The sequence below is a fragment of the Oryctolagus cuniculus genome, chromosome 4 (assembly GCF_964237555.1).
Source record: "Oryctolagus cuniculus chromosome 4, mOryCun1.1, whole genome shotgun sequence".
Taxonomy (NCBI): domain Eukaryota; kingdom Metazoa; phylum Chordata; class Mammalia; order Lagomorpha; family Leporidae; genus Oryctolagus; species Oryctolagus cuniculus.
In genome coordinates this window covers 170,211,960-170,344,296 of record NC_091435.1, presented here as the reverse complement: position 1 = coordinate 170,344,296, position 132,337 = coordinate 170,211,960, and the positions used below count along the sequence as shown (strand labels likewise).

At 46.2% G+C, this 132,337-nt stretch overlaps 1 protein-coding gene across 4 annotated transcripts; it reads right to left on the bottom strand.

The window, feature by feature from the left end:
• Positions 1 to 37,127: 37,127 nt before the first annotated feature.
• On the bottom strand, positions 37,128 to 114,381 carry PDCD6IP (programmed cell death 6 interacting protein). 4 transcript variants are annotated; one of them, XM_051818593.2, is made up of 18 exons: positions 114,046 to 114,381; positions 98,291 to 98,345; positions 96,572 to 96,641; positions 92,015 to 92,142; positions 88,902 to 89,055; positions 87,670 to 87,770; positions 85,011 to 85,127; positions 80,834 to 81,056; positions 79,119 to 79,242; positions 77,524 to 77,701; positions 67,822 to 67,933; positions 66,433 to 66,602; positions 59,120 to 59,368; positions 57,212 to 57,346; positions 55,993 to 56,087; positions 43,846 to 43,969; positions 42,329 to 42,516; positions 37,128 to 40,644 (listed from the first exon to the last, which is right to left on the bottom strand). In XM_051818593.2, the coding sequence occupies exons 1-18, from the start codon at positions 114,252 to 114,254 to the stop codon at positions 40,470 to 40,472; spliced, it is 2,607 nt and encodes an 868-aa protein (XP_051674553.1). In that variant the 5' UTR covers positions 114,255 to 114,381; the 3' UTR covers positions 37,128 to 40,469. The 4 variants fall into 4 exon arrangements, with proteins under 4 accessions (XP_051674553.1, XP_051674552.1, XP_051674554.1 ...); XM_051818592.2 differs by having other exon boundaries at positions 85,011 to 85,142; positions 114,046 to 114,378; XM_051818594.2 differs by lacking the exons at positions 37,128 to 40,644; positions 42,329 to 42,516; positions 43,846 to 43,969 and adding an exon at positions 54,544 to 54,764 and having other exon boundaries at positions 85,011 to 85,142; positions 114,046 to 114,378.
• Positions 114,382 to 132,337: the final 17,956 nt, after the last annotated feature.

The following is a 132,337-nucleotide window of genomic DNA, read 5'->3' as shown; positions in this document are numbered from 1 at the left end:
CCACACACTTGGGGCTCCCCGATTCCCTGGTGAGGGTCAATGCTGCAGAACCTGTGCTTACACCAAGGACTGCACAGATCCTTGAGGTGGTTCTCATGGAAGCGCAGATGAATGCTGTACCCACTAGGGCTAGCGCCCAGGCACTGGTCTCCTTTGAGGAGAAGTGAGCATGAAACTACAGCAATGGAGCAAAACAAACCTCCCCTCCGATTAAATACACACACACACACACACATATATATATATATATATATATTCCTCAACACTGTCAAGAAAATTTATGACAAACCTACAGCCAGTGTCATACTGAATAGGAAAAACTGGAAGCATTCCCACTGAGATTCAGAACCAGACAGGGATGTCCACTCTCACCATTGCTATTCAATATAGTCCTGGGAGTTTTTGGCAGAGCCATTAGGCAAGAAAAAGAAATCAAAGGGATACAAATTGAGAAGGAAGTCAGACTAGACTATCCCTATTTGCAGATGATATGATTCTATACATAGCAGATACAAAAGACTTCACTAAGAGACTATTGAAACTCAGAAGAGTTTGGTAAAGTGGCAGGATATAGAATCAATACACAAAAATCAATAGTCTTTGTATATACAAACAATGCCATGACTGAGAAAGAACTTTTTTTTTTGACAGATAGAGTTAGACAGCGAGAGAGAGAGACTGAGAGAAAGGTCTTCCTTCCATTGGGTCACTCCCTAAATGGCCACTACAGCCGGAGCTACACCAATCCAAAGCCAGGAGCCAGGTGCTTCTTCCTGGTCTCCCATGCAGGTGCAGGGACCCAACCACTTGGGCCATCCTCCACTGCCTTCCTATGCCACAGCAGAGAGCTGGACTGGAAGAGGAGCAACAGGGACCAGAACCCGGTGCCCATATGGGATGTGGAGGATTAACCATGGTGAGCCATGGCGCTGGCCCCCAAGAAAGAACTTCTAAGATCAATCCCATTCACAATAGCTACAAAAAAGTAAAATACTTTGGAATAAATTTAAATAAGGATGTCAAAGATCTCTACGATGAAAACTATAAAACGCTAAAAAAAATAAATAGATGAAGACACAAAAAAAATGAAAAAAATCTTCTATGTTCACGAATTGGAAGAATCAATATCATCAAAATGTTCCTACTACCAAAAGCAATTTACAGATTCAATGCAATATCAATCAAAATACCAAAGACATTCTTCTCAGATATAGAAAAAAATAATGCTGAAATTCATATGGAAATACAGGAGACCCCAAATAGCTAAATCAATCTTATACAACAGAAACAGAGCCAGAGGCATCACAATACCAGATTTCAAGACACATTACAGGACAGTTATAATCAAAACAGCCTGTTACTGATACAAAAACAGATGAATTGACCAAAGGAACAGAATACAAAAGCCAGAAATCAACCCACACATCTGCAACCAACGTATGTTTGACAAAGGAGATAAAAGCAATCCTTGGAGCAAGGATAGTCTTTTTAACAAAAGGTGCTGGGAAAACTGGATCTCCATATCAGAAGTATGAAGCAGGACCCCTACCTTACACCTTACACAAAAATCCACTCAAAATGGATTAAAGACCTGAATCTACGACCCTATACCATCAAATGATTTGAGAACACTGGGGAAACCTTACAAGACATTGGCAGAGGCAAAGACTTCTTGGAAAAAACATCTGAGGCAGAGGCAATCAAAGGCAAATTGACAAATGGGATCATACCAAATTGAGAAGCTTCTGTACTGCGAAAGAAACAGTCAGAAAAGTGAAGAGGTTGGCCGGTGCCACGGCTCACTAGGCTAATCCTCCACCTGTGGCGCCAGCACCCCAGGTTCTAGTCCCAATTGCTCCTCTTCCAGTCCAGCTCTCTGCTGTGGCCCAGGAGGGCAGTGGAGGGTGGCCCAAGTCCTTGGGCACTGCACCTGCATGGGAGACCAGGAGGAAGCACCTGATTGGCGCAGCGTGCTGGCCATAGCAGCCATTTGGGGTGTGACCCAACGGAAGGAAGACCTCTCTCTCTCTCTCTCTCTCTCTCTAACTCTGCCTGGCAAAAAAAAAGAAAGAAAAGAAAAAAGAAAGCAACCAAGAGAATGGGAGAAATTATTTGTAGACTATGTGACTGATAAAGGATTACTAACCAGAATATATAAAGAGATTTAAAAAAACCTCAACAACAAAACAAACAACCCAGTTAAGAAATGGGCAAAGGACTTAAACAGGCGTTTTTCAAACCAGGAAATCCAAATGGCCAACAGACACATGAAAAAATGCTCAGGATCACTAGCCATCAGGGAAATGGAAATCAAAACCACAACAAGGGTTCACCTAAGGCTTTCATACAGAAATCAATAATCAACAAATGCTAGCGAGGATGTGGGGGGAAAGGTACCCTAATCCACTGTTGGTGGGAATGTAAACTGGCATAGCCACCATGGAGATATCTCAGAAATATTAATATAGATCTGCAATATGACCCAGCCATCCCACTCCTGGAAACTTATTCAAGGGAAATGCAGTCAGCATATGAAAGAGTGATCTGCACCCCCGCACCCCACACTTATTGCAGCTCAGTTCACAATGGCTAAGAGATGGAGTCATCCCAAATGCCTCTCAACTGAAGACTGGATAAAGAAATTTTTGGATATGTACTCTATGGAATACTACACAGCAGTAAAAATAAATGAAATCCTGTCATTTGCAACAAAATAGATGAAACTGGAAAACATTATACTTAGTGGAATAAACCAGTCCCAAAAGGACAACTACCATTTGTTCTCCCTGACCTATGATAACTAATAAAGCACCCAAAAGGTAATCTATAGAAGTGAAGTTAACACTTCAAGATGCAATGACTTTGAACAGCCCTTGTCTCGACTATTGAGGAACAGTTTTTATCATAGAATTTGTTTACTGTTTACTTAGTATAGAGTTAATAGTAAATGTATAAAGTCAATTGAAAATAGAGCTTAGTAAAAAAAATAAGAATGGGAATAGGAGAGGGAGGAGGAAGAGGGTTGGGAGTGTGAATGGGAGGGCTGATATGGTGGGAAGAATCACTATATTCCTAAAGTTGTATTTATGAAATGCATGAAGTTTGTATTCCTTAAATAAAAGGTTTTTGGGGGTAAAAAAAAAAAGAATGCAGAGTGACATCCAGTTTGGGCATGGCAGAACGCCTCTATCATCACTGAGGGGAGGGGATGTCATACATTCTGGTGTCTTCACAGTCTCAGCCAAGGTGAACCCAACTGCACAGGGTGACTCCCAGCGTACCCATGCGGGTGCACAAACCACAAAAGGATATGTGCACCCTGCAGTGTGACTTCATAGCCCTCTGCAATGACCCACCTCCCACCAGCACCCAGGGAGTTCTGAATCTGGAATCAACCCAGTGATTGCCCGAAGACCCAGCCAAACCCCACATCCTTCTCAGTCTCCTGGCCTATCGCGCCATCACAGTGTTCAGGGGCTCAGCTCTCCCACCTGCAAGTCACACCAGCCCTGGCTCCAGCTGCCTGCCTCCAGAGGTGATCTGGTCCTGGATTCAACTTGCTGAGGGACGAGGGGAGCAGCACACCGCCCCTTCACAGCACTTAGTGGGCACTCTGCCCCTGCCAACTGTCCAGACGGGGCTCAAGGCCATTGGGGACCACAGAGTACTCACTCAGACAGGACTGCCAGCGGCACGTGTGGCCTGACACAGGGTCCTCTCACCTCGCTTGGGAAGACGGAATCCCCACCAACCACAGGCTGATGGCAGTTCCTGGTGGCGTCTTGCCACCCATTGTGTGTCTGCACTGTCTGTTCTTCATGGCGTCTTCCCTCTTTCTGTAGACTTTCCACTGAAAACTTCTCTTCAGCTGTCCCCTGCGAACATGGCTCCTTCCCTGTTCTTCTGGTATGTTCCTGTGGTCAAAATCAGTGTACTTTTTCCCTATCCAGCCGTCTTAGTTCTCCATGTTCTTTGTGTCGGCGTCAGAGCCCTTGTCCTGCTTATGTGTCTTACAGTTCCAGGTGTTGTTTCCCTGCTTCACAGATCCATGTCTGCTTGGCCATCTTAGAGGTCCATGTTCTGTTTCTGCACATCAGAGGCCCACGTTCTGTTTCTCTGGCTTAGAGTCCACAATCTGTTTATTCTCTTCACAACTCCATGTTTGTTTCTCTGCAGACATCTGTAAGCTGTTTGTCTGCCTAAGAGGTCCACACTGTGTTTGTCTGTCTTAGAACTACATGTAGGCCAGTGCTGCGGCTCACTAAGCTAATCCTCCACCTGCAGTGCCAGTAACTCAGGTTCTAGTCCCAGTTGGGGCGCCAGTTCTATCCTGGTTGCTCCTCTTCCAGTCCAGCTCTCTGCTGTGGCCCAGGAGGGCAGCAGAGGATGGCCCAGGTCCTTGGGCCCTGCACCCGCATGGGAGACCAGGAGGAGGCACCTGGCTCCTGGCTTTGGATCGGTGCAGTGCCGGCCATAGCAGCCATTTGGGGAGTGAACCAACAGAAGGAAGACCTTTCTCTCTGTCTCTCTCTCACTAACTCTGCCTGTCAAAAAATAAATAGCCGGCGCCGCAGCTCACTAGGCTAATCCTCCGCCTGTGGTGCCAGCACACTGGGTTCTAGTCCCGGTCGGGGCGCAGAATTCTGTCCCGGTTGCCCCTCTTCCAGGCCAGCTCTCTGCTATGGCCTGGGAGTGCAGTGGAGGATGGCCCAAGTGCTTGGGCCCTGCACCCCATGGGAGACCAGGAGAAGTACCTGACTCCTGCCATCGGATCAGCACAGTGCGCCGGCCACAGCGCACCAGCCGCAGCGGCCATTGGAGGGTGAACCAACGGCAAAGGAAGACCTTTCTCTCTGTCTCTCTCTCTCTGTCCACTCTGCCTGTCAAAAAAAAAAGTAAAAATAAATTAAAAATTTTTAAAAATAAAAAATAATAGAACTACTACATGTAATGCCTGTGTGCCCTGTTCCGTTTCTCTGCGCCAAAGCTACAGGTGCTGGTCCTCTTATTAGACCCCCCTGTCTTTTTCTCTGCATTGGAACTGCATATTCTGTCTAAACTCTGTTTCTCAACATCAGTGCTCCATGTCCTGTTCCTCTGCATCACAGCACTGCGCTCCGTTTTTCCGCATGAGCGCTCCGTGTTCTCATTGTGTGCCTCAACAGCTACGTGTTGTTTCTCTGCTGTGCAGTTCCATGTTCTGTCTTTCCAGCTTAGAATCCGTGTTCTGTTTGTCTGCACTGAAGCTCTCAGTGCTGTTCGTCAGACTTCCAGCTCCGCTTCCTGTTTCTCTGCATTTGTTTGGTTTACATTGTTTTTTCCTCTCCATTGCCTATTTTTTTTTTTTTTTTTGACAGGCAGAGTGGACAGTGAGAGAGAGAGACAGAGAGAAAGGTCTTCCGTTGCCGTTGGCTCACTCTCCAATGGCCGCCGCGGCTGGCGTGCTGCAGCCGGTGCACCGCGCTGATCCGAAAGCAGGAGCCAGGAGCCAGGTGCTTCTCCTGGTCTCCCATGGGGTGCAGGGCCCAAGCACTTGGGCCATCCTCCACTGCACTCCCGGGCCACAGCAGAGAGCTGGCCTGGAAGAGGGGCAACCGGGACAGAATCCGGCGCCCCGACCGGGACTAGAACCCGGTGTGCCGGCGCCGCAAGACGGAGGATTAGCCTAGTGAGCCGCGGCGCCGGCTAATTGCCTAGTGATGTAATCAATGATCTCTTTCCTTTCCCCGTGTTGGCTTTGTCATCATCTGTGGCACTTTTCCTCTCTCCACTTCCCTGCTTCTTCAGAGCCATAAACCTGTGCCCTGCAGAGTCTCCCCCCATCAGCCTTGACTTCGGACAGACGTTTGTGCAAGGGCACCGCCATCTTCCTCGCTGGTCCGGTTTCCTTAGCCACGGCCTCTTTCCTCCTGCCCTCAGAGCTCACTCCCCATTCTCTGCCCTGATGCTCTGAGGGACAGCAGTTAGAGCAGCGGTTCATGTGATCCAAGCCCTGGGCCCGCTCCATTGCCATCAGCTAGCAGTTAGGTGAGAGGAGCCACGTGGGTGATTAGCACCTCTGAGCTGTGGTGGGGACCAATGTGATGACAGCGCAGGCTCCGGGGAGCATTCAGCTGAGGATACTGTTTCCTTCTCCCCAAATGCCTGGCCCCAACGTCTGTCCCTCAGACACGTCTGCCAAGTTTACCCAAGGCTGCCGCATAGGACCCCTTCCTTCCCCTGGCTCTGGTCAAGAACTGGAGAAAGTGAGTCCTGGCCCCCAGCAGCAGGGTGGCCTTAACCTAGTGCTGTCTCATGGGGCCTCCGCTGCTTCCTCATCTACGAGGAGAGACGACAACTACCTCCTGAGTCTTCCTCGCAAGGTATCAGGAAGAGCCAGTCCGTTTTCTGTAACCAGAAACTTTACAGAAATATGAAAACATGAAATATTTTAATTTGGAGAAAGGGTGCCGTCTTCGGCCTCTGTTCAAGATTCTTTCCCATGACCCCGTGTCACTCTGTAGGAAAATGGGACTTCCGGTTGATTTCTCCTAAGAAAGGTCACTCGTTCATTCAGGGAATCAGCGAAATGTGCTGAGCACCTGCTCGGTGCCAAGATCTTCTGCCAGGCATTGAGCACCAAAATTAAATCAGATGTAGACAAGATCCAGGCTGGCAGGACAGACAGACGCGACCAGGTGAGCACCCAGGGAGCTTCAGAAACACGGAGGGAGGGCAGCCATCTCCTTAGGGAGACCAGCGCTGCAGAAGTGTGGCCGCAGGCCAGTTACCTTCCCTCTCAGGGCCTCGGAGAGCCCTCATGTGTAAAATGAGGAGCTGGAAGTTCACAAGTGAGTCTACCATGTCCTGGTGCCCCAAATCCTATTATCCAAAACAGAAAAATAATAATAATTTGAACATTAAAAAAATGGTTCTAAGACTCAGGAGATCTATATAGCTAGACAAATTGAAATACCACACAAAGACCTCCCTCCCTCCCTCTCTTTCTCTCTCTCTCTCTCTCTCAGACACACACACACACTCCCCTTGCCATTCCTCTCTCTCTCTCTCTCTCTCTCTCACACACACACACACACACACTCCCCTTACCATTCGCTGTAAGGAGCTGTGGACTGCATTTCACACCCAGCTAGCTTCTCATCTCTCCCCCATGCCCCCACCCCTCTCAGCCGTGGCTGGAACGTCCTGCAGGGCCCGTCCAGGGGTGGCCGCTCGGGCCGCATGCCCGCCTGACAACACGTGACTGGAAGGCAGCACAGCTTCGGGAGCCGGCTCAGGACTTGGAGCTATTTATAGATTTTTCAATATTCAGCGCTGTTGCTTGACAATTTCCATTAACCCCTCCGAGGTCTGAACAGTCAGATTAATTTCCCAGTTCTCTGAGGAACACCAACCTTTATTAACCCCATTAGACCATTTTCTTTGGGGTTCAGTTCTCTGTGTGTGATTTTGACTTGACATCTTCATAGGCCTGCTCAATGTACCTTGTACTTCCTAAACCAAAAGGTAAAAATGTTTCCAAGTTTTAACAGTCCCAAGCACCTTCCCAAAAAACCTTTAAGAGCCAAAAACCTCACCATTAGTGGGGACAGGAGAGTACAATTAATAGAAATTACCCATGATTCACGTATAAATGCAGTAATTTACATACATACTTAAATGGTAATAAGCATCGTATCTTAAGTACTTGCTTAAACTATAAAAAGACTGCATGTGCGACTTAAGTTCTGGCGCCAGCTCTGCCTCCTACTACCTGCAACTCTGTACGACCTTGCACGACCTTGGACACGACTTTCTACCTCTGGACATGGGTTCCCGTTTGCATAAAGTAAAGGACATGAACTAAATCGATGGCTTCCAAAATGTTTGCGCACCAGTGCTCTTTCTTCAAATGATGTTGCGGGCAGCTCAGTCCATAAAGGAGAAGCTCCAATATAAGGGAGACGCTCCGACAAGCTCTTTGGGGCCCAGACCCCACCTCCACGGAATCCATGGAATTCTTAGGAATTGCTGAGAGCACAGATGGAAACTTCTGGAAGCGAGTGAGTTTTCGATCATCACCAAACCCCCCAACTTTGTTGCCCTCGTTGCCAGGCCCTTGCCTGCCTCCACTCAACCCCAACACCCAGGAAGGAACTGGGCGAGTGCTCGACCAGAGCTCGCTGTACACAGCAGCGTGTCTCAAACACGCGTGTCCACTCACTGCCAGTCACTGGCGAGAGTGAGGAGATGCAGGTGAGTCCTCCAGTAGCCCCAAGAGGAGACACTCAGCCAGCAACCCGACTGCAGTGAGCAGAGCAGGGCCGTCCACGGCTTCAAACCCAGCCTTCCCGGATGGGGAGGGACCGCTTTAACTTCCATCCTAAGGGCATGAAGCACAGTGGGAGCTTTCCAAACTCTGGAGATCCCTTATCCCAGCATTCTCTAGTCCTCATCCACAGCCATCATGGCCCTGCCAGAAAATCAGTTTAAGGAGCTAGCGTTGAACTTCACAGTGAAGATGCTGGTTAAGACACCTGCGTCTCAAATCAGAATGTCTCAGTTAGATGCCCAACTCCAGCTTCCTGCCTGTGCAGATTCTGGGAGGAAGCTGTGATGGCTTGAGTAACTGGGTTCCTGCCACCTCTATGGGAGACCTGGATTGAATTTCTGGCTTTGGTCCAGCTTTATCCCGGCTGTTGCAAGCAGTGAGCCAGCAGATGGAAGCACCCTGTCTTTCCATCTCCATCTATCTCTGTCTCTATCGTCTCCATCTTTCGCCTCTCAAATACATAAATTAATTTAAAAAAATAAATGTAAGGAAGTATCTGCAGGCTTCATCCTGCAGTCCACCAGGCACAGTCTCCCACTGGACCTGATAAGGAAGGGAATCAGCTCATCTCTTGCCACAGCAGGTGCCGAGGGCCACCATGTGCCTTGAAAGGCACCAGGAATTGAGATCAAACAAGACTGCAAAGCCATTACTCATCTTCATGTCACAGAAGTGCTCAGCATTTGACACAGCTGACTGCCTCTTCCTGGACCACTGCCCGTGACTTCTACAGACCAAGGTTTCCACCTCTGGCCTCTCTTCTGCCCCAATGTAGCTTTGTCCTCCTCTGCTTAGCATCTTAAGTGCTGTCTTCCTCTTTTTGGACAAAGCAGTTTAATCTGCGGTCCCTGGAACCCTAGGAGAGGTGGGTTCATGAACCTTGAAGTGAAAAAAAAAAAGCTACATTTTTATGTTCGCCCCTTACTGAAATTCAGCAGTTCCTCCCATTATGAATGCAGGAAACAAACAGCATCAGTATTAGCAAAACCTGTGACTCTGTCCCCAGGAAAATCCCAGGATTCTTCACCCCACAAAACAGTTACCACCACTTTTGAAATTACGGTGATTATTAGAATTAGTTTGTGTTATTTTATGGATTAATAAAGCATTCATACTTCAATATTAAAAAACTACTTTTAATATTTGATAGCTCCATGGGGCCAGTGCTGTGGCATAGCGGGTAAAGCCACTATCTGAACTGCCAGCATCCCATATGGGCGCCAGTTTGAGTCCTGGCTGCTCCACTTCCAATCCGGCTCTCTGCTGTGGCCTGGGAAAGCAGTGGAAGATGGCCCAAGTCCTTGGGCCCCGTATCCATGTGGAAGACCCAAAAGAAGCTCCTGGCTCCTGGCTTCGGACTGGCCTAGCTCCAGCTGTTGCGGCCATTTGGGGAACAAACTACCGGATGGAAGATATCTCTCTCTCTCTCTCTCTCTCTCTCTCTCAGCTTCTACCTCTACCTCTCTGTAACTCTGACTTTCAAATAAATAAAAATTTTACAACACATATTTCATATATATGTCATATTTCAATATATACATATATTTCAATGCAATCTATTTCTATTATTATTTTACACATTTAAAAGCAATGGCACCTCTGGATTGCCCAAGAAAAAAAGCGACCTCCTAGATTTCTTGTTTATGACTGGAGCTTCTGTTACTGCCAACGCACAGAGCACCTTCAGCCTAGACTCTTATGAACTCCAAACCTGCAGCTCCATCTGCTTACTCATGAGAAGAACTGATGTTCTCAGCTTTTCCTCAAACTCAACATGTCCAAAGTCAAATGCATGATAGTGTATCCGCCAAGCTGCTCAACCTGGTAGGGAGGGCCTTGAAGGATCTGGCCCAGCCTCCCCAGCCCCAGCCTCATACTAAGCAGGCAATGTCCTCACTCTGCCCCCAGTCTCCCCTGTCAACACTCTCTACCCTCCACTCCCCATCCCACCAGGGTATGGGCAGAGCCAGTCATTGTACCTCCTCCTCACCCTCAGCCTTTGCCAAGGTAGGCTTTACTCTCCATAGCTCAGCTCTCAGCAAAGCCTTCCCTGACGCCCGGGCAAGCCGAGCCATACCAGAGATTCACAGAGCTATATATGTCTCTTTCTATCATGGGTCTATGATGTGAACCTAACACCACCACAGCCACTAAAGAGACCAAGGAGTGGTGGATGCCACAGCACCCGCCCCATCAGCCCTTCAGCATCCAGCAGGAGGAAAAATAAGGAATTCAAGGAGATTGGGTGCCAAGTGGACAAATGGAGATGACACAGGGGTTGCCTTCCAAAGTAGCCTCCCACAACGGCCACAGGAGCCCTTCCAATGGGCAAGCCTGGCTCCCGGTGGCCCTACTTAAACCTCACGGTCCTCTACGCGGCTGTTCAATGCCTGGGACACAACACCTCCCTTCGTCTGTCCTTCCACCTGACTCCACATGAGAAAATGACGATGGCTTACAGGCATGGCTCCCCTTAAGGCTCCTGGGAGCCAAGGTTAGCCCTGTCAGTTATGAGCTTGTCTCCTTGGGCAAGTCTCTTAACCATTCCCTGACTTCCAAAATCTGTGAAGTGGGGTTAAAACAGTACAGATTTGAATGGTGTGACAATTAAACAATGTTCAGCACAGAATTTAGCACTTACTAAGTATGTACCATCATCAGATTATTGCTATTATTGTCATCATCATTACTATGGATTGTGAAGTTCAACAGACTTAATTTGTTCCTTGTTAGCTATGTATTAACTATGACTCCTGGGTAAGTCCCTCAACCTCCCGATGCCCCAGATCCTGAACTAGGAAATGGGATAAGAATAGCCCTTATGTAACTCTCGGGCATATTATGAGAACTCACAGCAAAGAGGCAGAGGGACACTTGGTGAGTGAGCAGTACACTTTAACGGGAGCAGTGTAGCATTGTGACACCTGTGCTGTGTGACGCATCCACCATCAGCACCTCTGTGCCTTGCCTTCTCGGGCACCCCTGTCCATCTTCAAGCTTCTGTTCACTTGGAAGCCTACTCACAGCCCTCTTCCCTAGAAGCTTCTCTGACACCCACATCAGCCCAACCCCACTGCCGCCAAGGACTTGTCACTGCCCATGTATCCTTGACTTGAGGGCAACTACTTATGCATCTGGTCAACAACAGAGTCCTGGACACCTCTGGGCCCCCAGAGCTCCCCACAAGGCCTAGAACATAGCAGAGCTCTGTAACTGTGACCCTGAACCAACCCAGTAAGGCAACATCCTTGGCTCACAATAAGGTTGCCAAGCACACAGTTCCCAGGTACACGGGACCCTGAGAAAGGTGAGGAGACTCTGAGAGCTCAAGGATGCAGCCTTGCCTGTGCCCTACTTCTCCCCTCCTCCCTGGAAACCTTCTCCCTTGGCCTCCCCTGAAGCCCCACCCAAAGAACAAGAGGAAAAACCATGAAGAAGCAAGAGGACCTAAAGGCAAAGAAATGCTTTCTGCTGTGTGGGTCCTGTCCACAGGTTTCCTGAGGCTCCAGCCCAATCCCTAATGAGTTAGCAAAAAACAGATTTCTGATCCTAGCTTGCTGCTCCTGCCTGAGTCAAAAATCACTAAATGGAGCAGAAGTATGGAACAAGACCCCTAACTTACACCTTACCCAAAAATCAACACAAAATGGATCAAGAATCTAAGTCTATGACCTGACACCATCAAAGCACTAGAGGAGAACACTGGGGAAACTCTACAAGGCACTGGCATAGGCAAAGGCTTCTGGGGAAAGACCCCAGAAGCACAGGCAATCAAAGCCAAAATTGACAAATGTGACTACATCAAGCTGAGAAGCTACTGTACTGCAGAAGAAATACTCAAAAAAGTAATGAGGCAACTGGCAGAATGGGAGAAAATATTTGCAAACTATGAAACCGAAAGAGGATTGATATTCAGAACCTATAAAGAGCTCAAGACACTCAACAACAAAAACAACAAAACAATACAATTAAGAAATGGGCAAAGGAGAGGAACAGGCAATTTTCAAAAGAGGAATTTTAAATGGCCAACAGACACATGGAAAAATGCTCAGGATCAGGAGCCATCAGAGATACACAAATCAAAACCACTGTGTGAATTAAAAACGAATCTTAATGAAAAATGGAATGGGAGAGGGAGTAGGAGGTGGGATGGGAGTGGGAGTGGTAGGGCGGGAATGGGGGGAAGAAACACTATATTCCTAAAACCTATACATATGAAATTTATATTCCTTAAATAAAAATCTTAAAAAATAAAAAAGACACTGTGGGGGAGCCAGTTCTTTGGCACAGTGGGTAAAGCCGCTTCCTGAAGTGCCAGCATCCCATATGGGCACCGGTTCGAGTTCCCACTGCTCCACTTCCAATCCAGCTCTTGCTGTGGCCTGGGAAAGTAGCAGAAGGCGGCCCAGGTCTTTAGCCCCCTGCACCTATGTGGGAGACCCAGAGGATGCTCCTGGCTTCAGAATGGCCCAGCTCTGGCCACTGCAGCCACTTGGGGAGTGAACCAGCGGATAGAAGACCTCTCTCTCTCTCTCTGCCTCTGCCTCTCTGTAACTCTGCCTTTCAAATAAATGAATAAATCTTTAAAAAAAAAAAAATACTGTGCGGCTTCACCTCACCCCAGTCAGAACGGCTCTCATTCAGAAATCAAGAAATAACAAATGTTGGCAAGGATGTGGAGGAAAAAAGTACCCTAATCCACTGTTGGTGGGAATGTAAACTAGCACAGCCACTGTGAAAGACAGCATGAAAACAGATCTACCATATGACCCAGCCATCCCACTCATGGAATTTACTCAAGGGAAATGAAGTCAGCAAATGAAGGAGTTATTTGCATGTCCACATTTACTGCAGCTCAATTCATGACAGCTAAGATAAGGAATCAACACAGCTGTCCAAAAACTGATGACTGAACAAAGAAATTATGGTGTATATGTACACTATAGAATACTATTCAGCCATGAAGAAGAATGAAATCCTGTCATTTGCAACAAAATGAATGCAACTGGAAACCATTATACTTAATGAAATAAGCCACTCCCAAAAAGACAAATACCATGTGTTTCCTCTAATCCATGATAACTAATGAAGTACCAAAAATGAAACATATAGGAGTGACATTGATAATTATTTACAGCCCTGAACAGTTTTTTTTACTATTTGTTGAACTCTTTGCTTAGTGAAGGGTTAATCTTATGAGTATAAAGTAAACTGAAAGTAGATCATTGTAAAGCTCAGAACAGAGGAAGGAGGGGAGGAAGGAGGAGAAAGGGGGGGAGCATGAGCAGGAGGCAGAGTAGGGTGGGAAGCATCACTATGCTCCTAAATCTGTGTAAATGAAATACATGAAATTTGTATACTTTAAATAAAATTCAAAAAAGAGAGAGAGAGAGAAAGAATGGCAGGAGCAGCTTCCTGGATGCCTGCTTCAAGGGAAAAAGAATGTCCACTGGCTTCCCTTCCTCCTTGCTGCTGGGAAGAAAGTGAGCGCGGCTTCTGGAGGTGTCGTGGACCACAAGTGGAAACTCAACACCAGTAAATGTTAATTTCAACAGGATTTGGTGTCCATGGGTCGGGAGCGTCAGGTAACGAAGCCTGAGGTGTGACACTGTCCACGTGGAAGTGGGAAGGATGCAGACATGGTACCTCATCCTCACCCAAGCTGAGCATTTTGCACATTTTCACATCTCTAACACGGATCTGCATCCTAGAATTGGGAGGCTCTTACGATTGCCCTGGATCACAGGCTGAACACCTGATGACTCCTTTTATTCCATCAACGTTCCCAGTCAAACCATACTAGAGGTACCTTACAGACAGATAGCCTGCCAGGAGGCTGAAGCACTAGGGAAAGTTCCGAATTGTGGAGCTCATTATTGGCATTTTTTTTTTTTACTTTGACCAAACTCTGTAAGAAAAATGAACTCAATCTAGAACCAGATGATCAGAAACAGAGACGAAAGGGAAAATAAATATGCAAGAAAGGTCAATTTTGTTTGTGGCCACCAATGTAAACTGACTGAAGGTCCAGTATTTTTACGGCCATGAACAAAGACAAGGAAGCAAGTTCCCATGGGCACAGCCAGGGACTGCAGCAGACAAGGAACAAGGCACTTTCCCAAGAGAACAAAAGCAGAGGACTCAGAGGGCAATGCAATGTGTTCTACAACCAACAACCATCATGGGCCAGAGGAGGCACAGAGAGACCAACTGGGCCTCAAACTGGCTCTCTGACATGGGATGCTGGTGCCACAAGCGGCAGCCTACCCCTCTACACCACAACACCAGCCCCCAGGACTCAAATCTTTTATCTGCTCTTTCTGTCTCTCTCTCTCCCTCTCTTTGTGACTCTGCCTGTCAAATAAACAAACAAATAGTAAAAAAAAAAAAAAAAAAAAAAAAAAAAAAAACCTAGAAGGCAGCCAGCACTGTGGTGTAGTGGGTAAAGTCATCAACTGCAACACCAACATCCCATTTGGGCACGTGTTGAAGTCCCAGTTTCTCCACTTCCGATGCAGCTCCCTGCTAATGCATCTGGGAAAGCAGTAGAAGATGGCCCAAGTCCTTGGGCTCCTGCACCAATGCAGGAGACCTGGAAGAAGCTCCTGGCTCCTGGCATCGGATCAGCACAGCTCTGGCCATTGCAGCCATCTGGGGAGTGAACGAGCAGACGGAAAATCTCTCTCTCTCCCTCCCTCTCTCTTTGTAACTCTGCCTTTCAAATAAATAAATGAATCTTTCAAAAAATATTGATCCATCTAGTTCATATTATGCTGGAAGATGTGAGGTAAGACCAACATTATTTCTCTTCTAGGCTGCTCTCACAGAGAACAAAGAAACGTTCAGAAAGAAAAGCAATTGCCCCTCTGGTTCTAGGCCAAAATCCTGCTCCCCACGGCAAGAAATCAGACAGTCCCCACCAGCCGAAGACCCCTTCTTCAGTGCCAACCCTGAAACTCCACACAAGGAAGTGAACACTCAACAGCAGCCCAGTTTGCCTCCAAGGTAACGGTCAAGGGCAGGCTGAAGGCACGTGGGCTGCTCCCTGCCAACACAGAGCACCCTCGTTCTCTGTGGCTACGGGACCTCACCCCTCACCACATCTGCTGCCTGGACAATTTCAAACCTAAACCTCTCCACTGGCCCTGGGAAGCGTTGTCTTACGAGCACAATATGCACGCACTATGCATTGCCCACTCACAACTCTCCCCGGGCACACCTGTGTGTACCCCCAGAACCCTTCACACCCACCACTGCCAAGGCAGAAACCACATCTCAGACTTGCTGTTTGCTGTTTTGTGTTTCCCAAGAGACACCAAACACACATGCTTAGTGCAGAAGAGGGCTGAATAAATGGTTCTCGCGTGAGTGAAGACCTTCTAACCCTGATCCATAAGTATCCTTCTTTTTTTATTATTATTATTATTTATTTGACAGGTAGAGTTAGACAGTGAGAGAGAGAGAGACAGAGAGAAAGGTCTTCCTTCCGCTGGTTCACTCCCTAAATGGCCGCTATGGCCAGCACTGCACCGATCCGAAGCCAGGAGCCAGGTGCTTGCTCCTGGTCTCCCATGCGGGTGCAGGGCCCAAGCACTTGGGCCATCCTCCACTGCACTCCCGGGCCACAGCAGAGAGCTGGACTGGAAGAGGGGCAACCGGGACTAGAACCCAGCACCCATATGGGATGCTGGTGCTGCAGGCAGAGGATTAGCCAAGTGAGCCACGGCGCCGGCCCCTCCATAAGTATCCTTCTAATGCCAACAATGGCAGAGTTGCCAAGAAGAAGAATGTGATGTTCATGGAAGTCAATGTGTGACGCCCCCAGAAATGTAAATTATAAGCGGTTAATTTCCAACAGAACTGACAGCCCATCAGCCACTCCTGTATAAACAGCATGATCGATTTTTGGGAAAATGCCCCAAAGTATTCTTCTCCTTCTACCCACATCTCTTTTCACTGTGACTTTGCAGCTCTTCTCATCTGTAGATGGAATCTATGTCCTGTCTTTTGGATCTGACCTTGGGTCTTGCTTTGGCCAATTACATGTGGCAGGAGAGACAAACCCAGACCTCGGGAACCTTTGCATGCTTTTGTTTGCGTCTTGGAATTCTGTCTCAGCATGTGAGAGCCTAACCCAGCCTTCTGGGGGATGGAATATATATGAACAAGTCACCTCCATCACGCCAGTTGACCCTGCAAGACCCAAAAGGAAATGCCTAACTGACAGCAACAGACCACAGACACACAGTTGACCCTCATCAAAACCAGGAAAGGAACAGGCATTTCAGCGTAGTGGGTGAAGCCACCACCTGCAGTGCTGGCATCCCGTATGGGTGCTGGTTCATGTCCCAGCTGCTCAACTTTCAATCTAACTCCTTGTTCATGGCCTGGGAAAAGCAGTGGGAGACGGCCCAAGCGTTTGGGGCCCTGACACCCATGTAGGAGACCCAGATGAAGTTCCAGGCCCCTGACTTTGGCCTGGCCGAGAGCTGACCATTGTAGCCATCTGGCGAGTGAACCAGAGAATGGGAGATCTCTCTCTCTTCCCCTCTCTCCCCCTACCCCTCTCTCCCTCTCTATATATAACTCTTATTTTCAAAATAAATAAATCTTTAAAAAAAAAAAAAAACAGGGAATTCACATAGTCAACCCCGCATGAACTGTCAACCACATAATTATGGGCCAAATGCAATGGACTTTTTTTAAAATCACTAAGTTTCAGGATGGTCTATACACAGCAAAAAAAATTAATTGATAAAGCTGGCTATTAAATTGTTGAATTAGTCAACACTCAATACCCAATTCTCCAGCAACCACAAACCACCCTACAATCCAGTAGCACAAGAGTAAATGCCTGGGGTGGGCATTGGCACAGTGAATTAAGCCACCACTTGGGACACCCAAATTCCAAATCAGAGTGCTGGTTTGAGACCTGGCTGCTTCACTTCTGACCAAGTTCCTTGCTAATGTGCCTGGGAAACAGCAGATAATGGCCCGAGTACCAGGGTCCCTGTACCCTTGTGCAAGACCTGAATGTCTAGCTCCCAGTTTTGGCCTGGCCCAGCCCCAGCTGTTGTGGGCATCTGAAGAGTGAACCAGCAGATGAAAGATCTCTGTCTCTCTCTCCCTCTCTTTCTCTGCCTTTCAAATAAATAAATAAATCTTTAAAAAGAAGAAACAGCAAATGCCACACCCAACAGGGCCTCCAGGAATACTATGCTTCTGTAGCCTGGTTTGTTCTGATTAATCAATCTCAATGACATATCAGCCACTAAATATTTCTGAAACCACCTCTGGCCAGAAGGGAAGCACTAACTAAGCCAAAAATGGCATATCAAAACATCATGCGGCTACTAAAAAGAACTATACAAGCTGTTGGCCCATAAGGTCATGCCTGTAAACCAATGTTAAATGGAAAAAAACAGATCGCTACCAATGGCTGTGTACTTGCTGTGACAACAGTAACACCCATGTGCAGGCTGACGAAGCTGAGAACTGAAACCATGATACCAAGAGCTTGGTGCTTTCTTTCTGTGTGACTGTTTTATCTCGGTGCATACTAAGAGAAAACGACTGTCATCTTTCACACTACAATGCATTTGGAAACTTTCTTCTCAGAATTGAGACATCTCAGATCAGAGCCCTGATCCTGGGGAGAAAGCACTAAGAAAAACTCTTTTGTTTCCTATAGGCCATAGGTCCTAAATAGCTATTTAAGTTTCTACTTTTAAAGCCTAAAAATTTTCAAAGTGAAAATAAAATCATTGTGTTGTAGAATTGTTCATATGCATTTACTCACTTGGAGTAACTTAAAAGCTTAATTCAGCTCCCCCCCACACCAGCACCAACACAGAAAAGACTTTTTTGCCACATCATCCACAAAGCTTTTATGTTGCAAAATAGAGATCCTGAGTGGGCAGGTGTGGCAGATGCTGCTGGCTTCCTACCCAGCATCTGGGCTTCTCAAATAAATCCCGGATTCTTTTCCAGGGCTGCTAGGAGACCATTCACATTGACCTCCCAGAATCCTTTGCAACTAGCCATGGCCATGTGATTATTTCCAGCCAATGAGACTGCTATGGTTTGAACATGCGTGGTCCCCCCAAAAACTCACACTCAAATGCTGACTGCCACCATGGTGGTGTTGGGAGGGAGGCCTGCAGGAGGCACTCTGGTCATTAAGGGGGATTGGTGCTGTTCCTGCAGGGTTGCATGAGTTCCCCTGAGAGCAAGTGGGTAGAAAGCAAGGCCACCTCTGGGTGTGGTCCCTTCTCACATACTCGCTGCCCTTCCACTCTCCACCAGGAGCCCAGCAGGTGCTGGTGCCGCACTCAACATTCCGGTCTCCTCAACTGGGAGTCGAAATCAACTCTTCCTTTATGAACGATGCTGTCTCAAGCATTCTGTGATAGCAACAGAGAATGTGCTAAGACAGACATGCAAGCGGAAATCTACGAGATGGGGCTGCCAGGAAAGTGACTGTTTTTCTGATATAGAGAGATCATGCAGCAGGCACATACCCTTCATCGGTCACTCCCTTCTTCTGGCCTGGACTGTAGCATGATGGTGCAGGGACCGTCTGTGAGGAGGAAGGAAGGGATCCACCATCAAGGGCAAAGCAGAAGGCGTTCTTGCTCCTGCTATGTAGCCCCCTCCTAGGGGTGCCTTGTGTGGGCAGAGAGAATAAACCCCACTTGTGTAGCCACTGTTCTGTTTCTGCAACATGTAGCCAAACACACGCCCAAGAGACAGGAAGAAGAAAGGGAGGGCATGAGCAGAAGCCAGGTCACTGCATTTCATAAAGAACTAGATCAGGGGCTGGTGTTACTGTGTAGCAGGTTAAGCTGCCACCTGCAACTCTGGCATCCCATATGGGCACCAGTGGAGTCCCAGCTCCCTGTTAACGCACCTGAGAAAGCAGTGAAAGACGGCCCATGTACCTGGGTCCCTGCCACCCACATGGGAGACCTGGAAGAAGCTCCTGGCTCCTGGTTTCAGCCTGGCCCAGCCCCAACCATTGTGGCCATTCAGGGAGTGAACCAACGGATGGAAAACACCTCTCTCTCTCTCTCTTTCTCTCTCTCTCTCTCTCTCTCGTCTTTTCCTCTCTCTCCCTATAATTCCATCTTTCAAGTAAATAAACAAATATTTTTAAAAGGGTGTTTCAATTCCATTTAGTTTTAAAAAGGAAGAAGAACAACAACAAGAACAAGAGAAAGAAGAAGTAGACCAGGGAGAGGAAGGAAGGAGAGAAAAGCCAGCCCCTGATCATGGTTAGTGAAGCAGCGAGGATGCCGGCACACAGAGCGCTGAGGACCTGGGGGCAGAAGCTCAGGAATCAGACTCCTCGCGTGCAGAGAGTCAGAGAGGAGGGGGCCTCCTTGGGATTACTGCAGGCTGTGAACTGTGCTTGTGTGCATGGAGGGCTCTGCACAGCCTCACGGTTTACCAGGGTTGTGTGCGGATTACTTTGGGAGAGTTCTGAATGGTGAGTGTAAGGTTTTCTGCGGCAAAAACAGCACACGAGGAAGCAGGAGGGCTGAGGTCAAGTCCTCACCCTTTCCCCTCTGCTGTGCAGTGTTAAGCAAGTGCACTGCCATGCCTGGCTGCAGGTCCAGGAGACAACGACATCACACCCTCATGGCTTCTCCTTTGGCTTTGATGGCCAGACGAGTGCACAAGGAAAATGAGGTTCAAGCCGATAATCAATATCCAGTGTCCGCACACATGTGCTGATCACCTGCCCTGACCCGAGCACTCTGATGAGGACAGCCGAGGGCTGTAGTCTTAGCTCCTCAGCCAGACCCACACGCCTTCTCCCACGTGGCCCTGGCTGATCACCGGCCTTGCACCCCAGCCCCCACACACGCTCACTTCTGGCATCCTATCCACTCGCAGCGTCCTCAGCCTCCTGGGACTCTCATGCCTCCCCTTGTGACCTGGGGAATTCCTACCAGAGCGCCATGCTGCCCTGATGAACATTAACAAGTTCACAGAACAAGAACATCAGCTCCAAGAAGATGCAAACAAGCCCACTCCATGACCAGACCCGGGCAGAGGGAAAAACAGACAGTGTGCAAGCTCAGGGAAGACCAACCTGCCCGTCCCAGGCTAGCGTGAGTCACTGTCGCTTCTTTCCCAGGGATAGCTCTAACCCACTCCACTCTTCCCACCGCCCAGATTATCAGTGTTGAACCTAGTACCAGTGCATGGGTACTTGAACATGTTTGGGTTAAAAAAAGGGGGGGGGGGGGTAAAAGATAAGCTTGTTTAGGTGCCAAAAATTTTAAAATCCATGCATAGTTTTTCCATAAAATGCACTTTCCATGAACTTTTTGAAGATTCCCACATGCATTGATTTCAGTGTATTTTAAAAGACTTTTTTGAAAAAAAAAAAAAAAAGACTTTTTGGGGGCTGGCGCTGTGGCACAGTGTGTTAACGCCCTGGCCTGAAGCACCAGCATCCCATATGGGCACAGGTTCAAGTCCCAGCTGCTCCACTTCCGATCCAGCTCTCTGCTATGGCCTGGGAAAGCAGTGGAAGATGGCCCAAGTCCTTGGGCCCCTGCACCCATGTGGGAGACCAGGAAGAAACTCCTGGTTCCTGGCTTTGAATCGACACAGTTTCAGCCATTGCAGCCAATTGGGGAGTGACCCATCGGATGGAAGACTTCTCTCTCTCTCTCTGCCTCTCCTCTCTCTGTGTAACTCTGACTTTCAAATAAAATAAATAAATCTTTTTAAAATAAAATAAAAGACTTTTTGAAGATTTGTCATATTTACTTAAAGGCAGAGTGGCAGAGAGAGGGAGAGATAGAGACAGAGCTTGATCTTCCATCTGCTGGTTCATGCCCCCAAACAACCGCAATGGCCAGGGCTAGGCCAGCACAAAGCCAGGAGCCAGGAATTCCATTCAGGTCCCCCACGTGGGTGCAGGGATCCAAGCACCTGGGCCATCATCCACTGCCTTCCCAGGTGCATCTGCAGGGAGCTGGATCGGAAGTGGAGCAGCCAGGACTTGAACCAGCACCATATGAAATGCCAGCGAGGCAGACTGCAGCCTAGCCAGCCCCAAATTTATCTCTTAATTCCATTTCCCGTGAACTTTCTGAAGTTTTTTTTTTTTTTTTTTTTTTGACAGGCAGAGTGGACAGTGAGAGAGAGAGACAGAGAGAAAGGTCTTCCTTTACCGTTGGGTCACCCTCCAATGGCCGCCACGGCTGGCGTGCCGCGGCCAGCGCACCACGCTGATCCGAAGGCAGGAGCCAGGTGCTTCTCCTGGTCTCCCATGGGGTGCAGGGCCCAAGCACCTGGGCCATCCTCCACTGCCTTCCCGGGCCACAGCAGAGAGCTGGCCTGGAAGAGGGGCAACCGGGACAGAATCTGGCGCCCCGACCGGGACTAGAACCCGGTGTGCCGGTGCCGCAAGGCAGAGGATTAGCCTAGTGAGCCGCAGCTCTGGCCCTGAAGTATTCTTGAAAAGATGTACAGTCACCAAGTTTCCCCACTTTCTGAACCACTGACCCAGATAAGAGCCCGTTTTGTTGCACTCTCCCCTAAATCAGTAGCCAGGGCCCAAATCATCTCACGAGCCCTGCCAGCACTCCAGGGTTCCCCGGGCTGTGCACTGTCCTGTGTGTAGACTGTCAAGAACCCAGGCTCGGCAGCAGGTGTATTCCTGGCGGCCTTCAGCAGATGGCCATTGACAATCTCCTCCCTGACCCTCCCCAGTGACCTGTGCCTAGGCCAGCGTCCCCGAATGCTGTCCAGGAGAATGCACCCTGCCACAGTGCTCAGTCTGCACCACTCGCCTCCACGCATTGTCTCTCTGCCTCTCTCCCCCACGACCGAGCTCAGGGGCCTTGTCTTCCTCATCCCAGTATCTGCACACCTGGCCAGGGCCTGGCACAGAGCAGCTCCCCAGGACCCCACCGCACTGTGCAGCAGGCACAGGCCGCGGCACCTCAGTCCCAAGCACTGCGCCGCCACGGCACAGGGAGACGAGACGGTTCCTCGCCATCAGCGCTGCACGCGGCGTCTCATTTCTGCCTCGTGTGCTGTTCTTACATTTGCAAAGTTGCCAACCCGGTGATCACCACTGAGGCCACCTCTGTGACTTCCCCATCCCCTGACAGAGCCGGGCCCTTTATTGAAAGCCCGGGATTGCAACTACAGGCCAATAACGGGAACACGAGTTAATGAGAAGAGAGCACCAAGCCCCGGCACTGGAGGGAAGGCTCTAAGGTTTAAATCACCCCCATAAAACATCGGCAAACAGGACTCGGTGAGGCTGCGGGGAGCCCACGGCTTCCGCCGAACGTGCACAATTAGCATTTTCAGGGAGACTTTGGGAGATGAGTACGTTCTGAGGCACAGCTTTTTCTTGTCTTAGTTTAAACACACCCGCTCCATCCGTGCCGGCCCCGCACCCAGAGTGCAGTGTCCAGGATAAGGTGGCGCTTCTCCACTTTCCTGAACGCACAGCGAACACTTTGTGGGGTGGTCAGCGAGAGACGTTTCAGAAGCTTTGGGTATTTTTTTTTTTTTTTTGTCTCTCTTCCCCAGGATGCCAAGGGCAGTGGAAATACTGCTGACCCGCCCAAGCTTCCTGCAGAAAGCCACACTCACCACTGCCTCCAGCGCTCTGGGCAGCACCTGCCCCACATCCCTGCCTCTCTCCTGCCCACAAGAAAATAGGGTCACAACAGATAGACCTGCATGGCGGCGGCCGGCAGGGCTTGCTGAGAAAAGAAAAGGAACAGCTCCTCCCGTCCTTTTTCCATAGCGGAGCGGAGGCTGAAATAGAAAAAATGGCCTTTTTGCCCAACGCAGATTACTTCTGCCAGCCGCAGGGAGGGCTGTAGAGCTTAAACCCTGCTTCACGATGGTTTAAGAAACATGGGACCTGTAGGGACACCTCAATTTTGGCATCGATAAAGCGGGGTTCTTCCACCTGACCCCAACATCAAAGGGACGCTCTGAGAAATATGTGCTCAGTATCTGTAAAACGCCTGTGGCTGCTCGGAGGGGAAGAGGGTGCATGGTGAGCCTCTAGCATAAAGAGTAGGCCTGTCTGCCTACTCAGGACTCTCACAAGTCCTGAGACCACAAGCAGAAATGGAGCCTCAGCTTCGAACTCCTGCACAGCCGGGACTGACCCTGGCTGGGGGAGCCCCAGGGCCTGCTGGGAGTACCGGCAGGGGTCCTGGGGAGCTGGAATCAGGCACACACCTGGTGTCTGACATGGGCACCACCGTGGTAGTCACAAGGATGACTCAAGGCGTCAGAGAGAAAGGCCAGTCCTCATGGCTCACCACACACCGCTGTCCCCATGGTTCCGTGTCCACCGTCACCAAAAGTCTCCACCGTCACGCCCTCACCATCAGCAGTGACCTCATCAGCCGACCACCTGACCAGTCACTCCGCCACCCCAACAACAGCCACGCTACACTACCTCACCCGGATAAAGAACACCACGCCCACTGTCAGCCTCATCATTCCACCAACAGCAACACTCACACCCCGGCACTGCCCACTGCCACCACCCCACATCACTGCACAGGCCACCAACACCAGAAACCACCCCACGCCAATCACAACCACTCCACGGCACCACCAGCCCCACAACCACACCACAACACCCACCGTCATCCCCACCATAACCTACCACCGCCACACTCCACGGCTAGTCCAGCCCACCCAGTCTTCACACGATCCTCCAGAGGCCAGCGATACGAGCCCACTGGTGTCAACTGTCCAGCAGATTCATACAACCCTTTAAGTTTCCCAACAAGGGGCTGGCGCTGTGGCAGAGCAGGTAAAGCTGCTGCCTGCAGTGCCAGCATCACGTTTGGGCGCTGGTTTGAATCCCGGCTGCTCCACTTCTGATCCAGCCCCCTGCTTATGCACCTGGGAAAGCAGTGGAGGATGGCCCTTGGGCCCCTGTACCTATTGTGAGACGCAGAAGAAGCTCCTAGCTCCTGGCTCCCGGCTTAGGATTGGCCCAGCTCTGGCCGTTGCGACCACTTGGGGAGTGAACCAGCGGATGGGAAGACCAACCTCCCTCTCTCTCTGCCTCTGCCTCTCTGTAACTCTGCCTTTCAAGTAAATAAATAAATCTTTGCCGGCCCCCCAAGTACACATTTCTTTTAAACAATCATACACTTTTTTTTATTTGACAGGTATAGTCATAGACAGTGAGAGAGACAGAGAGAAAAGTCTTCCTTCCATTGGTTCACCCCCCAAATGGCCGCCATGGCCAGCGCTGTGCCAAACGGAAGCCAGCAGCCAGGTGCTTCCTCCTGGTCTCCCATGTGGGTGCAGGGCCCAAGCACTTGGGCCATCCTCCACTGCACTCCCGGGCCACAGCAGAGAGCTGGACTGGAAAAGGAGCAACCGGGACTAGAACCTGGCGCCCATATGGGATGCCAGCGCCGCAGGCAGAGGATTAACCAAGTGAGCCATGGCGCCGGGCCCATCTTTTTAAAAACATTTGTTTCCAACAAGTAGTTGGGTTCTTTCCACCCATGTGGGAGACCTGTACTGGGTTCCTAGTTCCTGGCTTTGACCTGGCCCAGTCCAGACCATTGCAGGCACTTAGGGAATGAACCAGCAAATGGGAGTTCCGGGGGTGAGTGTGTGTGTGTGTGTGTGTGTCTGCCGCTCAAAACCATAGTTGTTTTTTTTTTTTTTAATTTGAATAGTTAACAAGAACAGTTAATTAACAAGTTGCCTAGGACAGTAACAGCAGTGAAAACTGCTCCTGGTTTCAAGAGCTTACTGTTGCCGGAGCCGCGGCTCAGTAGGCTAATCCCCTGCCTGCAGCACCGGCACCCCGGGTTCTAGTCCCGGTTGGGGCGCCGGATTCTGTCCTGGTTGCTCCTCTTTCAGTCCAGCTCTCTGCTGTGGCCCGGGAAGGCAGTGGAGGATGGCCCAAGTGCTTGGGCCCTGCACCCCATGGGAGACCAGGAGGAAGCACCCGGCTCCTGGCTTTGGATCAGCACAGCCCACCGGCCACAGCACGCTGGCTGCAGCGGGCATTGTGGGGTGAACCAACAGAAAAGGAAGACCTTTCTCTCTGTCTCTCTCTCTCTCTCACTGTCTAACTCTGCCTGGCAAAAAAAAAAAAAAAAAAAAGAGTTTACTGTGGGCCAGCGGCCACTCGACAACATGTCCCATGCATTGAGTGGGCTTCATGCAGGAAGTGCCACTGCGGCTCCCACAGCAAAGGCGGAAGCAGCAGCACCGAGAAGCTAAACCCCTTGCCTAAAAAACCCTAAAACCCCTTGCCTAAAGCCTGAGTTCGCCCAGGCCCTTAACCAACAAGGCACACCCCAGTCTCCCAAAGCCCACCCTGGCACTCAATGAAGAGCATCCCCCAGGTCACCAGGGCATGGGGGTGGCAACGCCATCACACCCAGCAGGTTGCAGGTATCAGCCTGTCCCCTGCGGTGCAGAGGCCAAGGAACAAGGCTGGGACCCCTCCTCCCAGCAGCGCAGGCTCTTGAGGCAGGCAGTATTATGCCCATTTTACAGCAGAGCAAACAGAGCCTCAGAGAAGTTCAGCGACTTCCCGGTGAGGGCGGGGGCTCCCTCGGTAGCCCGACCTGAACACATCCTCGTCAGAGTGGACCCAACACGTGCCCACGCCCTGTGCGGCACTACGGAGCCACGGGGACTTTACTTCTTTATTTGAAAGGCAGGACGATAGAAAAAGGGAGAGACAGAGAGAGAGAATCTTCAACAGCTGGGGCTGGGCCAAGTCAAAGCCAGGAGCCCGGAGCTCCACCCTGGCCTCTCACGGGGGCGCAGGGACCCGAGGGCCCGGGCCACCTGCTGCTGCTTTCCCAGGCGCGCCGGCAGGGAGCTGGATTGGGAGCGGGGCTCCTGGGTGCCGCTGGCCCTGGAAAAGGCAAATCAACTGCTGCGCCTCGGCGCCACGCGCGCAGCCCCCCGACCCCTGCCTGGACCTCAGCTCCTGGCCTGGAGCCCACCACGGGTCGCTCTCCACAGCAAGTTAGCGAAACAGGCCGCTCACGGCGGGGCAGCCCACAGTTCTAGAAGGTCAGAGAAGCGGGGGGCACTGTTAACCTTGCAGTCCCTGGCGGGGCTGGGTCCAGAGCCGCGGTTGGGGGCCGTGACCCTGCCCACACTCACACTGGCTGAGCCGCCTCCACCCTGCACCCTTAAACACGCGCAGGGACCCGAGCGCGCGTGGTTGGCACGTGGGGCGGGCGCTGCTCCCGGTGCAACGGGCCCCAGGGGTGACCACTGACCGCTGCTGCATTTCCCAGGCGCATTAGCAGGGAGCTGGATTGGAAGTGCAGCAGCCGGGACTCGAACCAGCATCTGTATGGGATGCCAGCACTGCAGGCTGCAGCTTTACCCACTAGACCTTGGCGCCTCTCCACCCGGGAAGTGCCTGCGTCCAGTTCCGCCCCGGGACGCCCCTCCCCGCCCACGCAAAACGAGTCCTGCGCGGAGTGGGGCTTCTCCTGCTAGAAACACAAACCAGCCCTCCGGTCCGCTCTGCGAGGCTGGGCTGCAAACAGGTTGGTCAAGCTCGGGTTCTCCCCTAGCGCCTCGCAGGCTCACTTCTAATTCCATCTCCTGGGCGCGCGGGGCGACGATGCGTCCGCCCCTGGCTACGGAGCCTCCGCACAGAGACCCGATTGCACTGCTCACCGTAAAGAAAACGAACCAATTTTAGAACGAGCCCGAGGAGGGAGAAGAGCCCTGCTGGGATCCTTCAAACCATAGCTGGTGAAATAGTTCCCTCTTGTGGTTGGCCTGGGCATTGCCGCTCGTAGCCTGCAGGCTGTCCAGTGTCGGGAGGTGAACAGACTTTTTGGGTCAAGAATCATATTTATCGGCCGGCTCCGCGGCTCAATAGACTGATCCTCCGCCTTGCAGCGCCGGCACACCAGGTTCTAGTCCCGGTCGGGGCGCCAGATTCTGTCCCGGTTGCTCCTCTTCCAGGCCAGCTCTCTGCTGTGGCCCAGGAGTGCAGTGGAGGATGGCCCAAGTGCTTGGGCCCTGCACCCCATGGGAGACCAGGAGAAGCACCTGGCTCCTGCCGTTGGATCAGCGCAGTGCGCCCGCCGCAGCGCGCCGGCCGCGGCGGCCATTGGAGGGTGAACCAACGGCAAAAGGAAGACCTTTCTGTCTGTCTCTCACTGTCCACTCTGCCTAATGAGTCAACAAATGGGAACTATACAGGTACCACAGTATGTGTGTTTTTGTTTTTTTAAGATTTATTATTTACTTGAAAGAGTTATAGAGAGGGGTAGAGAGAGAGAGGTCTTCCATCCGATGGTTCATTCCCCAATTGGCCCCAGCTTCACGAGGTTCTAACAGCCAAGTCTTTAACCCCTGCACAGCCCTTGCCTCCATGTGAGGGGTCCAGCCCAGAGACCCCACTGATGCCCAGGGCTGGGGGTGGCAGGTGAGGGGAAGCCAGGACACAGGTACACCAGGTGCCCTCAGTGTCCGGGAGGCGGCCTGTGAGCAGGACCAGTGGGGTCTGCTGAGGGTCCACGGTCAGGGCGAGCGCCACACACAGCAGAGCGTCTGAGTGCCCTGGCTGCAGTGCCTGCCCAAGGGCCGCAGCCCGATGACCCGCCAGGAATGCCACAGCAAGGCCAGAGGTGCGTCTCCCCCTGCAGAGCTGTCTGCACCTCAGCTGGCCACGGCACCCCCAGCGTCCAGTCCTGCAGGCTTCGTTGCCAAGGGCTGGCTCCCCTGTGCTGCCCCTCCCTCGGCACCCCCCACACATACATCGCATGTTGAAACACTCCCCTGCCCCCCAGCCACACCCTCACCTGCCCCACACCCCACCTACACCTACACAGCCATGAGAGAGCAGGGGTACCGGACGGGCAGACCCTTCAAGGCCGCCCACTCCCAAGCCCGCCCCAGCAGTTGTCGCTGATGCAAGTTCCCCTCGGGGCGGAAACCCTGCAAAACACCCGTGTCCCCCACCCACCCCCACACACGGACCGGACTGGCCGCTCTGGGCTGGGTGCACCTGCTTCACCCCCACTGCCCCTGCAGGGCCACAGCAGGTAGCCCCTCACCCCTGACATCTGGGCTCCACACTCACTCACAGAAGCCTAGAAGGCTCCTTCCAGAGCCATGGGCTCTTTTTGTAAAATAAATAAATATAGGGATTTATTTATTTATAAGTCATAGTTACAGAGAGAGGAGAGACAGGGATCTTCCATCTGCTGGTTCACTCCCCAAAGGTCTCCCATGTGAGTGCAGGGTCCAAGGACTTGGGTCATCCTCCACTGACTTCCCAGGTGCATTAGCAGGGAGCTGGACTGGAAGTGGAGCAGCCTGGGCTTGAAGCACCACCCATATGGCACCGCAGGAGGCAGCTTAACCCTTGATTTCAGCACCAGCCCTGAGCCTTAGGTTCTGAGACGGCCTCACTTGTTGGCCCCTTCCCCGAGGTGCACAGCAGGAGCGGTAGGGAGAAGGGGTATGGGTGACAGAGCGTGGCACTGGGGGTCAGCACCTTTCTGTATGCCCAAGCCTTGCGGGGGGCATCAGAACCGTCTGAGGAAGGGCTTTGTGCACCTGCTGTCCTCATGGCTCAGGGGCAGCCCCCACCAGGGCCTCAGCCTCCCAGGCTTCCTCTGCCCAGAAAGACCTAGGGTGGGCAGAGGGCCTCACCTTGAGAGGTCACTCAGGGACGGGCTTGGCAGGGACTCAACCCCTCTTCTCCTGGGGCCCAGTGGGAGCTTCTCTGCCCCTGCACATCCACAGACGTAGCACGTTCACTTCCACCGTGACGAAACAGCTGTGCTTCAAAGGCGTCCCCAGAAGCCCAAGTCCACGTGCTCAGAGTGCACTCTGGGCGGTCATGAGAAGCAGGCGAGGCCAGGACGGCGGGATCCCCTGATGGCGTTAGCGGCTTTACCAGGGAAGGCACCGTGACGCAGCAACCTAAGCCTCCGCCGGTGATGCCGGCATCCCGAATCAGAGCACCAATCAAGTCCGGCTGCTCCACTTGCAATCCAGCTCCCTGCTAACGTGCCTGGGAAAGCAGCAGAAGACGGCCCAAGTGCTGGGGCCCCTGTAGGAACATCCTTGAATGCTGGGGTTCGCCCACACACGGGCGCTTCATGAGCGAGAAGAGACTTTCCCCGTGCACTGTGGGGTGAGTGAGTTTCCTGCTATGCACCGAGCTAGCCTGCCTCGGAGCACGGGGCCTGTACTCAGCCCCAGCCCTCAGGTTGAACACAGCGCTCTCATGAGACCTGCACCTGGGGAGCCCAAATGCAGTAGGTGGCCGTGAGCTGCAGCCCCGCAACCCAGGCACTGGGAATGGCCTCATCTCTGTAGAGCGGGGGAGCTGCTCTCTGACCAAGGTCGCTCCAGCGAGTGGTGAGAGATTTGGTAATCACTGGCAGCCCGGTGTGCACACCCAGGGCGGTGGCAGGTGCCCCAGGGGCTGCTGCCCAGCCCCCTGTCCCTTCTAAACAAGTGGAGGCCCACCTCATTTGAAGAGGACGCCGGTGGGAGAGCTGGGAGCCCCTAGACCAAAAAGCTGACCCCCATGAGACTGTACCACTTTCTTTGACTCCTGCCCCACACCCGACCGAGGAGCAGGAACTGGCAAAGGGCTGAGTTTCCCGGATGGAGTTAGAACCAGGAGGGAGGCACAGAGGACCCCACCCAGCATTCTTCAGGGAAGTATCCGCAGCTGTTCCTAGGCTGTCGATGTCCCAAATTCCAGGGCACAGCTGTGGGCACCCCCAGCACCTAGGGCAGTAAGCAGTCTCTCGACGTGCAATTTAGAATGAGTAGTGGGGAGCAAACAGTGAATAGATGGAAGGGTGAGGAAGGACAGATGTCCCCCATGAAACAGTCGTCCACGAAACATGGAAACGCCCACCTTAATCCCAGTGGGATCCCAGCTCCAGCACATGCCAGCCCCATCGCCTCAGCCTCTCTGGGTTTCTCCTTTCTTGTCAAATGGAGGGAAACCGTGGCCATGGCACAACGCTGCCCAACAGACCTGAGTGAAGGATCTTACAGGCTAAAAGGGGACTTGGAAGCTGAGATGTGCTCCATTCATGTTGGTTGTCAGGAGCAGCCCTCGGGAGGGAGCAGCCCTCGGGAGGGAGCAGCCCTGGGGTGGGAGCAGCCCTCAGGAGGGAGCAGCCCTCGGGTGGGAGCAGCCCTGGGGTGGGAGCAGCCCTCGGGAGGGAGCAGCCCTTGGGAGGGAGCAGCCCTCGGGAGGGAGCAGCCCTGGGGTGGGAGCAGCCCTCGGGAGGGAGCAGCCCTGGGGTGGGAGCAGCCCTCGGGAGGGAGCAGCCCTCGGGTGGGAGCAGCCCTCGGGAGGGAGCAGCCCTCGGGAGGGAGCAGCCCTGGGGTGGGAGCAGCCCTGGGGTGGGAGCAGCCCTCGGGAGGGAGCAGCCCTGGGGTGGGAGCAGCCCTGGGGTGGGAGCAGCCCTCGGGAGGGAGCAGCCCTCGGGTGGGAGCAGCCCTGGGGTGGGAGCAGCCCTCGGGAGGGAGCAGCCCTCGGGAGGGAGCAGCCCTCGGGTGGGAGCAGCCCTCGGGAGGGAGCAGCCCTCGGGTGGGAGCAGCCCTCGGGAGGGAGCAGCCCTCGGGTGGGAGCAGCCCTGGGGTGGGAGCAGCCCTCGGGAGGGAGCAGCCCTCGGGAGGGAGCAGCCCTCGGGTGGGAGTAGCCCTCGGGAGGGAGCAGCCCTGGGGTGGGAGCAGCCCTCGGGAGGGAGCAGCCCTCGGGAGGGAGCAGCCCTGGGGTGGGAGCAGCCCTCGGGAGGGAGCAGCCCTCGGGAGGGAGCAGCCCTTGGGAGGGAGCAGCCCTCGGGTGGGAGCAGCCCTCGGGTGGGAGCAGCCCTCGGGAGGGAGCAGCCCTCAGGAGGGAGCAGCCCTGGGGTAGGAGCAGCCCTCGGGAGGGAGCAGCCCTCAGGAGGGAGCAGCCCTGGGGTGGGAGCAGCCCTCGGGAGGGAGCAGCCCTCAGGAGGGAGCAGCCCTCGGGAGGGAGCAGCCCTCGGGAGGGAGCAGCCCTGGGGTGGGAGCAGCCCTCGGGAGGGAGCAGCCCTGGGGTAGGAGCAGCCCTCGGGAGGGAGCAGCCCTCAGGAGGGAGCAGCCCTGGGGTGGGAGTAGCCCTCGGGTGGGAGCAGCCCTCGGGTGGGAACAGCCCTCGGGAGGGAGCAGCCCTGGGGTGGGAGCAGCCCTTGGGAGGGAGTAGCCCTCGGGTGGGAGCAGCCCTCGGGAGGGAGCAGCCCTGGGGTGGGAGCAGCCCTCAGGAGGGAGCAGCCCTGGGGTGGGAGCAGCCCTCGGGAGGGAGCAGCCCTCGGGAGGGAGCAGCCCTGGGGTGGGAGCAGCCCTCGGGAGGGAGCAGCCCTCGGGAGGGAGCAGCCCTCGGGTGGGAGCAGCCCTCGGGAGGGAGCAGCCCTCGGGTGGGAGCAGCCCTCGGGAGGGAGCAGCCCTGGGGTGGGAGCAGCCCTCGGGAGGGAGCAGCCCTGGGGTGGGAGCAGCCCTTGGGAGGGAGTAGCCCTCGGGTGGGAACAGCCCTCGGGAGGGAGCAGCCCTGGGGTGGGAGCAGCCCTTGGGAGGGAGTAGCCCTCGGGAGGGAGCAGCCCTCAGGAGGGAGCAGCCCTTGGGAGGGAGCAGCCCTTGGGAGGGAGTAGCCCTCGGGTGGGAGCTGCTCAGTGGCCGCGGGAGCCCAGCTCAGCTGCTCGGCCCTCCACGGAGGCTGAGCTGACGCCTCCGTTTAGAACAAGTGTGATAAAAACAACACCAGTTCTGGAGGGAGAAACTCATAGAGCCAGATATATAATGCAAAACTAGGAAATTTCTAGAAGATGCCATAGAAAATCCTTATGACCAGGAGCCTGCGCTGTGGCACAGTAGGCTAAGCCTCTGCCCGTGGTGCTGGCAAACCATATGGGCGCCAGTTTGTGTCCCTGCTGCTCCTCTTCCAACCCAGTTCTCTGCTATGGCCTGGGAAAGCAATGGAAGATGGCCCAAGTGCTTGGGTTCCTGCACCCGCATGGGAGACCCAGAAGCTGCTCCGGGCTCCTGGCTTTGGATCAGCCTAGCTCTGGCCATTGTGGCCACTTGGGGAGTGAACCAGAGGGTGGAAGACCTTTCTCTCTGCCTCTCAAGTAAATAAATCAAAAAATCTTTAAAAAAATTCTTTATGACCTTGAGTTTGACAAAAATTTTTATATAACCTTGAAAGCATGATCCATGAAAGGAAAAATAAAAACTTCTGCTTTGTGCAAAATACTGTTCAGATAATGAAAAGACAAGCCTCAGACTAGGAGAAAATATTTGCAAAGCACTGCTGATGAAGGAACAGTCCAAACTATACAAAGAATCCTTAGAATGCAACAATCAGAAAACAATCCAATCAGAAAACTGTCAAGTGGATAGAAGTTCTGAATAAATACCTTATCAAAGATATGATATGTAAACATATTAAAAGACATTCAGCATCATAAATCATTAGGAATTGCACACCTATTAGAACAATTAAAATCCAAAACACTGACAATGCCAAATGCTGGTGACAATCTGGAGAAATAAAAACTCTCATTTACTGCTGGGAGGAAAGCAAAATGTTGTAGGCACATTGGCAGGCAGCAGGCAGTGCCTTAGGAAGCCAAACAAAGTCTTACCAGGCTCCTAGGATTTCAGCCAAGTGAAAAACATATCCATAGCCACACATACCTGAACACAAACGTTCATTCATAGTAGTCAAAAACTAGAAGCAAGCAAGATCCTTCAGAAAATACATGGATAACCAAGCTTTGGTATATCCAGCCTACCTATATAATGGAATGAATAGAAGTGAGCTATGGGGGCCAGCGCTGTAGCGCAGTGGCTTAACGCTCTGGCCTGAAGCACTGGTATCCCATGTGGGCAATGGTTTGAGTCCCGGCTGCTCTACTTCCAATCCAGCTCTCTGCTATGGCCTGGGAAAGTGGTGGAGGATGGCCCAAGTCCTTGGGCCCCTGCACCCTCATGGGAGACCCAGAGGAAGCTCCTGGCTCCTGGCTTTGGATCGGCGCGGCTCCGGCTGTTGCGGCCAACTGGGGAGGGAACCATCAGATGGAAGACCTCTCTCTGTCTCTCTCTCTGCTTCTCCTCTCTCTGTGTAACTCTTTCAAATGAATAAATAAATCCTCTTAAAACAAATGAGCTATGAAGCCACAGACCAACACGCAGGAACCTGTTACGCAAGCCAGTCTGAAATGGCTGCATACTGTGGTTTCAACGTTTCAACTACATGAAATTCTGGAAAAGGCAAAACTGCAGACAGTACAAAGATCAGCAGTTCCCAGGGGTTGGGAAGAAGGGGGGGATTAAAAGGCCAAGCACAGGGGTTTGGGAAGCAGTGGTATGCTGGCGTATGCACACATGACATCATGCATCTGGCTAACACCACAGTAGAGTGCTGGTGTGTGGCACTGCTTCATCGGCTGTAACAGTTGGACCACACCAATGCTAATGTTAGTAACAGGAGAAACTGTGAGAGGTGGGACACAGCACATAGGAACCCTCTGACTATCTGCTTGATTTTGTATAAACCCAACTTCTCTTTTCAAAAAGTCTGTTCACTGGGGCTGGCGTTGTGGCGCAGTGATTGAGCCACCATTTAGCTGCTCCACTTCTGATCCAGCTCCCTGCTAATACACCCGAGAAAAGCAGCGGAAGATGGCCCAAGCGCTTCAGCCCCAGCATCCACGTGGGTGACCTAGATGGAGTTCCTGGCTCTGGGTGTCAGCCTGGCCCAGTCCCAGCTATTGTGGATGGAAGAGCTCTCCTCTCTCTCTCTCTCTGGAACTCTGCTTTTCAAATAAATAAATCATCTTTAAAAATTCTATTAATTGTGGGGCCGGTGCTGTGGTGCAGCAAGTTAACGCCCTGGCCTGAAGCATCAGCATCCATATGGGCGCCAGTTCGGGACTCTGCTGCTCCACTTCCAATCCAGCTCTCTGCTGTGGCCTGGGAAAGCAGTAGAAGATGGCCCACGTCCTTGGGCCCCTGCACCTGTGTGGGAGACCCAGAAGAAGCTCCTGGCTCCTGGCTCCTGGCTCCAGATCGGCGCAGTTCCAGCCGGCCGTTGCAGCCAATTGGGGAGTGAACCATCGGATGGAAGACCTCTCTCTCTCTCTCTCTCTCTCTCTCAGATCGGCGCAGCTCCAGTCGGCCATTGCAGCCAATTGGGGAGTGAACCATCGGATGGAAGACCTCTCCCTCTCTCTCTCTCTTTCTGCCTCTCCTCTGTGTAACTCTGGCTTTCAAATAAATAAATAAACCTTTGAAAAATTCTATTAATTTATTTGAAGGTAATTTTGCTGAAGATACACCTTTTCCTAAAGAAAATTTTCAACTTCAATAAAGAAACTGTTCAAATGCAGTCTTCGGTTCCTGTGAAAGAAAGGCAGGCCAGACTCTGGTTTTAGACACAACTGTCTCTCCCACAGGTTGCCACTCACCTCTTTCTGGGAGCTAGGAAGCCTACACCCGATCGGAATCTACGCAGACTGTCTCCGAGGAAGGAAACTGTGACAAGTGACAGGAACAGGAAGGATCTTTATCACATGTTTTACCTTTTAATATGCACACCGTATGTTGCCTGTTCTAAAACCATGCCAGTTTTAAAGAGTGCACCCATGCGGCCCAGTCCACTGTGGTAGGCTGATGACGGCTGAAGGGGCCACGATTTTCCTCCCTTTCTTTGGGTTCCAGTGGAGAAAGAGCACCAGCCCTAGTGGGTTCCCTCTTCTCCAAGCACAAGGCTGCACATGCTGAGGGGGATGAACTAAGACACAGCAAGAGCTAACCTCCACCTGCGCCCAAGCCACCCCAGGAAGGAGAAGGCAAGGGGGCCCAGCTCCACCTGTGTCACACAGAGTTCCTGCTTACAGAGAAGGAAGCTGGAGGATGCAAAACCGAACGGAACAGTCAGCAGTTAAGATGTCAAAGTGACAGTGGGGCCGGCGCCGCGGCTCACTAGGCTAATCCTCCGCCTTGCGGCGGCGCCAGCACACCGGGTTCTAGTCCCGGTTGGGGCGCCGGATTCTGTCCCGGTTGCCCCTCTTCCAGGCCAGCTCTCTGCTGTGGCCCAGGAGTGCAGTGGAGGATGGCCCAAGTACTTGGGCCCTGCACCCCATGGGAGACCAGGAGGAAGCACCTGGCTCCTGCCATCGGATCAGCGCGATGTGCCAGCCACGGCGGCCATTGGAGGGTGAACCAACAGCAAAGGAAGACCTTTCTCTCTCTCACTGTCCACTCTGTCAAAAAAAAAGAAAGAAAGTGACAGTGGAAGGACACTATGGGTCTACAACTGTTTACACTTTAAGAGTCATGATCTGGCTGAGTACTGGGAGGAAGACAATTGAGTGACAACGCCTTCAAAAATTGTGGGTAATGACTACTGTTCAAATGATGGGAAAAGATAAAACAATTCAAGCAATGGGGAAAAAAAGGAAATAGAACAAAATATTTACACCTGACAAAAATACCCAAAAGTCTTATACATTATAATAAAACTCTTAAACTTTCCTGTTACCCCAAAAAAATTTTTTTCATGTAAAAACAGGCCGGATAACTAAATCTAAGTGTCTAAATCAAAGGTGTGTGCACCTATTAAGTTAGAAAATCTGCTAAGAAAATAAAAAGCAAAATCAGGCAGGGCTATTAATGACAGAACATCCTGCAAGGTGAGAAGCTGAGGGACACTTTATGTTCACACCAGACTTTACTGAGCGAATCTGAATCCCACGGCTTCACAACAGTTACAGCTTAAAATAGAAACACAGGGAACGTTTAAGGCAGGAGCGGACCTAACCCTACTCGCCCCCATCAGCTGGTGTTCTTAGCAGAAAGGGACTTAACTTTTAAGCAAAAAAAAGGAAGGATATGAAGATCTCAGAAACCAGGACCCTTTGCCTGCCGGAGTGAGTACCACAGAGCAGAACAGGCAGACAACCGGGCTGTGCCCCACACGGATGACGCGTGGACAAGAACACAGGTGCCAGTGGCCAGTGGCCTGCGGCCGTCTGGTGCACAGGCTCTTGCTCACAAGCAGTTCCTGAGCCGCCCTGGCCTGCATCAGAGGTGAACACTACGGTACCCAGGTGCACCGTGCACAGCGGATAGCAAGCACAGCCCAGGCCGCAGGCAGGCCTCCTTGGACACCCACTGCCTTCCCCGACACCTGGGTTCTCAGCGGGAACTCCCCGTACTCCCCAGCCCAGCCGCTGTAAGTAAAAGCAACAATGACTTAGCCATGCCCAAAGATTGGATGTTAAATAAAAGGGGAACCACATCAGTGATTGGCTCATTCCTGGAGAGAGTGTGTTCAATAAATCTGAGAATCATCGACGTATTTTCTGATAAAACTTATATGTTCGCAGATACACAGTAACAATTCCAAACTTGACCTTGAAACATGGGAGAACTGGGAAAAAATGTTTTACGAGATGGCATTTTTCACCATCCCCCACCCCTTGATCAACAGCACATCGTGGCAATCTTACTGACCATTTCCAAAAGTTACCCCCAAAAATGGGTTTTGAGGAAGAAGACACTCATCTGAAAGAACCAGGATGAATCATAAGTAATGGAAAACATCGTCTGTCAACAACAGGTAAGCTACAGGATTGACAGCTGAAAAATACATCAGACAGAATGTCTTCCTTTTATAGCCTCATGAATTTAGTCTAAGTGGGTATTTATTTCCCAACCCACCGTTTGCCAAAGAAATTATAGAAACTGTAAAGCTGAAGAATAAACACTTTAAATAAGAATTCATACTCCAAGGAAGTAAGAATCTTTCAACTTTTATTTCTAGGGTACATTCATCTGGAACCTTTTTGTTTCTTTACAATTTTCCCCCTAAGAGAAATGAATACAATAAAAATATAATCCAACTACCAGCAATGTTTGTAACCAGAAAAGAATCTAAAATCTCTGGTGTGATAATATAGGACTTTTTTTAAAAAATATAAACTTCATACCAGAAATAAAGCCTGAATATTCTCTTTCTTTAAAAATATAATTTTTCCTTCTTTGCTCTTCCATGTAAATATTATAATCAACCAGTTAGTTCTAAAGTCTATTTTTAAACCAGCAATTACAACACTGTGGCAGGGCTGGGTTTTTTCTTCTGTTTTCTATCCTGTTCTATACTGTGAATCAACTAATAATTGCAAGTCTGTTTTTTAAAAGGAGATGCCACTAAGGTTCTAGCAAGATTCTTCAAGAGACACCCATCATAAAAAACAAACAAAACCCACATTAGCAAACTGAAACCTACTTAATAAATGATATTTTATCCTGCTTATGAAACTAGAAAATGGATACAAAGCACTTTTGCGAACTGCAAAGCTCTAATGGAAAACATTTTTTTTAAATCGGCTTTCACTAGAAAGGCTGCTGACTAGCCTATGAGGAACACAAGGCTGTATGAAACCCATCTTTCTCTCTGCAACTCCTAGACGTGGGGGTGAGAGGGTGAGGCATATAAACTGCCAGGAAGCGGTAGTACAGGCACCGGGACAGCTCCCACACACGCTGACGTGCAGGGACACAAGCCTGCTCCTCTGAGCTGAGAATGAAGACCAGGGGGCACAGAGGTAGCTCCCCGTGCACCAGGGCTTTGCACCAGCCTGGGAAGGCAGGCCACCTGGCCCCTCCCAGGAACCAGAAACAGAGGCAGACAGCTCTCTTCCCACTTCTGATAGTTCCTCTACACTCAGCATTTGAAGCGCGGTCCACTGAAAATAGGATTTCAAAGCCCAACACCAAGGGACTGGGCACGGTTTCTTTAGTTTAGGCCAGTAACTTCTAAAAGCCTGAATTATTAACGTGTATACAACAAACCTGAACTCCAGAGTGGAACCCTACTTCCAAATGAACAGCATTATCCATAACAAAACTTGGGGTATTTTGTGGACCATGGGAAGCTAAGCAACGCATTAGGAAGTTTAGCGACACCAAAAACCAGACGGCTTCCTTGTCTGCAGACAGGAGAGAAGCTTCCTTCCCTGAGTCACCTTAACCAGTCTACGAAGGTGAACCCAGCTGAAACCTGGTCATCTCTGCTGGACATGGGTGACCAAGAATGTAGCGACAACTCACAGGACGAGAGGGCGGACAGGAGGGGTGGGTCTAGGCTGCCACATGGGACAAGGCCTTGCTGACAGTCCGTTTGCTGGGAGCAGCTGCCTGGAGGGGCTGCAGGGCTCCTCCCCAGGGCTTCAGAGGGGCCCCCGGTGGCCCAGCGCCCAGCGCCCAGCACTGGGCCGGGCTGGCAGGCCTCACCCCTCTCTTTGGCCCTGGGACGCACTCGCCCTTTCCTGTAGCGCTCTCTTTCCCCAAGAGAATATTCAGGCCATTTTTATTATTTTTTTTTCTTTTTTCTCCACAAGTGAGAATTAAAAAACTAGCAATTTGGAATACTCCTAACTTTCACTGGCTGTTTTATATGACACCTCAAGTAACAAGAACGTAGATCTTAATTGTCATTTACACAATAGTCAAACCCATCTTAAACTTTGATGAATCCAAAGTATTAAAACTTAGCAATGATATATAAGAAAACTATTCTTGCCAAGCAAGGTTCAACTATCAGACTGTCAACCAATGTTAAAATTGCATGTAATCAAAGGTTATCTGCATTGAATTTAACAGGTCTTCATGTTTTCTACATACAACAAGGATTTTTAAAAATATACAAGTTTTTAAACCAATTTACTCCCTTTTACAATCACACCATCAGTCTAACATTTAAAATATAAATCCAAACTGTCAACGAAAACAACAGTGGACCAAGTGACAGCATCATTTAAATCAAACAATAAGGCAAAAAAAAAAAAAGGTCAGCATTGAAACTCAGTGAAGAAACACAGACTCATGGGAAATCTGCTCCAACTCCTAACGCGCTCACGCAGAGGGATCCCGCTGTGAAGCTGGACAACTCAGCTCTTCTCCTCTGCTCCCTGCGGAGCGCACGTCTTCAGCATTTTTACTGAGGTCTACACAGTGACCGGGTACACCAACCAGAGATCAGCATTAAACACACAGCCTATTCCAAAAGTGGCCTAGGTTCCTAACAACTGCTTTGTGTGCTCCCTGAACTAGAAAATGGTTCCATCTTTTTAGGTGCAAAATTAAAACCAAGGGGCTTAAGGTCTACTCACATACATTGTGCACTGAATGTCACTGTTAAGACAGTAAGGTAGAAAAAAGGAACACAAGGTACAGTCACTCTCTCCAAACAATGCCAGTCATCACAAAGTGCTGCCATGACACGGATTTATTTTAACCAGGTTATGGAAAAAGAGTGAATTATCTGTCAGAATATGCATTAATTTCTTGGAGAGATTAACCATAAAATAGTAAATATATATTTATTTGAAGAATCTTTGGTAGCAACTGTTTCTTCCATATTATAGGAGTTTTGAAATTAAACATCAAAATCAATTTACTAATCAGCAAAGGAAAAATATTTTATGGCACTATTCTTTTGGTTTTCCTATAAAATACCCTTGAACCTTACTAGTAACTTGTACTACTCATGCACTTAAACAGAGTATCTGGTTTAACTGATGAACATACAAAATGCAAGACTAAAAGCAGAAAGAAATTAGACAGCAATGAGAATCAATGACAAAACATAACAATGACAACTGTTCTTAAGTAATTTATTTTTAAATTATAAGATTTACAATGCGTTGATTACTCAAAATAGCATACTGGAAATTAAACCCAATCAATAAACCAAAGGAGAAAGAAAACTTAGGTTTCTTGAATATCAGTACTTAAACCATTTTTATAAGTACCTGATGTCCACCCATGTCTTCTGTAGAAAGAATAGTAATTTCAAATACTTTGCTTGCAGGTTTAATTTCTCATTTTCAACTTTTAGGAACTTAATTTATTTCAAATCCTATTATACTTAGTGTTTATACTGCAACTGCAGCAAATCTCACATGTGCAATCAAATGTGGAACTGGGCAGCTCCTAGCTCTTAGCAGACGGGAATGATACAGCACTCAGTACAGCAGAGTACGTGTATTGACCGGAGCGTGGAGTTTAGCACTTAGTGCAGGGCTGGCACTGCTCTCCCTCTGAACGGAACCAGCTGAGCTTCCGAGCGGACCGGTTACTGCTGTGGATAGTAGGACTGCTGTGGGGGCTGAGGGAAGGGGTAGGAAGGCTGCTGGGGTCCTGGGAACGGAGCCTGTCCCGGGCTCTGGTGGTACACTGGAGGGTAGGGCATGTTATACTGGCCGTACGCGTAAGGATTATAGCCCATGGGCATGGGCATTTGGCAATACCTGAGGGGAGAAAAACAGAAAACACTGGATTGGTAAATCAAATACTAGGAAATGACACATTCCATAATTGCTGTAAAATCGGATTTTTTCCCAAGAAAGCGGTTTTCTCTGTTCTTCAATCTAGTCAGAACAGTGGAGAGAAAAAACTGCTTCAAGGTACTTATGAGAGAACAGCATTCCTATCTTGGCATTAATTAAAATGAAACAATACCAAGTGCTTAATACTATCCAGAAAATAAAACTGCTTAAGGAAATAAAATTAAATATTCAGCTACTGAAAAAAGGAATAAAAACAGAGCAGCAAAATCAGCAATCTATAAACATATAGATTACCTGTAAGCCCCAATATCTACCATAATGCATATATCAATTATAAAGTTCCAATATTTGGAAAACAGATGTATTTATTTTGTAGAAGCTCAACACGCAATAAAAGGTAATCAAATGTATGGACTTCTAAGACTAAGGAATCACCACAGGGGCCAGTGTTGTGGCACAGTGGGTTAAGCTGCTGCTTACACCACCAGCGTCCCACACGGGACCACCAGCTCAAGGACAAGCAACTACACCTCCAGCCCAGCGCCCCTGCCACCCACACGGGAGACCAAGACGGAGTTCCCGGCTCCATCCCTTCAGTTTGGTCTTAACCTAGCTGCTGTGGCCAGTTAGAGCGAGAATCAGTAGATGGAAGCTCTCTTTCTCTGCTGCTCTTTCAAATAAATAAATAAACCTTTAAAATATGATCATAAAGAAAGCTTCCCTTTAAGAAAGCACATTCCAGGGCTGGTCTGTGGCATAGCTCCTGGCTCTGGCTTCCGGTCAGCTCAGCTCCAGCCATTGTGGCCATCTGAGGAGTGAACCAGCAGATGGAAGACCTCTCTCTCTTTCTCCCTTTCTCCGTCTGCAACTCTATCTCTCAAATAAATAAGTAAATCTTTAAAAAAAAAAAAAAATAGAAGGCACATTCCATAGCTAAGATAAATTTCTGTTTACCAGAATTTAAATGCCAAAGTTTCAGAGTATAGATATGTAAATAAGGCCTTATCAGGCTTACCATGCTAAGCTCAGAAAAGGTAACCTTTTATCACTTAAATAAATGTGGCCAAGGAAACATACACTGAATTCCAAAAAGAAGAGATGTGCTTAACATGAACTCGACACACAAAATAAAAGCACAATTTTAAAGGCCTGGAGAATGGCTATTTACACAAATAAGTAACTATAACACTATTTTAACTTCTAATACACTGACAATGCAGCTTATGATACATCCATTTAAAGAGGCCATTAAGCAGGGGCTGGTGGTGTGCAGCAGGCTGACCACGCCTGTGATGCTGGCATCCCCTATCAGAGCGCCAGCTGGAGTCCACCTGCCCTGCTCCTGGTCCAGGTCCCTGCCGTGGCCTGGGAGAGCGGCAGAACACGACCCAAGTGCTTGGGCCCCTGCACCCGCGTGGGAGACCCGGACCCAGCCCAGCCCAGCCCTGGCTGTGGCAGCCATCTGGAGAGTGAACCAGCGGATGGAAGATCTTACTCCTCCCTGCACCCCACCCCTAATTCAACCCCCTGCCCTGTCACTCTGCCTTTCAAATAAACAAAATAAATCCTGAGAGAAAGAGAGAGAGGCTAGCCAGGAACAGAAACACTACCCGACCCACTGGGAGAGACAGCACTGCAGCCTTACCCAGGGTATCCTGGATAGGTGGGGTATGGTGGGCCCTGGGCCTGTGGAGGAGGGGCCGAGCCAGGGGTTTGAGATGGAGCAGGTACTGGGGTTCCAGTTCCCACAGGAGCCGGAGCAGAGGCAGAAGGAGTTCTATTTGCTGGAAGCACAGGAGGTGGAGGCCGGGCAGGGGGCTGGGGCTTTGTAGGCTGCAAGAGAAAGCACTGATTACAAAATGTTTTCCTGTTTGGCTCAAAAATGCCATTAATTAACAGAAATAAAGGCATGTAAGAAATTCTAGAATCCCCCATTCCTACAACTGAATGTTGCAATATTACTCTGGAAACCCACCATGGCAGCACTTTGTGCACTCTCCATTGCCTCTGCTCACGTTCTGCTATCTAGTATTCAATCACTGACCTTGTCCACCACTGGCTAGACATCTGAAGGGAGGGAAGCAGAGAGAGGCCTGCCTTATGACTGCAACCTCCTCCCAGTCCCCCAATCTATAGGAAAATGTTAATAAAATAGTAAGAGCAAACAATCAAATACCAAAAAAATTCACTATTAGCATTGTGCCACACAGGCTTGATTCACAGCTACACCCATATATTTATCTGCCTCTACACTTGCAGAACCATTTGAAAGTGAGCTGCAGCTGGCGCCGCGGCTCACCAGGCTAATCCTCTGCCTTGCGGCGCCGGCACACTGGGTTCTAGTCCCGGTCGGGGCGCCGGATTCTGTCCCGGTTGCCCCTCTTCCAGGCCAGCCCTCTGCTGTGGCCAGGGAGTGCAGTGGAGGATGGCCCAAGTGCTTGGGCCCTGCACCCCATGGGAGACCAGGAGAAGCACCTGGCTCCTGCCTTCGGATCAGCGCTGTACACCGGCCGCGGCAGCCATTGGAGGGTAAACCAACGGCAAAGGAAGACCTTTCTCCCTGTCTCTCTCTCTGTCCACTCTGCCTGTCAAAAAAAAAAAAAAAAAAAAAAAAAAGTGAGCTGCAGACTTTGTCATGCCATGTATAAAGACTTTGGCATTCAGGTTCTAACAGGGATATTTCAACATAATCACAATACCATTGGTAGTCTAAGAAAACTAACAATTATTCCACTCAAGATTCAGTTGTCCCTTTGTATCACACAAAAGTCCCAATATTTGTTTTTATGAACCAAAATCAAGATTTATATTGCAATTGAATATAATGGACCTTTCAGTTCTTTTCGTCTCAGATACACATCCCCTTTATCAGTGACATTCACTTTCAGAAAAGGCGGACCGAGAGCCACGTAAAGCTTCCATGCTCGGTATTTCTCCAATGATTTCCTAACAGCACAGCTTGATTCCTTATTCCATCACTGTGTTATTACAAAGATACAGACTCTAAAGGCTTGACTAGCCTCAGATCAAGCATTTTTGGCAAGAATTCCTAAGTGATTTGTGGTGTATAGACTGCAGAACATCCGAAGGTTCGTCCCTCCCCGTGAAAGCCTGCTTTAGCCTCGTGTGACACCACCACCTGGCCGTGCTCCGCTGACTCACCGGCATGGTCCTTGGGGCTGGGGTCGGAGCAGCTGGCGCGTGTCCCCCTGCTGGAGAGGACTGATAGGCAGGCGTAGGGATTGAAGGAGCACTAGGTTCTCGGGCAATGCTCTGCTGCAAGTCCCTGATTAAAGACAGAGTTATGTTAGAAATTAACAGGAACTTTTAACAACACATATAAAATTCCAGGTCTTTTTCTTGTTTTTCTTTTCTTCGTACTTACAAGATCGTAAACAGACCCCAGAAAATAATGGTATTTAAAATATATAGCACTCCTATTCTCAATTAAAACTGCAATCTTCCTTCCTACTCTTTAATAAAATGAAGTTCTATCTTCTGAAGACTACAAAACAGGAAATGTTTCTAGAGATCACAGTTAAAGCTAGAGTAAGGAACATATCAAACTGGGTAAGCAATCCTAGAAGAATGCCCACTGTTTTTTTGTTTTGTTTTGTTTTTAATTTTAATTTAAGAGAGAGAGCACCAAGAGAGACTGAGAAATCCACTGGTTCGTTCCCCAGATGTTTACAGACCAGAGTCGGGCTGGAGCCCAGAGCCGACAACTCAGTCCAGGTCTCTTATGTGGGTGGCAGGAGCCCAACCACTTTAGCCATCACTGCTTCCCCCCAGGGGCTGCACTATCAGGAAGCTGGAGTTAAGAACCAGGACTGGGCATCACACCCAGGCACTTACGCAAATTTCTAGATGAAAATTTTCTGAAAACATTCAAAGAAACATGGCACTGAGATAGTCTTACATTAAAAGATTACTCATAATTTGTTACTAAGAAAAATTCACAATATATCATTGAAAAGACAATTCAACATTAGAAAAAATTTAATTCTTCTCTAACAATAAATTGGAATTTATCCCCAAAAATCTTACCAAACAACACCCCAGGTAAAATACACTCTCTCTTATACAGGATGTTGATCAACTTCCCAGTGCACTGATTAATGTACACAGAGCAGTGAATACAACATATCCCAGAATGCCCGCAGGAGTACCTACTGCTCTGACCCAACAGTTAACAGCAATCCCCCTCATCTCCCACCCCACACCTTCACTGTCAAAGAAAGCCCCAGCTGGAAGATAAGTCGCTCCAGACACAAAGAAAATATGCGATCAAAAAAACTCCTCTTAATGCAGGAATTTCCGTATACAGCTGCAAAATCATCTGGTCTGGCCCTGCCAAGGCAACCATAGGTGGGACTTGAATAAATGAATTCAATAAATCTACTGCAGGCTAATTTTCAAGCTGATCATTTTGTATGGCTCATGAAAGTGTTATACATATCAAAATGGCCTTTGGCAGAAAAAAGGTTCCCCACCCATGACAACTTCTTAAACAGGAAGTTTCTAATCAATATTTAAGGTCTAAAAGGCTAGATTTGAGATATCTAAGAAATACATGTATATTATGCAATACCCTTACTTTTCCTCTGATAAACTCCAGGGAAGCTAGCAGTAAGTGGTACACTTAGAGGGCAAATGAGAATTTCCTAGCCACAAATTACTGATAAAAATCAAAGCTATTAAATCCTAAGACCAATAACATAAAACAAGGAAAAAGTACATGAAATAAAATGCCACTAATTTCCCTACACCCGCCAACCCCTGATACTGACAGCAGTCCTTAAATCAGTGAGAGCAGGTAGGGGCAGGCACTGCGGCGCCCCGCGTTCCGCCAACACTCAGGATCCCCAACCCCCGCTGAAAGGCAGAGTGACAGCAATCACAGCACAGCACCTCTGCTTCTCATTCAGGTTCCTCCTACAGCACCCCGGGAGGCAGCAGATGATGGCTCAAGTGCTTGGGCTCCTCTCACCCTTGCTGAAGACCCAGATGGGGTTACAGGTCCCTGGCATGGGCCTGACCCAGCCCTGGCTATCACAGACATCCTGGGAATGAACCAACAGATGAAAGGTATCTCCATTTCTCTCCCTCTACCTTTCAAGTAGATGAAAAATAAACATTAAGAAATAAAGTAAAGCTCAGAGAAAAACATTCATTCTTTTTGTACTATTTAAAGAGATCTCAACAGTAACAGAATATAAAAATCAAAGCTTCTAGCTAGTAAGCATATAAAGAGGACCTCTCATCACAAGGGAAAAATTTAAATCATAATGAGTTAACACTACACACCTACCAGACAAGCTAAGAAAAGTATGTGGTACAACCACAAGTCTTATACATTGTCAATAAGGAAACTGGTAGGAGCTGGTGCCTCCATCTACAAGTGCTGGTTCAAGTCCTGGCCACTCCACTTCCAATCCAGCTCGCTGCTAATGTGCCTGAGAAAGCAGCAGAAGATGGCTCAAATCCTTGGGCCCTTGCACCACGTGGGAGATTTGGAAGAAGCTCCTGGCTCCTGGCTTCGGCTTGGCCCAGCCCTAGCCATTGTGGCCAACTGGCACGTGAACGAGTGGATGGAAGGTCTCTCAATCTCTGCCTCTCTCTCTATTCTATTTCTGCCTTTCAAATAAATAAATAAATCGGGGGGGGGGGGGGGACCGCCGCTGTAGTGTAGTAGGTTAAGCCTCCACTTGCAGAGCCAACATCCCACATGGGCACCAGTTAAAATCCCAGCTGCTTCACTTCTGATCCAGCTCCCTGCTAATGCACCTGGGAAGGTAGCAGAAGATGGCCCAAATACTTGGGCCCTTGCACCCATGTGGGAAACCTGGAAGAAGCTCCTGGCTCCTGGGTTGTGGCCATTTGAGGAGCCAGGCAGGGGACAGATCTCTCTGTCTTACTCTCTATATATAACTTTGTCTTTCAAATAAATGAATAAATTTTAAAAATATACAAAGAGAAATTTATAAATGAAATATTTACTGTGTTTTCACACTAAGCCTCAGAAATCCAGTATGTATTTTATACTTATAGTACAACTCAATTCGGTCAATTCAGACTAGTGATATTTCAGGTGGGTGCTTAACAGCAGGGGCCCAAGCACCTGGGCCGTCCTCTGCTGCTTTCCCAGGCACATCAGCAGGGAGCTGGACCGGAAGTGCAGCAGCCGGCACTCCAACGAGGGCTACATAGGATGCCAGCGTTGCAGACAGTGGCTTTACCACTACACCACAACACCAGCTCCCTTTGATTATATTCTGAGATAATATTTTGTACATACCTGGCTAAACAAGATATTGCTGAAAATAATTTAACTTTTTAAATGTGGCTACTGGAAATTTTACAATTTCAAACTGTCACTGAATATTATTTCACCATACAGATATATTTATTTAATCAGCCCTGAATATTCAATTTATTGCTATTCTTTTACTGTTACCAGTAGTATGCTGTATTTTACAACATTCATGCCAGCAGTATTTATAATAGGCCCAAACTAGAAACTGCTCAAGGATTCAACAGCAGAATGAATTTTTTTCTTTTAAAGATTTATTTATTTACTTGAAAGGCAGAGTTACAGAGGCAGAGGCAGAGAGAGAGAGGTCTTCCATCCGTTGGTTTACACCCCAGATGGCCGCAATGGCTGGAGTTGCGCCAATACGAAGTCAGGAGCCAGGAGCTTCGGGGTCTCCTATGCAGGTGCAGGGGCCCAAGCACTTGAGCCATCTTCTACTGCTTTCCCAGGCCACAGCAGAGAGCTGGATCAGAAGTGGAGAAGCCAAGACTTGCACCGGTGCCCATATGGGATGCCAGCACTGCAGGCAGCGGCTTTACCCACTACACTAAAGCACAGGCCCCCAGAATTTTTCATTCACATGATGAAATTTGTAAGAAATGAGACTACAGATACATACAACTGTAAGGAAGAATTTCACAAACATAACGTTGAATGAAAACGAGCCACAGAAGAAATCTAACATTGAATATATGATTCACTGTCAATACAGTATAATAGGAGAACAAAGCAATCTATGTTCTTAAAGGTTAGAACAGTGGTTGTTCTGGGGCAGAGGGTAATGACAGGGTGTGAGCATGAGCAATGCTTCCAGAGTGCTGAGATTTTCATGTACTGATCGAAGTACAGCCTACCTAGTGTACTCAAGTTCATGAATAACAAACAGGATGCACACTTACGTGGACTTCTCTTTTGCACGTTACAGTCAATAAAACAAGTTCAAAGAATTCAGGCCCTGAGGTTGTTTTTTTTTTTTTTTTTTTTTTTTTTGGACAGGCAGAGTGGACGGTGAGAGAGACAGAGAAAAAGGTCTTCCTTTTGCCTTTGGTTCACCCTCCAATGGCCGCTGCGGCCGGTGCGCTGCGGCCGGCGCATCACACTGATCGGAAGCCAGGAGCCAGGTACTTATCCTGGTCTCCCATGGGGTGCAAGGCCCAAGCACTTGGGCCATCCTCCACTGCACTCCTGGGCCACAGCAGAGAGCTGGTCAGGCCCTGAGTATTAACAATGATTTTAACAAAATAAACCACCAGATTTTTAAAAGCCCCTTTTAGTATATAGTCTATTTTTCTATCATTTACCTACCTTTCAGTCACTGAGATGAAAATATGTGACAAGTTTATGCTGTCTTAGAACTAATTTTGTTTATAGTACGAATACAGAAAAACACATGTGATAAGCAATGAGCCTAATTTTCAAATCTGAGACCTGAAACATGAAATACTTGAAAATGAGAAAATTTAAATATTTCTTCCAAAGAATATCTAGAGATATAAGCACATTTAAATGCTTATTTTTATTTTCCGTCTTCACACATAATGCATTTGTTCTATATCTTTTTCTTTTGATTGTAACTATTCAGAGATCTTTCTTTCCATATCAGCAAACTGAAAACATCTCTTTTTTAAAACCAGGTGCACAGTACTCCACTGTACAGTTCCTTGGTTGACTTATTCACCAGCAATGAACACAACTTGATTCTTTCATTGCTATAAGCAATACAAAAATGAATAAGCTCATCAATATGTCACATCTAGCACATGCTAATTTCTTCAAAATTGATTCCCAAAAACAGAACAGGCAGATTAAAGGACACTTCACTTTGTAATATATTATCCTTCTCAGTCGGTGAAACCGCTCTATGCAAGGATTAGACCAATCTCTACTCTCAGTGCAAGGAATGGCATCTACTCCCTGGCCTGTGTCGACAAGGCACAAAGCAACAAATCTCCAGGTCTCTGCCCATAAGGAAAAGGCTATTTCAGAGTATTTAATTCGTACTTAATGCTGAACGAGGGTACTTTTTCACGTGGTTAAGAGTCACGTGTACTTCCTTGCCTACAGACGTCTGTTCACATCCTTTCCTCGGTTTTCTATTGGGGAGTTTTTCTTTCTCCTCAATAACTCTGTTTATATATGTAAGGTAAATTAGCCTCAGGAAGTTTCCATTGCTGTTTCCCTAGTTTGTCAGAGCTTGACTGTGCTTATTTCAATGATGAACTAACCTTTTTGTCCTCTTAATGGATTCTGGATTTCAGGAAGCGTTAGGAAGACCTCGCCTTCCAGCTTTAATAAGCAAGTCCCCATTTTCTGGTAGGCTTCACATTTCATTTTACGCATCTCAATCTCATTCATTTGGAATTCACTCTGGCATCCAAATAACTTGCTTTCTAAATGGCTCTGCATCTGTTGCCAACTTCTGACTAGTTTCAGGACTTCTCTGTACTAAGTTTACATACGCATTTGGGTCTACTTTTGTTTTTCGTTCTTTGCTCTAACAGTACTGTGTACCTTCAAAGTGTGGTATGCTCACTGTCTGCTCACTATTCTTGTTCAGTTTCCCTGGCTAATCTTGTTTACTTTTCTACTTCAACTTTAGGATCAGCTTGTCTACTTCCAAACGAGTATTTGTTAGTTTGTAATCAGAACACTGTATGTGTAAGTTTATTAACATCTTTATGAAGGTGAGTCACTCTATCCAGGAATATTTCTTTAAACTTGGCTCAAAGTCTTCTTCTGTGTCTTTGAAATAATATCCTACAGTGTGTTTCAGACAGATCTCATATGTAACAATTTCACTCATATATTTTACCTTTTTTGCTGCTATTGGTTTTTCTTCCATTGTATCTTCCACAGGGCTACTTATATGAACATTACTAATTTCTACAAATTATTTTTATGACCAGTAGGTTCATTAATAATTACTATTTGCAGAATGTGGAGGTTGATTTTTTGGGTCAACTCTACAACTAGAAACTCTACATAGTGTTACCTCTCCTTCCCAGCTTTTGTCACTGATTTCTTTCTCTTGTCCAGCTGTGCTCACTACAGCCAGTACAGCAGTAAACAGCTGTGCCGATGGGGAGCACCTGCGATGTTTCTGACGCTGGGTGGGATGTTGTTTCTCCATTTAGTCATGATGCTGAATGTGAGGAATAACTTCTTTTTTCATTTTTCCCCCTTCATGTTAAGGAAGCCCCTATCTACTCCTTTTTTATTCAGTATCACTAGAGTTATTTTCTCAAATGCTTCTGCCCCATCTATAAACAGAATTGTATGATTTTTTTCTCCCTAGATAGAAAAGTACGGAACCAATCCTTGCACTACTGGAATAACCATTCCCTTCTTCCTGGTCACGATTCTTTTTTAACATACTGGTGAATATCCTTGGCAAGTACTTTATAGGCCTTTCACATCCATTATTTTTAACTAAAAATGGTCTAAGAACTGTTGTTTGCTTAAATCTTTGTCAGATTTTTTTTTATCAGTACAACTAATTAAGAAGGTGTTTGTTTTTGATGTGTGTGTGTGCTTTTAAAGCTCCAGATCAAAAAAAAAATAACTATTTGCTTTTTAAAGATTTAGTGGGAGTACTCTAAAACAACTACCGTGTTCTTTGTTGGGGTAGACAAAGTTAGAGCTTTGGCAATTTCCCAACTTCTACAGAAAAATATTTAGATACAAACACAAGGTGAAGAAAGGCCTGGCCGACTGGGCCGGTACAGATGTAGTACTCTTTAAGTTCTTTATTACTATAAACACAGCCTTCTAAACACTTGGATAACAGTCTGGAGAGAAAATCTGTGGCTCAACTTATATTTGATCAAGGATCTAACCCAATACCTGGAGCAAGGACAGTCTATTCAATAAATGGTGCTGGGAAAACTGGAATTCCATGTACAGAAGCATGAAGCAAGACTCCTATCTTTCACCTTACACAAAAATCCACTCAACATGGATTAAAGGTATAAATCTACGACCCAACATCATCAAAGTATTAGAGAACACTGGCGATACCCTGCAAGATACAGGCACAGGCAAAGATTTCTTGGAAAAGACCCCAGAAGCACAGGCAGTCAAAGCCAAAATTAACATTTGGGATTGCATAAAATTAAGAAGTTTCTGTACAGCAAAAGAAACAGGAAAGTGAAGAGGCAACTGACAGAATGGGAAAAAAATCTGCAAACTATGCAGCAGATAAAGGATTAATAACCAGAATCTACAAAGATATCAAGAAACTCCACAACAACAAAACAAAAAACCCACTTAAGAGATGGGCCAAGGACCTCAATAGACATTTTTCAAAAGAGGAAATCCAAATGGCCAACAGTCACATGAAAAAATGTTCAGGATCACTAGCCATCAGGGAAACGCAAGTCAAAACCACAATGAGGTTTCACCTCACCCCTGTTAGAATGGCTCACATTCAGAAATCTACCAACAATAGATGCTGGTGAGGATGTGGCGAAAAAGGGACAATAACCTACTGTTGGTAGGAATGCAAACTGGTCAAGCCACTATGGAAGTCAGTCTGGAGATTCCTCAGAAACCTGAATATAACCCTACCATACAACCCAGCCATCTCACTCCTTGGAATTTACCCAAAGGAAATTAAATTGGCAAACAAAAAAGCTGTCTGCACCTTAGTATTTATTGCAGCTCAATTCACAATAGTTAAGACCTGAAATCAACCTAAATGCCCATCAACAGTAGACTGGATAAAGAAATTATGGGACATGTACTCTATAGAATACTATACAGCATTCAAAAACAATGAAATCTGGTCATTTGCAATAAAATGGAGGAATCTGGAAAACATTATGCTGAGTGAATTAAGCCAGTCCCAAAGGTACAAATATCATATGTTCTCCCTGATTGGTGACAACTAACTGAGCATCAAAAAGGAAACCTGTTGAAGTGAAATGGACACTATGAGAAACAGTGACTTGATCAGCTCTTGTTCTGACTGTTGATGTACAATGTAATACTTTATCCATTTTAGTATTTTTTTGTTCTACTTAGTATTATTGGCTGAACTCTTTAATTAACACACAATTATTCTTAGGTGTTTAAATTTAACTGAAAATGATCTCTCTTAAATATAAGAGTGGGAATAAGAGAGGGAGGAGATGTACAGTTTGGCACATGTTCAATCAGACTTGCCCCAAATGGTGGAATTAGAAACGTGCCAGGGGATTCCAATACAATCCCATCAAGGTGGCATGTACCAATGCCATCGCACCAGCCAAAGTGATCAGTTTCAGTTCACAATTGATCATAATGATAGGATTAAGAACCAAAGGGATCACATAAACAAGACTAGTGTCTGCTAATACTAACTGATAGAATTAAAAAGGAGAGAACAATCCAACATGGGAAGCAGGATACACAGCAGACTCAAAGAATGGCAGATGTCCTAAACAGCACTCTGGCCTCAGAATCAGCCCTTAAGGCATTCGGATCTGGCCAAAAAGCCCATGAGAGTATTCTAGGCATGGAAAGCCAAGACACTCTGGCAAATAAATAAATAAATAAATAATCTCTGCGAGTGAGATTCCAGTGGAAAGAACAGGTCATCAAAGAAGGAGGTACCTTTCTCTGAAGGGAGCAGAGAACTTCCACTTTGACTATGACCTTGTTTAAATAAGATTGGAGTCGGTGAACTCAAGAGGCTTCCTTAGCCTTGGCAACTCATGACTAGAGCCTAGGGAGATTACTGACTCCATAAACAAGAGTGTCAACTGTTAAGTCAACAACAGGAGTCACTGTGCACTTACTCCCCATATAGGATCTCTGTCCTTAATGTGTTGTACAATGTGAATTAATGCTATAACTAGTACTCAAACAGTACTTCACACTTTGTGTTTCTGTGTGGGTACAAACTGTTGAAATCTTTACTTAGTATATACTAAATTGATCTTCTGTATATAAAGAGAATTGAAAATGAATCTTGATGTGAATGGGATGGGAGAAGGAGCAGAAGATGGGAGGGTTGCGGGTGGGAGGGAAGTTATGGGGTGAAAAAGCCACTGTAATCAAAAAGCTGTACTTTGGAAATTTATATTTATTAAATAAAAGTTAAAAAAAAAAAAAAAGAAAATCTGCAGCTCACATCTATTGTTCTTGAGCTTTTTTTCCCTAAGTTTTCCTTCTTTATTTGAAAGTCAGATTAGAGAGAAGGAGAGGCAGAGAGAGACCTTCCATCCACTGGTTCAGTCCCCAGCTGGCTGCAATGACAATGCTTGGCCAGGCCAAAGCCTGGAGACAAGAGCTTCATCTGGGTCTCCCACGTAGGTGCAGGGACCCAAACACTGAGGACATCTTCCACTGCTTTTCCCAAGCCCTTAGCAGGGAGCTGGGGACTTAAACACGCAGAAACAGGGGATGCTGGTGTAACAGGTGGTGGCTTTACCTGCCAGGCCACCAGGCCAGCCCTTGTCCTTCAGTTCTTAAAGCAATGGTTCCACTCTCTCCTAGCATGGACTGCGGCCACCCTAAACTATTCTGACCTTTTTATAAACTGACTTCATCAGTGTGCTTAATCTTTTATGTCTATCTGAAAGGTCCTGCCATCTTTTTTTTTTTTTTTTTTTTTTTTTTGACAGATAGAGTTAGACAGTGAGAGAGACAAAGAGAAAGGTCTTCCTTCTGTTGGTTCACCCCCCAAAGGGCCACTACGGCCGGCGCTGCGTCAATCTGAAGCCAGGAGCCAGGTGCTTCCTCCTGGTCTCCCATGTGCATGCAGGGGCCCAAGCACTTGGGCCACCCTCCACGGCCTTCCCAGGCCACAGCAGAGAGCTGGACTGGAAGAGGAGCAACCAGGACTGGAACCCAGTGCCCATATGGGATGCTGACGCCACAGGCGGAGGATTAACCAAGTGAGCCATGGCGCTGGCCCCATTTTTTAAGGCTAATAACATGTTCCTTGTTGTTGATTGGACGTTCTTATTGTTTTTCCCTATCATGTACTATGCCCTTTCAACAGCCTTCATTTCCTTTTTTTTTTAAAGATTTATTTATTTATTTGAAAGACAAAGTTACAGGCAGGTGAAGAGAGAGAGGGAGGGAGGGAGGACTTCCACCCACTGGTTCAGTCCCCAAATGGCCAAAACAGCTGGAGCTGCATCAGTCCAAAGCCAGAAGCCAGGAGCTTCTTCGAGGTCTCCCACGTGGGTGCAGGGGCCCAAGCACTTGGCCCATCCTCCACTGCTTTCCCAGGCCACAACAGGGAGCTGGATCAGAAGTGAAACTGCCAGGACTTGAACCGGCGCCCATATGCGATGCTGGCACTGCAGGCAGCAGCTTTATCCATTACACCATAGCACCAGTCCCAAGCCTTCATTTCTTTTAGAAAAATGTTCTTGAACTGCATCATTGTTCAGCTGTTTTGGTTTTTCTTCTCTGAGGGAAACTCATTAAGGACATTGGATCTTCTATGCCCATCTTCTCCCAACCCTTTTTAATTCTTGTTCCATGTGATTTCCCCATTTCCATTCCATGCTCTTGTGTCTTCTGTGTCTGTTCTCCCCTGTGTTTCTTCCATTTCATTTTATACTGGAATGACTTTGTTCTTCCTCTTCTACTCCTTTCCTGAATTCTGACACCTCAGGTTTTATCAGGTGCTGCTTTCTTACCATCTTCTTTTGAAAATCTTCTTTCCTGCATTTCTGTCCGAGGTATTCCTTAGAGTATCTGTCCCCTTTCTCTGTCACGGAGTGTGTGAGAGAGAGGTGGGTTCTGTATCATTCTGTCATCTCACTCCCTACACCTGCATGTCACGGAGAGTGAGAGAGGTGGGTTCTGTATCATTCTGTCATCTCACTCATTCCTACACCTGCATGTCACGGAGAGTGTGTGAGAGAGGCGGGTTCTGTATCATTCTGTCATCTCACTCATTCCTACACCTGCATGTCACGGAGTGTGAGAGAGGCGGGTTCTGTATCATTCTGTCATCTCACTCTCCCTACACCTGCATGTCACATAGAGTGTGTGAGAGAGGTGGGTTCTGTATCATTCTGTCATCTCACTCTCCCTACACCTGCATGTCACATAGAGTGTGTGAGAGAGGTGGGTTCTGTATCATTCTGTCATCTCACTCGCTACCCCTGCATGTCACGGAGTGTGAGAGAGGTGGGTTCTGTATCATTCTGTCATCTCACTCCCTACACCTGCATGTCACAGAGAGTGTGTGAGAGGTGGGTTCTGTATCATTCTGTCATCTCACTCCCTACACCTGCATGTCACGGAGAGTGAGAGAGGTGGGTTCTGTATCATTCTGTCATCTCACTCATTCCTACACCTGCATGTCACGTAGAGTGTGAGAGAGGTGGGTTCTGTATCATTCTGTCATCTCACTCTCCCTACACCTGCATGTCACGGAGTGTGAGAGAGGCGGGTTCTGTATCATTCTGTCATCTCACTCCCTACACCTGCATGTCACGGAGTGTGTGAGAGGTGGGTTCTGTATCATTCTGTCATCTCACTCCCTACACCTGCATGTCAAGGAGAGTGTGAGAGAGGTGGGTTCTGTATCATTCTGTCATCTCACTCATTCCTACACCTGCATGTCACGGAGTGTGTGAGAGGTGGGTTCTGTATCATTCTGTCATCTCACTCCCTACACCTGCATGTCACGGAGTGTGAGAGAGGTGGGTTCTGTATCATTCTGTCATCTCACTCTCCCTACACCTGCATGTCACGTAGAGTGTGAGAGAGGCGGGTTCTGTATCATTCTGTCATCTCACTCGCTACACCTGCATGTCACGTAGAGTGTGAGAGAGGCGGGTTCTGTATCATTCTGTCATCTCACTCACTCCGTACATCTGCATGTCCCGCTTCTCTTTATCCTTTCATTCCCAGATTATGTATCTGCTTGCGTGCTGCTTTGCAAAATACCAAGGAGACAAGGAGGGAAACTGCTGTGTCACACTACCAATTTCATCCCAAAAGTCTCTATAAGGAAATACTTATGTAAAATTTACACAAAACAGACTTACTTTAAGAGTTCATCTCTTTCTGTCTTCCGTGCAAACACTATATCACTGCATTTGTTCTGGAACCTGAGCAGAATTTCCGTCAGCTCATTGTAAAACTGTAAGCAAAGAACAAATACAATTTTTTAATCTATGGAGCAACACTATCCACAGCTCATTTGTCAAGAATGGCTAAAGATGAAGAACGTTACGTAAAATAAAATCCTCTACATAAGACACAGTCATACCAGAACTAGCCCACGACTTAATATTAAACACCAAGGACCTAAGATTCATAACAAAAATCACTAAAAGCCAAAGAGCAATAAGTTAGAAGTTTATGATCATCAACGTTCTCCAAATTCCTAAAGAAAGGTCAACCAGTTAATGATGGTAACTAATCTATTTAAGTAGAAGGATTACATCTACATATTTACTACAGAAATGTAGGCATAATTTCAGCAATATTCAAAAAATTTCCAAAGGCTCTTTGGAGTTTTCTCCAGAGAGTATAAATATATTTGAATGAAGCATTTTCAACCAAGTCAAAATGGCATTTTATTATCCTCTTTATTCAAAAGCATTTGTACTAATTTTACCCTTTTCAGAGAGTTTTATATTATACTTATTGTATTTAAGTCAAGATTAACTTAATGCTATAATCATTATGGAGTTAAGTATCTCCAAGGAATTACACATCTGAAAAACTTAAAAATCACCTACCTGTTTCCTCAAAGTCAAAACAATTGGTAAAAACAAATATAAGCATTTCCCTAAACTTTCTAAGGCATGAAGGAAGAAAGCACTTAAAACCCATTTAGTATATGCAGAGATTCTCAGGTAGGCCTCGACTGCTGGCCAAGCCACCGCACAGAAGACAAAAGCCGCACCTCCCCTCCCCCGCCACAAGTCAGCTTTGACTGCCCCAGTTCCCTCACTGCCCACTCACCGGTTCACCTACGGACACTTACAAAAGTGCCTCTGGCTGGGCATCTCTGTGCTGATTCCTGTCACCTGCAATGCCATACACACAACTCACTCTTCCACATTCTCCTGAAAAGCCGCCACTCTCACTAAGCTTTTTCCTTTGGATAACGAACCTCACAGACACAGAAAGCATTAAAAGCTAACAAATTTGAGGCAAAGACTATGTGGTCCAGGTAGAAACACAAATGAATTTCCCAAACAATACTTCCACATCTACACTTTTAGCCCTTGAGGTTCCTCCGTATGTACTTCATACCTTGGTGCCCTCCTTCAAATTAGCTACGAGTTCAACAAAGTTGTCATAAGCAGCAGCCAAATTCTTCAAAACTTCTTCTCTTAGGTTAGCTTCATTGTTAGACTGTTTCATTTTTGAAAATTCCTGGTGTGAGACCTTGTTAAAAAAAAGATTTATATATTTACATTTATTGATAAAATTAATATAGCTCATAAAATATTTATTAATACATTTTGCAAAGAAAAAATCATATAATTACACAAATACTAGAAATACCTAATATAGCATTTCTTGGGAAAGCACATACTTTAAATCTTTCAAACAAAATAATCATAAATCTGATGTGAAAATATAAATAAGGATTAAAGGTTTCTATTAATATATAACAACTAAAAAAACATGAAATGTACACTTCTCTCCCTGGATGTAATATTCAGGAATAGAAATATACAATTTGTAACTCACTAGAAGGACAAAATTTCAATTCCTGTTAGTAAAAACTACCTATGTAAAATACAAACACTAACCTCAAATATCTAAGCATATTCAGTTTTGCAAATTTTTAAAATTACTCAAGTATGCATAGGCATATAATTACAACCATCAATAAGTATACGAAAAAAAAACATAAGCTTTTAAAAACATGGAATAACTCAAAATATCTGAATCATGAAACCCTTCTAAGTAGCATGCAATATTTTAGCCACAGAAACTTGAGGCCAGCGTTGTGGCATAGCAAGTTAAGCCTCCACCTGCTACCCTGGCATCTCATCTAGGCACTGGTTCAAGACTCAGCTGCTCCACTTCCGATCCAACTCCCCGCTAAAGTGCCTGGAACAGTATTGGAGGATGGCACAAGTGCTTGGACCCCTATACCCATGTGGGGGACCTGGAAGAGGCCCCTGGCTCCTGGCTTCAGTCTGGCCCAGCCCTGGTAGTCACAGCCATGTGGGGATTGAGCCAGCGGAAGGAAGACATCTCTCTCTCTCTCTCTCTCTCTCTCTAACTCTGCCTTTCAAATAAATAAAAAACAAATCTTTTTTTAATAAGTGTGCTTTTTTTTACAAGATTTATTTATTTGAAAGAAAGAGTTACAGAGGTAGAGAGAGAAAGAGAGAGAGATCGATCTTCCATTTGCTGGTTCATTCCCTAAATGGCCCCAACAGTCAGGGCTGAGCCAATCCAAAGCCAGTAGCTGGGAGCTTCTTCCAGGTCTCCCACCTGGGTACAGGGACCCAAGGACTTGGCCCATCCTCTGCTGCTTTCCCAGGCACATTAGCAGGGAGCTGGATTGGAAGTGGAGCAGCAGGGACTCAAACTAGCACCCATAGGGGATGCCACTGCTGCAGGCCGGGGCTGTTAACCAGCTGCTCTACAGCACCAGCCCTGTGAGTTTGTTTTTAAAAATCAATGTGACAGAGCTGGCGCTGTGGTACAGCAGGTTAACGCCCTATCCTGCAGTGCCGGCATCCTATATGAGTGCCAGTTTGAGACCCAGCTGCTCCACTTCCAATCCAGCTTTCTGCTGTGGCCTGGGAAAGCAGTAGAAGATGGCTCAAGTTCTTGGGCCCCTGCACCCACATGGGAAAACCTGGAGGAGGCTCCTGGTTCCTGGCTTCGGATCAGCACAGCTCCAGCCGTTGCGGCCAATTGGGGAATGAACCATAGGATGGAAGACCTCTCTCTCTCCTCTTTCTCTCTCTCTCTCTCTGCCTCTCCTACTCTCTCTGTGGAACTTTGACTTTCAAATAAATAAATAAATCTTAAAAAAAAAAAAAAAAACAATGTGGCACACTGGATTTCGCAAATGCGTAAGTTATCACGCTCCACTGTCAGCTGCAGACGCTCTCCAGTCTCACTTTGCTACACGGACGCAGGTTTACTGCCGGCATCTCCTTTCTGTGATTTCTTACTAAGGACAAGTCTCACCTGAATACTTCTAAGAAGCTCCTCCTGCTTCTTCAGCGACTCCTGCACTTTAGACGTAAGACCTCCATAGACTCGATCCAGTTCAGTAACAGAAAGAGCTTCTTCGTTTATCACACCATCTTGAGCCAGAGCTGTTAAAAACTTGCTTGTCATGTCAAAATTCACGGCTTTCAGGTCATTCTCAAGGCCTTCTCTCTCCTTCTTTACGCCATCGAGATTTGTCAATAAGGATTTTAAGACATTAACAACCTAAACAATAAAAAAGACACCTTAGGTAAATTTCAAAAAAAAAAAAAAAAAAAAAAAACCAACAACAACAAAAAACCAGAAGCCAATGTCAAGAGAAAACAGTATGGAAAGATCCATTCAGAACCAGGAAGCGATGATTTGTCAGACAGCCAAGTATAAACTGTGCCTCAGTTTCATTAGGATACGGACGCTGCACCTTTAGCTGACTCAGATTACAACAGCAGCAGCAGAATTAATAACAGTGGCAACAGCTACATTTACTGAACATTTCAGTGCCAACCACTGCACTAAACACTTCGCAAACAGAATGTATTCCGTACAGTCCCCTATAGCTTACACACTTATTACCTCTATTCCAAAGAGTGATTAGAGTCTCAGGAAAATTAAGCAGCAGGATTCCAGAGAGTGGAGGTGAAACTGACACCTAAGTCGAACTCCAAAACCCATCTCTTAACTACTCTACACCGTACTGCTGCCCGTCATGGTTCTGAGAGGAAGGCACAATTCTCTCAATTAAGTGGATACCTTATCTTGCTTAGACAAACTGCAAAACAGAGATGTTGATGATGATGCAATGAGAGGTAGAGCCAGACATGGAGGGAGCATGCTAGGTGGGGAAGGAGGGATGGAGGGAAACGCATTATCACGTGCACTTTGCATCCTACCAGAGGAACGGAAAAGGGTACTGCACCGCTCTTCATATCACTGGGAGCTGCACCTTACAGTCACCCAGTCTGCCACCTTACCACTGTGTCCGCGGGGCCCCAGCACCTCTACTGCTACACGCAAGCTGCTGCTTTCACTCACATCCCTCACTCTGCAAGGACCACCAAGGAGAACACCAACCCACCCTTGTGTCCTGCTCGTCCCCCCATGCTATTCACAGAAAAGAAAGCAAAGAAAGCAGACGTCACGAAGCCCTAGTCACCGGCCACAAGTTCAGCTCCAGCGCATCCTCCACCAACCTGCCTGTTCCTAGGAATCTCTGTCCTGCTCTACCCCGCCTCCTCCTGGGAGCTCCTTCATGGCAATGTCTGAAGCACCACTCCCTGGTGAAGACCAAAACCTGAGGAAAAGTCTCTAAACTCAGCTGCACTTCCTTTCCGGCCTCTGTTTACACCTCACATCTCCCAAGTGCCCTAACCTTAACTTTCAGAATCAGAAGACAGGGGTGGCGGCAGAAGGGAGGGTAGGAGGGAAGGGAGTAGGGATGGGAGGGAAGGGGCAGGGATGGGAGGGAAGGGAGAACAGAAGGGGAACAAAGGGAAACAAGCTGTGAGCAGTGGAAGAAACATGACTCCTGGAGGTCCAAGAAGTATCCAACCTGCGACTCTCTAAGGGAGCATGAGGAGGAGGACCCATACCTGGATGAAAATGACAAAGTCTGTTTAAGGGACCTGGTGGAACTTGATATTAGAGGATGTGGATAAAAATCTTGCTTCCAAGTGATGTCCAGGATACATTGTCAAATGAAAAAGAAGTGCAGACGCACAGTGCATTTGCGTAGGAGAGAAGGGAAGTCAGAACGAGACGATAAGCACACATAATCCATAGATATATGCATGCATATGTATCTTCCACAAAAATAAAAGCAGTAAAGACAAGCCAGAAACTAACGAATATGTTTACTGATAGGAAGTATATGACAATGAAATGCACAGAACAGCAATGAGATTTCTCTGCATGTGCCTTGTTTCACACATTAAAAAAAAGCACAAATTTTGAGTATAGAAACAAATGAATCTGTCTATCAAAGTGAAACAAAAGTACACGGGGGAAAAAAACTTTCACTCTGACCATACTCCTTTAGTGGGCATAATGAACTTAGTTTCTATGCAACCAAAGACAGTTTTATTACCTGAAAAACCCATGTGTAAAATGGGAATAAGAATAGTGGCAACTTCAAAGGATATCATAAAGACCAAAATGACCAGTATCAAGTGCTCGTCAAAATTTCTAGTACAAGGCTAAGTTTTCAATTACACCAATCATCACCTACTGCAATGGTTCTTAGGGTTCAGCTCCATACTTGGAGTACATCATGAATCAAAGAGGCTTAGGTATCTATACATTCAGACATGGATGAAGAACAATGAGAAACAGATTGGGAATCAAAGTGCCCTTTTATTTTGCTGGATTATAACTATCTCTGTAATTATGTGACATACTGCATATTGGGGGAGATGCAACAGGATATATAAATCTAAAAAATTCTGACAGTATTATCTGCTGGCATATTTAGATTGATAATGGAAGCTCAACCATGACTTCATCTTAAGACTCTCACTACGTGAAGGCTGTCTGGCTATTAGAAAAATAAGAAATGTCATTCTTATCTAAGTTATATGCAATAAAAAACTAAAAAGAAAAACTGTTAGCTAAGTAAAACAACGTTGAGGGGAAAATTAGAACATTACTATCCTCTTACACAGTACAGACACAAGATCTCCTCATCAAATAATGAGCCAAAATTTTTGGTGGTAGCACCCCCCAAGACAGCTAGAAACTGCAGAGAAAAAAGAATGGTTCACAGGGATGCAACCTCCTCATCAGGGAAGAACTTACAGACAACGGGCAACGTGAGAAGAGAACTCCAGCAGGACCTGGAGAACCAGCACATGAGTCCTATTACCAGCGCTATGATCTAAACACAATTTCATTCCTGTTCTCAGAGAAGATTTTAAACGCCCAACCTCTATATTAATGGCACTAAGTGGGTAGGACCTTGACCTCTAGTACGAGGTGCCCAGGGGGTGTGGTCTTGGGAGGTAACTCTTGGGAGAAGGCTGATTATAAAGTCTGGGTAGGGCCCAGGACCTCGCTCGGCTTCCTGGCTACCATGCCACTCCTGCTCTGCCCTCACACCACATTCCACCAGGGCCAACAGCAGCAAGTTCAAGGCAACAAAACCACTGGATCTTGGACTTGAACCTCCAAAACCGTAAATTAAGTAAGCCTTTTCTCCTTGTAAAGTTGGTTTTCTCGCGCACTCCATTGGAGGGATGAAAAGTGGACTAATACACAACTCTATTCATGAAAAATGCTAACCTGACATTACTGTTCACAATGTTCTAACCAGAGTGAAAAGGAATGACCAAGCAGTCGCTCAAAAAGTTCTATGCTGATCTAAAATGTGATGATTCTAAGTCTCTGGGGGAAAATGTCATTTCTTTTATGATTTTTTTTTTTTTTTGACAGGCAGTGTTAGACAGTGTGAGAGAGAGAGAGAGAGAGAAAAAGAGAGAAAGGTCTTCCTTTTTCCATTGGTTCACCCCCCAAGTGGCCGCTATGGCCGGCACACTCCGATCCGAAGCCAGGAGCCAGGTGCTTCCTCCTGGTCTCCCATGCAGGTACAGGGCCCAAGGACCTGGGCCATCCTCCACTGCATTCCTGGGCCACTGCAGAGAGCTGGACTGGAATAGGAGCAACCGGGACAGAATCCGGAGCCTCAACCGGGACTAGAACCCAGCGTGCCGGCGCCACAGGCAGAGGATTAGCCTAGTGAGCAGCGGCGCCGGCCATGATTATTATTTCTCTATGAGACAGAGAGAGAGAGAGAGAGAGAGAGAGATATCCCATCTACTGGTTCACTCCCCAAATGCCTGCAATGGCTGGAGCAGCAGCTACGCATGGGTCAAAGCTGGGAGCTAGGAATGCAATCCAGGTTTCGCACACAGGTGGCCATTAACTAAGCTGCCCAGGGTTTGCACTGGCAGGAAGTCAGAGTGAGGAGACAGAGCTGGGAATCAAACCCATGTACTCAAAATGTGGGATGACAGTGTCTTAAGCACCAGGCGAAACATCTGCTTCCAAAAATGCCATTTATTTTTTTCAGATTTATTTATTCATTTTGAAAGTCAGAGTTGGGGGGGAGGGGGACAGAGAGGGATTTTCTATCCACTAGTTCACTCCCCAGATGGCCACAACAGCCAGTGTTGGCCCAGGCCAAAGCCAAAAGCTTCTTCCAGGTCTCCTACATGGGTGGCAGGGGTGCAAACAGTTAAGCCATTCTCTGCTGCCTTCCAGGCCATCAGAAGGGAGCTGGACCAGAAGTGGAGCAGCTGGAACTTAAACCAGTGCCTACCAAAATGCCGCTTCTTATGACCAATTCATGAACGAAAGACACAGATCTCTTGTTAACACAAAATTCTTTTTTTAAACAGCCATATACACTAATTTAACTATATTTCAGATTTTAAGCTACTAGCATCATTTTAACAGAGTGAATGAAGTAGAAAATTAATTAAACTGTTTCCAGAATGACAGAGTACAAAAACCATTGCCTAAGTTTTTCTTAACTTTCAAGTCTGAAAGTTAACATGTAACCAAACAAAAGTATATAAATAGTTAGAATCCAGTGGTATAGGCCGGCGCCGCGGCTCACTAGGCTAATCCTCCGCCTTGCGGAGCCAGCACACTGGGTTCTAGTCCCGGTCGGGGCGCCAGATTCTGTCCCGGTTGCCCCTCTTCCAGGCCAGCTCTCTGCTGTGGCCAGGGAGTGCAGTGGAGGATGGCCCAAGTGCTTGGGCCCTGCACCCCATGGGAGACCAGGATAAGTACCTGGCTCCTGCCGTCGGATCAGCATGGTGCACCGGCCGCAGCGCGCTGGCCACGGCGGCCGTTGGAGGTTGAACCAATGGCAAAGGAAGACCTTTCTCTCTCTCACTGTCCACTCTGCCTGTCAAAAAAAAAGAATCCAGTGGTATATATATTTCTGCTTTCTAAACAGCTCCAATTAGCCTACAACTAAAGCAGTTCTCATTCAAACAAATGCTTGTGGGTCAAGCATTGTTCCAGATGCTATGAATTCAACTACTAACAAAACCAGAATCCCTTCCTTAATCTGGGATCAAAAGGGAAGCAGAAGATCAAACAAATACACAAAAATCAGAGCCACATGATAAGGGCAAAGATGAGGAAGGGGTGGCACCTGAGACCCATGAAAAAGAGGCAGCAGTCACAGAAGAGGAGGAAAGCAGCCTCTCATGCCTACCACCCCACACTACTCCCAAAAGAAGGAAAATCCAATGCGAAGTCCTGAGGTAAGAACAAGCTTGCCAAGTGCAGAGAGAAGGGGGGGCAAAATGGCCAGTCTGGCTTAAGTACAACAAACAAAAGGCACAATGAAGGGAGACAAAGTCAAACAGAAGGGCAGGAATGAAACAGCCCAGTTGTCCACACTTTGTCTCTCACATCAAGGGCTAGTCAGCTTTTTCACAGTAAATGACCACACACAATACTTTCGGCTTAGTAGGCTACAGTCCCTGCTACAACTACTCAAGTCTGCCTTCGTGGTGTAAAAACTGCCACAGCCGACACGTAAATGAATGTGTGTGTGGCTATGTTCCAAGACACCTGAAGTCTGAAGTTCAAATAGCATCCATCTATCATGAAACTCAATTCCTTCAACTTTTTTCCAACCACTTAAAAATCTAAGAACTATTCATAGCTCACAGACCACACAAAAAAACAAGAGGCCGGCTGGATTTGCCCACAGGCCACAAACTGCTGACTTGGTGTGAGATTACAAAGCTCTACATACATAGCATTTAATAGCACCAAACAGAACTGAGGACATGAGAACTGTTCTCATGGAAAATTTTTTGAGATTTATTTTTATTGATTTTGAGAGGCAGAGTGGCAGAGAGATGGAGAGACAGAGACAGAGACAGTGAGATCTTCCATCTGGTGGTTCATTCCCAAAACACCCGCAAAGGCCAGGGCTGAACCAGGCCAAAGGCCGCATCCAGGAGGCAGGTACCCTGGATCGCCCACCCCTGAGAGATCAGAACAGAAGGCACGACTCCATCCCAGGCTTAACCAGCTGTGCCACAGACCCGCCTCATTCAATGAAGTGTTCAGCTTCACTCCTCAGAAAAAGCTGAAAATGCACAGCAACAGGAATCAGGAACCTGATGTACTTCCCGGTGCCCTGCCACAGTGAGCCCTCAGCAGACGTCTGCTGAACAGGCGAATGAATACTCTGCAGCACACTCAGCACTTGTTTATAGGCTGTTACGAAAAATCAAGGGTAAAAGCTGCATCTGCAGATCCACTAGTCTCTAAGGTGCCTTTGTTTTTATGGACAGAAGGCACCTTTTGCCTTTTTCAATTCTTCCCTGTGAACTCTGGACCCCTATCTTATCACCCTGCCACACTACCTACTTCCCAGTGATCAGGCACTAGCATACTTGTACTTTCTCCTCTTTTTGAGCTTTTCTAATCAGACGCTATTGAATTCCTCCTCCTTGGCATCATCGGAAATCGCACGATGATGTCATCCATTCATTAACATGCACAGCTTAGCAGTCTTCCTTTAGAGGTAGTCCCAGTGAAGTGTGATGAAAAGCAACAAAGAACGTGCGAGAGAGAAACAATCTGTGGTCAGAAAAGAACCTGGCCAAATGCAGTCCTTGCAGGTCATGTCAGTGTCTACACTTCCAAGCCTCCCCTTTTATATCCAACACTGTGAACACAGGAAGTATCTAACGCAGTGCCCGGTTTATAAAAAGCATTCAATAAATGGATATTATGACAAGGTATTAATATTGGCATAACTACGTATTCTACAGGTATATAAATATACATATACATATATACACACACACACACACATATATATACACTGTTGTAAGTATAACAATCCCAATTTACTTCTGCATGTTTTTAAAGATGTTCTTAAAGATGACAATAAGAAAATGGCAGTTCAGGGGAGGCCATCTGGCACAGGGGTTAAGACAACACTTAGGACGCCCACATCCTGTATCAGAATGCCTGGGTTCAAGTCCTTGCTCCACCTTCAAATGCAGCTTCAAGCTAACACATACTCCGTCCTTGAGTCCCTGCAACCCACAGAGACATGGATTGAGTTCCAGGCTCCTAACTTGGTCCTGCCCCGGCCCGCGGCTGTTGTAGGCATTTAGGGAGTGAATCAGTGAATGGAAGACCTCTCCCTGTTTCTGTCCCTCTGCCTTTCAGATATATAAATTAAAAACTAGTAAATAAAACTGGCAGTTCACCATATAGAATGCAGATGACCACCCACATCAAAATGCACCTCTCACCTCGCTGCCCTGCATGGTCTTTGCTGGGTTAGCAGAAGGGATGGCAGCATTCAGCTCGGGCTCCGGCTTACACAGAAGCGCAATGGTGTCACGATGAGACTGATAACGTTCTTTCACTTGTCCATCAGCTTGCACAGCTTTATCTAAAACTGTTCTGAAGTTGCTTCCCTCTGGAGGAAAAAGATATCCCCAGAGCACAGCAGTGATTCTACTGATTATTATATTATATATTATATTATATTAATTAAAGTTCTAATGATTATAAGCTGGTTGTACTTCTAGTTCTGGTCCCTAACTTTACTTATCTTGCCTTTTTATAGTCCTCAATTCACTAGATAATAAAACTTCAGCTCCTGTCAGTCTTTGCAATTTTGTTTCTGAAAAAATGACAAAATCATTTATAAAACCTGAAACACAGCCATACCTTAAAATACATTTGGCAGTTACACTGCCAAATACAAGCAAACTGATGTTAATCTAATTTATCCCTCTAACTCATGAATGCAGAAAGCAAACATTCCCTCCAAAACTCTGCACAACTTAAAAAGTATTCCACTCCGAAAGGTTCAACATGACTTAAAAGAACAGCAGCTATCTCAATAGCATGTATTCCTTTCACAGAGATAAGTAAACCAAGTCTCTAGCCACCACGAAGACACTACCTTAATCAGCACAAAATCTTTAAAGCATGAATGTGGCTTCAAAGTAACTGTTCAAGCTAATTTTCAGAATTCATTGAGTGAAAAGAAATCATAGAATCACACAGATAATATAATCCCATTTGCTTTTAAGATATACACAGGTTTGGAATAGTAAATCACAGCTAAAAGATCATTTTACGGGGCCAGCATTGTGGCATAGTGAGTAAAGCCGCTGCCTGCAATGCCAGCATCCCATATGGGCATCAGTTCAGGTCCAGGCTGTTACACTCCCAATCTAGCTCCCTGCTAATGGCCTGGGAAATGCAGTGGATGATGGCCCAAGTGTCTGGGTCCCTCTCACCCATGTGGGAGACCTGGATGAAGCTCAAAGCTCCTGGCTCCTAGCTTTGGACTGGCCCAACCTGGCCATTGCTGCCACTGGGGAGTGAGCCAGAAGATGGAAGATTTTCTCTTTCTCTGTAACTCTTTCAAAGTAAATAAATAAATTTTAATAAATAAATAAAAAGATCAATTTAATTCGCACTTTACACCTTAAGAACATTTTTTACAATAAGCAAAGGGTTACTTTTGTTACCTTTACGCTTACACTAAACTGAGGAAAAATCTAAGATTTCGTTATAGAACAGTCTCAGTAAAAACAAATATATAGGTGTGTTAATTTAATCAAGTAAAGATGGCGGTTCGGACTGGAAATCTGCTGGAATGAAGTCACTGACAACACACTTACCTGCTCTCAAAGGCTTATAGAGGTCATTGGATGCTGTCCTTTGCCAGCGTTCCTTGAATTTTGCTCTTAAGTCATTGTCTGTTGCTTCTTCTTCATCCAGTAGTCTTAATGACTTAAAAGGGAGGTAAGACAACAGTTAGTTATCATTTCTGACATAAAAATTCAAAACATTTAAAAAATGATCATACCAAATATAGGTCAAAATGTAGTGAAATGGAAATAATCCTGCTCTATTCAGAAAATATCAACTGGTTCATTATTTGCTATAGAAATCTAAGTTATAATACAAAACAAAAACTTTTCGAAAATTCAGTGTTGAATTAGCCATCACCCTTCTCAAGAAAATAAAAATAAGAGATTGCTTACATCTAAATACTGATTATTTTAAAACTGTAATATTAAGGGGCCAGTGTTGTGGCACAGGGAATAAAGTCTCTGCCTGCAACACCAGCATCCCATATGGGCACAGGTTCAAGTCTCGGCTACTGCACTTCCAATCCAGCTCCCAGATAATGCGCCTGGGAAAACAGCAGAGGATGGTGCCAGTGCTTGGGCCCGTACACCCAAGTGAGAGACCCAGAAGAAGCTCCTGGCTCCTGGCTTTAGGACCAGTCCAGCTCCAGCCATGGTGGCCATTCGGGGAATGACCCAGTGGATGGAAGATTTATCTCTGTATCTGTAACTCTGCCTTTCAAATAAATAATCAAAAAATTTTAATTAAAAAAAAGTTCTAAGATTAAATAAATGCAAGGCATAAAAAAAATTTCAGCTGCAGAAGCCATCAATGAAACTAATTAACCACAGAACACTAAAAATTTAGACTTCCACTGCAGTACAACAAACTTAAAATTAGGTTCAACATACTAAATATGCTTTTCTAATGCACAGCTGAAGAAGCTAAAGTGCAGAGAACACCAAAGTTGTCAAACACCAGATAGTATTTTAATGAGTCACACACAGTCTCTGTCAGGTTTAGCAACCCTCTAAAACTGGTAAAATCATCCCAACCATTGAACCACACAAAAACAGGCCACAGGATGAAACTGACCCACCATAGTTTTGCCTGCTATACAGTAAGTCACTAGCTTAGAATATGAATCTAATGCCTGAGGCAGGGGCCGGGGGGGGGGGGGGGGGGGGCAAGAAACAAACATGGGACCCATCACCATGGGAGAATAGACCACAGGCAATCTCCCCCTTCAACCAGGACATCCCAAATCAGTAGATTAATTTTGAAAAAGAAAAACTGTGCTACAGAAAGAAACTCATCTGCCTGGACTTTGGCTATAAAAAAAAAAAAAAGCAGTTATCACCTGAGATTCCTAATCTAAAGTCTGAACTTGGGACTATAATCACACTCTGTGTCACACCGTTCTAAAATGGACTTCTGTTAAAATTAACCATCAACAACAACAGAAAGAAGAAAGAAGAGGAGTGGGAGAGATTGGAGGATGGGAGGAGATGGAAGGAGGAAGGGGGAGGGAGTGAGAGGGAGACGCCAGGCATGCAACATCTTTCTGGGGTTTTTCAGATTTCTTTTGTTTTTTTTTTTTTTTTTTTTCTGAGAGACAGTGACAAAGACAGATCTTCCATCTACTGGATCACTCCCCAAATTGTCACAACGCCCAGGTCCAAGCCAGGCTGAAGCCTGGAGCTTGGAATTCCAGGAGGTCTAACACAAGAGTCACAGAGACTCAACTACTGGAGCCATCCTTCACTGCCTCCTCAGTGAAACAGGCACTTTAGCAGGGAACTGGATCAGGAACAGATTAGCCAGGATTCAAACCAGGCACTCTGACGTGGGATGCAGCCCTCCCAAGCAGCGGCTTAAGCCACGGTGCCACACCACCTGTCCCTACCAAAAGCAAACAAACTCTTCCTGGAAGAAGTTACTTTAAACACAAACCTCAATTAATTCCCACAAATAAAGTTCCAGGAAATGTGAATTCACAACCAAAAATCACTGAACTCTAAATACAATCTGGTATTCTGTTCTAGATGTTGGAATAGAAGGACACAGGCTAGGACATAGATTAAAATGTAGAATTGGAGTAATAAAAAAATGCACCACGACTACTAAAATTTTTAACTTTAGGGGATACTGAGTGAATGGATTGTTAAAAGCTCCAATATATAACTGAAGAGACAAGTGAACTAGAACACAGGCCAAGAGAAATTACTCACAATGAAGCACAGTACATTAGAAATGAGAGGGTAAGAGACACGGAAAATCAAGTGAAAGATTCAACATACATATAACCAGAAATCCAGAAAGATATCATGAGGATAAAGGAAAAGCAATATTCAAGGAAGTAAAAATAATTTTCCAAGATAGATAGAAGATACAATTCCCCAAATTCAGTGTGCCCAATGAAGTATCATGCAACTTAAATGAAACCAATATTCAGAGACATAGGGGCCAGCATTGTGTCATAGCGAGTTAAGCCACAACCTCCAACGCCAACACCCCATATGGGTGCTGGTCCAAGTCCCAGCTGTTCCATTTCTGATCCAGCTTCATGCTAATGTCCCTGGGAAAGTAGCAGAAGATGGCCCAAGTCCACTTGGGCCAAAATATGAGACCCAGAAGAAATTCTGACTCCTGGTTTCTGCCTGGCCCCACCCTGGTTGTTGTGGCCCATTGGGGACTGGATGGAAGATATCTCTCTATTTATCTCTTACTCTGTCTCTCTCTCTCTGTCTCCCTTTCAGTCTGTGGCTCTTTCAAATAAATACATCTTGAGATAGAAAAAGAGAGAGTGAGAGAGAAAGAAGGGTAAGAGTGTCCAATTACTATGCAGCATTCAAAGGGTGAGGATTGGTGCCTGCGCTGTGGCGTAGTGGGTAAAGCCACTGCCTGCAGTACTGGTATCCCATGTGGGTGCCAGTTCAAGTTCCAGCTGCTCCACTTCCAATCCAGCTCTCTGCTGTGGCCTGGGAAAGCAGTGGAGGATGGCCCAAGTGCTCGGGCCCCGCACCCGCGTGGGAGACCCAGAAGAAGCTCTTGGCTCCTGGCTTCGGATAGGCGCAGCTCTGGCCGTTGTGGCCACTTGGGGAGTGAACCAGTGGATGGAAGACCTCTCTCTCTCTCTCTCTGCCTCTCTGTAACTCTTTCAAATAAATAAATAAATCTAAAAAAAAAAAAGAGGAGGGATGGGGGGGGGGTCAGAAAACAACTCAATAAAACCAGGAAAAAGTGTTTTAGAGGGAGAGGAAATAAAAAAATAGATTAAAAAAACTTCAGAAACCAAGAAAGTGAGAGACAGAAAACACAAAATATAATGGAACATAATTCCAAATATATAAATAATCACAGTTAACATAAATGGATTTAACCATAAGACAAAGATCATCAAACTACATTAAAAAGAAAAATCTTGCTATATGCTAATTACAACTCAGCTACAGGATGAGTATCCCTAATATGAAATCCAAAATGCTTCAAAATCCAAAATATTTTGAGCATTGACATTACACCACAAGTGGAAAATTCCATATCTAACCTCTTGTGACAAGTCACAGAACAGACTCACTAACAAGCTTGCAGAAAATTACTTTTAGCTATAGGTATAATGTGTGTGTGTGTGTGTGTGTGTGTATGAAACAATAATGAATTTCAATGCTTAGACTTGGTGCCATTTTCAATGTCTCATTATGTATGTGCAAATATTCCCAAATCTCAAAAAATCAAAAATCCAAAACTACTCTGTGCCCAAGCATTTACCCAATAAGGAATACTCAATCAGTATAAGGCCATGAACTGAAAATTAAACAAGGACACCACAAAGATAACTAGACTAATATGCCTTATGAATATTAAATGTAAAATCTCAATAAAACACTACTAAGCCAAACCCAACACTACATTAAAAGGATTATATACCATAATTTAGTTTCAACTAAGTCCCAAAGTAACAAGTTGATGGATTAAGGGTGGCGGCTTGATCCAATTACAAAATCTAAAGGCGGCACCTTTGGGGAAGTGATTATATTAGGTTGGGACCCCCACCGTCAAACCAGGATGGCTTTTTAAGGAGAGATCACACAGATACAGAGGAACGTACTTCCTGCCTTTCTTCTTCCTGGCTCCCCATCTGGCCATCCCACTGCCCTCCTCCAAACTCACCTGAACCAACGGAGCTGCCCGATTCAGACTAGGAACCCCCAACAGTATAAACCCAAAAAAGCTTCTTCCTAAGTAATTTCTCTCAGGTTATTTTAGCTAAACTAATGAAATCATCAGAATAAAGGCAGGGGGAGGGTACATACGATCTGATCATCTTAAGAGACATGGAAAAATAATGGACAAAATCTAACACTCTCAAAAAAAAAAAAGTTCAACAAACCAGGAACATAAGGGAATGTTCTAACAAAGGCCATCTATGGAAAGCCTACAATTAACAACATACTTAATAGTGAAACACTGAAGTTGTCCCCCTGAAACAGGATAAGGAAATCTATTCTCAACACTGTACTGGCCAGGGCAATTAGGCAAGAAAATCAAATGAAATATGACAAGAAGTAAAACTACCTCTACTTGCAAAAGACATGACCTTACTTACAGAAAATCTTAGATTCCAAAAAATAAACATTGGAAGTAGTAAGTGAACTGAGTAAAGCTGCAGAAGACAAAATTCACACACAAAAAATAAACGGTATTTCTATACTGGCAATGAGCAACCCCCAAAAGGAAATTAAGATAATTCCACTTATTGTCACATCAGAAAGAATAAAATACTTATGAATAAATTTAAACAAAGAGGTAGGTATAAGACTTGTACACTGAAAACTAAAAACACTGTCAAAAGAAATTAAAGACCTAAAAATTGGAAAAACATCCCATGATCGTGGATTAGAAGACTCAACACGGTAAGATGAACAATACTCACAAATTGACCTAAAGACTAAATGCAATATTTACCAAATGTTTCACCGCTTTTTTTTTTTTTTGGCGGGGGGGGACAAATGGACAAGCTGATCCTAAAATTCATATAGCATTTCAAGAGATCTCAAGTTAGGTGGACCCCTAACCTCAAACATACACAAGATTTAATTAAAAAGAGATCAAACACCTAACATCATGAGAGTTAAAGCTTGGGTTGGTGCTGTGCACAGGTTAAAGCCACGGCCTGCAGCGCCAGCACCCCATATGGGTGCTGGCTGGAGTCCTGGCTGCTCCACTTCTGATCCAGCTTCCTATGAGCCTGGGAAGGCAGTGGAAGAAAGCCCAAGTGCTTGGACCCCTGCGCCCACATGGAGGCCCAGAAGTTCTTCTCCTGGCTTTGGCCTGGCCCAGCTCCGGCTGTTTGCGGCCATCTGGGGACTGGATCAGCAGATGGAAGATCTGTCTCTGATTCTCTATTTCTCTGTAACCTGCCTTTCAAATAAATAAATAAATCTTTTAAAAAGAGTTAAAGTTATGAAGAACACATAAATGGGGGCTGGCGCTGTGGCACAGTGGGTTAACAACCTGGCCTGAAGCGCTAGCACCCCATACGGGTGCCAGTTCATGTCCTGGCTACTCCTCTTCTGATCCCGCTCTCTGCTGTGGCCTGGAAAAGCAGTAGAAGATGGCCCAAGTCCTTGGGCCCCTGCACTCGCAAGGGAGACCCAGAAGAAGCTCCAGGCTCCTGGCTTTGGATCGGCTCAGCTCCAGTCATTGCAGCCATCTGGGGAGTGAACCAGCGGATGGAAGACCTCTCTCTCTCTGTCTTTGCCCCTCTCTGTAACTCTTTCAAATAAATAAAATAAAAATAAATCTTTAAAAAAAAAGAACACATAAATTAAAAAATCTTTATGCGTCTGGCCCGAGATGATTTCCCCGAAAGTACAAAAGTAATATATACGTTAAGTGATGTGAGGAACTGACCCAGAAGCACCACCAAAGCATCAGCACTAAACTACATATCAGCAATTTAAATGTGCTTTAGTTTTTCTACATCTACACGGACAATGTGAACTCATATGGAGATAAAGAATGAAAAACAAGTAACTAAAGAAAGAGAACTCATGAACAGAAATCTGAGATTTAAAAGGCCCAACAGGTACCAAAGTATGATGAAGTTATTATCAAAAGAAGAAAACACTGGCATACACTTTTGCTGTGGTCTGGCTGTGGACTGCTCCCCCACAGTCTGTCTGCTGGAGGCTTGGTTCCCAAGCAGCATTAAGCAGTGGTAGAACCCTTAAGAAGTAGGACTCAGTGGAAGGGAATTAGGCGGAGAGTGGGGGGGAATCGCCCTGGGATCAGATTCACATCGATCTCAAACTGAGTTAGTTCTCAAATTTGAGTTAGTTGGGGGCCGGCGCTGTGGCACAGCGGGTTAAAACCCTGGCCTGCAGTGCCGGCATCCCATATGGGCGCCAGTTCTAGTCCTGGCTGCCCCTCTTCCCATCCAGCTCTCTGCTATGGCCTGGGAAAGCAGTGGAGGATGTCCCAAGTCCTTGGGCCCCTGCACCCACATGGGAGACTGGGAAGAAGCTCCTGGCTCCTGTCTTCAGATCTGCCCAGCTCCAACTGTTGAAGCCATTTGGAGAGTGAACCAGCCGATGGAAGACCTTCTGTCTCTCCCTCTGTCTGTAACTCTCTCTCTCTCTGCCTCTAACTCTGCCTTTCAAATAAATAAATAAATATTTAAAAACTAAAAAAGCAGCAGTATATAGATATGATAAAAGCCAGATGGCCTACACACCAGATCATTTCAAAACCACACTAAGGGTCCTCGCTGAAGACCAAATCCTATAAAATCACAGCCCCATTATCTTTGAGGCCTAAGTCTCTGATCTGCTAGACCACTCCCACCCTCTCAAGGAATAATAAACTGCTGCTGCTGCATTTGCTGTTTCAGCCTCCTCAAATTCATTGTTTCAGACTCTAAAGAACCTGGTCCAAACGTTCCTACTTTCTACTCCCACAATACTAGTAAAACTTCAAATTTCTAAAAGCTACCAGAAAGATGAACACTCAAAATAAGCACCACTTTACAACTTACTTCACAATCTACTTAAAATGAGATTCCAAGTCCAACTGATGGAGTAACAGTAATCCTAACTCATGGGACAATTAGAAACATCAAAAAAGAGAAATAGAAGGACCTCATATTTAGACAACATACGATATACACTAACATCAGCTTTTCCTCAATTATAAGATGAGCATTTTTCTCATTAAAATTTCTAAACACAATGTTTCTCAAAATTTATGTATTTCATTATCAACTTTTTTTTTTCTTTTTGACAGGCAGAGTTAGACAGTGAGAGAGAGAGAGAGAGAGAGAAAGGTCTTCCTTCCACTGGTTCACCCCTCAAATGGCCGCTACGGCCGGCGTGCTGCACCAATCCGAAGCCAGGAGCCAGGTGCTTCCTCCTGGTCTCCCATGGGGTGCAGGGCCCAAGCACCTGGGCCATCCTCCACTGCCTTCCCGGGCCACAGCAGAGAGCTGGACTGGAAGAGGAGCCACCGGGACAGAATCCGGCGCCCCGATCGGGACTAGAACCCGGTGTGCCAGCGCCGCAGGCAGAGGATTAGCCTAGTGAGCCGCGGCACCAGCCCATTATCAATGTTCTTATGAAAAATTTGTTATGCACTGGCACTATGGCACAGCAGCTAATGCTTCCCCCTGCAGTGCCGGCATCTCATATGGGTGCTGGCTCAAGACGTGGCTGCTGCACTGTCGATCCAGGTACCTGCTAATGTGCCTGGGAAGCAGCAGAAGATGGCTCAAGTGTTTCGGTTCCTGCACCCACATGGGAGATCCCGAAGAAGCTCCGGGCTCCTGGTTTCGGTCTGGGCCAGCCCTGGCTGTTGTGGCCATTTGGAGAGTAACCTGACAGATGGAAGATTCTCTGTCTCTCCCCCTCTTTCTGTAACTCTGCCTTTCAAATAAATTGTAAAAAATAAATCTTTACAAAAAAAAAAAACTTGTTATAAAACAAAACATACATCTTCCAATGAATGGCATCTATTTTAATAGCAAGGAAATATGGTGGTACTTAATAAAATTATCTTACGGGCTAAATATTACTACCCTCAGGGGCCAGTGCTGTGGCATAGCAGTTAAGGCCACCACAGGCGATGCCAGCATCCCATATGGGCACCAGGTCAAGTCCTGACAGCTCCACTTCTGCTCCAGCTCCCTGCTAATGGCCTAGGAAAGCCACGGTGTGTGGGTCCCTGATTTCCACGTGGAAGACCCAGATGAAGCCCCTGGCTTTGGCCTAGCCCAGCCCTGTGCTCTGTAGCCACCTGGGAATTGTGCCACAGGATGGACAATCTCTGTCTGTATGCCTCTCCCTCTTTGTAACTCTTTCAAATAAATGAATACTTTTTTAAAAAAATACTACTATCCTCACTTTTTTTGAGAAATGAAGAAGCAAAATACTTTCTCCTCAGGGTCACAGCTAGGTATACAGCTGGGAATTAAATCCAAAGATAAGTGACTCCACATTCTAAGACCTTAGTCACGGAATTAAGTGTAAACTATGAACATTAGATGATTTATTATTGTAACTTCTATTTACTAAATATTCAGACTGTTTCCACCTGACTTGCTACACCAGCAGGTCTTCCCCCTCACTATCATTCCTCGTGCTGCCATCACTGGTGTGTGGTCCTGACAGCGTTCCACTTTCGTCTTTTTATGTCTATCTTCGATTTCTAATGTCCTTTCTACCGCAACACCACATCACAAGCTTGCTTAACCCACAGGTCAACATTTTAAAGGACTATGAGGCATTCTCATAACTCAACCCTATGATTTTTGAGTAGTGTTCCTCAAAAATAATAAACATGCAAATCACCTGGAAGTATCGTCAAAATGCAAATTCTGATTCAGTGGGTCTAGGGTGGAGTTCTAGGCTGCATCTCTAACAAACTCAGTACAGCAAAGCGTTAGTAACACCAATTTAAATCTGTTTGCTTTAGCTTTTCTGTGTCTACACAGATCAGGATGGTAAATGTTGACTGTATAATTACCGCCTTCCCAAACCAACATAATAGTAACAATAACTATAACGTATGCCAACATATCCTATGTTTCAAGTGCAAGGCGCCTTGCTACTGTAGATCAATTCATCCTTTAAATAACTCTGGGAGGTAAATAAGACCCACAATGTCACAAGTATTTATGTACTCTGCCCTTGCTCCGAAGTACTTAGCAATGACTTATAACCTATCTGAACGTGTAACTAAAGAAAAATATGTATCAATCAGAGGAAAGAGGTAAAGGATAACATTAGCAAACGATTGACTTTAGCCAAAAAACTTTTTAAAATGTTTCATTTCTGTTGATAAAATGCTGTCTTCACTGGAAGACTTAGAAAACATGTGATGGCCTAACTTCCTTGTCTGTTCCCATGTTCACCAAGAAACCTCACCTGCCTACCTACAAAAGAAATCACTGATTATGAAGACTAAACAGTCCGTTTAACAGTAATTTCTCATAGCACGTTAGTATTACACAATGGTCAAATGAGTTTCACTAATGCTCACTTATTTACCACCCTAAAGATAAGAATGAACCCACTGTCACTCAACTAGAATTCTTCTGGAGGTTGAGGAACAAGCTCCAGGCCACAGTAAGTTTGTCAAGGTGATAAATACTAGCCTGTGAAACCCAGCAGGAGGAAGCTCCCAGTCCTAATTCCTGCTGGACACCAAGGGACCACAGTTTCTAACTGAAAAGTAAATTCCATAGAACATACCTCATCTAGGATTTCTCTATTTCTTTGTAGTAGTTCAGGTAGTTCTTTGATCAACTTATCAACAGTCTGGATGCCTCCCTGTTCAATCACAGATGTGGACTTAGTCAATATAGACTGAGGTACTGTATCTCCAGATACATCTTCAATTGCTGCTGGAAGATTAAGTGAAGCTAATACCCTGAAAAAAATGAGATACTATATGTCGTCAAGAAGTCTAAAGCAGCCTGAAATCAAATCAATAGCAAAGGAGTTAATAATACCTATCAACTGAAAAATAACGATAAATTGACTGATAGAATTAAAATAAATTTGATAAAGAATTTAAGTTATTTAAGCTCACAGATCAGAATTAAGAGCCAAAAAGAAAAACTATGACAGCACTAAAATATACCAAGTATCTTCAGTTTATAGCTAAACTTCTTACAGTCTAAGTAATTAAAAGTCAAAAATTCTACCTTTAAAAAGTCTTTTATCATGCTTTTGATGTTGATGTGAACATTAAATTTCTCACATTGGAGTGAAATGTCAAAATAATTATGAGGAAAAACTCATACACCCTCCACAAAAGATGTAGGAATAGCTAATCAACACATGAAAGGTTGTTCCACATTAGTAATTAGGAGAATGCAAATTAAACCATGAGAAGATTCTGCTGTACACACACATACACACACACACAAATGCTAAAATTAAAAATATTGACAGTAATAAGTGCTGGTGAGGATGTATAGCAACTACATTTCTCAAACAGTACAGGCAGGAACATAAAATTGAACAACCACTTTGGAAAACAAAGAGAATGATAACATGTCTACACAACATCTGTACGTAAATGTACACAGCAACTGAAATGTAGTCAACGGTGAGAGTGAACAAACTGCAGTGACGTCATGAAGTAGAATACTGCTCAGCAACGAAAAGGATCAAAATAACGCACACAACATGGACGAACCTCTGAGGAAAAACGTTTCATTTCTACTTCTCATTTCCTCCAAACACCTCTTTAATAAAACAAACCAGCACAGCTGGCATGTGGCAATGGGGAAGATGCCTCGTGGAATACCAGTGTCTCTCATCAGAATGCCTGGCCTGAGTCCCACCTCCCACTTCTCATTCCAACCTTCTACTAAGGCACACCCTGGAGGCAGGCAGCTAGTGACTCAATTAGTTGGGTCCCTGCCACCCACACTGGAGACTTGGATGGAGTTCCTGGCTCCTGGCCTCAGCCTGGCCCAGCCCCAGCAGCTGCAGGCCATGTGGGGAAAGAACCAGTAGATACAACCTTTCTCTTTCTCTCTCTCTCTCTCAAATAAAAATAAATGAAAATAAATTTAAAATTTTTATGTAAGTAAATAAACTAGTAATCAAACATCCTCACCTTACTTCTGTAATTGAATTTCTGTAATGTATTTGCTAGGGCTTTTAAACACAATTTCCCCAAAAAGTGTGTGCGTATCTACATTTACCGTTTCTATCTCCTTGACATGTCACTCCAACCTGAGAAAACTGAACTGTTCATGAAGTACCTGATGAACAACCGAACAGAGAGATTTAGAACTTCAGAGACAAATTCATGAAGGTTAGGCTCTACATACCCATTTGCCAAAGTCGTGGCTTCTCTCATTTGAGCGATGGATCTGTTAACCAAATCAGCTTTCCTCTGGTTGTAGGCAGCCAGAGACTGTTGAACTGACACAGGAACCATCTTCTCAAACAGATCTGAAGTTAGGAATGGACACTTCAGTAAAGGTTTAGGACAGAAATTCAAGCTGTAAGACTAACTTCATATTTTCTTTCCAATACACCTACAGATATTTAAAGGTCCACACGGACATTGCTACTGGAAAGCACAAAGACAGGGGGACTTCTCAGACCACTAGATGCCCGGCGGCCACACCGAAAGCCTTTTCCTTGTATAAAATATTTCTCCTTGAGTGTAAGGGACCCTCAGTGACATTATCCACCTGCTGATTAAAAGGAGTAGGCCACAGTGCCAATATCAAGTTCTGGCTCCAACATTTCCTAACTTGTGACCTTGGAAAAATTCCTTAAATCTCCTCAAATGGAAGTAACAATAATACCCACCTCATATAGACCTACTCTGCAAAGCAAACCAGATACTTACTTCTTTGTTTGAAAAGCACTATTTGAAAAGTGCTTAAAAGAGTCATGCTGTTCCAGTAAGCTGGAATATTATCCTTGGGATCTCAGCTACAAGCTACCATATCCTGCACAAATCTATGATAGCCAAGAATATTTTAACAATTACTTTATGATACAAATATGACTCCAGATATTTACATGTTTTAAGAAATATTTATGCACGTTTGTTTCTAATGACAACATCTTAAATAACGTAACAGGGACCAACGCTGTGGCACAGCAGATTAAGCTGCCACTTGCAAAGCTGACGTCCCATACAGGAGTCACAAAGTGACATCCCATTCTGGCTGCTCTGCTTCCAATCCAGCTTCCTGCTAACGCATCTGGAAAGGCAGCAGACTATGGCTCAAGTACTTGGGAGACCAGGATGGAGTTCCTGGGTCCTGGCTTCAGCCTGACCTATCCCTGGCTCTTGAGGCCACTCAGAGAATGAGCCAGCAGATGGAAGATATGTGTGTGTGTGTCTCACTCTTGCTCTACCTTAAAAAATAAGTAAATCTTTAAAAAACCTAATAAATGTTAAAACGGCAAGTACTTGTTTAAAGTCTTGATCAGGGGCTAGTGTTATAACATAGCAGGTAAAGCTATCATCTTGTGACACCAGCATCCCATACGGGCACCAGTTTGAGACCCAGCTGTTCCACTTTCCAATCTTGCTCCCTGCTAATGGCCAAAGGAAAGTAGCAGAAGATGGCCCAAGCGCTTAGGCCCTTGCCACTTCCCAGCCCCAGCCAAGGTAGCCATCCGAGGAGTGAACCAGAAGATGGAGAATCAGTCTCTCTCTCTAATCCTTTCAAATAAATAAATCTTTTTTTTAAAGTCTTGTTCATAATTTCAAGTTCTCTCTCTTGTATGCTTTTCATGCATTTGTTTACCTTTTATTTTTAAATTCTGCTGAAAATACAACACTTAATTTTTTAACTTTTAAAAAATTTCAGTTAAGCTATACAAGTTTAACATATTTCATATAAACAGATTTAGGAACACAGACAATACTTAATTTTTTATTCTCATATTCACTTTGAGTAACAAGAATGAAAATTATACTCAAAGCATAGGACAGCAACTGTTGTTTTTAGCTAGAAAATACAGTTGAAACTGGAGAAAGGACGAGTGAGATTAAAGCATACTTCAACAATTGACATACCAGTAAATTTCTGGCTGATAGGTACATTGACAGGGGTAGATTTCACAAGTGTGGCTTTGCCAATGGGATCTAGATCTTTAAGGTCTGGAACTCGATCATGATAAATGAAGTCATTATCCTTCTTTGCTGCAGTAAGGGCACGGCTGATTTTGTCAGAAAAATCCTTTACACTGACGTATTCATCATAGCGAGATGCCACTGTCTTAATCAATTCCGCTGCATGCTAAAAATGGAGGGAAAAACATGGTCTTTCTCGCTTCATCACACAAGGGTTTGAAAAAGAAAATCTTTAATTTGAGGACTTTACAGGATTATGGCTGATGGGATAATCTGGAAATTCTTCCATCACAATATACACAAAAACTGAAAGAAAATACATAGCAGTCTCCCTTTAAACACACCAGTGAGATACATAGCAATCTCCCTTCAAACCCAGCGGTGAGTTCCCAAGGTAGTAAAGAAATCATCAGCCAGTCAGTGAAAACCGACATTGAGGAAGGTGGCTACTGGGTTATTTCTGTAACCCAAATAAGTAACGATTACAACACAGAAATGCCCTCGTGGAGACCAGGATAAGGGCCTAGCAGTGCTGAAACAGAGCTGAGATAGCCTCCTTTACCCCGTCACATGAAGGCAGACACCTCAGAGGGCTATACCCTTCATCTAAGGATAAATCAGAAAAACGTTATCCCGCGATGCAGGAAGCCAACAATGTAACATGTCACTTCAGCAACAATCAGATTACTTTAAAGTTTGGCCTTATACATAAAACAGACACTAAAGCCAGAAAGACTGTTAGGGATAAATTCAAAAGTTCACGTTTTGACATTTGCCAATTTGTCAGAAATTACAAAATAATTCATAAATTTGCATTTACTAGTCTCTATGTAAGCAATTATAATGAGAAATGAGTTCTCTGTATCAAAATAGAAGATTTTAACACTCTTGCCTCAGGAATCACTGGATCAAGTGAACAAAAAATATACAAGATTAATAAAGACTATAGAAGATTTAAGCATAATTGGTTTATCACAGTTAGAAAATATATTAAAATACATTTAAGGATTATATAATCTATATAAAATAACCAGATGAAGAGATAAAGCAAGTCTTAAAACACCAAAATTACAAGAATATAAAAATTATTTAACTGAAAAATCTAAGTCATTCTCCAAATTAGTTGTTTTTTTTTTTTTGTTTGTTTTTTTTTGTTTTTTGACAGGCAGAGTGGACAGTGAGAGAGAGAGAGAGACAGAGAGAAAGGTCTTCCTTTGCCGTTGGTTCACCCTCCAATGGCCGCCACGGCCAGCGCGCTACGGCCAGCGCGCTGCGGCGAGCGCACCGCACTGATCCGATGGCAGGAGCCAGGTACTTATCCTGGTCTCCCATGGGTGCAGGGCCCAAGCACTTGGGCCATCCTCCACTGCACTCCTGGGCCACAGCAGAGAGCTGGCCTGGAAGAGGGGCAACCGGGACAGAATCCAGTGCCCCGACCGAGACTAGAACCTGGTGTGCCAGCGCCGCAAGGCAGAGGATTAGCCTAGTGAGCCACGGCGCCGACCCCAAATTAGTTTTAAAAACTCAAAATCTCCTTAGACTTTGAAGAAGTATTTGATAAATTCAGTATTTTTGATTTTTATAATCTTAGTATAAAATAGAAATAGGTATACATAATAAAAATCTTAACCCTTAAAGCTAGTCATGCTTAGTAGAAAAATATTAAACATTCCTAGAAGCAGATATTAAATGAGATCACTACCATCACCACAATCATAGACATGTGGAAAGAATTAGACAACAGAATGGAAAAAAACTGAAAGGACAATGAGTAACAGTACAACCTCTTCCTAGGGTTAACATTACCATTTTGTACATTTGCTTTAGGTCTTTCCCATACGTATCCATAATATGTCCCTTTTTGCTGCAGAACCATATGAAAGCAAAGTTCAAAAGTCATGATCTCTCATCCCTAAACATCTCATAGTACATGTCTCAAATAAAGAAAATCCCCTGAATTCCTATTATCTCTGTGAGCTAATTATTCTACATGAGTCATGGCTTTGTATCTTAATAGCTATATGTTTTTATAACCTTTTAAAATTGCACTTTGACAGTTTAGGTGATTCCTCTAAGACCGATAAGGAACCACTTTCTATAGCCAAATAAATTGCACTATCCCAAAAGTACTACTCACGAACTATTTAAGCCCAGATTCAATTTTTTTTTTGGCTCCAGAAGCAACGCAAGCAATCATTTCACCTGTGCTGCCATTTTGTCTACTGATTCCGTTTTTGTTTCTGTTTGCATATGAACAGCAAGTTTCTTCCTTTTGCTGGAAGTAATGACCAGAAAGTCGCTCAGACTCGTGGGGTACCCTTCTCTGCTGAGTGAGAAGCTACAGAAAATAGTTGTTGGACATCTTCTTTTTTTCCGTTGTCTTTATTGTTCTGTTTGCCTCTTTGTGAACTCAAATCAACTTAAAAAACATTTCATGCTCACTGGAAAAGAGGACCTGCCCTCTGAGATACTGATCACTGTTTATGTTACGTGCTAACCTCTGACCTATGAGTAAGCTGTAAGACTGAGCTACAAATTATGCATCTGCAATGAGCAAAAATCATTGCCTCTCACTGCGTAGGTTTAAAATAGCTTCCTTTTTCCAAAATATTTAAACATTAGATTAAAATTGCAAAAGAACTCTTCTCTTCTCTCACAGTTTGCTAGAAAGTAAATAAATCTCTTGAGTCTACTAGTTCCATAATCTCCCAAAGGAAAAAAAAAAAAAAAAAAACTAAGCTTCATTTAAAAAAAAATCCTTCCCAGAGAAATTCCTTGATCAGCAGCACTTTTTAACAAAAATCTAAGTTACTATAAGCAACAATTACTTTATTCATAATCTGAATATATAAATTCATAAACATTCAAAAACCTGAATCTTGGGGTTGGTACTGTGGTGCAGTGGGTTAACCCACCACCTGCAGTGCTGGCATACCGCATGGACACCAGCTTAGACCCCACTGCTCCACTTCCCATCCAGCTCCCAGCTAATGTGCCTGGGAAAGCAGCAGAAGACAGCTGAAATGGTTGGCCCCTATACCCACACGGGAGACCCAGAAGCAGCTCTGGGCTCCTGGCTTTGGTCTGGCCCAACCCCAGCCATTGCATCCATCTGGAAGGTGAACCAGTGGATAGAAGATCAATCTCTCTCTCCCTCCCTCCCCTTCCCTCTGTCCCTCTCCCTCTTCTGCCTCCCCCACTCCTCTCTGCCTTTCAAATAAATTTTAAAAATAAATCTTTACCAAAAAAAAAAAATCCAAGTCATAAAAAATAAGTCTTTCTCTGATCTTGCAAGTGTGTTTTCTCATGAGAATACTACTCCTGAGCTGACTGAACACCACCACAGTATCTCCAATCCGCGTCTGAATGTCCCTAGCAGTCCTCTCCTATCCTCTGCTTACCAATCCAAAAACACCAACAACTCCTGCTGCAACGTTGTCCAGATGTCACAGCGAGTTTCTGACAACCCTAATGCCAGCAGCATGGAAGGTACTCTGCTATTTACAAGACACAAACAAGATACCGAAGGACAGCCACAGAAAGACTACCACTGTCCTCGTCAAGCTGTGGAACCGCATGTTCCAGTTTAAAAAAAGCCTAGTTCCCAAGTTAAGCACTGCGCATCTTCCTGGAGTACGGGAATTTACATTGCAATAAACATGGGTAAGAAAATTAAATGCAAATTTTGCATAAATTTTGTGAAGATAAAACGAAAGACTTCCAGAAAAATAACTGGAGATCCAAGTTACTTAAGTATGTTACCAGGGACTGGGACAGCATTGTGGCGCAGCAGGTTAAACAGCTGCCTGGCACACAGGTTACAGTCCCAGCTGCTCCACTCCCGATCCAGCTCCCTGTGAATGCACCTGGAAAAGCTGCGAAGATGACCCAAGTGCTTGAGCCCCTGCACCTACAAGGGAGACCTGGATGAAATTCCTGGCTCTGGCCTGGCCCAGCCTCAGCCATTGTGGCCGTTTGGGGAGTAAACCAGTGAATGGAAGATCTCCCTCCCGCCCTCCCTGTGTGTGTGTGTGTGTGTGTGTGTGTGTGTGTTCCTCTCTGTTAACTCTGCCTTTTAAATTAAATCTTTTTTTAAAAAATCTATTAGCAGGAGACTCACCTGTAACCTTGCTATTTCTTCTCCAAATTTCTTCTGCTGTTTTGCCAGGATAGACTGGTGGTATTCAGCATTGGCCTGCATGATACAGTGCTTTGCAGCCAAGACAGGGAACACCTCCTGGAAATAAAAATACTGACCAGGGGAGAGTCCAACCACACAAACCACCACAGACAACACGGGATGCAGGAAGAAAAGGGAAAGGAGACAGGAATTAGAATCACCCCATTAATGGCTTAGAGACAGGTTAGTCATTAGGTGTAAACAGAGAAGACCACATGATCTGGCAAAGACTGAATCCTATGGATTCCATTTTTTTCTTCCAAGTAAAATGAAGGTTTGTTTTTTTAAAAAACTGTTCATTCAAGCCAATTTAGGTTCTTACACTTAATAGAGCCATGAAGTCAACATTTTGTTTACAAAGGAGAAAGGAATGCATGCATTAGAAAGAGAAGCAGGATGGACATTCACAGAGGATTATCACGCACAGGACTTTAGAAGCTTTCTTGTGAGCCCTTACCCAGCCCTTGGAGTTAACTAAACCACCATTACTCACATATACTAATGAAACTGCTCTATAGCTGACTGTGTCATCAGGTTTAAAAGACAAAAGACAGTAAATTGAGTTCTCACTTAAATTCGTATGCTAAGAGACTTAATAAAGGTGACTATAGCCATATAAAAAGGATCCTGTATCACACAAACAGTAACGCTGCATTATCACATACTCAAAAACACATCACAATCAGATAAATACACTCCAGTAATGACTGATGATATGAGAATATAATTTTTGCTAGTTTGTTCTAGAAAACAATTCCAATCAAAACAAATTTCGTTCAAAAATCCAAAGACATGTCCCAGAAAAGCAGTTACAGTGACAGAAGCTCTTCAAACTGCCAAATCCTAGCCTCAAATCTCACTGTTTTTAGGATGGACATAATATAAAAAAAATCCGATAAATGCTCATACACTAGACAGTCAGGGTCTAGACAAGGATATGAGAAAACTAAGTTACTGCCTGTATGCCTTCCTGGCTCTCCATGAATAATCTCCTAGCTTCCTGACCACTACGTGTAGATTCCAGTTTTCTCTAACTAGAATATGAAAATGCCTTATGAGCTTAACCGGTAAAAAGGAGAAACTAAAAGACATCTAAACCTCAAATGCACTCATGCGCTTCTCAAGGCTGGAGCAACCTGGCATTTAAACAGGAGATTTCCAAGGAATCCCAGGAACGCTGCAGAGGTAGCTTCCAAGTCTTTGTAGACGACACTCTTCTCTCCATGACAGGACTGAACTAATGGCCCAACAGGATGTAGGTAAACTGTGCGGCTGAATGTGAGGTCTTTCAGATGAAGAAGAGGTGACAGGAGATCCCAAGTCTCTTTTCAAGAGTCCTGGGCAAATTTCTGTTAGGTTCTTGGTATACGTTAAGCCCCCAAGAATCCTCACATTAATTCCTTCCTGTTCCGTTTCTAACTAAGGTATACTGCTGATGTACTCGGGTATATTTTTACTTCCCACTAAAGTTGTCTGCAATCATAATTTATGAAAATTTCTGAATGTGACATAAAGTCCATAAACTTCACTACAAAAATCATGTAAAACCACATGCTACTATAGAAATGAGGTTCATTCTTTCAACATTTCTGAACAGTAGCTGAACGATACATTTCAGTCTAAGTTTGCTTTCTTAACCAATCCACATTTGTCAGTCTAGTCATCTGCAAATGATCATCACTCAATGCCACTTCAGGCAAGTTTGCATTAGGCCTGCACCGTGGCTCACTAGGCTAATCCTCCGCCTGTGGCACCAGCACCCCGGGTTCTAGTCCCAGTCGGGGCACCAGATTCTGTCCCGGTTGCTCCTCTTCCAGTCCAGCTCTCCGCTGTGGCCCGGGAAGGCAGTGGAGGATGAGGATGGCCCAAGTGCTTGGGCCCTCACCCCATGGGAGACCAGGAGGAAGCATCTGGCTCCTGACTTTGGATCGGCACAGCGCCAGCCGTAGCGGCCATTTGGGGGGTGAACCAGAGGAAGGAAGACTCTCTCTCTCTCTCTCTAACTATGCCTGTCCAAAAAAAAAAAAGTTTACATTAAAACATACTTCCTGTGATATGTGGTTTAAGATGGTTGCTTTTCCTTAGCTGTCCATTGGCAGCCCAATTTTCTATCCCTGCTGGCAAAACTGAATTCTAATCAAAGTAACAGACGGGTTTGTTAAGCTTTCTTTTCCTTTGTTCTGTATGTCTGTCTTTGCGCTTTAAGTCTCATCTTTAAGAAAACAGGACAATAATTAAAAAGTGTGAATAACCCACATGCTCATGTATTCATGCTTGTACCAAACCACCAATGCTACAGAACCACAATGCTTTCATTTGATGCAATCATTTTAAGGTAGATGGCCAAAGCTTTTCAAAGAGTTTTAGCTTAGGAAAAAATGTTTAGTAAAGGATGAAGACAAAGACATCCCCTAAACACAAAAGAACTGTTCATGCATCTTAAATTTAAAAATGTGTTTCTACAAACACATTCTTCAAATGTCTCTATTACAATCCCACATTTCTTATTGTTATCATTTTTAATTTGCTTCTTGTATACAAAGGGGTCCAAGTATTTCCACATGCAGAATAACCAACTGTTTATAAGACAGTAACTGACCTTGGGGAGAGTGTCTTTGTACTGGCACTGTTTGAAGGCATCGCCAAAATAATCTGCAGCCTGATTAGCCAGCTTAGCTATGATGGCATCCTTCATTTTATCTGGAATAAAAATTAAAACAGACCATGAGAAATAAATTTGACATAATCTATGACTTAGTTTAAACCTTGAGATCAAAAGTTTGAACACTTAAAAAAAAAACTTACTGATAAAATCAAGTTTTCAGCATAAAGCTCGATTATTCACAGGCAAATCCAGAGACAGAAAACAGACTGGTGGCTGCTAGCAGCCGGGCAGAAGAATGAGAGTGTGACTGCTAATAGATATAAGGTCTCTCCTGAAAGTGACGATAATGTTCTCAAATACAATATTGGTATTGGTTGTAAAACTGTGAATCTATTAAAAACCAGAGAACTGTATACTTTAAAAGGGTGAATTTGAACAGATAGGAACTGTACCTCAATATAAGCTTCTAATTTAAAAGAAAAACTTAGACCAGTTCACACCTCCTCTACACAATGACTGCTGCTTACTTTCAGTTTCTCTGCACTCACTTAGCACACATTCCACACTCTCATACGAGCTTACACGTGTGCCTTCTAAGAAATCGTTCTTCTCTCACTCACGGGACTCTGCTTGCACGGCTTCTCCCTGTCACTTAGGTCGAGGTCAGAGACCTCCTCAAAGAAACCCTGACTCATGAATCTAAAATTAGCACCATTCCCCTTGTAGCCCCATCCCACAGGCAGATCACAAGCAGCTATATTATATAGTTCTTATTTTCTTCAGAGCATTTCTCTCCCTGGAATTAATTTGGCTACTTCATTTCTTGTCGTCTCCCCACCCTAAAAATGTAAGCTTCCTAAAAACAGGCCTTGTTTTTCGGCTAACTCTGTTAACGTAGACACTGGAACAGTGAGAAGCACACAGTGGCCATCCAATAAACACCTGCTGAATGAAAGAAACGTCTGACACATTACAAACACACATACACATTCTTCTCGCGTCCAGTGATTGAAGACCATCGCTAACTTTCATTCAAACACATACTACTGTCTTACATGTACATGTATGCCACAAGCTCAAAACAGGAAAGACGAAAATGTTCAATAATCCACACATCAAGTTCAAAACAGAAAGCTCTAATCTGAACATTTTGTAATCACCTTCTTAGTTTAACAGACTATAACATCTTTTCACATGTAATAAGATAGAGAATAAATCAGAATTACCTCTTGTAGCTTTTAAAAAAAATACTTCTTGAGCCTGTGCCAGCATAATAAGACTGAGGGTCCCGACAGTATCTGGAGATAGGTCCACAGTAGGCTCTCGGTTTAAGGCAGATAACACAGTCTCCTTAATGTGTAAAAAGGCACCACTAGCAAACTAAAGGAGGAAAAAAAGTTCCTTTAAACTCTAGGAAAATTTTCTACAGTTACAAAAATCACTTCAAGTATTAACTCAGTTAACAGTTACTATACAGTTATTTAAATTTTCGTGCTGTGTAAAACCAATCCACAACACCTGACCTATATGGAGTAACAGTACCTTTCCAAAATTCTCTAAGTAACAAGAGATTGAACAAAGATTAAAAGCAAATTATGAGAAAAGCAAATAGGACAAATTGATTAACCTTATTTTTAGATATACTTCCTCAAAACATAAAAATAAAGGCAAGAATAAAACACGATTAAAATGGTTTCAGTACTGAAATGCTCTTGCTTTGGTCTGATTCACCTTTCAAACAGTTAGGCATGCTGTGCTTAGGAGCAATCCCCAGGAACACAGACACCTAGTCTTCTGAGAAGTAACACTACTTCTACTTCTACTGCAAATGATTTCTGTTTGGCATCACAGATTTTTTGTTGCCAATTATATAATGTCAAGGCTAATATCAAAATAACTTTGCTTTTATGAAACAAGTGACACTGGGAAAATGGAAGAAGTCAGTATGGAATTAAAAAATGTAAGAGGAGAGGCCAGTGCTGTGGCATATCGAGTAAAGCTGCCACCTGCAGTGCCGGCATCCCATAAGGGCGCCAGTTCAAGTCTCAGCTACTCTACTTCCGATCCAGCTCTCTGCTATGGCCTGGGAAAGCAGTGCAAGATGGCCCAAGTCCTTGGGCCCTTGAACCCACGTGGGAGACCCATAAGAAGCTCCTGGCTTCTGGCTTTGGATAGGTGCAGCTCCGCTCATTGTGGCCAATTGGGGAGTAAACCAGCAGATCGCAGACCAACCAACCAACCTCCCTCTCTCCCTCACCCTCTCTCTGCCTTTCCTTCTCTCTCTGTGTAACTCTGACTTTCAAATAAATAAATAAATCCTAAAAAAGAAAAATATGTAAGAGGAAGCAGTCAGGATTGTGGGACAGCGGGTTAAGCCGCAACCTGCAGTGCCAGCATCCCACCAGTGTGCAGGTTTAAGTCCCAGCTGCTCCACTTCTGACCCAGCTCCTTGCTGATGGCCTGGGAAAAGCAGCCCAAGACCGCCCAAGTGCTTGGTCCCCTGCCACCAACACAAAAGAACAGGATGAAGCTCCTGGCCTCACCCTGGCTCAGCTCTGGCCACTGTAGTCACATGGACTCTCTCTCTCTTCCTCCTCTCTAACTCTATGACTTAAAACAAATAAATGTTATATAGGCAGGCTACAGGTTATAGAAAGAGAACTAAAAGCTAACTACATTAAAATGAACACTGTATTTTATGCAGCCATGCAATACTACATAAGTAGACTGTCTTTAAGGAGAGATAAGCTGGTGTCTTTCATTTAGAGATGAGTAACTAGAGGTCCAGAGCGTTTCAAGTACTTGCCCAAGAGCAGACAGGGACCAGGTGACAGGCAGCCTGGCTAAGGAACTTGGTCTGATACCATCAGCTCTCTTATCACACTAAGTGACTTGCTAGGAACACTCACAAAGTGCAATGTTCCCTCAACATCTGACAACAATCTCTATACAGAGAGCTAAATAATTTCACTTTCACATTTTAAAACATATAGGCCAGCGCTGTTGCGTAGGCTAAGCCTCTGCCTTCGGCACCAATCCCATATAAGCACAAGTTCATGTCCCAGCTACTCCTCTTCTGATCCAGCTCTCTGCTATGGCCTGGGAAAGCAGCGGAGGATGGCCCAAGTGCTTGGGCCTCTGCACCCATGTAGGAGACCCGGAAGAAGCTCCTGGCTCCTGGCTTCAGATCGGCACAGCTCCAGCTGCTGCGGCCATTTGAGGAGTAGATCAGCACTGGAAGACCTTTCTGTCTATCTTCTCCCTCTGTCTGTAACTCTACCTCTCAAATAAATAAATAAATAAAATATTTAAAGAATATATTTCCCATTTATTTGTGGTTTCAAAAGAAACAATTCTATACATCATTTATGCTCATCCAAAACTGTATGCCACATTTTGGAGCATGTTTGATTAAAGTATACTTTCCTTTCTCTTTAAAAAAACAACATTCCTCGCCTGTCCCGTCAACTTAAACAATGGGAAAAACCAGACTGGACCTCTGAAACAAGCAACTTCCACAGGGAGGCATAAGGTACATTTGGAATTCCGTGAAATTTGGAATCACAACATCTGAAACCCAAATGGACTTTATTAATACTTCTGACTTTTAGTCATCTCATTAGTAAAGTGGCAATGAATGACATTACATAACATGAATCACACACAAGATTTACATGACAGTCAAATAAGGTACATAAACACTTTGCAAATTATGAAGTAATATAAAATATGGAAACACAATCATATAATATCACTTAATAATAATCACTTGTTTTATAACTGAATTTAAAAAGCTGAGTAAATAAGCTGCTACAAACTTGTCAATTAGTAAACAATCAGTATCTAAAATATAGATTTAGCCATTTCACAAACAAGTGCATGTGTGACTGACTACAGTTAAACTGGCCTTTCCACATATTTAAAAGTTAAGCTCAATTTTTGTGACACCAGTGAAAACTTAGGTGTCGCACTCTAAGAAAACATAGTAAAATAATGTGCAGATCTTTTTAAATGAATTCACTCATTTAAAAGGGATTTATCCAGAACGTATGAGATTTCTCATAGATCCAATCATTTTTGTTCAGCCAACATTTACAGAGCGTCTATCACGTGCCAGGCACTGTGCTAGGTGCTGGGTATACAATGACAAGGGAAAACAGACCTGGTCTACAGGCAGTTTAGGAAGGGCTTCAACGGTTAGGAATCCATTTTTAAAAGTACATTACTTTTCACGAAAACATCTGCTGTGTAAAGAAGCATCCACAAACCTAAATGTGAATGATGTTCAGTGGAACCCCCTTAGTGTTGACCATTAGGTAGGAACTCCTTTTCTGCATACCTGGTAATGCTTAGCAGCGATTTTCAATCCTTCATCGTTATCCAGGTTCTGTTCTGCTGCAATCTGGCTAGCTAAGGCTGCACAATTGAACAACACACAGCTCTTTTCATATCCTAAGCTTGCAAGAGCTGCAAAAAATTGAGAAGGAAAAATTTATCAGATTATTTTTTCTAAAAATGAATGTTTCAAAGAGCAATACTATGACCTCTGTCCCATGGCCCTCACAGAAACAAGTTTCCAGACCTGTGTTCTCACCTACCACGCTCCCATGTTTTGAGCTGCCCTACCAGTCATTTCTACAACAGTCCCATCACCTAAAATTTAAAAGGTGGATAAATTATCCTCTCTCCTCCTGAATCCACATTTCCTTTACAGTCATTCTCAAGTCTTTTCTGGCTTAATTTCTTAAATTCGAATAAATGCCTTCCACTTCTCTATCACCTCTCAAAATTACATCTTCCCACCACATTTAAAGCAGTTCCTCTTTTTTTTCTTTTTTTTTTTGACAGGCAGAGTGGACAGTGAGAGAGAGAGAGAGAGACAAGAGAGAAAGGTCTTCCTTTTTGTCGTTGGTTCACCCTCCAATGGCCGCTGTGGCCGGTGTGCTGCGGCCAGCGCATCGCGCTAATCCGAAGCCAGGAGCCAGGTACTTCTCCTGGTCTCCCATGGGGTGCAGGGCCCAAGCACTTGGGCCATCCTCCACTGCACTCCCTGGCCACAGCAGAGAGCTGGCCTGAAGAGGGGCAACCAGGACAGAATCCGGCACCCCGACCGGGACTAGAACCCAGAGTGCCGGTGCCGCAGGTGGAGGATTAGCCTAGTGAGCCGCGGCGCCGGCTTAAAGCAGTTCCTCCTCACAACCAAACTGAGCCAGGCCAAGCAACTCCTGGCTGGCCCTCCGAGCTTCACTCACTCGCTCACTCAGGACGTTTCCCGGGGGCCAGAAAATCAGTTTGGCTAAAATGCAATCCTGATCTAAAGACTCTGCGTACCTCACATCCATTAAGATAACTGCAATTAAACAAAACAACAGAAAATAACAAGTGTTTATGAGGGTGTTAGAGAAAGTAGAACCCTTGTGCATTTTCAGTCATGCAGTAAAATGGTGCAGACAGTGTGAAAAGCAGTACCTCAAAAAATTAAAAATAGAACCATCATTTGATCCAGCAACTGCATTTCCAGGTATATACCCCAGAGAACTGAGAGCAGGCCCTTGAAAACGTATTTGCATACCCATTTATAGCACATCACCCACAAGGGCCAATGGTGACGCATCCCCAGTGACCTTCAACTGATGAATGGATAAACACAGGAGGTACGTACAACAGAACAGTATAAAACCATACACTACAATATGGATGAGCTTTGAGGATGTCTTCCTGAGCAAAATGAGCCAGTCACAAAAAGACAAATACTCCATGATTCTACTCAGAGAAGGCAATTCCATATAAACACTTGATGCATTTTGGCTTCTGCAGCCCACCCCAACGAAATTTCTCTACCAAATCCAGTGACTTCTCTCGAACTTTGCAAAGTGACCTCCACCACAATGATTCTTCCAATGATGTCCCAACCCCAGGTGATCCTAAAAGTCTCCTGGAGCTATTTTTTTAGCAATTTATTTATTTACTCATTAATTCACTTGAAAAGGAGAGGGAGAGAGAGATCAATCTTCGATCTGCTGGTTAGTGAACCAATGCATCCTAAATGCATACAACAGCCAGAACCGCCCCAGGCCAAAGTCAGGAGCAAAGAACCCTTTCCAGGTCTCCCATGTGGGTGACAGGAACCCAAGTAATTGGGTCATCATCTGCTGCATCCCAGGCACATCAGCAGGAAGCTGGGCTGGAACCAGCAGCCAGATATGAGATGCAGGCATCCCAAACAGTGGTTAACCTGCTGTGCCACAATGTCTACCCCTAGAGGTATTTTTAAGGACACTAAATCCAGTGCCCTACCCCAAAATTTCCTCTTATCACATGCAGCATTTGCATATTTTGCAAATCCATCTTTTAAGATTCATCTTTAAGTAGACACCTGCATTTTTAACATTTTCTCCAGGTAATTCACATGCAGTTTGGTAAACAAGGGACTCTTCTGGCATTCTTGTCCAAGTCTCCTTGTTTCCATGGTTCCCCTAAGACCTGAAGGCTTTCTCTCAATCTCATTTACGAAACCACTTCCTCCTTTTCAGCCTAAATACTATATTCCCTAGCTCTGGCTTTCACACTTCTCTCTGCCTGTTATCAGCCAGAGAGGACAACCTGATTTTCACCTAATGATAACTGTTCCCAAACCTAAATTTTTAACTCTTTTAAACTTTAAACTCATTATTTCCAAATGTCAGAGAAGTTTCTACTCAGATGGAACAGAAAAGTCAACTCAACCTATTAAAATGAATAAATATTCACAGGCCAAACCTCAGAATCAACTCTCACCTCCTGCTCTTCCTTCTGAATGACAGCAAATCCAGTCACCTTCACCCCAGATCCCTTTCACTCCTCCCTTCTCCTCTGACCTACAGCATGACCTTGTCTAACTTCATGATCTCTCTGGACCACTTGTCTCCTAACTGGTCCGCCTGTCTCTAGTCCCTGGAGTTAGGTTTCCTGGATTCAGATCCCAGCTTCATTAAATCCTATCCACGTGGCCTTAGATAGTCACTTAAGTCTTTTCAAAATGCTTTTCGCAAGTGGTAATAACAGTGCCTTTCCTCTTTGGTCTACTGGGAAAAACAGAAAGCTAATGATGTAAAGCCCCTTCCACAGTGCCTGAGTGGAGTAACTGCTCGAAAAACATAAGCTATTAACAGACAGGAGGGGAAGAGTTCAAGTCCAGAAGCACAGATCTGCAACTCTGCACCACCTCCTTTCCAGTATCACCAGCCCCGCTCCAAGGCCATGGTCTCCAGCAGTAACAGCAATTATCATAACACAGATATACAATATATACTATGTAACACAACAGTTATTTCCATTTCCTCGCCTATACGTCAGCATATATTATATACACTTTACATTTAAACAAAATATAATATGCATGCTATATATGTCCAATATGAAATGTGTATATGTGTGTGTATATATATATATATATATATTCTATCGGAGCTGGTGCTGTGACGTAGTGGGTAAAGCCACCACCTGCAGTGCCAGCATCCCATAAAGACAGCAGTTAGCGTCACAACTGCTCCACTTCTGATCCAGCTCTCTGCTATGGCCTGGGAAAGCAGTAGAAGATGGCCCAAGTGCTTGGGTCCCTGCACCCACATGGGAGACCCAGAAGAAGCTCCTGGCTCCTGGCTTCAGATCAGTGCAGCTCTGGCAGTTGCTGCCAAATGAGGAGTGAACCAGCAGATGGTTCTGCCTTTCCTTCTCTCTCTGTGTAACTCTGACTTTCAAATAAATAAATAATTCTTTAAATATATATATTCTATCTATAAACTTTATAAGGTACACACAGGATATCACTCTCTGTACTATATAAAGGATAGGTAAGTGTGGGGTTTGACACAGCAGTTAAGATGCTGCCTGGAATGCGTGTATCCTGTCTCAGACTGCCTGGGGACAGATCTCAGCTCTGCTCCTGATCCCAGCTTCTTGCTCACGCGCACCCTGAGAGGCACTGGATAAGGACTCAAGGCAGCTGGGCCTCTGCCACCCAAGAGGAACACTCTGAATTCCCAGCTCTGGGTTTTGGCCTGGCCCAGTCCCGGCTACAGCAAGCATTCAGGAATAAAACAGTAGATGGGTGATCTCTATCTGTCTCTTTCTGACTCTGTCTTCAAATAACAAATAAGTAACTCTACATAAATGTACTATATAAAGTATATGTAATATACCTCATATAGTATGCTATATATAAGTTTACAATTTGATTTATAAGGCATAAATATCTCATACAGTACAGTATATATATGGTATGTATATATATATATATATATAAGCTTAAATACATTGTTATAACCTTACATAGTATTATTATCTACTACAGCTAATATTACTGAGTGCTGTTCTAAGGACCTGACATGTATTCACCCAGTAATCCACAACGAGATAAATAGTATTATCCTCACTTCACAGATGAGGAAGTTAAGCACAGAGAAGTTATCTCACCCAAACTGATAGATCAAAAAGCCTTTGCTCTTCTAACTTTTGGTTATGATGTGGTGCCTGTAATGCTATTTTCTACCAGGAAAAAAACAAATTCAGTCTTCAAGTCCTACCCAACCACTGCTCATATTCAACAGGTAGAACTAACACCTTCCTCACCCATGCTCCCATGGGTAGGTTCACAGGCATAAGACATTTGAGAGTGACCCAACTGTCTTCCCAAGCAGAAGGAACACAACTGTCTCACTCATTTTTATAACTAGGACAGTGCCTGGCAAGACATAGGCTCTCTACAAGTATTTCAGAATTGCACTAAAAGTTCAAGTGAAAAAGAAAATGAGATGTAAAAAAAAAATTAGTATTTACAGTATTTTTAAATTGAAAACCAAAAATAATACAAAATGTTTCAGCCAAATTTACTACATTTTTATTAAAAATTACATACCTAATTTTACAGAGCCTCCAAAAAGTGAACCTTTATCAAAAGCATCCTTCCAGGTGAATGTCAAGCAGATCTGCAGAGAGTAAGAGAAAACAGGAAATGATGTCACCTTTCTGGAGCTCATTCTCTTTTGAAGAAAAATCCCCTATGAGAAGAAGGACAAAGCCCACTCTGCCTACAACATTGTCCTCTCTACCCAGCCAACTCCTCCTCCTTCCCTTCTCCTGACCAACCTTTCTTTCCCACAAAAGGATGCAGGATTGCAGAGCGGCAAGCTAAGCTACCACTTGGGAAGCCCACATCCCAGCTACCCTGCTGCCAGCCTCCTGCTAATGCACCCCGAGGTGCAGCAGATGTCGGTCCCCGGCTGCAGCTCGGCCCAACCCTCCCACTGAGGACACGGGAGAACGAATCAGCAAAGGAAAACAGTGCACACACACACGCTCTCTCGCTGTCATTCTTTCAAAAAAAATGAAAACAAACAAACAAGTAAAATACCATCCATAGGATATTTCAAATAGTCATTCTCCATCAGTAATCAAACACTACTTTTCTCATATTTATGAATATATATTACAATGGCTTCAACAGAACAAGTACTTAATAAAGAGCTGTCAAATAAGCCAAGTAAACACAAGTGCTAAAGGTTTCCCAGAAGATAAAGCAAAAAACAACTATTCCATGATAACAGACTTGGAGAATGGTTAATTTGAAGGGAAAGGATTAGATAATATCTTGTTTCTCAATCTATATGGTGGTCTTACCTGCATTTTCACTTTGTGAAAATTCAGGCTATACACAATTTGTTTATTTTTCTGAATTATACTTAATAAAAAGTTATATACTTCTCTGTTTCTAAAATGAGTATACCACATATGAAGTTTAAAAATAACTTAGCCTCATTTAAATTATTTTTACAATCCAATATAAAAATGTTAAGCTCTGGATTAGGGGAAGTTTCAAACATTCACAAAAGCAGAGAGAGAACCATCATGAACTACGCACCCATCAGCGGCTTCAGCCTTTTATCCTTCTCGGTTCACCTATCCCAACTCCCCGCCCCACTTACACGCCACACACACTTTTTCTCCTGCAGTATTTTAAAGCAAATCTCAACACTTAACTATTTCACCTAAGAAACTTTTGCACACCAATGTTTAAAGTCCTTTGTAACTGAAAGTTCGAAGTGCCACAAACTTTAAAACTTTTATCAATCTCTCAAATAAGACTGTAAGACAGCTCAGTATTCTCAACATTTAGCCTGTAAGAGAAAATGAAGTTGACTTCTTGTAGTGTAACATCTAATCATACAAACATCTGCAACTTTTACATAAATGTGATTTGTGCAAATAATTTTTAAAGCATATAAACTGACAGTAATTCTTCCTGAATTACGGTTTTCTGAATTCCGTAAAAGTCAAGGGAGAGGGCACAACAAATTGTATTAATCAGTCAATAATAGATCCCCTTAATATAAAATGCAGGCCAGTGCTCCACAGGATGAGAAATTACATACACAGAATTCCAGGAGACTCTTCCTTTAAAAGGCTACAAAGTCATATCAAATCTAAAAGTTTCTAATTTATATGAAAATATCTCATAAAACCTAATGACAGTAAAAAAAAAAAAGCATCACCAATTGCAATAAAATGATACTATGAGTGGAAGGGAAATGGTTGCTTGCTGTTACCATAAAACTTTAAAACAAAATTAGAAACTTACCTGATTTTCAGAAAATGGGAATTTGGGTTCAATGGAACAAATCTGATCATAATATCTAAAAAAAAAAAAAAAGAGCAAAATTAATGACCACCAGCCCTAAATATTACACAAGTTTATGCCAATACAACTGGCTTATGAATATACAAAAATTATTCATACTTACATTGAGTGGCCTATAAATTAAAATCAATCAGCTATTTAACGGTTAATGAAGCTAGTCTTTTTGACACAAATTAAAATGAGAAAAACCGTGTGAAATCAAGCCTCTGACCCTGAGGCTTCTGCCTACTTTATCAGCCCCCACCTCTCTCTCAGGTTTACAGTTCCTCTGCTTCCCTGTGATGATTCACAAGTCAACTGCCTGCTAAAGATTAACTCTCTTAATTAAGGGAGTGGCATGAGAGTAAGGTAGGCCACCCCATCACAAAGACAGAACCCAATTCTCACCTCCACAGCTAACATTCTAATGACAGACTCCACTCTGAAAACTTTCACTGTTCACTTACTTATTTTTATTTACTTGAAGGCAAAGCAACAGGAACTCCAGGCCCTGACCACACAGCATACTACTGTGCTTAACAGAGTCTACTCTGCTGTCTCAAAAAGCACATGCTGGGCCCTGTCACTGACCCACCAAAGGCAGCCCCCGCACTGTGGGCCAACCAGAGGCCTGCACACAAGCTGAGCGCCCTCTGCTCAGCCCCAACTCTGATCTGTGAAATTCCCACCCTTAATCTCCCCTGAGTTCAGCTGCTTGCTCTGTGCACCCAGCGTCAGCGATCAGCTTGCTGCACTTGGTACCCAGACCCAAGTCTGCAGGGGGTGTTCCATAACAACTGTGAACAAAACACTCATACCCACCCCACAGAAAAATATGCAAACTAAGACCTGCTCAGGAACCAATTTTTGGCCTAAAATGCTATTTCCTGTTAAGATATATCCAATGGACAAATTAGCATCTCCAGTAAACTGTTGGTTATAAACAGGTTTACCAACCTCCAATATGCTTTAGGAGAGCCCAGTTCTGTTCATCTCCCCCACGGCCACACAGCTCATCAAAACTCACACAACTCACCTCTTCCAGGTAGACTAATCCAAGTTTCCGGGCCAATCTCCCTGTCTCCTTTCTCATTCTTTCCACTCCATTCTCCACACAGCCTCCAGAAAGATCAATGAACATAAAGCAATGTTTTCCTTCATCAGGGACAAAGGGAGGCAGAGGGGGACAAGGCCATGCTTTTGTTGCTGTGTCTTTGGATTTATTTATTTATTTATTTGAAAGGCAGAGTTACAGAGAGACAGGGAGAGAGAGAATCTCCCATCTGCTAGTTCACTCCCCAAATGGCGGCAATGGTTGGGCCAGGAGCCTGGAACTCCTTCTGGGTCTCCCATGTGGGTAGCAGGGTCCCAAGTTCTAGGACCGTCTTCCCCAAGGAGCTGGATCTGAAGTGGAGCGGCCAGGATGCAAACCAGTGTTCATACAGAATACTGGCACTGCAGGAGGCAGCTTAAACCTGCTGATCCAAGCTTTCTAATGGCCCTTTTCCCCTTCCCTGGGTCCCCCTATGCGTCCCCCTCCTCACTGGTACGCCAGCCCAGGGGGCCAAGCTCTCTAATGGCCCCTTTCCTCCTCCCTGGGCCCCTCTATGCCTCCCCCTCCTCACTGATGCTATCTTCCCAGTGATTATTTTGGAGTATGTTGGTAGAGGACCAACATTTCTGAAACCAAGTTTTCTGACTGGCATGGCAATCAGTTTGGTTATAAGCAGGAAGAACTCAGTAATTAAGTAAACACGCTGAAGATCATGACGGCACGTTTCTCACTGTCAGAAAAAAGGTCTGCAAACAGCAGGGAGAAGGCTGGAATAAACTGGGGTTCTGATGAAACGGAAGGCCTCAATGTGAGATCATCTTTCAACATAGTGGAGAGAACAGAAAGAGGTGCATGTACTCCTAAGTGTTTCCTGAATGTATACGCGGAAAGGGCCTAGAAGCAGTACCCCATCTCACAGTGTCCACATAAACAATGCTCTGCATTAGAAAGGGGGCAAGTGCACTTCACAGAAAGCCTGGATCCAGGGCTAAGGCTGAGAAAACGCAAGACTCAATCCTGAATCATCTTGCTGCACCTGAGTTAAGGGAGCACTCAGAAAATGAGGACGACAGGCCGGCGCTGCGGCTCACTAGGTTAATCCTCCGCCTAGCGGCGCCGGCACACTGGGTTCTAGTCCCGGTCGGGGCACCGGATTCTGTCCCGGTTGCCCCTCTTCCAGGTCAGCTCTCTGCTGTGGCCTGGGAGTGCAGTGGAGGATGGCCCAGGTGCTTGGGCCCTGCACCCCATGGGAGACCAGGAAAAGCACCTGGCTCCTGGCTCCTGCCATCGGATCAGCGCGGTGCGCCGGCCGCAGCGCGCCAGCCGCGGCAGCCATTGGAGGGTGAACCAACGGCAAAGGAAGACCTTCCTCTCTGTCTCTCTCTCTCACTGTCCACTCTGCCTGTCAAAAAAAAAAAAAAAGAAAATGAGGAAGACGTAAAAAGACACAGGAACTCACTTTAAGGGGCTCTCAGCAGCCAAGTAGAGATAAATTTTAATAGTGACGATTCATAATAAGGGAAATAACACCATTCTGAAGTAAATAAAATAATCAGGTAAACAGAGAAAGCACCACCTTATTGTACAATGCCACCTAAAAAATCTAATAAGGAAACAACGGAATTAGAAAAATCACTTTTTTTAGATTTATATTATTTATTTGAAAGGCAGAGTTACTGAGGGAGGAGGAGACAAAGAGATGTCTTCCATCTGCTGGTTCACTCCCCCAAATAGGTGCAATGACTGGGGTTGGGCCAGGCCAAAGCCAGGAGCTTCTTCCAGGTCTCCCATGTGGGTACAGGGGCCCAAGCTCTTGCGCCATCTTCTGCTGCTTTCCCAGGGGCATTATCAGGGAACTGGACTGGAAGTGGAGCAGCCAAGACTCAAACCCGCACCCATATGGAATGCAGGTGCTGCAGGCCAGGACTTTAACCCACTGCACTACAGTGCTGGCCCTGAAAAATCAGTTTTTGACATCTTTCAGGGTATAATACCTGACTTTGATAAGATTAATCAATGAGGTTAAAACAATGAAAGTTTGACAACAGCGTATCATACAATCTCAAAGTATCTGCCCACAGAAATACTTAGAAATTTGTTCAATATAATTATTAACTGCAAGGTCAAGTGATAAAAGTCAACATCACCACAAACAGAACAAATAAGTTTTTTCTGATATGCACCAAAAAAAAAAAATGTTCTTTGGTACACCCATACAAAAAATACATAAATCACAAGAAAATATGACACAAAATCCTAATGAAGGACATTCTTACAAAGTAACTAGTCTATATTTTTCAAAAATGTGAAGGTTATGAAAGACAAGAGAAAACTGAGAACTGTTCCAGACTGAAGGAGCCTACAGAGCTATAACAGCTAAATGCAAAGCACAGGGGTCAAGGCTGCGTGCGGGTGGTCAGCTGCAGCTTGGAATGCCCACACCCCATGCTGGAGGGCCAGTTCAAGTCCCAACCACTCTGCTTCCAAGCTAGCTCCTGATAATGTACCTAGGTTGGCAACAGGTGATGGCCCAAGTGCTTGAGTCCTGCCACTCAAGTGGAAGACCCAGACGGTGTTCTGGGCTCCTGGCTTTGGCCTGGCCCAGCCCTGGCTATTGCAGGGATCTGGGGAGTGAACCAGTGAGCAGGTAGACATTATTTATCTTTCCCTCTCTTTCACTGTGCCTTTCACATAAAAATAAATATCATTTTTAAAAATAATAAAAATATAAAAACAAATGCAATGTACAATCGTAGATAAGTCCCTGGAACTATAAACAACATAGTCAGGAAAATCAATAAACTCTGAATAAATAGGGGCCGGCAATGTGGCACAGTGGGTTAAAGCCCTGGCCTGAAGAGCTGGCAATCACATATGGGCACTGGTTCTAGTCCCGGCTGCACCACTTCCGATCCAGCTCTCTGCTGTACCTGGGAAAGCAGTAGAAGACAGCCAAGTCCTTGGGCCCCTGCACCCTTGTGGGAGACCCGAAAGAAGTTCCTGGCTCCTGGCTTCAGACTGGCGCAGCTCCGGCCATTGCAGCCATCTGGGGAGTGAACCAGCGGATCAAAGACCTCTCTCTCTCTGTCTCTACCTCTCTGTAACTCTGCCATTCAAAATAAATAAATCTTTTTTTAAAAATCTGAAAAAATAGCCGGCGCCGTGGCTCAATAGGCTAATCCTCCACCTTGCGGCGCCGGCACACCGGGTTCTAGTCCCGGTTGGGGCGCCGGATTCTGTCCCGGTTGCCCCTCTTCCAGGCCAGCTCTCTGCTATGGCCAGGGAGTGCAGTGGAGGATGGCCCAGGTGCTTGGGCCCTGCACCCCATGGGAGACCAGGAAAAGCACCTGGCTCCTGGCTCCTGCCAGGATCAGCGCGGTGCGCCGGCTGCAGCGGCGGCCATTGGAGGGTGAACCAGCGGCAAAGGAAGACCTTTCTCTCTCTGTCTCTCTCTCACTGTCCACTCTGCCTGTCAAAAAAATAAAAAATAAAAAATAAAAAAAAAAAATCTGAAAAAATATCACAAATGCTAATATTAAATCAAGGTTGGGGCCGGCGCTGTGGCAGAGTGGGTAAAGCCACCACCTGCAGTGCTGACATGCCATATGGGCACTGGTTCGAGTCCAGCTGCTCCACTTCCTAGACAGCTCTCTGCTGTGGCCTAGGAAAGCAGTAGAAGATGGCCCAAGTCCTTGGGCCTCTGCATCCGAATGGGAGACCTGGAAGAAGCTCCTGGCTTCAGATCGGCCCAGCTCCAGCTGTTGCAGCCAACTGGGGAGTGAACCAGCAGATGGAAAACCACTCTCTCTCTCTCTGCCTCTCCTCTCTGTGTGTAACTCTTTTGAATAAATAAATAAATCTTTAAAAAAAAATCAAGACCAATTTCCTGATTTTGAAAGTTATACTGTGATTACAAAGGGTATTTTTGTAATTAGGAAATTACCTCTGAAGTATTAAGCACTGAATGCTCTTAACAGGCTCCCGTTACAGTTCAAGTCACAGCAGGAGACACGGATGAGGTCTGCCCTACGTGGCCATCACCTCAAGATATTCACTATATGTTCACTGAAACCTACGAGAAACTTCAAAAAGTTCAGGGAAATGGAGCTGAATGATAACAGATAGAAACTTTATTTCTCAGCATAAGTTCAAGATACTGCTATAAGCAATGATATAAGTCATTTAACCAATCCCTGAAGAAATGAGGGTCCTAGGAAGTTGACCACGTCAACACCGTCTTTCTTGCATTATTCACTGAAGGAAACTGAGTGTCCCTTAAACATCTTTTTTATGATTAGGAGACAAAAAGAAGTCAAACGGAGACCAGGATCAAATTCCTGGCTTCTGGCTTCAGCCTGGCCCAGCACTGGCCACTAGTGGATAGAAGATCGATTGATCGATCGATCGATCCCTCCCTCCCTCCCCCTCTCTCTCTCTTCCTTCCTTTGTAACTCTGACTTTCAAAATAAACAAACAAATCTTTAATTTAAAAAAAAAGACTCCAAAGATTTCTGAATTCCATGACACAGCAGACTGGGTCTCTTTGCTCACTGTTTTCTTGCTAGTCCCAAGCAAATAAATCCATAAAAAGCAAAGCTTTCAAAAAAGTAATTTTCCTTTTTTTTTAAAGATTTATTTATTTATTTGAAAGAGTTACACAGAGAAAGGAGAGGCAGAGAGAGAGAGAGGTTCTTCCATCCAATGGTTCACTCTCCAATTGGCTGCAATGGCTGAAGCTGCGCCAATTCGAAGCCAGGAGCCTCCTCCAGGTCTCCCATGTGGGTGCAGGCGCCCAAGGACTTGGGCCATCTTCTACTGCTTTCCCAGGCCACAGCAGAGAGCTGGATGGGAAGTGGCGCAGCCAGGACTAGAACCGGCACTTCAGGCCAGGGCGTTAACCCGCTGCGCCACAGCGCTGGCCCCATCAAAAAAGTAATTTTCTTTTCCTCTCTCTGAAAAGTAAAACTTCAGGTTTTCTGTTTTGTGAATGAACAGGAGCTGGCTAAAAACAAGCCGGTAAGGAGGGAACAGCAAGTGCCAAGGGCCTGAGCTAACAGTGCCTGAAGGTGTGAAGCGAGGAGGCTGATCTGGTTGCAGAGGGGGGACCAGAAACACCTTCTGAAAAGGGGTGTTACAGGCTCTGCTGGGGAAAGGCACAATCAAGGACAGTTGGCAAATACTTTAATAACAAAAGAAATCTCTTGTGAGCCCCACAGCCCTTCTGCCTGCACGGTGAGCAGTCTAGGTACACAGCAGTCCTACTGCCCTCAGCTGGACATGCTCTCCAAGCTCCCAGTGTGCCCAGTCTGACGGAAAGGAGCTGAGAGAGCACTGGGGATGGAATGGCCAACAGTCACTTTCACTCTCTGCTCCAGTGAATCCCAAATCCCAGCACACCTTTCTCTCCTCCAGCAGAGCCATTTCAACTTGGGCATCTGACTCCGATGGCAGGAGGCAAGGTTAATGTACTGAGTGCCAATTCCCAGACTGAAATCCACCATCAAGCCAAGTCACTGTGATACCCAGCGTGTCACTAGACGACAGGGAAGTGTGGTCCTGGCCAGGAGGCAGGTGCAGGAAGCAAGGGGAGAATGCAGCAGAGAGGAATACTCCGGGTGGTAACTGCAGGGGTATCCATGACCAATCAAAAACAGGCAGCTACTCAGGCCTTACTAGAAAGTAAGTGAGCCGGCAGTAGGAAATACACTTATTGCTCTGTGAATGAACCAGAAAATAAAGAAAAACTAAAGAGAACTAACTAAGTTTTTTCACGCCCATTCTCTTCACTCCAAAGCTTTTGAGGTCAACTCGTGAAGCTTAAGAACTAAGTGATGCAATCCTCAAAGTACAATGGCCATAGTAGGACAGGTTATGTAGGCTGAAATAAAAATATAACAGGAGGGCAGTCACTGGAGAGCAACATCATCTAACCAGTATGCAGCAAACCTCAACGAGAGACAAATTAATGTTTTATCCCGGCTGCTCCAGTCCCCATCCAGCTCCTTGCTGATGTGCCTGGGAAAGCAGTGGAGGATGGCCCAAGTGCTTGGGCCCCTGCACCCACGTGGGAGACCGGGATGAAGCTCCTGACTCCTTCAGCCCAGTCATCTGGGGGAATGAACCAGTGAATGGAAGATCTCTCCCTTTCTTCCTCTAACTTTGCCTTTCAAATAAATAAAATATATGTTTAAAAAACTACCATTGCCGGTACCGCGGCTCACTAGGCTAATCCTCCGCCTGCGGCACCGGCACACCGGGTTCTAGTCCCAGTCGGGGCGCCAGATTCTGTCCCGGTTGCTCCTCTTCCAGTCCAGCTCTCTGCTGTGGCCCGGGAGGGCAGTGGAGGATGGCCCAAGTGCTTGGGCCCTGCACCCCATGGGAGACCAGGAGAAGCACCTGGCTCCTGGCTTCGGATCAGTGCAGTGCACTGTTCGCAGCGAGCCGGCGGCAGCGGCCACTGTAGGGTGAACCAACGGAAAAAGGAAGACCTTCCTCTCTCTCTCTCTCTCTCTCTCTCTCTCTCATGGTCCACTCTGCTTGTCACAAAAAAAAAACCTACCATAAAAAATTAATGTTTTAAAATGAGAGTAGCCGCTGCTAACTGAAAATTAGTATATTTATAGATTTTATTTCAGAAATAAGTGAGGGTGTTTTTAAAATATTTTATTTATTTATTTGAAAAGCTGAGAGAGACAAATCTATCCGCTTGTTCACTCCCCCAAATGGCTGCAACAGCCAGGGCTGGGCCAGGCTGAAGTCAGCAGTCAGGAACTCCACCCGGGTCCCCCACCAGGGTGGCAGGAACTCAAGGACTTGAGTCATCCTCCTCTGCTGATCTGGCACATTAGGAGCTGGCTGGGAAGTGGAACAGTCAGAACTCAAATAGGCACTCTGCTGTACCACAACACCAACCCCATGTTTTCTTAACTACAATATCCTAAATATACTTAAAAGGCATAACTCCACAGACTTTCAAGTAAGGCTACCCTGAGTGTGAATCCCAATCAAGCTGTGAGATCCTGTCCAAGTTATTCAATCTCTAAACCCTTCCTAAAGTAAGGATAATACCTTCTTTAAGGCTGAGACAAAGATGGTACAATATATATTAAATACTCATAATAATTTCTGGAAAACAGTGTGTGATAAATTTTAACTACAGGTGATTATTCTGCAACTATGCAGAAGTATTTTTACATGTTGTCTAGTTTTTTATAAAATCACTTTAGAGCAAATAATATAACTCATTTTTAAAATCTCACGTGGGAATGGGCAATTGGCACAGCAGTTAAGACGTCAGAGGGCCTGGGTATGAGTCTCAGCTCCACTTTCAATTCCAGCTTCCTGCGAATGCACGCCCTTGGGGTCAGCAGAGGGGCCCCTGCCACCCACATGGGAGACCTGGATCGAGCGCCTGGCTCCTGGCTGGTCCAGCCTGGGTGGACTACTGCGGGCATTTGGGGAGGGAACCCATGAATGGAAAATGGATCTCATCTGTCTCTGTCGTCTTACTCTCTCTTTGCCTTGCAACAGAAAAGAGAAAGGGAAAGGGAGGAAAAGCGAAGAAAAGAAGAAAGAAGGGAAGGCGGGAAAGGGGAGAACGGAGGGGAGGAAAGAGAAGAGATCTCACTGAGGGAAAAACTGGGAAATGAGCACATTTTGAAATATCAAAGATAAATAAAAGATAAATTCCCTCTAGAAATTCTAGTTTTAAGTTTGTGTGTATTTAAGGAAAACACGTAGGGATCAAGAACAACCAATCCATGATTAGCCAAAGTAATACTACAATGCAAACTACAGACCCTCATACAGTTCTGATCTGTATTCATGGATGTCCAACTCGAGCCCACCAACCAGAAGGAGAAACAAGGGAATCTGAAGAGTTGGGCCAAGAACATTAGCCAGGAGTCACAGAACCTGATTTTCACACTTCTTTCTGTACCCAATTTATCACATGAAAAATTATTAATGAAGCACTGCATACAGTAGAAAGTAACTAATCAGGAGTCAAGGGATCAGGACCTTAGCGAGATTCTGCCAGAACGCTGGCTGTGCAGGCTTAAACCTCAGGTGTACAACACCACGGAAGATTCGATTCTTTTTATGGCTACACAGGACAATATGGACAGGACAATATGGACCAAACATCTATCTGACTTACTAAACATGAGACAAATCAAAACACAGAAAAATAAATCAGATTTTAAATCTTCCTTTAAACTTTTATGTTTATTCATCTATGCAGAACAAAATTGCTGAGCCAAATCAAAGCTTGGCAACTACAGACTCAGAAATGTAACACACTGTTACGACCCCAGAACTGGCGCCTGTGCTCATAAAGACTCCCCATCAGCATTTGACCAACAAACTGTAGCAATGTCCTTAGCTAATATTATCCCAGTATTCTCATCCCTAAATCAACAATCAGAACATAAACAGCTATGAAGTAAAACGGAACTGCAATATTTTCTTTCTTGATCTGTGAAACAGTGCTGGGAAAATATTTCAGAAATTCTAAGACTAATTCCATCAACTTCATTTTGCAAATGAAAAAGACAATGCCACAATACAACAAACTAAATATTAACATACAAAAGGACAAGAGACAAATCTATGCAGAAACTTTACAAAACCTATATAAATGACTGGAGTTAAGGCAAAACAGAACTCCAAACTATTAAAAATAAGTATCAAAAAGAACACTATACATATCAAAACCAGTAGCATGCAGTCAAAGAATACTAAGAAAAAATACAGTCCTAAAATCAATGAATTAGGGGCCAGCATTGTGGTGCAGCACGTTAAGCCACAGCCTGCAGCACCGGCATCCCAAATGCGCGCCTATTTAAGTCCCCGCTGCTCAACTTCCCCAATCCAGAGTCCTGCTAACATGCCTGGGAAAGAAGCAGAACATGGCTGAAGTGCCTGGGCCCCTGCACCCAAGTGGGAGACCCAGAAGAAGCTCCTGGCTCCTGGCTCCTGGCCCCCAGCCCCCGGCCCCCGGCCCCCGGCCCCCGGCTCCCGGCTCCCGGCTCCCGGCTCCCGGCTCCCGGCTCCCGGCTCCCGCCTAGCCAGGCACCTCTCATTGTGGCCATCTGGGGAGTGAACCTGAGGATGGAAGTTTTCTCTCTCTCTCTCTCTGTCTCTGTCTCCCTCTCTGCAATTCTGCCTTTCAAATAAATAAAGCATTTTTTAAAAATAAATGAATTAGAAAAAAAAGATGTAAAAAAAGCTGTAGAACAAAGGAAAAAGAAACACACAGGCTCGGCTCTTAAAAAGAGAGGTGGCTCCCAAACTTTAGAAAATCTGACTGGGGGAAAGAGCATTCAGAACACACCCATGGGGCTGGCACTGTGGCTTAGCAGGTTAAAGCCCAGGCCTGCAGCACCAGCATCCCATAAGGAGCAGTCCCAGCTGCTCCGCTTCTGCTCCAGCTCTCTGCTATGGCCTGGAAAAGCAGCAGAAGATGGCCCAAGTGCTGGGGCCTCTACACCCATGTGGGAGGACTGGAAGAAGCTGCTGGCTCCTGGTTTCAGACCAGCTCTGCTCCAGCCTTTGTGACCATTTGGGGAGTGAACCAGTAGATGGAAGACCCTCTCTTTCTCTGTATCTACCTCTCTCTCTAACTCTTTCAAATAAATAAAATAAATCTTGAAAACACACACACACATTCACAACATCAGGAATAAGAGGAAAATTCTAACTACACATTATGAAGAAAACAAAACATGTTCTAAGAACTTATATGTGATAGAAGACACCACAAATACAGGTAAGATTCAAGAAATATATTAGAAGATTTTTACCATGTACATACTGGATACAGAATAACTCCTACAAATCAGTAAAGAAAAAAATCAATCACCCACAGCAGAAAATGAGCAAGAGGGGCAGGGTCTATCACAACACTGCCATCCCATATCAGAATGCCTAGGTTCCAGTCCTAGCTCCACTTCCAATTCTAGCTTCCTGCTAACGTGCACCCTGGGAGGTAGCTGGTGATGGCTCAAGTACTTGGGTCCCCACCACGGGAAACATGGATTGAGTTCCAGGCTCCTGGTTGGCTTGGCCCAACCACAGCTGCTACAATCATTTAGGGAGAGAACTGCCTTTCAAATAAATTTTTGAAAAACATTTTTTGGTGCAGGCATTGTCACACGGAGGTTAAGCCACAGCTCAGGAGTGCTGGTTTGAGTCCCAGCTACTCTGCTTCAGATCCAGCTCTCTGCTAACGTGCATGTGAAGCAGTAAACAGTGGCTTAAATACCTGAGTCTCTGCCACTCGCGTGGGAGACTAGGATGGAGCTCCTGGCTCCAGTCTACCCCAGCCCTGGCTGGTGCAGCTATTTTGGGAGTGAATCAGCAGATCAAAGATCTGTGTGTGTATGTGTGTGTGTGTGTGTTTCTCCCTCTGTCACTGCCTTTCCCATATACAATCTCTTTAAAAGGATGTTTAAATTTTTAAAAAGGAAATGGGCAAAAGAAGACAGGCAATTCATAGAATTGCTAAGTGACCTGTAAACATAAAATGTTCAGCCTAAGCAAAATAAGGCATGCAAACCAAAACAAGGTACCTATCAGTTTAGCAGAGTAGTACTATAAATTATCAGTGAGAATTAGCAAGAATGTGAAGGAATAAAAAACTCACAGATTTCTGCTGATGAACATGTAAATTAACACAGCCACAGTGGAGAACTGAAAACACACATGCCCTCCTCTTCCGGTTAGAGATCTGAATAACACCCTCACTGCTCCCACCCAAAACCCCATTTAAAAAAAAAAAAAAAAAGAATGTTACGTGTGAAAGATAAGCATGGGCACCTGGCCTCGAGGAGGCAGGCTTTGACACCGTGTCCCACACTGGGCTTGATGCCCAGCTCCAGCTGACTCCAGCTTCCCGATACAGAACTGGAGAGGCAGAGGCAGTCGAGATGGCTCAGTTGGGTTCCTGCCACTTACATGGGAGACCTGAATTACGGCCCCGGCTCCTGACTTTGGCCCCAGCCATCAAGGGCATTTGGGGAGTGAATCAGTAAACGTGAGCTTTCTCTGTCTGTCTGCCTGTTTCTCTCACTCTCACTTCCTCACTCTCTCACATGATTTCTAATGTAAAAGATGTAAAGGCACGAGGTCAAAGAGAAGGGAAAAGGTCTAACAGCATACAACAGGCTTCAACAAAATGTCCTTAAAGGTGAAAAGGGAATGAAGAAAGCTGGAATCTAGCTACGTAAGAGGGAAGGGAGCCAACAAAGTAGAAGCCAAAAAGACAAGACACTGTTGAGAATCCTTGAAGGAAACCTTCAGGCTACCAGATCTACTCTGAGGGCAGATTCACTCAGCAAACTGTTAGGAACACCATGCTCAATCAAAGTGGAGATCAAAGACTGCCAAGTGGGAAGAGTGGGATGGAGGGGCTGGGGTTGGGAGAACCGACTGCCTACATCCCTGTCAGTCCTCCCTTCTTCCGTAAGAGTTTTAGGTGGTACGTGGCTGCCCACAAAAAAAAAAAACTACTTCTCTTAGCATCCTTCTGGAGAAGTGGACATACAAAGTGGACTGTGACACAGGAGCGCAGCACTGTGGGGCAATTCCAGAAAACAACCTGAGGCTGAGCCTTGCGCTGTTCTCCCCCCCACCCCCACCCCCCGCCGTTACTTCACACACTTGGGTGTGACTTCAATCTGGACCATGTGAACAAGGACTGTACTCTAGGGTTCACACAGCAACAGCTGGAAAGAGTCTAAGCATCCAGTGAACTTCACACACCAGCCCTAGGCTACCAGAACTATCTACCCACCAATTTTTTTTTAAGATTTTTTTATTTATTTGAAAGTCAGAGTCAGAGGAAGGTAGACACAGATAGACAGAGATCTTCCATTCGCTGGGTCACTTCCCAGATGGCTGCCAATGGCCAGGGCTGGGCAAGGCCAAAGTCAGGAGGCAGTAGCTTCTTGCAAGTCTCCCACATGGGCAGCAGCACCCAAAGCACTTCAGCCATCCTCCACTGCTTTTCCCAAGCCATTAGCAGGGAGCTGGATGGGAAGTGGAGCAGCTAGAACAAGAACCGGCACCCACATGGGACACTGGCATCGCAGGTGGCACCTTTACCTGCTATGCCACAATGTGGTCCCCACCCCCACCAACTTTTAAGCAAGAATAAAATGTTAACTCAATGATAATTTGGGATTGGGATCTACTAAACAGAGTGGAATCTAATCCTATTTACAGATGCCACGTTAAAAACCCCACATGCACGATTCTTGAGATTCGTCAAGCCTCTCTCCCCAGATCAAACTTCAGAGAGCCGACAATCACACGTTCTCAAGGAAGGAGAGCAAACTCTCGAGGAAACTGACCCCCAGAAAGCAGACACCGGCACAGCTCCCACTTGATCACCCTCAAGTTCTCCATTCACCAATTTTTAGTAGGAGCCACTTTGGAAAGGGTGAAATACCATGACAATGAGTATGGAAGTGTAAATGTGTATTTTAGGAAATTTTAATAGAACACTAGCAATTTGGTAATAAAAAGACTAGCACTGGACTTGTACATGAGGGAATTAGCAAGCCAGCATCATACTCTTTAGAAACTGGTTTAAACTCTCTTTTTTCAAAGTCCATTAGTTTAAAACTTCATCAGGTTAAAAAAAAAATAAAGGAAAATTAATGTTTGGTTTACACAATTAGCCAAACATAATTACGGAAAGACGTTCTGTTTGCTTTGAATGACAGCTACAGCTGAGTCATAACTCTCTTCTTTCACAATGTATTTATCCAAGAACTTTCATACGCACCTCCACTGTAACATTTAGTAGGCTGCAGCATACCCATGAGCTTACCCCAATTCCACTAAAAAAGCCAAAAGTGAGAAGATTTAAGAAACGACCCCCTCTGCAATTGCTGCACCACAGGACAACAGTTCACACACTTACCCAGGTAAGAGAAACGACAATGAATCAACGGAGTTCCAAAGCTTACAGCAGAATTCTATCTGGCCACTAACCACTATTCCTTGCCTGCTAGTCTGAAACCCCTGCAGGAACTGTCTCTGCTCCTTAAATCTAAAGACCCAAACCCATTCAACAAGATTTTTATCATAGCGTTCATGATACCACAACTGTATTTTTTAAAAACACTACTAAAGGAAAAGCCTAAGGACTACTCACGTCTGCACAAAAATCGCTCTGACAATTCTTTAAAACTAAGTTGATTCTAAAGAACGGCTATGCCAACGCTGGGGGCAGATGCTTGATCTAGCGGGTCTCCTGCATCCCATATCGGATTGCCTGGGATCTAGTCCCCGCTCCACTCCCAATGCTAGCTTCCTGCTAATACGCACCCGAGAGGCAGCTCAAGTCCTTGGGTCACTGCCACCCATGCAGGAGACCCAAACTGAGTTCCTAGCTCTCAGCTTCGGCCTGGCCCAGCCTGAGTCGTTGTGGCACCTGGGGAGTGCAGCTGTGCCTGTATCTCTCTCTCTCTCTCTCTGCCTCCCAAATAAACAAAAATGTTTAAAAAGAACTCCTTTGCGAAGCACCAGAATCATGATCCTTGCAGGCCGAAAGTCAGCTCTAAAATTAACACCAACGGGTCATAATTTCCCCGAGCCATCTATTCAGTATCCCTTCCTCTTGGCAACCAAAGCTTCCGCAGTCCAAACCAACCTTGCTTTGAGCCATCGGGAAGAGAAACGTTGCTGTCAGCTGGGTGACCCAACAGATCAGCCCATTTCCCACCATCACCAGTCAGCCCAATCAGAGGCCGCCCGTGGCTTCCTCCCCAGTGCTAAGGACTAAAGGCGGCCTCTTCCGTAACATACTAGGAACCACTGTAACTACCATAGAGCCGCCACTGGCCACCCCTCTCCACACATGCCCAAAGCCTGCCCTAGAAGGAACCACGGAGGTGAGATGCCAACAGCTAAGGAGAGAGAATCCCTCGACGTTGCAGCTACCAGGGTCAGTCTTGTATCAGCATAAGCTAGTTTTAATCCGGTATACACCTGCTATAGCCCTGCTTCCCCAAGCAAGACTCTATGACACACAGAAACGAGGCCATTAAAGAAGGCGGGCAGAAGAAATGCTGCCTACAAAGCGCTCTAGGGCTTCTTCTGGCCTCATCAGACACGGAGCGAGCTCCAGGCGCGTGTACTAAAACAACAGATTCCCTGCATTCTACGCATACCCGCCTGGGAGCCAGACTGCAAGCAACCCACTTCGGACACTCTGTCATGCGGGCTTCACTGCAAATAACTGCAGCTCCCGACTTCCAGAGACCTCGTGGGCTCACTCCGCGCTGAGGGGGCGGCCCCTCCGTGTCGAACGGACACTGGGCCGGGGGTCCCCACTCCCCCACGGCCCGCGCGCGGGCAGCTGCCGCGGCGCCCTCCAGATCCGACCCCCGAAAGTCCTCACACAGCAGTCTGCCACCGCAGACCCCTCCCCGAAAGGGAAAAGTAGCCCCGAGTCGGCAGCGCCAGGTGTCCAGCGGCGGCCGGGCAGGGCAGGGCAGGGCCCCGGCCTGCGGCCGCTGCGGCTCACCAGGCAGGAATGCGGGCCACACCTACGCGCCCGGCCCGGCCCGGCCCGGCCAGGCCAGGGCGGGGCCGGCCGCTCGGCCTCGGCCCCGGCCGCGGACCCCGTCCCGGCTGCCGGCCCCGCGCCCACCTCAGCAGCGTCTCGAGCGCGCCCTCGTGCTTGTCCAGCGGGCGGCCGAGCGCGGCGCGGCGCAGTTTGCTGAGCTCCTCGGCCGCGCGGCAGTACTGGGCCTGCTCCTCCCCGCCGCTCGGGTAGGTCTGCTGGATGAACTTCACCAGCGGCTTGGCCAGGTCCACCTCCGACGTCTTCTTCAGCTGCACCGAGATGAACGTCGCCATGATGGGCGCCTCTGCCGCCGTTCGAGCCTCACGGACGGCGGGACCGGCGGACCGACGGGCTGACGGACGCGCGCTCGGCCTGCACTTCGGGGTCTGGCTACTTCCGGGAGCTCCGGCGCAGGCGCAGTGGGCGCGGGAGGCGGGGTTGGGATGGGCGGGGCCGTGTGGTCACGTGGACGTGGCGCCGCGGCGCCGCTCACCTGGGCGCCGCTCGCGGCAGCTTCCTGGCTTCCGGGGTGTCCGGAGTTTGCCGCTGTCGGTTCCCTTTTCTCGCAATGGCCACTCCTCTCCCCTGAACAGCTTGCGGGTGAGGTCCTCCCGTTATGACTCCCGCCCGAGACCTGGCAGGCCAAGGGTCACCGTGAGCTGGGCGAGTTCACTGAGCGACTGTTGGTGCACAGTGGTGGGCGAGGGCCGCGGCGTTGTGCGGCCGCGGGACCGGTAAGGGCGCAGACGCTGAGGTCCACAAAAGGAGGAAACGCAGGAGGAGAAATAAACAGGGTGCTTGGGATTTAGGACTTGGGTCACCGAGGGGTGCGGGCGGGGCCGGGGTGGGGGGCGGGGCTGTCTCACTGAAACAGGGTCCTTAAGGATTTCCCCAAGAAGGCGAGTTTAGCGTGGGGTGCCTAGGGAGAGCCTCCCCGCCCCGAAAGAGGAGGGACGGAGGGGCGAGCAGACCGCCAGGCACCCGCACACCCCAAACCGGGGATGTGTGCGTGTCTGATGAACACACGGGAAGCTGTAAACCCACGTGTTAGGAAGACCACCCTACGGGACGTCTGATGCTTTGTATTTTGTAGTCGATAGGTTTTTATTTATAGTATCACTGAGGACACTGCCCTACCAGGCCGAAGTACTTCCTGTGGACCTATCAAGCCTTTGCAGCCAGCGTAACGTGTAAGAAACAGAAGACAGAGACACGAAGTAACTACTGAAGCAAATCCAGCAGACGGGACCTTCCGCAGAGCAACTGGGCCAGCAGTGCAGCGGTTCCTCGTGGTGAAAATGCACCTGCCTTGTAAAAGAAATTTAAGGGCTATAACAGTCTTGATTGGATCCGAGTTTGAACAGACGGCCTGCAAAGTGAATTTTCAGGACGTTGGAAGAAATTTGAACAAAAATGAACGTGGATAAGATGAAACTATTGCCATAGAAAGATCTAGATCGTGGAGCCAGCGCTGTGGCATAGCGGGTAAAGCCACTGCCTGCAGTGCCGGCCTCCCATATGGGCGCCGGTTCGAGTCCTGGCTGCAACACTACGATCCAACTCTCTGCTTTGGCCTGGGGAAGAAGTGGAGATGGCCCAAGTCCTTGGGCCCCTGCAGCTGCGTGGGAGGCCTGGAGGAAGCTCCTGGCTCCTGGCTTTGCATCCGCAGTCAGTGCAGCTCCAATCGTTGTGGCCATCTGGGGAGTGAACCAGCGGATGGAAGACCTCTCTCTCTCTGCCTCTACCTTTCTGTAACTCTGCCTTTCAAATAAATCAGTAAATCTTTTTTTAAAAAAATTGAAGAAATTGTCAGTTGAAGAGTGATTCAGTACATCTCCTGCTTTGGGGGCCTAAAGTGGTTGAAGGAATCGTTTACTGATAGAGGGAAAACTGACAGATAACCAACCCAGTGATGAGGGCAGTTGGGTAGGTGGGTGGTGCTTAACATTCAAATAGAGTCATTGACATCGGCAATTGAATATATGAGACTAGGGCCATGGAGCCATCTTGTTTGGGAGTCGCAGCAAACAAATTATTTTTACGCCACTGGGACTATCAAAGAAACACTAAGAGACAGAAATACATCAAACTATCAGGAGACACAGTATCAGATTAGGTGGTTTTAAGTTTCAGCTTACGTTTGATTGATACATACAAGGTGTCATCAGAATGTTCATGGGAATGCACCTATCTTTTAATCTAATTCTTTTTTAATTATGTATTTTTTAATGTTTATTTGAGAGGTAGAGTTACAGAAAGAGGGAGAGGCAGAGAGAAAGATCTTCCACCCACTGATCACTCCCCAAATGGCCTCAATGGCCACAGCTGGACTGATCTGAAGCCAGGAGTTCCTCCAGGTCTCCCATACAGGTGCAGGGGCCTAAGCATTTAGGCCATCTTTTACTGCTTTCTCAAGCTGTAAGCAGGGAGCTGGATTGGAAAAGGAGTAACCAGGACATGAACTGGCACCAATATGGGGTGCCTGTGCCACAGGCAGAGGCTTAACCTACTACACCATGGTGCCAGCCCCAATTAAGTACTTTTGTAAGATTTTACAGTTTTTAACATTGTGCCATAGTCACTTCATATGTAGATACTATATATACACACATACTGTTTTTCCTGAAAACAGGGATATTAATAGTATATAACATGGGATTCAAGACTATGATCATGAAGTGGAGAAAAAAGCATGTATCGTGTAAATTATATAATTCAGTATAACAATGCCAAATACTATGACTTCTACACATTTTTTGTACTCTGTATATATTCCCTTTCATATATGAGAGAAAACATTTATATTTCTTTATGTCAAAGGCAGGGGAACAGATAGAGATCTCCTATTTGCCAGCCAGAGCTGGGCCAGGCCAAAGCCAGGAGCTAGGAACTCAAGCCAGGTCTGCCACACAGGTGACAGGAACCCAACAACTTGAGCCACCACCTGCTGCCTCCCACGGGGTGAGGATTCCAAGCTGCATTTTAACTGCTGCACCAAACACTTGCCCTCTCCCATGAGCTTTTAGGAGTAATCTTACACCTGTAATAATATGTATTTATACAGTAAAACGTGACATTTTGATGCATGTATATATTGTGTGATGATCAAATTAGAGTAATTAGCATATCTTTTTTTTTCCACAGGCAGAGTTAGTGAGAGAGAGACAGAAAGATCTTCCTTTCTACATTGGTTCACCCCCCCAAGTGGCTGCTATGTCCGGCGCGGGCGCGCAGCGCTGACCTGAAGGCAGGAGCCAGGTGCTTCCTCCTGGTCTCCCATGGGGTGCAGGGCCCAAGCACTTGGGCCATCCTCCACTGCACTCCCTGGCCACAGCAGAGAGCTGGCCTGGAAGAAGGGCAACCGGGACAGAATCCGGCGCCCCTCCCGGGACTAGAATCCGGTGTGCTGGTGCCGCAGGCAGTGGATTAGCCTAGTGAGCCACAGCGCCGGCCCCCATGTGTTTTCATCATGGTGGTTATCTTTTGGCTTGAACGTAAGATTCCCTTAACTGTTTCTCGTAGGATTGGTCTGTGATGAGTAATTGTTCACTTTTTGCTTGTCACGTAAAGTGTTTCTGCTCCACTTCTGTAAGATGGCTTTGCTAAGTAGGTGTTTTAAGATAGTATTTTGTAGGTCTGGCACCGCGGCTCACTAGGCTAATCCTCCACCTTGTGGCGCCAGCTCACCGGATTCTAGTCCCGGGCGGGGCACCGGATTCTGTTCCAGCTGCCCCTCTTCCAGGCCAGCTCTCTGCTGTGGCCCGGGAGTGCAGTGGAGGATGGCCCAAGTGCTTGGGCCCTGCACCCCATGGGAGACCAGGAGAAGTACCTGGCTCCTGCCATCGGATCAGCGCGGTGCGCCAGCCGCAGCGCGCCAGCCGCAGCGCCATTGGAGGGTGAACCAACGGCAAAAAGGAAGACCTTTCTCTCTGTCTCTTTCTCTCACTGTCCACTCTGCCTGTCAAAAAAAAAAAAAGATAGTATATTGCAGTTCGGTTGGCAAGACTGATCCTTGGGAAGAGAATGAAGACAGAATAGGTGCAGAAAACCAAACCAGCACAGTGCGTGAGAAGAGGAAAGATAGAGTATCTACAGCAGGAAGAGTACACACAGAAGAATTGGCTGTCAGGAACACGAGACACATGTCATTGTTCAGGCAGATGGAGGAAAAAAGGAAATGAAACTAAATGTGGTTAATGTTGGAGCAGTGCTCAAAGGAAGAGTAAGCTGATCTTATCTGATGGAATTTAAAATAAAATCCAAACTCCTGGGGCCAGCATTGTGGTGCAGCGGATTGAGCCACCTCTTGAAACACTGGCATCCTGTGTCAAATTGCTGTTTGGACTCCCAGACGCTCTGCTTCCTGCTGATGAGCCTCGGGAGGCAGCAGAAGGCCCAACTACATGGGCTCCTGCCCCCCATGTGAGAAACCAGGATGGAGTTCCTGGCTCCTGGCTCCACCCTGACCCCAACCCCAGCTGTTGGCAACATTTGAGGAGTGAACCAGCAGATGGAAGATATTTCTTTTCTCTCTGTCCCTCCCTCCTTCCCTCTCTCTCTCTCTCTCAGTCGGTTGACCTTATTTATTTCAAGTAAGTAAATTAATCTTTAAAAAAAAATACCCGAAACCTTCTACCTTAACAGGATCTACTTTATACCTGTTTTTTCAACTTCCTATTTTGTCACTTGTTCCCCCTCCTTTATTATTGCCCGTCACATTGGTCTTACTCAGCTTCCCCAACTCATCCAGATCTATCATGCCTCATGGAACCAAAATGCTTCCTCAATTCTTCATTTCTCAGGCTAAAGGTCTCCTTACCATCATGCTGACTAAAGTAGCTATCTGCCCTGGTTAATCTCTAACTCAGCCACTGTTTCCTTCATAACACTTACCCTAACTTGTAAGCATTTTATTTGTTGGTTGAATTTTTTTGTCTGACTTCCTCACTAAAATGGAAGCTCCATAAGATCAAAAATGTCTTTGTTTTGTACACTATTTTTTGTTTGTTTAAAGATGTATTTAGGAACCGGCCCTGTGGTATATCAGGTAAAGCTGCCGCCTGCAGTGCCGGCATCCCACATGGCCGCTGGTTCAAGTCCTCACTACTCCACTTCCAATCCAGCTCTCTGCTATGGCCTGGGAAAGCAGTGGAGGAAGGCCCAAGTCTTTGGGCCCCTGTACCTGCATGGAAGACCCAGAGGAGGCTCCTGGCTTTGGATTGGTGCAGCTCCAGCCATTGTGGCAAATTGTGAACCATCAGGTGGAAGACCTCTCTCTCTCTCTCTCTGCCTCTCCTCTCTGTTTAACTCTGATTTTCAAATAAATAAGTCTTTTTAAAAAAGGACAGAGTATGCAACATAGTGCACAATATACTGTAGAATATGTGTTTATACTCATGATCAAGTGGCTGACTGGTTCCTGCAGCCAGCATAACTCGTGTCATGTCACATAATGATAGCCCTGGAAAAGGTCAAAGTTCAAAGAATGATTTCTACTGAATACATATTACTTTCACACCATTCCGAAGTTACAAAATCCTATTGTAAGTAGGGAATCATCTATGAATCCCTGGTGCATAGCACACAACTAGAATTCAGTAAATCTTTTTTTAGTGAGTTTCTCTGCTGATAAGAAAAAACTTCTACTCTCAGAGTAACACGCCTCCCAGTCACCCTAATTAGGCAACTGGGCAGTGGCCAAAGAAAGACGATACATTAATCAAGATACAGTAGCTCATAAGTACTTTCTCATTTTTATTTTTTTTTTTAAGATGAACAAATTTCATGTGTTTCATATATACAGATTTAGGAACATAGTGATACTTAACACTCTACCCTCCCTCCCACCTACACTCCCACCCTTCCTCTCTTAACTTTTTTTAAAGGTTTGTTTTTATTTATTTGAAAGGCAGAGTTACAGAGAGAGCTAGAGAGAGGTAGAGAGAGAGAGAGAGAGGTCTTCCATCCAACAGTTCACTCCCCAGATGTCCACAATGGCCAGAACTGAGCTGATCCAAAGCCAGGAGTCAGGAGCTTCCTCTGGGTCTCCCACATGAGTGCAGGGGCCCAAAAACTTGGGCCATCTTCCTCTGCTTTCCCAGGCCAGAGCAGAGAGCTAAATTGGAAGAGGAGCAGCCAGGACTAGAACTGGCACCCATATGGGATGCTGGTGCTTCAGGCCAGGGCTTTAACCCACTGTGCCACAGCACCAGCTCCTCCTCTTAACTTTTACAATGATCTACTTTCAGTTTACTTTATACTCGTAAGATTAACCCTATACTAAGTAAGGATTTCAACACATAGAAGAAAAAAAACACTATTCCTCGACAATAGAGACAAGGGCTGTAAACAATCATCAAATCTCAAAATGTCAATTTCGTCTATATATATTACAATTTTTGGTACTCTATTAAGTTGTCACAGATCAGGAAAAACATGGTATTTGTCTTTTTAGGATCAGCTTATTTCACTAAGTATAATAGTTTTGAGTTGTATCCATTTTGTTGCAAAAAATAGGACTTCATTCTTTTTCTACAGCTGAGTAGTATTCCATGCTGTAGATAGATAGATAGATAGATATTGATAGATATTGATATATATATATATATGTATCACAATTTCTTTGATCATCAGTTGATGGACATCTGGGTTGATTCCATATCTTAGCTATTGTGAATTGAGCTTCAATAAACATGGGGTACAGATACCTCTTTCATATACTGATTTCATTTCATTTCATCTGGGTAAATTGCCAGGATTAGGACGGCTGGGTCATGTGGTAGATCTTTCTAAGGTATCTTCATACTGTCTTCCATAATGGCTGTATTAGTTTACATTCCCACCCACGGTGGATTAGAGTACCTTTTCCTCCACATCCTAGCCAGCATTTCTGACAATAAACATTTCAGAATCTTAGTGTCTCAATACACAAGGTCCAGTAGGGGACAGGCTTGGAGCTGCCCTCCAACAGATACCTCAGTAATCCATACGACTCTGGTCTTGCGGTTCAGCATGTCAACAGGAGACTCACTCCGATGGGGAAGAGAGGGTGGGAGTGCTTCCACCTCGCACTTCCATGCACATGTCACTAGCGCCCCTGCCACGGCTCCATAAGACTGCAGTGGGACCGGGGAGGGTGACCTTCTGTATACCCAGGAAGAAAGGGAGACCCAGATATTAGGGAGCACCAATAATGCCTTCCCAGGACGAGTTTCATGGTTTGAAACTTGCTGATGTTGACTTTGGTTTTCCATCTACGCAGTGCAACTCAATAAATTATGTTCTTAGTATTCTTAACATGATGGGTGTAATATTTGGAAGGAGATTAAATTGGAATTTTCTTCCCGATAACCTGTATTCCTGGTGGGCCTGTCATTATCCCCTTGATTGAACCAAGGGAAATAATTGCCTCTTTGGAAGAACAGAACCCTGCTAAAAGCAGATGTGAGATTCTTTCTTTCTTTCTTTTTTTTTTTTTTTTTTTTGAATGGCAATAGTATTTCTAGAAAGAATTCAAACATACCTCTAAATAAATCAAGGCCAAAGAAGAAAACACAATAGAGGCTAAACAATATTGTAACTGAAAGAGAATTAAAGTGTTACTCTGCAGTGGGGAAAGTGGTCTTGTCACAACTGGTTCTGAGAGAATTGGGTGTCCACACAGAAAAATAAAATTTGACCCCTATTTTCACACCATGCAAAATTAATTCCAGATGCGTTGTAAATTTTTTTTTTTAAATAAGATTTTTTTATGTATTTGAAAGAGTTACAGAGAGAGGTAGAAACAGAGAGAGAGGTCTTCCATCCACTGGTCCACTCCCCAGGTGGCTGCAACAGCCAGAGCTGTGCTGATCTGAAGCCAGGAGCCAGGAGCTTCTTCTGGGTCTCCCACGTGGGTGCAAGGGCCCAAGGACTTGGACCATCTTCTACTGCTTTCCCAGGCCACAGCAGAGAGCTGGATCAGAAGAGGAGCAGCGCCCATATGGGATGCCGGTACTGCAGGCCAGGGCTTTAACTTGCTGCACCACAGCGCCGGCTCCCGTAGATTTGTTTTTTAAGAGAACAGTACTTTTTTTTTCCATACAGTTATGATTTTTATTTATGAGAAGCACACGAAAGTCTCAGGCAAATGAAAACCCTCAGGCAGCTCAGCTGAGTGACCCTTGTTCTTGGCCTGCCCCGAGGTGGCCTACCGGGGGCCGGGGCCGCTGTCTGGGGCCTGCAGGATGCGGTGGGCCAGCCGAAGGAACCTGCAGATCCTGGTGCCGAGCCCCTGCCCACCCTCGCTGGGGACAGAGGTGGCTGGGACCTCTAGCACCACCGGGTCCCCACCGCTCCTAGGGCGGGAGCTGGAGCGGGCGGCCACAGGGACGGGCTCCGGGGCTGGGCTGGCACCAGGGCTCCTCTCCACTTTCGGCTGTCCAGGAAGAGGCGAGGCGGGCTCCCTGCGGCCCTGAGGCGACAGGTTCTCACAGGTGAACCAGGCAGACGCACTTCGGGCCTCCCTCGGGGCGGCGTGTGCAGGTGCATCCAACACGACGGCGAGCCTGTGCGGCGAGGCCGCGGCCAGACGCGCGCTCTGCCTGCAGGGCTGCACCTGCTCCAGGTTCTGAGAGTCGGACTGCGGGGACACCCGGCTGGGACCCGGCGGCAGACCCTGGGCCTCTGGGTCCGCGGAAACCCTCAAGGGCTGCACCTCCTCACCCTCGGCGGCTTCTTCCAGTAAGGGGTCGAACCACCAGTGGTGTCGAGCCATGTCCGCCGAAGGCCGGTGGCGCGGGTCCAGGCCGAGCAGCCCGTTCAGGAGCTCCTCCAGGCCGGGGCTGGCCCCACCAGGCAGCTCGTAGCACCCTCTCCGGATGCAGTTCTTCAGCTCCGCCAGGCCCCTCCCGCGGAAGGGCATGGTCCCCGCCAGCATGGCGAAGAGGATCACGCCCAGACTCCAGACGTCCGCGGCGAAGGCGTCGTAGGACCCCAGCTGGAACACCTCCGGGGCGCAGTACGCCGGGGTCCCGCAGAAGCCGCACACCAGCGCGCCCTGGGGCAGTTGGCAGCTCAGCCCGAAGTCCCCCAGCTTCACGTGGAGCCGCGAGTCCAGCAGCAGGTTCTCCAGCTTGAGGTCCCGGTGCGCCACGTTCTGCGCATGGCAGTGGCTCACGGCCGCCAGGATCTGGTGGAACATGGCCATGGCCTCGGGCTCCGGCAGGCCGCCCCGGGCCAGCACGTACTGGTGGAGGTCGCCCCCGTCCGCCAGCTCCATCACCAGGCAGTGGTAGCGGCCGACACAGCACACGTCCAGCAGCTCGATGATGTTCTGGTGCCTGAGGAGCTGCATGATGCTGGCCTCTTCCTTCACGCGCCTGGCGCCGAAGGGGTCGCTCGCGTCTTTCTGGAACAGCTTCACGGCCACCCGCCGCTGGCTGGACACCTGGCGGGCCAGCACCACCACACCGAAGCCGCCCCCGCCCAGGAAAGACAGCAGCTGGAGCTCAGGATGATGGGTGGCTCCAGCGATGAAGTCCTCAAGGTCTTCCATGCCGGGGTTCCTAGCTAGTCTCTCTGATCTGCGCTCTCTAGTTCTGTGCACACACACTAACTAGTGCGCTACCCTCACTACAAAACCTAAGAAAATAAACGGACAACGAGGGGGCAACCTGCTGACCTGACTGTGGTACCACAGCGCAAATGCTAGGATAGATGGGTCCAAGCCACACAGGTCACCACAATAGCTCCCTGGTTAGGTGGATAGAAACCTGGACCACACAGCCGTTTATATATGCTTGTGGAATTCTGTCACCATAGGGCTCCTGATGAAGTCAGAGCAAGAAATGGACCAATGGCAGTCCAGCAGGGACTTGCATGAATTTGGATTTCATCACAGTTGGTGCTTATGATGTCAGAGCAGGGCAGGGACCAATTACAGCTGCACCTAACCCTTGGGGGTTTTCTCAAGAACCTTCCACTTAAACTAAACCGAGGACCCCAGGAGCTTTTGGCTTAGGTTAATGAATAGACTTTATTTTTTGCGACATTAAAATGTGTACGGTGTTCCAATGGCCTTTTTATTTCTCATTTAAAGAGTGATAACAACCGTTAGGTTTTCGTTCCCCCCCCCAAAAGAAACCTTTTGTTTAATAAATACAGACTTCATGCATTTCATAAGTACAACTTCAGGAATGCAGTGATTCTTCCCACCATAACCACCCTCCCACCTACACTCTCACCTCTCCTCGTCCTCTCCTCTCCCATTCCCAGTCCCATTCTCCACTAAGATCCATTTTCAATTAACTCTATAAACAGAAGACCAACTCTATACTAAGTAAATAGTTCAACAATGTGCACCAAATAAATAAATAAATAAATAAAAGTTGTTCCTCAACAGGCGAGACAAGGGCTATTCAAAGTCATTGCATCGCAAAGTTAATTTCACTTCTTTTCTGTTTTTTAGAAGCTTAATTAACTTTAAAGAAGCACCCAGTAATGATAGATCTTTTGTGAGCACTTTGACATAACTTATGAGACATGAGAATATCCTCCACGTAATACATGAAAAGAGAGTAAGTCCTGGAGAATGAGTTTTATCATTAATTAAGGGAGCACCTAAGAAAACAAGCAATGGAGTTGGACACTCAGGCATAACTAAAACTTACAAGACATAAGAATATCCTCCACTTAATACACTAAAAGGAAATAAATCTTTGAGAACACGTTTTACTGTTAATTCTCATAATACAACTCTTTCAGGACAGAGGTCCTGCATGGGTAGTTAGCGCACAGTGGCTCCTGTTTTTAATTTAACAATTAACACTCTTATGTATGACATCAGTGATCACCTGAGGCTCTTGACATGAGCTGCCTAGGTTATGGAAGCCTTTTGAATCCACAAATTCCATCAGTATTTAGATAAGGCCATAAACAAAGTAGAAGCTCTCTCCTGCCCTCAGAGGAAACTACTTCTTTCTTTGATGACCTCTTCTTTCCACTGGGGTCTCACCCATGGAAGTCCTTCATGTAGGACATTTTTTGCTGCAGGATCTTGGCTTTCCATGCTTGAAAAGCTCTCATGGGCTTTTCAACCAGACCAGAATGTCCTTAAGGGCTGATTCTAAGGTCAGAGTGCTGTTTAGGGTGTTTGTCATTCCATGAGCCTGCTGTGTAGACTGTTTCCCATGTTGGAGCATTCCTTTCTTTTTAAATCTATCTGTTATTATTACCAGACTCCTAATCCTATCCATATGATCACTTTAACACTTAAGATGGCATTATTACCATCCACCTTAAGGGGATTTGGGGTCCTATGGCAGGTTTTTAAACTGTACCTTTAGAAGTAATTCCGTAGGAACATATACAGAACTATACAGCTTTAGAGTTACAAACTTCATACACTTCATGATTACAACTTTAGGGACATGGTGATTCTTCCCACCTTGTCCCCCTTCTCACCCACACTCCTACCCCTCTTTCTCCTCTCTCTTTTATTCCCACTCTTATTTTTTGCTAAGATATATTTTCAGTTGACTTTATACATATATGATTAACTGTGTGTTAAGAGGTCAACAAGGCCGGTGCCACGGCTCACTTGGCTAATCCTCCACCTGCGGCGCCAGCACCCTAGGTTCTAGTCCTGGTTGGGGCACCGGATTCTGTCCTGGTTGCTCCTCTTTCAGTCTAGCTCTCTGCTGTGGCCTGGGAAGGCAGTGGAGGATGGCCCAAGTGCTTGGGCCCTGCACCCACACGGGAGACCAGGAGGAAGCACCTGGCTCCTGGCTTCGGATCCATGCAGCACGCTGGCCGTAGCAGCCATTTGGGGGGTGAACCAATGGAAAGGAAGACCTTTCTCTCTGTCTCTCTTTCTCTCACTGTCTAACTCTGTCAAAAAAAAAAAAAAAGTTCAACAAATAATATGAAAAATAAAAACCTGCTCCTTAACAGTGAAACTCAATAAATTATGTTCTTAGTATTCTTTTTTTTTTTTTTTTTTGACAGGCAGAGTGGACAGTGAGAGAGAGAGACAGAGAGAAAGGTCTTCCTTTGCCGTTGGTTCACCCTCCAATGGCCGCCGCGGCCAGCGCGCTGCAACCGGCGCACCGCGCTGATCCGATGGCAGGAGCCAGGAGCCAGGTGCTTTTCCTGGTCTCCCATGGGGTGCAGGGCCCAAGCACCTGGGCCATCCTCCACTGCACTCCCTGGCCACAGCAGAGAGCTGGCCTGGAAGAGGGGCAACCGGGACAGAATCCGGCGCCCCGACCGGGACTAGAACCCGGTGTGCCGGCGCCGCTAGGCGGAGGATTAGCCTAGTGAGCCGCGGCGCCGGCCCTGTTCTTAGTATTCTTAACATAATGGCTATAATATTTGAAAGGAGATTAAATCGGAATTTTCTTTCTGATAATCTGTATTCCCGGTGGGCCTGTCATTATCCCATTGATTGAACCAATGGAAGCAATTGCCTCTTTGGAAGACCAGACCCTGCTAGAAGCAGGTGTGAGTTTCAAAACAAAGTTGAGACAATAGCTTTAAAATAAACACTTGTGATTCTTGGATGAGCCCATGTTAAAGAAAACATGGGTGGGGCTGGCCTTGTGACATGGTGGGCTAAGCCTCCACTTGCAGCATCGGCATTCCATATGGGCAACCAGTTCAAGTCCTGGCTGCTCCTCTTACAATCCAGCTCTCTGCTATGGCCTGGGATAGCAGAAGATGGCCCAAGTGCTTGGGCTCCTGCACCCACATGGGAGACCCGGAAGAGGCTCCTGGCTTCAGATAAGCTGAGCTCCAGCCTTTGAGGCCATATGGGAAATGATCCAGTGGATGGAAGACCTCTCTATGTCTCTTCCCCTCTCTGTCTGTAATTCTCTCTCTCAAATAAATAAAAATATTTTGAACAGAAAACATAGACTTACAAAAGTCAAGCTCTGGGGCCACCGTTGTGCATACCAGGTGCGATGCCAGCATCCTGTGTTGGAAGGCTAGTTCAAGTTCCTATAGTGCAAGAAAGAGGAAGCTCTGTCTGTAGTGCTGAGGAAGAGCCTAAGAGAAAAATCAAGGGGAAATGTTCATGTGGTGTCCTCGCTTTCTTGCTACACATGCTCAGGGGCCGGAGGAGAGGAAGGCTGGAGTAAAACACGCAAATGGACTTGATGACAAGACATCAGGAAGACACGTCCTGTGTACAGAACACAGGGGGCCCTGCATTGTTTGCAATGTGTGATAGAGAACTATTTGTCTCCTTCATTTAAAAAAATTCGTTTTGGGGCCCATGCTATGGTGCAGTGGGTAAAGCTACCATCTGCAGTGCCGGCATCCCATATGGGTGCTGGTTCAAGCCCTGCTGCTCCTCTTCCAATCCCACTCTCTGCTATGGCCTGGGAAAGCAGTAGAAGATGCCCCAAGTCCTTGGGCCCCTGTACCTGCGTGGAAGACCTGGAAGAAGCTCCAGGGTCCTGGCTTTGGATTGGTGCAGCTCTGGCCATTGCAGCCATTTGGGGAGTGAACCATTGGATGGAAGACCTCTCTCTCTCTCTGCCTCTCCTCTCTCTATAACTCTTTCAAATAAATAAATAAATCTTTTAAATTTTTCATTTTAAGAATATTTAATTATTTAAGTGAATAAAAAATACGCTTTTTTCAAATGTGGATGTGTAAGTGTTTTCCATATGGTACCAGAATTTCTAAAGAAGAAATAGGGAAACTAATGTTCTATCTATTCAAAACTACTTCCTGCGCAATCCCATTTTTATCCCACATACCTCTGATTAAGTTTCCATCAGTCAACCAGTTCTCCAGGACCATTCACAACTACTGAATTAACTACTGCTCTTTATCACCAGTGTCTCTCTTGGACAAGAGTCCTTTTGCTTGAATGAGATAACTCGGGAGAGCAAAATAGGACTTATTTTGGAAGAATTGCTTCAGAGAGTGAAAAATAATTCCATAGAATTGAAAGTTATCTTGTGAGTGTCTTGACATGAAGACTACTTCAAGGGGCCAGCGCTGTGGCATTGTGGGTAAAACCACTGCATCCCATATGGGCGCCGCTTCGAGTCCCGGCTGCTCTGCTTCCGATCCAGCTCTCTGCTATGGCCTGAGAAAGCAGTGGAAGATGGCCCAAGGTGCCCCTGCACTCCCGTGGGAGACCCAGAAGACGCTCCTGGCTGCTGGCTTTGGATCACACAGCTCTACCCTTTGCAGCCATCTGGGGAGTGAAGCAGAGGACGGAAGACCTCTCTCTCTCTCTCTCTCTCTGCCTGTGCCTATCTAAAATTCTGCCTTTCAAATAAATAAATACATCTTTAGAAAAAAAGAATAATCCAAGACTCTGGTTTTCACTAAGACTCAATATTTTAAAGTTAAAAGAAGAATTTCCCTACCCTTTCACCCTGTCACTAGCTTGTTTTTGAGGCTGTATAACACTCTTCAGTCTGTTTTCCCTCAGGCATACAATATCTCTCTCTTTCAGATTTGCTAGCAGAAAGAAGCAAATAAATGCTTTGTAGCATCTCTTCATATATCCTTCTAAATCAAAGTATGTATATATACAAAACACACAGAATTTCATTTATCTTTACTTATTTAATACCTGTGACTGTATGTTAATGAAAATCAAATCCTGTAAGCTTCAAGGTACAAAGTACAGAAACATACAACAAATGTATTTGAATTTAAATTAAACGTTGAGGGATCAGCGCTGTGTGTAGCGGGTAAAGCCGCCGCCTGCAGTGCCGGCATCCCATATGGGCGCTGGTTCTTGTCCTGGCTGCTCCACTTCCGATCCAGCTCTGTACTATGGCCTGGGAAAGCAGTAGAAGATGGCCCAAGGCCTTGGGCCCCTGCACCCATGTGGGAGACCTGGAAGAAGCTCCTGGTTCCTGGCTTCGGATTGGTGCAGCTCCGGCCGTTGCGGCCAACTGGGGAGTGAACCAGCAGGTGGAAGACCTCTCTCTCTCTCTGCCTCTCATTCTCTCTGTGTGTAACTCTGACTTTCAAGTAAAATAAATAAATCTTTAAAAAAATTAACCCTTGAAAGGAAAAGAGCTTTAAATGGAAGCCCAAATATGAGAGATTATAAAACTGGCTATAAATTATTCCTTTCCCTTCATCCATGACTTTGCAATGTGATGTTGCAGATACCCCCATCAAGGGCTAGAGACCAGGAATAAGCATTTAGCCTAGAGGTCAAGATGTCCAGGTCCTACGTCAGAACACGGATTCAATTCCCAGTTTTGCTGCCTGACTCCAGTCTCCTACCAATGCAGACCCTGGAAGGCAGTGGTGATGGCACAAATAACTGGGTTCTTGCCACCCATGTGGGAGACCTGGATTGAGTGTCTAGTTCCTCGCCTGGCCCTGGCCATTGCTGGTATTTTGGGAGTGAACCAGCAGATGGGCCTGTGCTTGATCAGTGTGTGTGTGTGTGTGTGTGTGTGTGTGCGCATACACACATATGCATGGATGTCTCTTGCCTTTTACTGCTTATCTGCTAGGATAAGGTTGCAGAGTTAGGAATTAAGGGAATCTTAAAAGCTAAAAGTAAACATTGTGTACAGTTGATTCTATAGTCCACTTTCCACACCAGTTATAGTCAGAAAGAGTGCAAGGTGGCATACTGTTTCTCTCTCCCTGGAACCAACTAAGCAAGCTATGTGGCCCTCATGGCAGTTCAGAGACTCCACGTCTTCGATCTGAGTAGTTGCCGTGAGCGGCTCTGGCCAGGGAGTGATGCAGTTATAATGCAAGCAGGCACTTCAGCTGTGACTGCTGTCCTTTCTCTGCATTGGAACCCCTGACCTCCTGATGTGCAGCCTGGCCCACTGGACTGTGAGCGGCACTCAGTGGCCCAGCCGCTTCCCTCGCCCTGGCCAACAGCCTGCCAACAGACACAGGGATGAGGCTGTCTCGGAGCACGCAGCCACCAGAGAACTCCTCCACTGACCACAGACACAAAGGCGAGATCATGAGTGCTGAGCCAGCCCACAGAATCCCGGCTAAGTACTGTCTTGTGCCACAAAATGATGTATCAGTCAGTGATAAACTGTGCATGTTGATGAGGTTGAAAAACCCGCACCACCTAGTGACATGAGAGCTGTATCCTAATGCAACACATTACCCACACGTCTGTGGTACTGCAGGTGTAAAGAAACCGCATGCACTGCCGGTCACAGGAAAGTACAGCACATGAAATCATGCATGGCTTATATGTTATCCTTTTATCATTACTGTGTTTATGTTTTATTGTGTAACAATTGCTAACTATGGAGCAGCCTCCGGTAGGTCCTGCAGGAGGTATTTCACAAGGAAGCATTGTTCTCAGGGAATGACACGGCAGTTGCCCCTGCAGTCATTTAAGTGGGACAGATGTGGAGTGGAAGACAGTGACACTGATGATCCTGACCCTGTGAATGCCTAGGCTAATGTATGTGTGTTTGTGTCTTCATGTTTCACAAAAAGTTTAAAATGTAAAAGCTTTCTTAAAAATTTTTTTAAGAAAGAAGCTTATACACGGTGGGTGCTGTGGCTCAGTAGGTTAAACCACTGCTTAGCATACCTCTGTCCCATATCGGAGTGCCTGATTCCAGTCCTGAGTACTCCACAGTTCCAATCCGGCTTCTTGCTGGTGTGCCTGGGAAGCAACAGATGATGGCCCAAGTACTGGGGTTCCGCCACCCATGTGCGAGCCCTGGATGAAGTTCTTGGCTCCCAGCTTCAGCCTGGCTTAGCACTGGCTATTGCTGGCATTTAGGGAGAGAATGAGCAAATGGAAGATATCTCTGTCCATATGTATCACTCTCCCTTTCAATTCCATCTTTTAAAACAGAGTATAAGTATTTAAAGAAAGAAAATATTTTTGTACAGCTTGAAAAAAGTATTTGTGTTTTAAGCTAATTATTATAAAATTTCTGATTTAAACATTGGGGGCTGGCATTGTGACATTGCAAGTAAAGCTGCTGCCTACAATACAGGCATCCCATTTGAGCACCAGTTCATGTCCCAACTGCTCCACTTCCAATCCAGCTCCCTGCTCATATGCCTGGGAAAAGCATACGACAGTGGCCCAAGTGCTTGGGCCCCTGCACCCATGTGGGAGATTCAGATGGAACTCCAAGCTCTTGGCTTCAGTTTGACTCAGCCCCAGCTGTTGTGGGCACTCGGGGAGTGAACCAGCAGGTGGAAAGATCTCTCCCTCTCTATGTCTCCCTTTCCATAACTCTGACTTTCAAATAAATAAATCTTTTAAAAAAGTTACTGTTGAGAAATGCTTATAAAATATTATTTTTAAAAAAATTAAACATCTGTAAAAAGTAACAGCTAAGGTTAATTTATTATTGAAGAAACAACATTTTAGAAGTTTTGTGCAGCATAAGTATACGGTGTTTATAAAGTCGACGGCAGAGTACAGTGACGTCCTAGGCCCTCACACTCACCACCTGTTTGCTGACACACCCAGAGCAAAGGCCAGTCCTGCAAGCTTCGCTCATGCAGGTGTTCACTTTCTATCCAAATACTTGTAAATTGCATTACAATTGCCCAAATCGCATGCTATACTGGTTTACAGCCTAGGAACAATAGGATATACCACATAGCCTCGGTGTATAGAAGGCTACACCATCTAGATTTGTGTGAATACGTGCCATGATACTTGTACAGTAGCGGAATCACTTAACAATGCATCTCTCAGAATGTTTGTCATTCTTTAGTGACGCGTAACTGCAGGTGGCTTTTGTTAAGCCACTAGGCTTTGCTATGGACTGTAACGCAGCCACAGCCGGCTGACACACTATCATATGTCTCATCCAGGCAACAGCCCGTGAAGCAAGTGACTCAGGAGGCTAAATAGAAACAAAGATATACCAGGAGCTACAGATTGAATGTGTCTCCCCCCAAAAATTCATGTACTGAAGCACAACCCCCAATTTGCTGCTACACAGAGGTGGGACCGACCTTCTGGGGTGATCAGTTCATAAGGGTGGAGCCATCATCAATGGGATAAGTGCCCTTACACGAAGAGAAGAGACACAAGAGGTCGCATCCTCTCTTACTCCACCATGTGAGGGTGCACCAAGAAGGCGTTCCTCTGCAGGCCAAAAGGATGGCTCCCGCCAGAACCCATCTGTGCTGCTCCCATGACCTCAAACTTCTGAACGTCCAGAGCTGTGAAAAAATAAATATTTACCATGTGAGCCACGAGTGAATTCCAAGTCAATGGAAATAATAGGAATGTCGGGAGGAGGGGGAGCAGTGTTATGATGTCCCAAGTAAAGCAGCACCGGCAGTGCCAGCATCCCACACGGACGCCGACTCTTGACCCCGCTGTTCCACTTCCAGTCCAGCTGTCTGCTGGTGGCCTGGAAAAAGCAGCAGAAGATGGCCCAAGTGTTTGAGT

What these genes read in the sequence shown, in the direction of transcription:
- PDCD6IP (XM_051818592.2), bottom strand. Translation starts at nt 114,254, where the DNA reads ATGGCGACGTTCATCTCGGTGCAGCTGAAGAAGACGTCGGAGGTGGAC. An exon ending in AGACCATGCAGGGCAGCGAG is followed by an intron (nt 59,369 to 66,432) that starts GTGAGAGGTGCA and finishes TTTATTGTTTAG; the next exon opens with GTTGTTAATGTCTTAAAATC. An exon ending in ATTTGAAGGAGGGCACCAAG is followed by an intron (nt 56,088 to 57,211) that starts GTATGAAGTACA and finishes CTTTGCTTACAG; the next exon opens with TTTTACAATGAGCTGACGGA.